The following is a 113,354-nucleotide window of genomic DNA, read 5'->3' as shown; positions in this document are numbered from 1 at the left end:
AGCTGGGGAGAAAAGTGAATGTGATGAGGGGCGATGTCGCATGGAGGCAGAAGCAGCAGCAGCAGCATCGGGAGCAGCATTATCTGCCTTGTGTTGGCTGCCCTCTGTTTTGCTGGCCTTTTTGGTGTTACTTTCGGCTTTTATGCCCCAAACCGGCTGTCCGGCAATTGGGCATTTATTTTTTCTGTACGTTTCTTTATATACACATATACATCTCTTTTTTTTGGCCCAATACAATTGTCCGGTGCCTGCCGCTTGGGCGGCTTTAAATGAAAAGCAAAAGTTGTTGCGATTCGTTGGAGTTTCCTCTGTGCCATTGCCGGTTGCCTTAAGCCGCTTCCGCTGTACTTAACAATCCTGCCCCTCGATGTTTTGTCATTGCTGTGGCTCCTTCTCCTCCTCCGACTACTCCTCCTTCGCCTCTTTGAACTGCTCCTCCTTCAGATCCCCATCCATCCATTAGGGCATCAATCCATCTTCGCGCGCATTAAGCTGAGACAAGGAGCACCAGTGGAAAATATACAAAGATGAAAAAGGGGACATGCTTTAGTGCAGCGACTCCTTGGCCAGTTCCTCACGCTCACCTGCTCCACATTAATTGACCCACATTCGGTGGCGGCCACTCGTCCAGTCCGTTTCAGACTGGTCCCATCCAGTCCAGCCGAAGGTCGTTTGGGCGCAGTGTTTTAGCCCTAATTTGGGCATGTCTTTGAATGTTTGCTTGACGACCAGTGCCGCATCTGCACTGCGAGAAAATAATGATAGAGCATTGCTGTGAAAATAAGCTATAAGAATCTAGGGGAATAATATTGGTACTTTTGTACCATTTAGTAAGAATAATTGAAAGGTATTTTAAACGTTTTGTAACTTTCTTACTACTTTCTTTTCTCTCTCTGCACTTCGGCGATTGGCATTTGAATTTTTATGGCCCATCCGCTGCTCCACATTCACTCATCTGATACATTTAGTGGTTTTAATTAACTAAAACACTGTCAACGAAATCACTTTTATGGAGCGTTTATGCAGTTTCATTCGAATGTTAGTCACCTGGCTTGGGTTTTAGCCGATTCTTCAGCAGATGTAACCCTATCTAACGCCCAAGAGTAGCGGGCAAAAAGCGTTGGCGTTGGGCGTGGAAGGTCGGCCCTTGGGGGATTTTTTTCTTTAGTGATACAAATACAGATAGGTGGATGGATTGTCGGCAAACAAAGTCAACGACTTTCGAAAATCTTGCCGCAACGACCTTCAATCCATAGAGACGAAATGGGTCTGCTAATTGCTTGTAGTTGCAACTTTCACATCGATTCGCTTTGGAAATTCGGCTCGTGGTGGGGTTTTTGCTTTTTTTTTTTTTGGCAAGTTGGCACTTGTAGCTTCAATTTAAATCAGCACACGGCTTTATTGAATAACCCAATTAATTGGATTTTCGTCCATTTTATTTTTTGGCAACCCAACGGACTACATTTGTTCATGCATTTCTGGTGTGGCGAATATTTAAGGCTGGCTGATGGATTTTTAATCAAAAAGTTGATTCAATTTGCATGTTTCAAGTCCGTTTCCCTTCGCTGTTTGAATGGATCGCATCTTTTGACAATTCATTTGAATGCGTTAATATGCCATAACATCGCACTACTAATTGATTTAGTTCGTTAGCTATTAGGGCTCTGGACATATTAGAGCATTAATGTCTGATATTTGCATCTTTGCCTTCATTTCCTTCCCAATTGAATTCAATTATGAGGGACGATGGCACCCACGAAAGACTTGTTTATGTAAACCTATCAAAACTGAGAGAATTTTTATAGACTTGCATGTAAATGTTGCCGTAAAAATAAAAAACAGCAACAACTTATTGGCTTTTTATGCCGGCAGTGCATCATAAATGTATATTTAATGCACTTTCACAGCTTTGCTGAGCATAACGAAAAATATGTGGACTTTTCAGACAACTTGAAAAGTGAAGATTAAATTATAGCACACATTTATATAAAAGAGGAAATTATGAAAATTTAAAAGTTTAGGCTTGAAAAATAAAATTCAGTTAGAAACTGTCAAAAAATACTTTATAATTGCTATCACACTCACTGGTCAAAAAAATAAAACCGAGAAATTAAGAATAATTTATTAAATTAATGTTTTTGGCCAGTAGCAGCGCAGTAGCGGTAAAAAAAAACCATATAACCCATGACCTAATTGTTAACTAAAATTTATGAGCGTAACCAGTTGTCCGAAAACCGAAGCCAGGTGCATTTTGCATGTGAGTTATGGGCAGATTCGCTTTCAAATTCTGATTGATTAGCATCTCCCAAACTAGGGAAAAATTAGCGATAATTTGTGAGAGGGTAGGGCGAATCCATTGGCCATTTCACGCCCAGCGCACCCACCAAACCACCGAAGCCACGCAGCACGAGCCATTCCATCCACTTATCTGGATCCACGGCATGGATAAATCTTTGGGCACAGTGAATCCATTACGGATTTCGTAAAAGTGGTCGTCTTACATACAAACGAATATGGTTCGATAAGTGTGCGCAACTTGGTCGTGGATAATTAATGAATTAACACAAACACTTAATTACTCAAGGGCCGGCAGCGAAGAGCCGCGGTTTCTTGACCCGCGGGAAGTGGAGCTGCAGAAGGGGTCATTCGACCAGGTGGCCTGAACCCGGTTGGATTCGGTTTCGGTTTCAGTTTCACTCAAAACTTTTGTTAATGGAACTCGCTGTGGAAGCCACCTAAAGTCGAGATAATTGCCGGTTGCAACCGTTGCTGGCTCTCGGCTGTGAAATCCAAAATGAGCTGCCACATGTGATGGGTGATGTGATGAGTTCCCCCTGCTCCGCCGCATCCACAATTATCATCACCATCAGGTCTAATGGCTGCACACCACTTTCCTCACTTTCGTTAGCAGATCAATTCGGATTTTCTGGGGTATAAAAGCGCCGGGTCGAGGTTACTGAGGCATCAAACATAGTTTAGCTCTTTGGGTCAAACCAGCAAATAAACCATAAACCAAATCTCAACCTAAGCCAGGCGAAAATGTCGAAGATCGTAAGTCAAAGGAGCAGGAGCCCACCACATGAGCTCCCCTATGGGATATAATAACAATTCATGTGATTGCAGAACGTCGTTGTACTTGTGGCCATGTCCGTGCTGCTCGGAGTCCAGGCTCGTCCCTCCGATTCCCCGGATGCCCATGCCGAGATCCGGAGCTTTGTCAACGAGCTGAAGCAGGAGGATGGCAGCTACAACTACCAGTTCGAGACGTCCAACGGGATTGCGCAGCAGGAGCAGGGTGTGGGTGGCTACTACGCCAGCGGCTCATCGCAGTACTACACACCCGAGGGCCAGCTCATCCAGTTGACCTACACGGCGGATGAGAACGGATTCCAGCCGCAGGGCGAGCACCTGCCCACGCCCCACCCCATTCCCGAGGCCATCCTGAAGTCGCTGGAGTACAATCGCAACCACCCGGAGGAGGATGGGGAGTACGAGCACCACGACCATCACCATGACCACCATGAGCATCACCAGAGCCATGGTCAGGAGCAGGGCAAGCAGTATCTGCAGCCAGCCGGTGCTCTGCTCGCACCTGCGTCATCGCCAGTGGTGTCCGTGGGTCAGGTCCTGCCCTACGACAGGAAGGTATAAGGCTGCATCCGTCCATTGCATCCGTAGCCTCCGCATCCATCTCGTCCAGCTGTCCATGTTTTCGCCTGTCTGTTTGCATAGTCAGACCATCCAACATACGGCATCCAGCATATATAGTGCACATCAAGCAGCAGAAAGAACATCGGAGCAACTACATCTGGACGCGGTGACACACCCACTCACACACCCACACACACTGTATATATATGTAGGGACCATCACACATTTCCATCAACATGCTCCCGGGCTCCTCAAAGGTCCTACGTCCTCTGACCCCGGCTCCTTCTCCATTCCGTGTCCGTTGTCGGCTCGACTGACGTTGACATTTATTGCCAGAGATAATAATAATGTAATAAAAGAAAAATACAATTTAATATGCTTGTTTATACTATGAGTGCCTGTGCCGAGACGAGAGCATATGGCCGTGCCTGAAGCCATTGCACAGAAAAAAAATATGTAGGTGAATAAATCATATCTGTGGCACAGTGATTCAAAAATATTTAAAAGGAAAAAGTGAGCAGTGTGAGCAATCAATTTCGGCAGAAACTTTAAGGGACTTCCCCTTCGCCAGCTAATTGTGACGGATTTGCTTACAAGCGTGAGAAACCAGTTTAACACCTTTAAGCAATACTATTTATAAATAATTTTCATTTAGGCACTAATATTTCTCTCTGTGTCAATGCCATCGCCCACATGCATCATCGCAACGGCTAACCCCTTGAGATTTTCCTACAAGTGTGCAGATCTGGTTCAGCATTATCTATATATAAATTCAGACGGAGGAAGTTCAATCAGAAATTAATAAATGCACGCTGGTATTTGTTGCTGCTCGGGAGTTTTGTATTATGCAAATTGGCATTGGCCCTTCGATTCCAAGTTGATTCGCGTCTCGAGCCGTAGAAATGTTGTAACTTCAATCATCATTGTTGGGTTGATTAAATTAACAAGTTGTATTTGTTGTTGCTAATCTCGATGGCGTTTAGCATTGTTGATGTTTGCCGAAGAGCAACATTCGACTTTGATTTTGATGCATTGAGGTTGTGTCATCAGCGCTCCACCCAAGTTCATGATTTTATAGGGTATAGTTGTTTTTTATAGAATTTATGCTATTCTTTTTCGGAGATTTTGCAGCTTTATAAATTTAACTGTCATCTTATAAGTCATATGTATTATTGCAAATTATTAAAACTTTTTTCTATCCAACAATATATATTTCTGTGAAAAAACATTTTACTGTTTGAAATTACTAATTTAAAAAATCAACCTTCACCTTCATTACAGAGTATCCAAAAGTCGCTACTCTTTCATTGAGGGAACTCCATGTCTTGCATTAATGAATGAAAACGTGTGGCCAAAAGCAGTTTATTGGGCGAAATATGGGTCGCTCTGCATGCCCGACTTGTTTGCATATTCGGAGTCTGTGTCTGCATGTTGGCTTTGTCTTTGACTATCGGATCGGATCACTATAAATAGTCAATCGGGGGCCCAGAGTGACAGCATTAGCCACTCGGTCAACAAACCAGCAGCAGCAACATGTACAAGCTCGTAAGTGGATGGCAGATTCCTTTTGCATGGATCCAGTGATTTAATTGGACAATTCTATACCAATAGCTCGTCGTCGTCGCCCTTTTCGGATGCGCCCTGGCCGCGCCACTGAACGATGATACCATCACCAAGTTCCTGGCCAACCAGGATACGGACGGCACCTACGCCTACGACATCGAGCAGGCCAGCGGTATCCAGATCAAGGAGGAGGGTCTGGCAGGACACGAAGCTCGCGGATCGTACTCCTACATCTCCCCCGAGGGCATTCCCGTCCAGGTGGTGTACACCGCCGATGAGTACGGCTTCCACCCACAGTCCGACCTCCTGCCCACTCCACCACCAATCCCAGAGGACATCCTGCGCTCCATCCGCTACATCCAGGAGCATCCCACTCCCGAGGAGCTGGCCGATCGCGCCGTTCGCGCCCAGCAGATCTAGAGCTGAATGGAAAATAGTAATCTTAAGTTTGCCAAAGTAGTCATCCAACGATGTGTTCATCATCCCAGCCATCCGATTAAACCACATCCAGCTCTTTGCTGGTGTTAATTCCACTTATTCGCCGTCTATCTAATTCGCTTGGGAAAGAACTAATTAGTGGGGCAATATAATAGATTTTATTCTAGCCGAAGCGGAGACAATGCTCCGCACTTCATACTGAATATTTAACGCCAGTCTCGTGACATTTCCTTTGCTGAACAGTGGCTCGAAAGTTGCCAAAAATCCATACAGCTTTGTTTCTTTGACTGCCAACTGATTTTCGAAAGTTCCTTATTGTTTGGGATTACAAAACGAAATCTGGGCAACCGAATAAACTTTCTGTGGCAATCTACAGCTGAAGGCCAAGGTCAACGTGGGCGAAAAGCGAAAACAATACCTTCGAGGGAGACTTTGTTTCAAATAACATGGAAAGTGCAAAGATATTGGGCTAAACTTGTTTGCGGCCATAACAAGTCTGTGGACTTACTTTGTTGACTTTATTTTACCACACGTGCTGAAAGGCGAGAAACGGTGGTAAAAAGCTTTCAAATAAAATGATGTAGATTTTTTAATAAAATATAAAATTGAAGTTACTGGTTGATTTTGTAAATATTCATAGAAATCCAATAATAATTCGAATCACATTGTCCAATGAAAACACTGTGCTTTTGCTGCTCATTAACATTTGACATGAGGCAAGTTAATTTCTGCTTTTGGCTGCGATTTTATGGCCGGGAATTGAATGAGTGTCTGCTGGAAATGGAAATTCATTAAGACACTTACATTTGGATGAGCAGGAGCAGCAGCAGACTCACACAGACGCACAGAGGAGACTTGGCTAACACGCACATAGCACCATTGAAGCGTGATGGTTTTTTGGCGTCGGAAAATGAGGGGAAAATCGGAGGAAAATTGGGGAAACTCTGGCAGCGGGTCTCTCATATCAATTAGGCACGCTCAGCAGCGGATATGAGTAGTTAATTAAAAAGATTGGGACGCAGGAAGAGTTAATATGCGATGTGTGAACTGCTATAAAATTTGGCAACCCAAAAAGGACGAAGGACGATGCTGTAAGAGCTTTTGTTTCGCTCTTCAATTTTCGGTCTTTAACAACGCTTATGCTAATGCCAACCCATTATATCTGTGGATCTGCGGTCACCACTTGAGGCCTAGGTGCTTCACGTGTTCCTGGGCCTGTGAATTCACCTTCTGCGGGGGACAACAGCACAAAGCTGCTGTGTAATCAAAAACTTTTATTTCTGATTTTGCTGAAAATCTAATTATAAATGCGATGTGGAAATGTGGCTCTTTTTTTCCGGTTCACCTCCGTTTTGGGTTCTGTGTCTTCTGGAAACATGCTGAATTGCTTGTGACTGTCGTATCCTGAGTATCCTGCTGTTTATTCCCGGCGATTGTCCTCCATGTGCCAGGTCGTAAACGGGAGCCTGTTGGGCTCCGATCTGGTGTTTGTCCTGAAAAGCAATAAATTTTTAAATAAATGCGAGATATCAGCGGAATCGTAAAGCGCAAAATATGCATAAACGGTTTGTAAAGTTTGAATAATTGAAACGTGCTTACATTTTCATATATCTTAAAGCGTTTAAGTCTACAAAATTTATGTTTTGAAAAATCTGAGTAACTCATGTATTTACACTTGAACCCTTGAATTTTAATCTGAAATCAGTTGGACTCGATTCGTTAAGCCTTTGAGTAATGCGGGTGCAGATAAGCCGGTGCACTTTCCCGGAAATTTTAGCCCGTATATTCAGGCATTAAACAAATGGGCCAATAACCCTAAGCTCAGTAGCCGTGCAATTTAGTTTTATGGTCGGTATAAACTATGCACAAAATTAGCTTCTCTGTGCGTCTTTTATTTGGCCATAACTCAACCAACTGTAGCGCATTTGGCCCAGTGTCTGGCCCACTTCTTCACTTTTTTTTTTCCTTTTTTTTTGTCCTAACAAGGATAGACAAACAGAACTACCCTTTTGTGACCGTTTCAATGTAAATACGTTTGTGGGGAGGAATAGGGATACCTTTTCTATTTGTCGGGATTGCGAGTGGCCACGGGCGGAATTGAGGGGCCATGCCATGTCCATATTTAAGCAGCCAAACAACGGCTGGGCGAAATAAAAAAAAAATTACTTTGTTTGCAGCTCGGTGAGAACATGGTCACGGCATGTGTCACGTAGCTGCCAAAATATGCGAGCGAGTGCTGGGAAATGACAAGGACCTACCAGGACTCTTTTTTTTTTACTCGCCAGCGGAAAGCATAACCCGGAACGGACGAGCATTTCAATTAAGCAAAAACTGAAGCGAGCAAAATGATGACCGGAGTGGGAGCCATTCAGCCCTTTTGTTGTATTCTTATTTATAGGGATTCGCAGGAAATTAATTTCCCTTTAACATTCTTTAGCTTTAGCGGTAGGAATATCCAACTTTAAAGCCTTACTTACTTTCCGCTTTTCACTTTTCATTTGCTGTGCAATTTTTCTCACAATCAAAAAAAAAAATAACAGAGTGGGTATGGGCAACGCAACGAAAAACATTCACTGGCAGTATTAATAACAATAGTTCCGGCCATTCGAGATGGTCAGTTGATGGCGGCGAGGGGCTGAATGCCCTGACTTTTGCTAGCAAAATGAAAAATAATTTCCCACAATAATTGCTAAGGAAAACTTTCGGGTGAGTGAAGTGCTGAATTTTCGCTCATTCTGTAGAAATACCAATACGAATGACAACGGCCATAGCTAAACAGACAAACGAAACCAATTTATTCCCAAGTAAAAATCAATAGTCAAGTGGCAGGAGAAGTGGGGGCCAACTAACGTGGAAATCGTAAAAGAACGTCAAATTCTTTAGAGGCGACAAAATTGTGTGTCCAAGTGAGTGTGTGTGTGTGGCCCCATCAGCGATGTGTACGTGAAGATGCCACCTCGAATCGTCAGTTTTGCCGGACACTCAGCCGTCATTCGATGGCCTCCATTCTGTCCATCTCCCCTTTCGCCACTGCCCATTGCCGTACAGTGTGCACTTATATCCGTATCGGTCGTCCGCCTTCCGGAATCCGTTTTCGTTACCAACTGCGCCCCAAGTAGCGCACAAGGATGGCTGCAACAGCAACAGCAACAATGCCAGCCAGGACGACAAGGACAACAGCGGTGGCGCTTAATAGTAAAATATGCATTTGACATGCGATGAAGCACAGTGAATGCACAGAGAAAAGTGCGCACGAAAGGTGGTAGTTTTGCATATTTAAGTGGGTTGAATGTCAGCCCCGTATATTTGGAAATAAGAAAGCATTATTGTGGCTATAATGGAGTGTTGAAAGTGGTAACTGATGCCGTTTATATGTGCTTGCATTGTATCTAAAATTAAGTATTTATGTTAGTGTCTCAGCATTTCCTTTTGAAAAACTCTTTGACATCAGTCATAATATATCATTCAATTTGATTAATCGTTATTTTCTTAATTAATTAACTATTGTGTTCAGTGCATCGCAACCCCATTCATGGCTTGCTTATTCGCGGTCATTTGTTTAAAGTTCCAATTAATTGGAACGCATTCTGTAAATGAGCGGAGCGAACTGCCGATAAGCCAGAAATATGTTCTTCACTTTAGATGTGACATTTTGATTGCTACCGCATATATATTAATTTCCAGCGCCAGCTGAAAAGTATGCCATGTTTTTTATTCAGCTCCAATGTAATTACACGAGAATTTCAATGCATGGAAATTTAATAATACCTTCTTAGTGACACACATATGGCTGGCAGCACTAAATTTGATTTCAATAATTCAATATTAGACATAAAGTAACAGCCACGCTAAGAGCGACTGTTGTCCTAACAGCCGAGAGGTCCTTTTAGCTGGCCAACATCGAAGTCGAGTCCTCAGTTGTCTGCTGTTCGTGAGTGGAGCAGGACTTTCCAAGCTCCCCGGATTTTTGCCAACCTACGAAAGGCGAATCCCGCCTTCGTACGTAAATATTTGTGTTTGCGAAACTCGCGTTCCGAGTTCCCAGTTCCCAGTTTCGACTTCAAAGTTTGAGAGTGTGAGTGCGTATAAAAAACTACGAGTGCGTTAAAAAGTTCACACACAAATTGCATTATTTCCGCGCTGCGATATATTGGCGCGTTTTTCATGCTTTCGCATATTTTTTTTTCGTCCTCGTAAGTGGAACAAAAGCGTAATGTATATGCGGGAAAGAAAAAGTTTGGGCGATTGTTGTGGATGTGAATTTTGCATAAGGACATGAGGAGCAGCACCCAGGAGATCCAAAAAGCGGAAGGGGTCGCTTTCATTCCGGACATAAGCACTCAGAAAAATGATAACAATGCACTTTAATTGAGAGAATATTTAATCCTTAAATATTGAGTTATACACAAAACATAAACTATTCTTTTTGAACTTATGTATTAAAACATTTTACTTGTTTTTTTTGGTTTTATCATTGAGCAAGCTGTTTTTTTCTAACTGCATATGTTACATACTTTCTTGTGTGGCTGGCAGCTCGTTTGTTTTAAAATTTCCATTTAAGCCCAGTGACTTACTTGCCGCTGCCGTTGTTGTGGGGATCAAGTAACTTGTGATTCCTGGGGCCAAGTGGTTTCTCGCCACCTGAAAATTAGTCGGAAGCCCCCCGATTTACAGCGAATTTAAGTGTATTAAGGCATTAGGCCAGGTCTTAGCCCCGGGCGGCGAACTTCTCCCTTCCATGTGGCCAAAATGTAATTTTCTTAGCACTTTTGTTCACGCCCGACGACACATGTTGTGGTTCACACACCAGCTCACCCGCATTTACCGCACCCACACAGATGACGGAAGAGACACACAAATACACACACACACACAAAGAAACCGCAGACACCGATACGAATGCCCCCCGGCAGCATTTACATACTCGCCCAAACATAAGCATAAGCGCAACTTAGCTTGCCAAAGTTTTTTGTTCAACTTTCCGTTGCCGCAGGCGAGCTTAGAATGGGTGTGCACTAAGCCTGACTAATTAATACCCTAACTGTTTGTGACAGGAATGGTATTTAATGGCTGTGCAAGGAGTGCCTATAAATATCACTCATACGCAGTGTGTACAATCTATTGACTCTTTTGGTTATAAGGATATACAACGAATTCTGAAGGATTACAAATAACTATTTATACACGCAAGTATTAGTGTAATGTCATACGTGGGATTCAAATTCATTGAAATATAAATGTTTTGCAGCCTATTTTTAGTACCTTCTATAAGCTCACACCATCTTTTGACTTATTTAAGACGATAAGGCAGCAAACTAAAGTGCCCATTTCGTACCCTACCATTACTGCTTGGCATATTTAAATGCTCAAAGGCCGGACTTCGAAAGTAGCTGGCAGAAATAATGCTTATAGCTGAATCTCCGTCCTCAAATCGTCTGGTTGACGACACGCTTAGCTTTCGCCCGTGGGCTGTGGCACTTTGGCACTTTGCCACCCTGGGATTGTGGCGACTTTAATCGATGGGCACGCTAATAGTTGGGTAGTGCGACATATGTGGGAATATCTGATGGGACTGTATTTCAACTCCTGCCTGCCAATCATTTCACGCTTGATTGCCGTCCACTGCCGGAGGCACCGGAATCCGGTGGCATCCGATGTTTTCCGTGGGATTTCGGGCTGCCAAGTCAGACATTAAGTCGATGGTGGCTGGGCCATCCAAAATACCCGGCTGAAATGCTGGCAATTCATCTAAATCAGGTCCGGCTGGCCGGCTCTGCGGTTGTGGCTTCCAATTAATTAAAACAAATTGTATTTGCCCATGGCCATGAAACTCGGCCGGCTGCTGATGGCCGGTCATCTGCCGTGTATATATACATACTACCATTCTTTTTTCAATTAATTGTTATTTCATTAGCTTCCATTACCCGCCGAGCAAAGCCACCCACGCGGGCTGTTAATGAAGTGGGCGCCCATTCACCTGGCAAGAAAGCGGAGCGAGTTGATCCTGGATACGGGGTAGATGTGCGTTATAATTTTCACTTTTATTGGCTTTTAATGAATGCGAAATTGCCAGGGATTATGAATACACTTGCCCATTATCTGCTGCAGGGCCATTAATTAGATTACAAAACGTTTTACGGGCTTTGGCTAGGGACTTATGAGATTTTCTCGCTTAAATGGAAGGTGTGTGCTTTGCAGCTTAGCTTTTAGTGGTTTTAAACATATTAATTTTAAACCAACGGTTTTTATTTATATCCAATTAGCTTATGATCGTGATTTATTAAAATTAAATTCTCTTCATTTAGTGATTTTTTATCACACGAGCGTTCTTTTAATATTTTACTGTGAAATGGCAAGCTTTTAGTTGCAAATGAAATTGAAAACACTGCTGATGTCCTCGGGACGTCGGGCACATTGAACAAATGTGATCGCAATGGCATTGTTACCGATTCAGTGGTCTGTGGATAGTGGATATCTGTGACCAGGTGCGAGTGGGTGTGCTCTGCATTCTGGTGCCGCTTGACTTGCATTCAGCAGCCGTCTCATTGACTTGTCAAGTGATGCTATCAAGCCGGGCTTGTGGTCGTTACACTGAATTTGCTTGTTTGTTTGTCCGCTCGGCTGCTGATTCACTTGTCTGCCGCCCGGCAATTGAATGCCACTCTGCGGCAATGCACTCCTGTGGGCTCCTGGCTGTCTGACTGCCATTCTGCGTGAGTCCTTTCAACACTTTGCACTTCCCGGCAAACAATCACATTCATTGACTTGCATTACGGTGTTTTGCAATGGTATTTCATTCACACATTGCGGGGCACAAAGGTGGGTGGTTCGTGTGGTTATTCCCTTTCAACCACTCGGCTGATTATTGCTTACTTATTGATAGCGAAACTGATTCGCCAAGGATGCGGCAAAGGCAGCGATAAGTTTGTTCCCTGCGGAGGCAGTGGAGCGTGCCACTTGGCAGGAGATACTTTTTATCTGCCACATACATTTTCCTGTCTTTCAGTCCCACGAATAACCCACAGAGATACTAAATTAAATCTGCGCCGAGTGGTAAAAGGATATTAAATGAAAATTGGGCGCAAACGTCACCAAAGTGTAGTTAAAACCGCAAATAATTCATATAAATCCATTTATAAAATGGCACTAAGCGTTTAAACTCACATTTTGGCTGTTAAATCAAAAGAGCAAATATTGCTTCCAACGCATTGCTATGCAAATTGTTATTTATTTCCATTTGGCATATTTATTTTCCGTTTTCACAATATTGATTTACGATATAAATTGCGTTGAACGAGTAGTATTTATATTGGTGTTTAGTTATAAATGTGAGTGAGTTTACGGAGAAATATAAAAAATGAAACGGAAAACAATCATAAAATGGCTAACAGAAACAATCTTTTCCAGCAGCAAGTATATTTTTCCAAACAAATTAAAGCCTGAAGTAAGCAAAACGCTCTGCTCATCCAATGTCCTCCTGTGGCAGTTAACTTTTAATTTCCTCACCTGAACACAGGCACTTGCCCACAGCAGGGGATTCCCCCACGCTGTCGCGAGTCCTGCGGAATCGTGAATCAGAGCCGCAAGCCGCAAAGGATACGCGGCAGACCGCATAAAAAAACACAAACAAAAACATCAGTTGAGCCCACTTTAGAGGTAATGAGGCGGTGTTAGTGGGTCGACGGCATTTGCCATTTACCATTAGCGATTCAGGCGCAAAGGAACTGGCTTATTTTCATAATTGCCGCGGCTTAGTCGCGTTCTTAGCGGCAAAAACAGCTAAGAACAGCAAGAGCGCAATTGTCGCTAATCAGGACGTCCCGCCCCTGCTTTTGTGGCCCACTCAATAAGCGACTTGATAAACATGCTGAAATGATTACAAAGTCAACAGCTTATTTGCCATGCCAGAGACATTCAAATCCTTAACTCGCCACTCAACTGAATCAAAGTGCGTGGCGTAAGCACGATTTCTTAATTATGTGTACCCACGAGTGCACAGAAAGAAATTAAGATCTTAAAGATACATACTACATCCCAAGTGGAAGCTGTTAAAAAAAGTTCAATAGAAAGTAACGTTTTTGGGTCAAAGTTTATACCTTTAAAAGATATTTTTTAGATTTTTCCCTTCATACGGTAAGGTTATTTTATGAACGATTTAGGATTTCTCTGTGAAATTGCATTAGCACTATTTAATTTCAAAGTAAATGGCATAGAAAATTATTTCGTGTGTGCTGTGGTGTGTTGACACTCAAGTTGAATGGATAGAATAAAGTATCTATTGGGGGTGGAGATGAACCGTACACCCGCTTGTTGCTGGCAAAAACTTTTCATTATATTTATGATACAGCTTGACTTTTGTTTTGTTTGTTTAACTTCTTGTCAACCTACATAATCTGGATCTCTCTTCGGCTCTCCACGACTCTGTTAGGATTCTTGTGTGCTCTCTTCTGCTGTTAAGCGAGTGCGCAGGTCGCCGGAGTTGGCAATTGAATTTCACAGTAATTTCCTGGCCACGACTGGCATACGCTTCAGATAATCACTCGTCGGCCTGCGAATCGGACGTGTTTTGGCCACGGAACAGACAAGATATATTATATTAAGGCGGGCGTTCGGTACCCGTTTGTTCATTCATAAAGCCGTGTCCTTTTACGCGAATGCCACAACAATCTCGCATCCTGGAGGACAACGACATCTCTCGTGTGTGAGTGCAAGTGCTCTTGTGTGTATTTTTGTGCCGACCGGAAATACTCGACCAAGGTGATAGAGAAACACACACAAAATAATTGCAAAGGACAACCAATTTAGCTGATGTCCATTCAGGTAAGCCAAAATTTGTCGACAGGACATTGTTATCGCGGCGCCATTATATTGTGTGATTTCTTCTAATGCAATTTGGGGACTATTTTATTCGATTTGCTATTTCTATTATATTTGATTTTATTGTTGCTGCCTATTTGATTTGTTGCCGGACACCTGCGGGCAAAGGGCGTATACATGGCGTATACTTAATGGCAAGACGAGCGACTGGCCCATAAAAGGCTTTCGGGGACTTGGGTTACCCGCACAACCACATTACCCACTCGAGGAGGTCCAAAAATTTTATGGTCTGCCACTTAAGTGCATCGGTGTCTTGGCTTTTGTCTTGACTTTTATAGTTGCTACTTGAATTTTAAACGCCTGTCATGTGTCTCTCCTGTAAGGCTAAGTGAAGCTGAATTTTAACGTAAATCTCTGCTGATTAAGTTGCTCCTCCGACAGTTAGAAATTCAACCAGCCCAGCAGAAAATATACACATTTCTGCGCCAGTAGACTCACATGCTTTGCATATTGCTTATCTAAATTGTTTTCTTCGTGCCTTGAGTGAAAAAAACATAGGGCCATTAAACCGAAGAAAACATACATACACACTCTCGGCTAGGCAATTTTTCAATGTCATTCCATGGCCTCAGAATTTTGACTTTGCCCATTAATAAATTAGTGAGCTGGGATCCTCAGTGTGCTAATTGAGTGGTAAATGCGAGGATGCCTTGATGTCAAAGTCCTGTGAAGGACGAGGGCTGATATCGCAGCTTAGGAATCAGCATCACGCAACTCCAAATTAAAAGAAATGTTCAAGATCCAGGAGCCATCAACAGCTGCGCCCACACGCCCACCCCGCCCATAAAGAAAGTAATTTGAGGCGCTTTCCCTAACCTTTCAACCCCCATCCGCCTTTCACTTCCGTCGCAGCCTTTCGCAGCCTTTCACACATCTTTTAGCACTTTGGCCAAACTTTGCAGCCGCTTTGGTTCTGGGTATATAAATAAATATATATACATATCTATATATATATATATGTTGGAACTCTCGATGTGTGGGAGTTTGTGTTTGCCCATCTTGTTTTTGAACAAATCTTTTCAACAATTCAAAATGTTTACTGGAACGAATTTATGGGATCTCACATCTGTCCCCGTTTTTTCGTCATTCTTGGCTTAAACCCTTCGAGGCCGTATACTCATTATATCCTTGTTGATTCTGTATTGAATGGATCTTTAAGAATACATCAGGAAGTACATATCAAATGCAGAGCATGCGAATTCATAGAAGTATTTTTCTGGCCAAAAGGTAAGACGAATCCTATAAAAAATTGAGGCATTTAAGAAAGACATTTCATGGAAAAATACTCTGTAACTTAAGATACTTGAAAATGAGCTTCATTTACGGGTGTAGCAAATTGTTGAGCACTCACAAAACAGCGATAAAAATATACTTAAATCAGCTTCGAAGATGAGTAGATAAATCAACCTGCGCCATAATCCTTAAGACTTAGCCATTGAAAATCGAGCCATCTATCATTCGGGAAATCTATTCAAGCTGAGTACAACAAGGATTCCCATCCCGAAAAAAAACAGAAACACAAAGAACTCCCTTTTGGCTGTCATGTGTTGCTGCCGTAATCATTTGATTTGGATACGCTTGCAAATTCCCTTAGAGTGTGTTATCTGCCGGAGTTTGGGGTATTGTTATGAGAAGAAAAAGGAATGAAATCCTTCAGATACTACCCCTTAGAAAGCCAGATGTTTAAACCGCATGTGGCAGTTAGGTGAGCTGTAAGCTGCAGCAACAAATGCTTTGCGTGTCAGGTTTCCTTTGTGATTTTTCTGTTTTAACTCATTTTCTCCGCTCTAAATATTCTTTTGGCGTTTTAATTCACATTCACAAGTGGCCCCAGGATGGCGTCGTCTAGTTCTGGTGCTAACCATAAACCACCTCCAGTTCCACCTCGTCCAGTGAATTTGCCACGCCCAAGTATGCTGCAGTCTGAGGGTCAGTCTGAAAGTCAGATATCCTCCAGATGCAGATACATAGTTTTGGTGTATCTCCTAGTCGTGGTAATACTACTGCTGGCCTTGGTTCAATGGGAACTTGTGTGCTACTAGTGAGTTGAGTTTAGAATCTTTATTTACTTGCCACATTAAACGGTATTTAACCCCTAGTAAATCATTAACAGATATTTTCTTGGCCAAGTACTGGATTAGTGTATCCTGCATGCTGATCTCAGCTCCACTTTTGGCCATATTCCTGCTAATTCGACAAGTTCGATATTTTCCAATTCTGGGATGGCTGCTTATGTGCTCCATTGTAGGTTTATTTCAGCAGTATTTTGCCCAGAATGTAGCCCATATTTCAGATTACAGATAGAGTTGATGGTAATTGGTGTTTGTACCTTGGCTGCTTACTGCCATGCGCTCACCTTTCTGATTTACTTTACCATAACTGCGATTTTGGTGATCGTCCTTGTGCTGATTGGATCCTTTATTCCCTGCGACTTAACTGCTAATGTGGCTTCGCTGTTCATCGTCAGTGTTCCGATATTGCTGTATAGCATATATTTACTTATGATCTTCATGATGATTGATTCGGACGATGGATTTTTCATATCCTTCGCTGTATTGGTTTTGGTTATAGTGTGTATGGTAAAGAAATATTTGCTGAATTTAGTACTTCCCTTAATTATTAGCTTCCCAGTTTATCATGTACCATGCCCAACTAATTAGCGGTTGGCGATACGCAGAGCTATATATCACCGATGGACTCTTTGCCGTGATCGTCCTTTTCTGTCACTTCTGCATTATCCTGATGCTTTTCTGCTTTTTGGATTGGCCCCAAATTGATGATGTTGATGATACTGATTCTTCTGAATTTGGTAAATCTTCAACCACTTATGATTTAACTAAAAACCTGCGCAATAAATTCGGTATTGGAATTTTTAATACGGCCCAACCTTTTGAAGATGTAATAAATCTTTGACTGAAGTTAATGTAAAATAATATATATATATTGTTTCCTTTAAGAAACATGACCATGCCTCGTAAGTTGTTATAACCCTTTGACTCCATTTAATTTGAATTTAATTAGTGTAGTTAATGAAAAGGAACGTTTATTAAACTAAGACTTGTATCCTGCAGGACGAATGAACAGCGGCACCAACACTTATTATTCACTTATTATTGCCACGATAATCCCTATCTTGTTTTAATCAAATTGAGCCGGGACTTATCTCTCATTGGCATAACCAAGGAGGAAAGGAGCAAGCGAGTAGTGGCCATCTGGCATGTGGCTTAAAGGATTCCCCCGGCTGGGAATATAAATTATCGCATTATGCTTGCAGCTCAGCTTTTTCGCCCGCCGTGCCATGATACCAATTAGTATAATTACCAGGGGAAGAAAAATGAAAACAGCACTTTTTAGTTGGTAAATACTTAATGAAAAGCGCAGTTCTACTCCGCATTTGCACATTGCTGTGCAGTGGGCATTAATTTTTATGAAATTGTTTTAACTTTTAAGCAGCTTACTGGGCTCTGTGGCCATTGGTCTCCTCAGCTGTCATTGAAGATGATTTTTTGGGTCAGACCACTCAGGACTTCGGGCGCCTGCTAAGCCCACTCGTCGACATTATAATAACATCCATCATTCTGGACCATACACAAATGACAACAACTGCCAAAAAGTAGCACAGTAGTAAAAATATAAACAAAACGGCCAAGGCACAGGGAAAACAAATAAAAAAAATAAGTAAAAGCCAAAAACAAGTTTCACTTGGACTGCTCACTGAGTAAACATGACATATTTTTGTTTACCCAAAACGTTTTCCTCGTTCTTCTTGTTAGAAAAGGTGGCTGATGGGCCTTTTAGGCCAGAAATGAATGGGCCCTTTGACCACCATTTAACCTGCCGTTTCGCCGCCTTCATACACTCGTCTTTATGCCTTCATATATATGTATATTAATATACATAGGAATATGTATAGGAATGTGTATGAGTGTTTATGCATCCAATAATAAGCAATTCGTGCACATAATTGGCAGTGGCATGAGCCGAAGCGGACAAAGTAAATAGCCATAATTAATGTATACAACATAAATGTGACCTGACCGAAATACGAAAAGCGGTCGAAGCTCACGAAACGACGGAGCCTCAAAAGAAATGTTTGTCTTCAACGGTGCACAGTGGCTCAAAATCACAGCTGATTTTCAGACTTGCTTTCCATTTTCAATCTCATATAATAGCATTGGGGCTATAAGAATGATTATAATTTTTACCAAAAATCAAATTTAAAATGGATATTGCTGATTACACATATCCCATAACAAAGGTCTCCTTGGAGCTATTCCACTGCCATCTGCTGAACGTTGTATGCTGTATAATGCGTATACGCCACGTTGTACGCAGTGGAAAATGTGCAATAAAGACCGTTTTTTTTTTCATTGATACGCAAAGCAGCGATATGGGCATCTATGTTATACAATGCAAAGTGTATATTGAGTGCGGAATGTTTAAGCCAGACATCTCTGGGAAATTGTGAAGGATGAAAAAAAGGGGGCGAGTGCGGACGGAAAAAAGAGCATCAGCCGCAAAATTGGCAGAAACAACAGGAAAATGTTTTTCGCCGGCGTCGCGATGCTGTTTCGCTGATGTTTCTCCGGCTGATTGCGTTGACGAAATCGCATTGACGGTCGAAAACACAGCGAAAAATAATAATAAACCATTTAAATAAAAAATTCAAAAATGACAATGAACAAAATTGAAAAACCAATCTTTCAACCGCAGGGACTACATATTTTTGAATTGACTATTAAGCAAATACTTTTGTTATATTTAAAGTTCTATGTTATTATTTTTATGTATAAATTATTGAAAACGTTTTTTTTTTCATAGGTTTTATTATTTTTGGTTTGTTGAGCATATGATTGTATTTTTTTCCGTGCTGAATCGGGAGCAACGACACATCCTGCGGATATTTGACGGCCTAGGGTGGCTCCACATTGCAGGAAGTGCTTCTCTGTGTGTGTGAGTGTTCCTGTACTTGGACACCCATCAAGGGTCTGAAGCATTCTCATTATTATAAAAAAGATGAGAGGCCGGCGGGTTGAGGACAAAATCCAAATTAGATTTGCACGTTGTGTCAATGACGGTTTGCTCAAAAACGCCGTCCGGGCGTCATTTAATTTTCATTTAATTTGGGAAAACACATTTTGGAGCGCGGCAAGCTCTAATCAGGCGCAAAGCCTTTTTATTCTGATAATAGTAAAATTAAATAAATGCAAACTGCTGTGAAAATTTGAATTTGAATTTTTGGCTGCTCGGGCACAAAAGATGTCTGCGAAATTTATGCGTTCCCCGCCGACGCGGTCCTTTAATTTTCCAAGGGAAGCCATTGTGATTGTCGAGCTACGGCGTTGACAGCTGCTCCCTTGGAAAACCATCGTTTTCCACAAAACCCAAAAATACCCCCGCCCACTTGATGGCCGCCTTTTGTTGCCTGCATCGCTGTGACATTTTTATTACAAGGGCTCATGAATTTTATTTGGCTCGCGAGCAAAATGCCGTCGATTTTATGGGTATTTCGGCCCAGCGGCATCAAATTTTCGGACTCGGGAGCAAAACTATTCGCCCAAGACGATCGAAAAGAAATTGTGTGCACAATGCGCTGCCCGCAAACAACTCTAATTAAAAAAGTTTTACGTTTAACCACTTGAGTTGGCTCAAACACACCCGTGCCGCACCGGCATATTACACACATGTGCACTTAGAAAAAAGTTTAATATTAATCATAAATTTGCTCGTGATTAAAAAAATCCAAAAATAATTGTATACGAAGAAAATTCAAAATTTATCATAATTTATTTTGACAAATATATTTAGCAAAAACTATAAATTAGTGAGCAATTGATATAGCATTTATTCTCCGTGCTGCATGTTTGTGGCATGTGAGAGTGTGGCTAGACAATCAAAACTTTTCCCACAGCCGAGGGAACTTCAAAGCAAAGACAACAGGCGGCCTAGGCGAAAAGGCAATGGAATTGTAAGTGTAGCTCCTCCAAAATGAGGAGGGGAAAGGAGAGGAGAGGAGAGCGGCGAGGGGCGGCAATAAAATTAATGAAGCGCCTCGGCTTTTAGCCGGCAGCCATGAGAGAGACATTAAAGCGGTTCGCCCGAACAGTTGTAAGTCATGTCATTGCCAATGTCTGCTTAAGTATGCGCTCAAAGAGTGCCGTTTGGCAGGAATTACGAGGACGATGTGGATGGGGATCCAGGAGTTGGCGCCAGGATCCAGAAACCAGGACAATTTCCCCGCGGGACAGCGGCCGTCTTGCTTTTGTTGATGGCGGTGGCTAATCTCTGATGTACACTTAATTATGTGGCACACTTTTGATTGCCGGCGGGGACTTGAGCGGAGTGTCCAGGCGGGAAAATGGCAACCCTTTCAGGTTTAGTCGACCACCCACCCCACCCACACACACTTTTTGGCCATGTCATGTAAATTTCATTTGGCAAATGCTGTTAGCTTGGCAGTCGGAGAGTATGCTACACTTTTTGACATTTTCATTCGACTTGGCAATGCAAACAAGCGAAAGCTGGAAAATCATGAATGATAGAGGTTTGCAAAGGACTAACCAAGCGGGAGAGAGACGGTTGGGGAGGAGCTCTCCTAATCCTTCTGCCAGCTGAAAAAGTTCCCAGCAAAGTTTCCAAGTTGAGCGCCAAAAAATCCTTATCACAACTTGCAGTGCATTCCATCAATTTTGCACCACTTTCAGTTCACCTCCATCTCTGCCATTCTATCTCCTCGCCGTGCTGCAATAAAGCAATCAATTTTGAGAACCCCCCCGCGGCTTTTCCCGCCCCTGCTCAGCTTTCCCTCACACTTTTCCCATCGTGGATGAACGACACCTTTGACACGGACCAGTGAAAAAGAAAAATATCGGCGCGCATCGAGTTATTCAACCGAATTGGTAATTGTTTTTAAATGAAACTCTTTTGTCCTTGGCCATGGCCAGTTGGCAGCAATTCAGCAGTTTAGCCGTTCAGCCGGTCGGTCCCCAATCAATCAAACAATCAAGCCATGTTTATCAACAGCGCTCAATATCGACAATAACTAATGAACACGAATCGCGAGTCTGAGTCGCTTCTTATCGGATTGTCTATGCCGCATATTGTCTGCTCATTTGGACTATTTCTGTTTGCAATATGCGCTATTTGCACATTTGATTGAATAAAGTTATGTACACTTGTCATGCAATCGAGAGATTAGGACTCAGGCGAAGCAGAAATCAACGTCATCGTCCTAGGGATAAACAATGCCGACTTACTTGGGCATTGATGTCGGTAAGGCTAAAATAATTAAATGTGAAGTATAATATACAGAGAGAAATATATGAATCATGAATTACCAAAAAGTTCTTAGATTTGTATTCGAATTATACGCAAAACTATGCCATAAGAACCTTTATCCTGGGATTAAGAATCAGACAAATCCTGTAACTTTAGGTAGGCCACGATGGAAATCATGAATTTATGCATTGCGCATACGCACTGTTTGCCCGCTATCAGTCGCAACAAATTAATGCGACATGGCAGCAATTAGTCCGGCCCTGCTAAATGATTTAAAACTTGCGCCAAAACTTTTGTCTCCCCTCCGCTTGTTTGTCCGCTACATTTTGCGCAAACTTTTAATTATTACACACTTGCGAGTTGTTGTTCAATTTGTTCGCGATGCTGCCAGATTATAAACTTTTGTCGAGTTCAATTATGTACGCCGAATCGTCGTCATTGTTTGTTCTAATTCGCTTCCATCAACTTTGTGCTCTGGACGGCCCATTTCGATGTGCAATTAGTGTGTCCATGCCGGGAATGGCGTAAATTTTTTATACGAAACTCAGAGCTACTTTGCCTCAGACGGCCTGGTGCCCAAAATCAAACTACTTTTTCTTTTGCCATGTTCGAGGCAGATATAACCATCTGGCCGTTTTTCCACTCGGAATCGGTGGATGATAGGCGAAGACATATCATAAGGGTTATCCTGGAGTTATGCGTCTTCATTGTGATAGGATTTTTTCACTGGATCCTGGTGCTAACCCTGCTGCAGTAAGATTTGGATAATAACTTTTTACTTAACGATTTATGTTAACACTACTAGCGATTGGTTTCTGGACTTGGTAAACAAGCACTCATCTGCTTTGCTCCTAGCTTTTGTATTTGGCATTTTCCTACTTTTCCTGTTTTCCCTAAGTATGCCGCTAAGGAAAATGTCCTGTGTCAATTGGCTGATTACGTTTATTATCGTGGGTATTCTAACAATTAAATTACCTAACAATGTAACCCCATAGCATATTAAGGTGGAATGTGTGGTAGTTTCTCTCAGTGTGTTGATCATATCCTCGGGAGTTCTTTATATGCTAGCCGGACTTCTGATTGTCAGCCTTGCATTTGTGTTTTGTACACTTATAGCTGCTCTAATGGCGGTAAGCTAGTACAGATAAAGGATGTTCAATAATCAACGAATATCCTGCCAAAGTATGACCTTACAGGCACCGGACTCTACCTTTATGTTCTAGCAACTGGCACTTACTCACTGAGCATATACTCCCTGGTATTGTATGTGGTTCTCGACGTGAGCTGGGGATTTTATCTCTTCGCAATCTGTATCGGCTGTGTGGTGATGATGGTAAGCATTTTTCGCATTTTCCCAGCCTGCAACTGTCCGCCGCATAACCACAAATCACTTGCAGTTCCTGATGTATCATGTGCAGTGCATCATGGGCGGAAGAAGGGCCTCGACCAAGTTGTTCGATGACAAGTTCGCCGCCCTGCTGCTGTTCCACGAGTTCATAGGCCTCTTTGTTCTAACCCTCTACTGGCGGCCCATAATGCATCGCCTGCAGTTGAAACAATAAACGAGCAGTCGGTTCTAAGTAATCCCCCTGTATTTCAAGCAGTTTTCCAATCTCCTCTCAGCCAGGCTCCCCAGTGGCTCCTGCCTGTGGCAGCCGCCCGGTCCTCTCATGTGCAGTCTCACATGATCCCGACACTCGATCCGTCCGTCTCCATTGCAATCCTCGCCTCCATATCGCTGCACATAGCTACGCACAATGCGCTCGGCGCACTGGACATCCACCACGCATCTTCCGTAGTCTGTGGGTTGAAGAGTGAGAGGTAGGAAATGGGTTAGTCGGTGGACATTACACGCTTGTGGCAGCCTGACAACAACAGGCTACACATGAACAAATTTACAACAAAATCTTGAAACTGAAGATGTTATTGTAAAGCAAACATTGAAGTCATTTAAATTTAATGGAAACATTAATGGTGTAGAGTACTTTAAAATTGCTTTCGTACAGCCATATGGCTTATACTTTCGACTTGTTGTAATTTTGTTGCCAAGCATTTTCGCTGAGTGTATTCATTACCCTGGGCGAGTGAGTCGTCCGGGTCAATTATCCGCAGTGCGTCCTGCCAGTAGACGTGGGAGATGCGATAAATGCCGCACGGCTCCTCCGGTCGTCCTCGGTTCCTGCAGATTGCCGGAATATTATCCGTGGCAGTGGTGGCCATGCAGGCCAGGCACTTGGCACTGGGCTCTGGGGAGGATGTCGGAGGCGGCTGGAATTTTGTTATCGTCGGGGTCTGGGCATCTGCAAAATGCATTCCAAAGAGGGCCCAATTAGCCGTTTAATCGAAACTATTTACCACACAATATGGCTAACAGCATGCAGCATAGTTGGCAGAGTGTTCCCCATAGTTCCCGTGGACGTAAATAGCTTCTAGACCTCACGTTTAAACCGCACTCTCCTCGTTAGTTGCCAAGTTTTTGGAGTATGTTTTATTAGCAGATTTTCTGAAGCAACTTTAAATTGCACTTTTATGAACTTTAAATTGATGTAAAACATAGTTCCGACTATATTTTGGCCTTAAAAGTGCAGAGGGCGTTGCTAAACGAAACTTAAATTGAGTTCACATTTGGTGTTCATAAACTTCCTGTTATTTAAGAAATATAAGTCTTCCGTCGGCAAAATAATTGTTTCAGACTAAAGTTTTGAAGTCCAACTTAAGGCGAATGTGGAAACTATAAATCTATATTTCAAGCTGGCAAACTTTAGCAGATGTGTATTTATTATTAACAGTTTAATCTCAAACTTTTATGTGCTTGACATACTGTCAATGACTGTCACTTATTGAAATGACTGATTAAAAGTTGAATAAAATATGTGTGAGCATAATAAAAACAACTCACGCGTTGCATAGTTGTTGTGTAATGAATACAAGCTTTTATTTATAATCGCTATAATTTCGAAACGCTGAGATCTGCTGGTTCATCTAATGGCAATTCTAATCAGTCAGTCAGCTGAGAAAGAAAAAAACAGAGAAAAAGAGAGAAAATACCACTATCCCAACAATGGAAACCGCTTATAAAATTAACCGACGACTAAGAGCTTCTTAGCGATTGAACAAGAGTTCTTGCGGCGCACTCACCCACTCCGGCAACGGTGACCATGGGAAAGTCCTCCTCCAGGACCTCCACTTGCCCCCGATCCTTGAGATTGATGTGCAGTCGGCCCAGATGATGCTTCTGTCTTAAGTGCATGTAAATGGCGCCGATGATGAGCAGCAGGGCGATGAAAATGGCGCCCGTACTCAGGACTTGGCGAGTGCAGCAGGACCTTCGAGTCCATCGTTTCCGCTTCCGACTTTCCCCAGACATTGACAGCGCTTCGGCGTATTCCTGATGCTCCACCACCTTAGACTCATCCGTTTCCACATTATCCTCGCTGTATTTGGCCAGTTCCGCCACACTGCTGCTGCACGTGGGCTCCATGGCGAGCTGGCTTCTCCCTCGACTATCGCAAACCGACTAACCCAAGCGACTAGCTGGAACACTCTGCGGCATTTCTACATAGTACCAAGTTACAGGTGCTGCTCGAGATAACCTCCCCTCGATTATCGCTCAATGTTGTCGGCGTAATTGATGCCCGCCGACTGCGGTTTCTACATTCCCAGCGTTTTTTCGCCCGACCAGCTAATCTGTTCCAGCGTTTGTTCTCCATTCCTCCGGCATTTCGGTGATTTTTCTCTCGCATTCAAGTGGCGCTCACCATGGTGATTTTTCTCCAATTCCCCAACATCAGTAGTCGTACACCTCAACAAGTTTAAATTGCATGCGGTTTCATTGCCAAAAGTGGCACGAATTTAAACTAGAGGTGTGTTTATTCTAAAAGTACTATATTCGGCAGCAATGGCGACCACGCCACGCTTATTTTGCAAATAATACTCAAGCTAATATGATTCAAATTATTTCAGAAAGTGTTTATATTATTTGGTTGCATAAAAATATTAGCAAGACTGAAAATTATCAAAAATGTCGTATCTGTATTTAATTTAAAGCTTTGTATATTTTCAATTTCTCTCACCTTTCATTGGCATTCGATTAATTATAACAGCTCTAAAAAATAAAAATTTTCATGAAATCAAGGTTTAATATGTTTATATATATTTTTAAAATATATGTTTTCGTGACACCGAACATAATTTAATTGAAAATTTCAGCAGTAAGTCGTTTTTATACCTTTTATTACAATACATTTCATTTTTTCACGTGTTACTTTAGATTGGGTGTCGATGACACTCCGCTTCCATTTGCGACATGACAACTTATGGCAGGCGTCCATTGAAAGGGGGAAATGGGTGGCGATATTTGTCAAATGGGAGGTGGTTGGGTGGCTGGTTTGGCTGATAACCTTGCGCATTTGTATGCGCGAATTGTAAACAAATATGAGAAATTGTTGAGACTCTTGCGGCGAAATTGGAACGAAAGTGGGGGCAGCAAACAACAGCAGCCGTTTGTGGCACCAGTATCCAGTGGAAGGAGCGGCATCCTTCGAGAAGGGGTGTGGCCAGGACGTGCTCGAAGCCTCCTGAAGTGCCACTTCTTCATACGCAAACTTACTTCACGACCATCGAAATCTGTCAACAGCAAAGTGTGGGTGTACCCGTGCAATGCATCCTAAAATACTGCAAATCTCTGTTTACTTCCCATTTATTTGTATTATTTTTCTAAAATATCTTCGATCAAGTTTGTTTGCTATCAAGTGGGACAGCAAAGATTTTTCGAAAAGTTTTCATTGAGATGAGAACAAAGTTATTGACACCTTCCAATCACGCCTGGCATTCTTGGACTTTTGGCACTCAGCCAATTTTTACAAACTGCTTTCAAAAGTTTAAATAGAAAAGAATTCCATGTATTAGGCAAATATCAAACAAATTAATAGCAAACATTTTTAAAGATTTCATTTGAATTTATTTAAGTTATTCATTTCATTATTAAAGAAATAAACTAATCTGTTTATAAAGAAATAGTTTCATTATTTTTCCGGGCATGTTCAAATATTGTTTAAAAATTTGCCAAAACTATCGTCTCCCTTTTTTGGGGACGCCTCTGAATTCATCCTGCACAGGTGCTCGGCAAATAAAAGAAATGCTCCGTCACTTAGTTGATTATTCTTTCAGTTTTTCTGTACAGCAGCCATTTCCACATTGCCTCGCCAATGTCGCCATTGTCTCAAGGCGTTTCCGTTTCCCATTTCGGTATGTTTTTCTCCTCATACGGCCAAGGCAAAAAGTCATTTGTATGTGTAGGGGTGCGTGAGGTTTTCGTGCCCCTTACTAACACATGGCCAGATGAAAGGACGAGCCAGACCGCAAACCAAAATCAATTATGGAAAAATTACCAGTAGTTGGGCTAAATGGCCTTTATACGGTTTGGATTGGGATTGCTTTTGGGATACGAATAGGATGGGGGTGTCGCCATGCATGTGAAATAATATGCGGTGAATTCTTTTCTTGCAAATTTTCCACTCCAGTTCCTTTTGTGAGCTGGCATTTAAGAACTCGTCCTCCGGTTTTTCGCCGCCCGCGGAAAATGCACGAAAACGGGAAAGGAAAATGAAAATGAGCTGAAATCTGAACGCGAGTACGGGCACTCGGCGAGCACTTGGTGCACTCGATTATGGTGGGCGGCAAGCTGCCGTTCGGCGGTAACGGTAACGGCTCTTTCCGGTCTGATTTTGCCACCCACTTCCTCTTTCCGCCCAGTTTGACCGCCTCGTCCTTTTGCCGCTACCGCTGTTGCATGCGATATGCATGAGTTGAGCCAATGTGGCCATTCCGGCTGATGTACACGGGGCACGTAGCATGCTAAAACAAAGTTAATTAGATTTGCGGCAAGATGCCCATTATGGGTTAAATGAGGAAGGGGTGGTCAGGCAATGGCCCTTTTAATGCAAGGAGTGCAGCTGGTTTTTCACAATTTCCTTTTCATTGGCTTTGGTGAACTTGGGAGTTTGCCAATTTCTACATCAATCTGCGGGAAATTCGGAATATAATGCTACTACTACTGGACACTACTCATTCTGGATAGCTTGTAACGAAGACCGCTTTAAATTTTTCTATAGCCATCTATAACATTTGTGTTATTTTAGTAGAGTTGAACGCAATTTAAATTTGTGAATTTGATCATTTCCTAAGCCGATTAGCATCTTCAGTTAGGATTAAAATAGTCGAAACCAAATAATGCAGTACATTTTGGGCAACAATTCAGCAACAATTTGTGGTGCACTTCAAGGATGTGAAAACTAAATTAACTTAAGCTTAGTTTACCTACGATTTTAGTTTTCAAACTTTTTCCGAACATTTCCATTTTGAAGACGGCTCATGTAGTTGGAATTTATCAGGCTTAAGGTAGTCAAAATATCAAAGTTCACTTTATTTCCCCAAACATTTCATTTCAGCAGCAAAGTGGTAGAAATGTAAAGTTATTTTGCTAACAATCGGATTATATCTGCATTTAGGCAACTTTGCCCAACTGCAGATAATCTGATTTCGGGTGACGGGTATGTGGTAGTCGAGGATTCGTTTTCCACTTACATTTTCCTCTTGCATTTTCCTCTGCTCTTTCATTGGTTTTTGTGTGGTTTATTCGTCTGGTTGGGCCACGGGGCAATTACCGTGCTTAATGGCCTCCAAAATGTTTGCCACCACCACGTAGACTCGACTTTTTCTTGCCGGTTCCTTTGAGTAGATGGCGTAACTTTTTTTTACATTTACGAGCTGAATGCGTTTTACATCTCTTTTTGCAGTTTGAAAGGAAGCGAAGGCAGCACATCTAATGCATTTCGTCCGGGATAAAGTTTATACCATTAGGGCGGCATGAGGTACATATGCAAATGTCAGCTTGTTAACGACAAAGTTGAATGATTGAAAATGCAAATTGCAACCGCAACTGCTAGGCTAAAGAACAACAACAACTACAAGAACAACAAGAAGAAGTGCAATCGCGGTGCATCAACACCACAAATTAACCCACCGGTGGTGCCGACGACAACCATTTAAAGTGGCGGAAATGACACAGTCAAAATGTATCGCTGCAAAAATTGGTTTTGTGCGCGCAGCAACAACAACAACTACGTCGATGTGGCACTAAGCGAGGCGCCACCCATCCATCCCAGTGCAGCAGCAACAACCACACCGAATAGCCGCAACTTTAGCGCCAGCAACAATAATAACGTGCGAAGCAACAGCAGCAAAAGTAATCAGCAAACATCGGCACATAGAGGCGCCACCACCCAACCCACCCAAATCCCCCACACCCAACACTCGAGCACCACCCACTCGACCGATGAGGCTTCTCCACCACAGGCCCACGTGGTTACCTTTCTGGACGAATCCACAGCAGGCGGGAGCAACGGTGCCGTGACCAGCAGCCGCCTGGTCACCACCGCCGAACTGCACCAGGCCCATATGCTGGAGCACCACTCGAATCTGGACGCCATCGAGCAGGCGGACGACTTCATCTACGGTCCTGGCGCAGGACTTTCGCTGTGCGACGACAGCCTGCCATCGGCCAAAAACTGCTATCGACTGGTCATGCTCGGGTACGTATACGACCCGTGAACGGGCACTGAAAACAGTAGTTTACTCCAAATAAATGTATTCAATGAAGAATTCAAATTTTTGCATAACTTTTTAAAGTCTAGCTTATATTTAAAAGATTACCCAAACCACCATATTTAATATTACCATTTAATCCTTGAAGTTCTTAATTTAAAATTTCTCTCACTGTATTAATCATCGAATGCATGCCGCCCATTCGAGTTAATTTTGAGCTCTTATTGGCGTTTCTTTGCATTCGATGAGTGGACAGGATGGCGTCAATTTCAAAATCCAATCTCGATTTGCAATTCTCCTTCCCATGCAGCTCATCACGCGCCGGCAAGTCATCGATTGTGGCACGTTTCCTGGGCAATCGGTTCGAGGAGGCCTACACGCCGACCATCGAGGAGTTCCACCGCAAATTGTATCGCATACGGAATGAGGTCTTTCAATTGGATATTTTGGATACTTCTGGCTATCATCCGTTTCCCGCAATGCGACGTTTATCATTTCTAACTGGTGAGTGTGACGTCTTGGCCATCAAATAGTTGCATGTGTGTGCGGCATTCCAAGGATATTCGGCAATCGCCGGGAACGCACGTTCTATCACTTAAGTTGTCGACTGCCCTCATTGGGTGCCATTTAATGTCCTATAAATTATCATAAAAATCAGGCTCAGCTGCTGGTAAACAAAGTTGGGTTCTATACCCTTTCAACCGACATCAATGGCAAGGGCACAGTTTTGGTAACTTTCATTGGCCATAAAGGGGGTCACATTTATTTAAACTATGATAAATGGACCTGCGATTATGTGCAAGGACCTTTAAACTAGCTTTGCATAAATTAAATTTTGTTAGTTGTGCATAATTTATTGTAATAGTTTCATAGGACACTAATAGGTAAAGTTATTACTCGAAATGGTTAATGTCAAACTTATTACCAGTTATATATAGAACAATGTCCTTCCACCCCAAAATATTTCTACGAATATCCTGATCATAATGAAAATACTTCGTTTTTTGTCAAGTCACGCCCACCCAAGAAGTACTTCCTACTCATAAAAATATGTTTGAATGGCACCCAGTAAGTAGGGTATTCATGTCTCAGTAGAATGCGTCTATTGATTTTCCCATTCCCAATTTTCGGGTATCCGAATTACCCTAAACAACCCAGACCCCACACACGGTCTGAAATACATTAACATAGCGGAGATGAGCTTCAGATGTCAGTATCGTTTTATATAGTGTCTGGAAAATTGCGAGTGCGTAGGTCATAGATGCGGAGCCATAAATAAGCAATAAATTTGCATTTGCTAAATCAAACGACGATTAATGGTCCCCTTTTATTGCAGGGGATCTCTTCATCCTCGTCTTCAGCATGGATTCCCGCGAGTCCTTCGAGGAGGTGGTGCGCCTGCGGGAGAACATCCTCGAGACCAAGTGGGCTGCACTTAATCCCGGCTCCGGGTTCAAGAAGAAGAGTCTTCCAAAGATACCCATGATATTGGCGGGAAATAAATGTGATCGAGACTTTAAGTGAGTATATCTGATTTGGACTATGCTGTAGTAAAATGCAGACTCATCCCAGTAAATACTTTTCCCCCAGAACTGTTCAGGTGGACGAGGTGATGGGCTACATTGCTGGCCAGGACAACTGCTGCACCTTTGTGGAGTGCTCGGCTCGTCAGAACTACCGCATCGATGACCTATTCCACTCGCTGTTCACGGTCTCCAATCTGCCGCTGGAGATGACCCCGAATCACCATCGTCGATTGGTCTCCGTCTTCGGGGCGCCCTCGCCACTCCCACCTCATGGATCTGCGGTGGGCGGGACCAAGAAGAACGCCCTGTCCATCAAGAGGAGATTCAGCGATGCCTGCGGTGTGGTGACCCCGAACGCGAGGAGACCCAGCATCCGCACCGATCTCAATCTGATGAGATCCAAGACGATGGCACTGAATGAGGGCGAGGGTGTGAGGAGTCCTTCGCGTTGGAACCGCTGCGCCCTGATGTAGAAAACCTGGGCAGTGTGATAGTAGTGATGAGCGGATCCATCAGGGATATCAGGCGAAATTGCGGTTGATGGAGCAGAAACTAATTATAAACGCAGCGATTGGGTGATTTCGATAATATAGTGTAAATACTCGATTAGTCAGGTAGTGGCAAGTTGAAACTATTTATTAATTATGCATTTAGCACTTTCTCGCCAACTACGGACAAAAGACAAAAGCCGCGCAAATTGTATTTTATTGCATAATTAAAATCTGAAGGGATACTTGCATTGACTGCCCCTCACCTCTGCTTGACCAATTGTCCAAACTGAATAATCCTACGCACTTGATGCTCAGTTTTTCCTCTTTAGTTTTGCATTCATTTTCCCATTTTAATTGCATTTGTAATTCTGATCGTTGTAATTGCACATTTACTTGACGCACACACAAAAAAACCAAAACGCAGAGGACAATAATGTTAAAACGTATTCGGAATTGCGGGATTCGTAATTGTTATTCAATTTTAATTTATAGATTTAGCCAATTGAATTTACATGAATTTATATTGAACTAATTTAATGTTATCGTTGATTGTTGAAGATACCAATTTGAAAATTTGACCGTCAGTAGGTCGTCCTGTTATGACACATACTCAACTCAACTATCAGCCCACGAAAACCTTTCGAAAGATTGCATATCAGCCAAAACTGGAACAGAAATACACCGAATCAAAACTATTGAAGGGAATCTTGACCAAACTTGATACCAACTAACTCTACTGTAACACTTGTACACCGATCTAAGCGAATCTAAGCCCAACTATGGTTAACTATATTGCAAAATGAAAAACTATAAGCAAACACACTTCTAGCGTTAAACCGAATTTATCAGATCTGTTCTCGGCTCGGTTTTTGGTCCCTTAGGGCGGATATCTAATCGAGAACAGCTCCGTAAGTTTAGAAAATTCGAGTTTCAATCTAACCTAAGCAACAGCAACAATTTTCGCGAGTTTAACATTTATAAAGTATTATCAATAATGGAAATAAAACATATGCGTTTCATCGCCAAATGAAACCAAGACCAAATGATTATTCTAGCTATACCAATAACATAAACGCTAATATAAAAAGGTATTACCTAAAAAGTTATTACAAATTCAAGCATAAATATTTTAGGCAATTATCGTTAATGTAAAAACAAAAAAACGAAGTGCAAATATTTACAAAAATTCGCGTTGGGCCAAAGTGCACAAATAGAAATATTAATTGAACTAAGGATAGTACCCGAAATTCGGGCGAATGTTCTCCAAAAATTATAATGATTTACGATTAACCATGGAAGCTAACTTTTTAATGCTTTGGATTTGCATTATTTATTTACATATTATGTATATTGTAAACAATTGAATTACGATTAAATAAAATTTAAAACAGACGAGAATTGGGGTTTGGAAGTTTGGGTAAAAGCTTCAATAACATGGCAAAGAAAACATCCTTTGAGCTCTAAAGCTCTACGTTGAATAAGCTTCTGTAAAGCTCTGAAGGATACAAGTTCAATAGTGCTGCGATAAATAGTTCACGACGAACCAGTAACTCCGTAATTTTTTCTTTATTAGTTTTTGTTATATAAATTTATTTTATATTGCATAGTACAATAGGTATACCCAAAAGAAGTTTGACATGACCATTGACTGAAGTTTTGTATTTCTTCTTGCTAGAATCAACAATCTAATTGCCTTTATATTATTCAAGTCTAGTTAGGACTTGGACTTTACTGTTTACCCTAAATTGCCTACATTGGGTTTATGCATAGGAAAAGCTTTCATTTTCAGGGAGTTTTGAAACCAAGATAAAAACTTCAAAGCTTCAATGTTATTTTCGAAACTGCTCTTTCTTCCACAAAAAATTAAACGTTATGAACGCGTTTGTTAACAAGATAACCGCAACATAATTGGTTTATAATTAAATGGGAAAGGCAAAAGTATATTTCTCTCCACTCCATACACTGTGCACCTTGCGTATACTTAATGTGACGACACATCCGTTCATATAGGACAACAAATCGCAGCGTATCCTGCCTCGTTGACAACAACAATCTGCCACACATTGGCCCAAATTACAAGACACTGGCTGGCAAAAAATTTATGTTTTACAGACGAGCCGGCCTGGTCCTAAATAATGGCCAGTTGCCATCCTGGAAAAGTAACAGGAGCACGTGCACGTGGCGATGACGCCGACACATTTACGCCCAATTGAACAATTTTCCGGGAAAGCGGAGGAGCGGGAAATGGCTAAAGGGAGACGCAGGACGAAGGCGGTCCATGTGGCTGGAGGGCATCCGCTCAAAAGTGCAGTCAATTTTAATTGCTTGTCTGATCGCAGACAGGGGCTATTAATAGGCTTATGGCTTGCATGATATACCCACGCTATATCCCGATGCGGAAACCTACTCCATGTGGCTTTTGGGGGCGTTGCCAGTCGCTGGCTTATGCAAGTGGATTGTTTCAACAGCTGGAACTGCAGATGGCCCCCTTAAGCCCCTCGATAATCACGTGGTTAGCTGGCCACCCCACAATGGGTCATTGTGGAAAGCGGGAAGCGAAACTCCAGCTCCCCTGATACCTAATACAATTTGCATATGAAATTTGCCGTCTGCCAATTACAATTCGGCCAAAATAGATTAGTTCCCAAAAAGCCAAATCATAATTTTAATTATGTATTGGGACGCCACTGCTCCACGCCTCGACTGCTAATTAAAAGTTAAGCATTTTAGCATTTTGATTTCATTGTTTTATTTCGATGATCCTGGCTAGTTTAATTAGTGGAAGATGGCTAAATGCTGTCATGGCCATTGCATTCGCACCTGCACCTGCACCTGCATCTTTTCCAGGTGGTAAATGCCGATTGCCGAGGTGGCAAATATTTACCCAGCAGCAAAATGGAAAAGTTATCGCACGTTTCCCAGCCAGACTTTGCTTAGCGCTATTTAACTATCAGTCGGCCGAGGGAAAATAAGACCAAGAGCGGGAAAACTTTCTATGTAAGCAGGACTCGTGTTGACGATGCCGTCTTTAAGTCAACTAAACCTGTTCACTAACAGGAAATATAAGCACTGAAAAAAATTGAATGAAAATAAACAGGAAATTGTAACTAAAAAAATAAAAAATTATATATCAAAAACATTTAAATTAATTTCAATTAATTTTTTTATTTCATTTTAATTTTAGAACAATCTTCTAAGCTAAAACACAAAAATCTTTGTCTAAGAATTCACATTTAAATGTTAATTAAAATGTGAAGGGTTATTTTGTGCTTTTAATAGTTTTTTATCTCAGTGCATTTGTTGGTGGCGCCACCATCGCTGGCGTATTTGCTTATTGTGTTTGTAAACATTGCTAACAACTTGAGTAATGCCGGCGACAATGCCAGTATTGCCACTTGCCACAGTGCCACGCCCACGCCACCAACGCCTGCAACTGCTAATAGGGCGGCATTGGTAGGGGGGTGCGGTGTGGATGTGAGGTGAGGTGAACCGAGGGGGATTCACCGCCGCTTCCTTGCAAGTTGTAAGTGCCCAAGTTTTTCAATTAAAAGTTGCTACCTTTTGTGTGTTACTGCGGCGGCATAACATAAATACGCATGTGTGTACACACACATTCACAGCGACGAAGGTGGACTTGTATATTTCCTGACTTTTCGCCTAATCACGATGCCGCTGATATATCAATAAACCACAGGGCAGAACGGAGGAGGATCGCCTGCATTGTAAATCAGCAGCAACCAGAAAGCAAACTCCTGGCAAACCAAACAGCCAAACAAACAGAAAGCAAACAAACAACCGAACGAAACGAAACTAAAGAACGAACGGCAAACGACAGGTGTTGAAGTCGAGGGCATTATAAATTCATACGAAAAAATACCGAAACGTCAAACAAATTGCAAGTTTTCAGTTGCATTTCCGCAAAACGTAACTGAAATAATACGTTGCCGGCAACGCAGCAAAGTATGCAACATAAAAGCCGGTGCTGTGCGGTTGGGCTTGCTTTTTGCCACGCCAAGCAAGCCATATCCCAATCCCTCCTCCACGTGGAGTTGCTGGTTATCGGATGGCGACGGGGCACACGGACAAATTGAAGGTAGGCCATGTAGCAGCCCGGGGCAACGTCTTCGACTTGGCAGCAAGGCCCTCTACCCCCTTGATAACCGAACCACCTTCACCTGTGCCCCCACTCCGCTCTTTTCCACGATTTTCCCGCTCGCATGACAAGTTGAAATGTTGACGGCTCACTGACATTGTCTGCCAGTGTATACGTGCCCTGTGCCATGGGTGTACTGCGAAAAAATTAGGTAGGCCTTCTAGCTTCAAAAGGTATATAGCATATAGGGTTTCTTAAAGAAATTATGACTCCTTTATCAAGTATGTATAAAGAATTATTCTAATAATATCGAGTATGTGTATTTCAATTGTGGACTGTATAGATCTGTATAGATCTTACTAAATCACAAGAAAATTCTCTTTTTTTTCAGTGCACATGACTGCGCGCTGCATGCATGTATGAATGATATTGTGGCTCGACATGGCTGCGCTGCAAGAATCTCATACAAAGTTATGCAAATTCCGATTCCGTTGTCGCTGTCGCCGCTATGTTGACGTCGCGAGGACTCTGGGATGTGGGCTGCGGACTGAGGGCTGTGGGCGTGGCATCGGTTTCTGCGGTCTGGCATGCATAATTGTTGGTTTTTAGTTACACGTGAGTCGGCCGTGCGGCCGTGCGGCCACGCCCCCGCAACTCTTGCCAACAGCCCCTTCTAAGGCATATTCATTCATGCAATTTGTTCGACGTAATTGTCTATCTTGGGAAAGATAGAAATCCCATTAGAAAGGATAAATTTCATGTGTTGTGAGATAAAAGCTTTTGGAATATATAAAATTATCCGGAATTATGTATAAATAACTGTCTGCTCTGTACTATGGAATGGGAGAAAGGAGATTAAGAAATATAATCTCCAATTTACCTAAAATTCAGTTCGCCCTTGGCAATTCTATTTCGGTTTTGTTTTAATGGTTAGATCTAGAACTCATTCACTGGACCATCTGCTTTGATTAGAACCCATTCATAACGCTGCGTAATTCGAAATTCCCAATGGCTATGATAGATTGTAAATCACATGCGGGCAGAACAATAATCATTTCTCAGACATTTCCCATGTATTTTCGTGTTGCTTACCTAAAAACCCCCCCAAAAAAATGGAGGAGGAATAACTACAACTGGGGGCTATCATCAAAAAACAATTCTCTGCGTAGCGTCCGCAAAATAATGGACGTTAGGCCGCGCGTCTTGATAAGCTAAATGATAAATTGTTTTTACTCGTGACATATGTACGCCCTTCTGAATGGGTGTGTGTGTGTGTGTGTTAGCCAACTTGTTACGGATGCTGGCCTCGTATGTGCGGCTGGGAAAGTTGTTTTGTGTTTCAATAAAAAAGAAAACAGAACAGAATGTAACAGAAAGGAAAAGAAAAGCAAGGAAGCTGGAAAACAAGCATGGAAAACTTGTAAATGCGCCTGGGCACAAAAGTGGAATCTAATAAGCTCACGGCTAAATGTGTTATGATGAATGACATTGTCAGCAGCACACGGAATTTAAACTTTTTGGCCCTGGGACCACCTCAAGCAAGGCTTATAATTGAAAACTCAGAATACTTGGCCTTCTTTTTCGGAGTTTACCAAGGTTTTGAAGGCTCAGATTTGAATTGGCTTCGCGGCTAATCAACTAATACAAGAGATCCGTATTCATTCATTAAATTAAAATTTCATCCCGCTCATCTGATTTGATTGCTTTGTGCCTAAGTGGCGGCCGTTCCTCCAGAAATTCAGCCCCCACCCCCAGCTGCCCTCCTCACCAAATATTCCCCATTATATGGCGCCTTCAATCACAATTGGAGCTGGCAGTCCCAATCCCAAACCGAATCGCAACTGTTGCCACTCGGCAGCTTCTTGGCCTGTTTGTTTATTTGCCTGATAGCAGCCATACAGCCCCATGCCTAAGTATCTGAATCCGAATCGGAATATGTATCTGTATCTGCCGGGGTATCGCACAGCTCACGACGAAATCTGTATCCGGAAACTATGTTGGCCTGCCATTGAAATTCATAAAGCATCAATGGCCCCGCCGAGCTTCGCAGTGGCTCTTTTTGTTTGAAATCATTTGCTTTAATTCAAGTGAAAAATTATTTAAATTGGTTATCAAACGTGCGGCTCAGACAAGCTTCGATGGGGCTACGGATGCAGATACAGATAGATTCAGATACAAATATAGTCACAAATACAGGTAAACGTGGAAATGGAAATGGCGCAATACTCTTTGTTTTCCCCAGCCCCCCGTCCATATAAAAATACCTTTTGTTGCTTGCTGCTGGGTTGGGAAATGAAAATTGATTCCAACTTAAATGAAAAATATTGAGCAAAGTAATTTCTAGGCATTTGCCCAGGTAGATGAATTTGTAATATTTTTTATTTACTGAAAAATGTATGAGCCATATAAAATATTTCGAATTCAGATAGACAACAATTGTGCCCGGATCCATGGGGGATTTGTCGATATGCCAAGTGTGTTCGACTCACTCTGAAATTTCAATGCGTGTTTATGGATATTAATATTTTAAGGCCAAAACACCCGAAAGCAATTTACCATGATTGCCCCGTGTGCAGCAAACTTTTCTGCTATTTCCCACAGCCTTTAAATAAAACGTAATTAAACGTAGAAGTAGAAAAGTTCCGAATGACAAGACTTTTGCTGCATTTGATAGTTTACTTTTTATTGTTTCATATTATTCAATAATATTATGCTATTATGTATCTCTGTTATGCACTCTCTCTGCTCTTCTCTTCTCATCGTGCTTAGGACTAGAGGGTTCTGCACTTCAGTTTTGATTTCACTAAATTTATATTACTTTAATCGTACTATATAATGTCACCGTGCGACTGGCTACCGCGCCATTCGCTTTGTGTTCTGCATTTGTGGTTTATTGTTTTAAATTAATACCTTAACTGTCATTACAATTACGTTTAATTACATTACAAATGTTGTAGTTGGAAATGCATTGGTTAAATGCAAAAAGAAATTATTACGTAACTAACTATCGGTAACTATAATTAGAATTTAGTTAAGTGTTCGTTATCGAATGACAATAAATTACGAATTTACCATCCACGGCTGTGTATGTACTTATGTGTGTTGATTATGCTATAATTTCATTATCGTTACTCATCTGATGCATATAAAAACTGCGATCCGAATATGCAATTCGGAATTCGATAACGAGTATTGTGGTGAATCGCGAGCTACGCTGTAGAAAATCTCTGGCCTACGATAGGAGTAGAAATCGGTCGTAAAACACATATATCCTATATAAAGTTCAGATATATATCGTATATAGACTGGGCAGAAAGGGCTGCATGCGATAGTTAAAAACGGTTTCGTATAGTAACCACGCGGGGCTTTCTTATAATGTACACACACCTAGAAGTCTTTTGACAAAAATACACATTTATACACGCATATACAGGGTCCTGTGAAGAGTTGCTCGCTTTTCGAATTGCTCGATTCTCGATTCTCGGGTGCATTGCCATACAAATCTAAGTAGGATACTAATTTGGCCAGTATTGCGTAGGCGGAGGCGACTGGGTGTTCCGCTGCTGTTTTTTTTTTTTTCTTTGTTTATTTTCTTATTTTTTTGTTGTGGATGAGCTTAGGTAATTACAAAAATTAAATATTAGTTCGGTTACGGCTATCGGTAAGTTACAAATTACAGTTTACAAACTACAAATACGTTTCCTGCTTGTACAAAAATTGCTGCTTGCTCGTGCCGTGTCCTAAACATAAAGTACAACTCAAATATATATCCACGATATATATCTATTTGTGTTTATCATATACGTTTAGCAATATATTAGACATATTACCTACGAGTAGTGTGTATGCGTACTGGTAATATAAGTATGTATTTATATGCAACATCCATCTGCCGTCTGAGTATTTCTCTTTTTTGGTTTTTGTTTGGAATTCGCTGATTATATGCATGGCCATGATTCACGTTGACATTCAATGTATGCACGCATGTGTGTATGTGTGTGTGTGTGCTGTGATTTGTTTTGTTTTATGCATGAGAATGGTTCGGTGTGACGCCGCTCTTCTTCTTCCTTCCGGTTCCGCTTACATCAGTAAATTTTCTAAATGCGCTGCATACTCATCGGCCGTCTTGAACTCCCTGCTTTCACTTTCGCCGTGACTGTGAAATCAAACAAAATACAAATACAAAATTCAGTAATATGAATTTAAAGTTACTGCGCTTTATAATTTTTTTTCCAAAACTTGTAAATACATAAAAGTCTCAAAACAGAGTGGTATTTTCTCCCTGTGCACAAGTGCTTGTGGCCACAGAGGTAATGAGCAAAGTTGGCAAGTATTAAAACGTTAATGCCAAATCAATAGGACACGTGTAAGTACAAACCTGCTGCCGTCGCCGATTTCCCGCTTCTTGCGCTTGCGATCCTGCGAGAGTGCCTCCACGCACAGGATGATCAGCTTGCTGTCGCAGGACTGGCGCTTCTGTTCGAGCAGCTTGTGGCCATCGAGGTTGCTGGCATAGCCGGCCTTCAAGTGGTCACCCGAGTGCCAGGCATCGCAGTAGGTGTCCATGGAGCGCTCGCCATTGGGCAGCGAGCCGTGCCAGACCAGCTTCATGGGCCTACAAGGGTTATTAAGAGTATGAATTTATTTTAAGAGATTAAGGAGCACTGTGGAATCCTACCATGTAGAATCCGTCATCACATTTTTGCCGCTGAAGCTGTAGATACGCGGCGCCTGCGAGAAGAAGCCACCTTGGCCATTGAAGATGCCCTTCCACGAGTTGAAGAGCACATCGCCACGAGTGTTCACCACGGGCAGATCCCGGTCAGCCGGACGCACAATGGTGTCCAGATTCTGTACCCTGCAGACGAGAGTTAAGCATTCCGTTTATGCACAAGTTATTGCCAGCATACGAGCGGCAATTATACGCGAACAAACAAACTGCCATCAAAAGATGTCTGAAGGGCAGGTGCTGTGTTCGCTCTAGCTCTTTGTTCGTTTATTTATTTATGCTTTTTTTTTCTTTACACCCCCCAAACGCCGAAGCGCGGAAAACTCCTACTGCAAAGCCCCGCCCTGCCGGCAGCACTGGGTAAATAAATTGCACGAAATTGTTTTCGCAAGCTTTTGTTTTCATACTTTTGGGCGCGCGCTTTTTTGCCGCGTTCGCCTCGCTTCAAATATCAAGATTATGCGGCAACTAATGAGTTCCCAAAGTGTCGGCTCAGGCGGGGAAACGTGGCGTATGAGCAATGCCAAGCATTGAAGCGGCTGGATTTGTGAAAAAATCCAAATAGCCTGCGCCGAAAAAACTAAACACGAAAACCGGCCAAGTACGCGTGAAAAATCTAAAGAAAGATAAGACACACCCGCCACCAAAGCCAACCAAGTACTCACCTGGATGAGAGGAATGACTTGAAGGTGCCCAGGAGTCCTGCCCGTCGTCCTTGCCGATAGCAGGCGAAATCCGCCCCGCGAATCCCCTGCAAATCGCCAGTGGAGGGCTCATTCAGTGCGGCCACGCGTAGCTATTCCGGATCCAAGAAAATATGGCATGAAATTAATGCGGAATTTATGTCAAGCATTTTAAGATCTAATTAATACAGAATTTAATAGCCAGAAATTGTTTGTTTAACAAAGGGAGCGCAGGCCCAACCCCCCAGGGGATTCTGCAGAATGAATGGTACGATAGGTACGAGTAATGGATAGTAAAATATTTCAAATAATTGTAGGGGCTCTAAGGAAACAAAAACAAAAAATGGCAAAACCTCCTTCCGGGCAATGAACGGAAAAAAAACACAGAAGAAGAAAAACAGCACTCATAAAAATGTTAAAACGTGGGCAGAGGAGCTCAAAGGTCGGATCTAGCTTAATTGAAGGACAGGGAAGAGAACTCACCATTCGCGGATACCACTGGAAATGTGATTTTAATTTGTTTATTATTTTCGATTCCATTAAATTTGTTTGAAGACGCAGCCATAAAGTGGGGGACAAAAATGTTCATAATTTAATAAATCTAAATGGAAAATTCCGAGCATTCGAACGAACACCGAGACACAAAAAGAAGCTCTCAACATTCTTGATTTTTTGGTTTCGTTGAGAACTAAGCTTTATGGATTACCCAAAAGCAAAGGACAAAATTCAATCAGAAAGCGTCTAGTTAAAAAAGCAAATCACATAGAAACACACAAGGACATGGAATCAAACATATAACTTATTTGGCTAGATAAAAAGTATAGGGTTTCCATTGGCTTAGTGAATATATAAAATCATTGGATAAAGACAAAAGCAGAAAATCAAACTACACCAATTGTTCCGTGTACAACAGAACTTCAAATGCAATTTTCGCTAATTAGAAATATTTCCATTGACCAGCAAACCAAATCAAATTATTTATTCAACGAGTGTGTGCGTGTGCAAAAATTCGTTTGGCTATTTGAAAATATGCCCGTTCGGTTTTTGTTATTTTTTAGTCGACACTACGATATGCGAATATTATGGATTTAATTACCGTTTCGTATTCGGGCGCGGTTGTAAACTGCATTTAATGACAATTAATTATAAATAAGTTTAGTATGTTATATCGATAGCATTTGCTTCAGCTCGTCTCACTGAGTATTCAATGTGAAATTAGGAACAAGTAGTGTGTGGTGCATTTGTGTTGTAATTTTGTAGCTTTCTTGGATGAAAGTTCGAGTTGGCAAATCATTGATAGTTAAATACTTCATACAATACAATTTAGATAAATGGAGCATCATAAAAAATCCGTTTCAATCTGTATATAACTATCAATAGATCGCCAACTCAATTTGAGTAGAATACGTTTGTGTTAGGCACTCTCGGCGGGAAATGACATTCGAATGGCAAAATCAGTGTCAGCGAGCTTCTCGATTCATAAATAATTCACGGTGAGCACATCAAAGTCGAGTACAATTAATGCAAGCAAAGGGAATCTCAACTAGGACTTCTGATTTCCCTTCGAAAAGCTCGAAATTTTTTGCCCGGCATCAATGTCATTATCCCACCGATGGATGTGGATGCGATTCGAATGTGGCAAGCAAGTACGAGTAGATGTGGCAGCAAGATAATGACAATTTTCCATCATTTTCCACTCACCGTTGGCGTATTGAGCAGGGGTGGTGGACTGTTGAGCAGATTCTTCGACTGCAGGTCGAATCGCATCGATGGTGCCACCGTTGTGGGCGGAGCGGGCGTGGCAATCGGCACCAGAGTTCCCAGCTGGAGAAAGTGGAATGGATAAAAAGGGAGAATTAAATGTGGAATCGCAATCGTAATTAAAAGGCGCAGAGACAAACAAGCGTTTGACGAATTTGTAATTAATAAAACAAGAGCTCTGCGCAAATATGCTCGTCAGAACCTTTCAAGTAGTTAATATTTCAGTGCTGGAACAGAAGGCAAACAGCCGGTGTTCGGCTCCATGCCATTATGCGATGAAATCAGCGTTGTATTGAAACTTTTGCTCAAATATTTGCATTACGTGTTGGGTAAATATATATGTAGCAACTGTCCCCCAGATAGATCCCCAGTTCTCAGTCCTTATAGCCCATCCTTTCACCCATCCCTCACCCAACTCCTCGCGGGCCCAGTGTATTAGGGTCAAATTTTCGACTGCCATAATGCGCGACGTCGTCTGACAAAAGTTTTAATTACTATTTTGAACTTTAAGTAGTCGACTCGTGTACTGAAATCTAATTAGGCTGGCGCTTCGGCTACCATCTCGGTATCTCGGCAGACAGCTGTGTGCTTGGCCCAGACGAATGCGAAATGCAAATGGGAGTCCCGACTGCACTGGCAAATATCTAAAATACTTCACCAAATATATTGAAAAAAAAAAAAATAATATATTCAATTAAAAAATGCAAAAAAAATAGACTCAATAAGGAACAAATTGCTCTTATTAAACGGATTAGAAAATAGCCAACTATTTATTTCCGTGTAGCCAAATTTCTGGCTTGCTGATATTCCGGCAACAAAGGGTCCTTTGCTATCGCCCGATTTTGCCATATTACTCGGCGCACCCTGACAGTTCATGGTCCTGTGTCGGGTTTTTGTTGTCAAAAGTATTTAAATGGTGCCGTCAAAGGCAAGAGATTTCGTTTTCATTCCGGACTGCCTTATGCACATGCCAGTTGCCAGGACTCGGGACTCAGTATCCAGGATCCTGGAGCCAAGAGGCACAACCCTGCTGTGCTGACTTTTGTGCCCTGCAACAACGGAAGCGGAAATCGAATCTCGAGCAGTTTTTTTTTTTCATCTTTTTTTCGATGTTTTTGTGCACCAACAGCAACAGCTCCCCAATTCTGAGAATTTTGTACACTTTGGCACAATCGAGGCACTAGTTTCCCTTGGCCCGCCTTTCATTTTCCATTTTCTGATGATTTCAATAACGCAACAAGCAGTCGAAATTGTGGCCACTTTAATGTTTAACAAGCTATTGAGAAATCGACCAATTTTGTGTGTAATTTCTGCTGACCCAAGCAAATTGTGAGGGCGAAAGTAGGGTAATAAAAGGCTTCCATAAGGAGCAAGTTCACCTTGAACGCTGGTCGAGATTAATTGGCAAATTTCGACATTTTAGGAGAATTGTCCAGAGGAGGACAATAAAAACCTTCGATTTCCGTTTAATATTATTTTTAATCTGCCAAAGGAATTCATGGCCACGAGGAGCCGTATGCCATATGAAGCGATGCATGTTTTATGTTCCATCATAAATTGTTTTGAGCCTCCGACGGCCTGACTGACTCGACTGACTCAAATTGCCTGCCACATGCCACATGTCTCAGGATACTCGCACCCCTGTATCCTTGTGTCCCTTAACCGGCTCAAGTGAAAAGCCAAGCGCAAGTCAATATAATTGAATAACGCAGATACACATATGTATGTATAGTATGTACATACATCCACGTTTCGGGTGGCAATCAGTCTGTACGTCTGCAACATTTAATGTGCAAATAAAAAACGAGTCGATACAAGGGCAATGCCAAACAAACCTTACTTTATGGCAGGCAAGAAAAATAAATAAATAAATAAGACGAGCTACTGCCAGCCAGGCCTGTCTCATCTATTTTAGCATGCATTTGTATCTCCCTCTTTGTTTTCGTTTTTCTTTTCCAAAGAGCAGCTTATAGCCATAATGGCACAACAACGAAGGACGGGAACGGGATCTATAAAATAATAACCGCCCGCCGGCGGGCTCAGCGGCTGTCATATTTGGCATTTTAAAAGTCCCTCTGTTTGCTTAGGAGGCAGAAATCAAATCGCAGACCCGAAACCAAAAAGGATTTGGCCCAAACTCACCGCAATGTACTGCCATCCCTTGTTTACGCGAACCAGCAGCGCTTCCTCCTCGGTGATGTAGGCCAATGTGCCCGGCGGATTCAGGGCCGATTTCTGCGGAATACACATACACACATATCAGCGAAAGGGTTTTTTAAAAATACATGGCAGTTGCCAAATTTAACCAATCGACACCCACTTTTGTCATTTCATCGAGGTTCTGGAAGGTGACTGCGCCGGGCACAATCTTCATGTTCATGTTCGATGAGGATGCCGAGAAGTACGGTTCCTCGCCATCGACGAGCCCCAGAGTATCCTCATGCTTGTGGGAATGTCCTGGCTGGTGCGGTGGCTCTAAAAATATATAATTCATGCATTATGACACATAATTTCATATACTGCCTTAACTTATTTGGAATTTAACAAGTGCTAAATCACAACAGTGTTAACATACTTGTTTCGAATATCTATTTGTTTTTAAAAATTTCCTTTGTACACAAATACCTCTACAGTTCTATAGTATTTGATATTTGAATAAATATATCAATATTCGTGCACTTAACAATGTAATTATAATTAAAAAGCCTTGTTTAATAACAATGAAAATCTATATCCTGTTGCTCTACATGTGTGCCTGAATTTCAATATGAGTGAAATTGTGCTTAAATATTACATCTGCACATTCACCTATTTTCTAACCGAATGACCGGATTTAGACTTCTGACCAAAATATTACTGGTAACTAAAATATGTAATATCTGTGTGTGGGGCCATGAGTCGTTGGTTTTTTCATTTTTGGCGGAGGAGGAAAAGTCATGACGGTGTGAAAATTCGCGCATAAAGAAAATGTTTACACGTTGTACTCCATCAATGGCAAATGAGTTAATGATGATGTGCAAATATGTGGAACTCACTACCCATTAATGGAGCTAGCTCATGAAAATGCTAATAGAAAAGGTAATTTAGTAACTGAACGCAATAAGCTGGATCAAAAGGTAAGTCATGCAACATACAAAAGGACTATTGCTACTCTAATGTGGTGAATGGAGTTTCGATTGTAGATTGTAGTTAGTTAGTTCGATTACCGGCTGTGCCATCGGGCCGATCGCGAAGATCTTGCAGTTCTCGCAGTGCTTTGAGTTCGTCCAAGGATGAGCGCGTTCCTTGATGACGAGGACGATGCAAATGACATGGATTGATAGCGGTTGGATAAGTTAGGTTTCTGGCTCTTGGGCAAGGATATTGCTAACTATGTACAGATATTGACCACTAGCTAACTAAGCTCACGAGTGACATATATACAATTTATGTTGGTAGTATAGTTTTCATTGGCTTTCTCACCTGGTCGTCCGTAGTAGGATGCATCGCCGAAGAAGGAGCCTCTCGAATCCATTCCGGGCTCTCCTTTGGGGCCAGAAATGGAAAGACCCGGCAGACCAGGCGGTCCCGGAGGTCCTGGAGGTCCTGGCATTGGGATGTACTGCACGCCGCCGCTGTCACCATCGCCTCCACCAGTGGAGGGCAATCCTGGAGGTCCTGGCAAGCCATCGCGACCATCCTGACCTCGGTCTCCCTTATCACCCTTTATCTGCAAGAGAGTTTCAGTAGGTGAGTATATGGAGCAGCACTGGTGATCCATCAGCATTCTGTCGCCCCACGGGGCGTATACTTGACATCGACTTTTGGCACTTACCCCTTCGCGTCCGCCGGAATCGCCCTTTGGTCCTTTGGGACCCATTTCACCCTTTGGTCCTGTCATGCCAGGACGACCCTGTGAATCAATTAAATTTGGGTCATAAAAATCAGTAAAATCAAACAAAAAATGGCCTCTGTTAGCTTCTGAGGATTGTTTAAAGTGCACTCAATTATTTGAATGTTGGCCTAAATATCTCCAAAATGATATGAGCACGTATAAAAGTTTCCAGATGGCCAGCAAAAATCACACTCGTCTGTTCGGAAGTAGGAAAGTTGGAGAGCAAATTATAAGATCATTGCCAGCAAAAGCCAACAGCCACATGGAATGCCTCGTGAGAAGTATATAATCCACTTGGCCCAAAAGCAGTTCCCGTACACTGGGAATCGGACCAACGAGGCAACTTGAACTATGGCCAAAAAACGGGCAAACTTTGGCCGTTTTCAGAAAGTGCAACAATTCTCGTAGTTGCTACGCTTTTGTCTCCCCAAATTTGGCTGCAGAAATGGCAGCTCATGTAAATACGTTGCTTGATTTTGATTTTTCGGCGCGGTAAACGATGCCAGTTGGCACAGAGAATGCCATGGTGTCCTTTTGCAATGGCATACCGTGCGGCACACGCGCGCCTGCCTCTCAATTCAGTGACTCTGACTCGGATCCAAAATATAAAAAAATAAAAAGGAAACTTTCCTCCTTGCTGCCATTGCTTAGCTGTTGTTATTGCGAAATAATGGCGGAATTTCTGGGTAAACTGCAATTGGAATCGTGCGATGCACCAACTGCCGCGTCCTGAATAACCGTGATGAAAATGCACTTAAAATACTTTTCGTTTGACTTTACTCCACCGCTTTTTGTCCTTTTTTTGCAGCTCCTCTTGCAGCGCGACTCAGCCGCTTTCAGTGCCCTGATTGTCTAGATTGCGAGTGCGGCCGGGAAAATTCTGTTTGTCTGTGAACATTCTTAGCATCGAGGAAAATATAGCCTAAGTCATGGGCGTAGTAAGGTACAATTTTAGGGTATTCGGATATTAGGTTTAGGGGAGGCAAAAGATCTTTTAAAAAACGAATTCGCAATGTGATTTTATTCTTGTTAATATTGGTAATAAAATTAAAAACATATTTTCCCTTACGAAAACTAACTACCTGCACCCACGAAGTAATTTGTGGCTACGCTACTGGCCAGAATGGGTGAAAGCATGTGAAAGTTGGTCAATCTCATGAATATGCATGCGAAAGTTGTGAGTGGCCGGGACTCTCTCAGTCGCTTTCCTCTCCCTTCACTTACCGAGTGTCCAATATCGCCCATGGGTCCGGGTTTTCCGGGCGGTCCAATTGGTCCAGTGGCTCCCGTTCCGCCGCGCCGACCCCGCATGCCCTTCTCGCCTTTCTCGCCCTTCTCGCCCTTGGTCCCATTGGCACTGGCGAGGCCCTCAAGTCCGCCGGGCGTTCCGGCCTGTCCGGGCAATCCCGGCAGTCCGGGTGTTCCCGGTTCGCCGGGCTCACCCTTTGCGCCGCTGGGCCCGTGTGCACCTTTGTGACCCTGTTTTTCGGTGGAAAGATTTCGATGAGAAAGGAGCGCAAGTTGTGTGAAATGATTTACGGTCTTAAATATGTAGGCATACATGTGCCCAGGGGGGAATAAAGGAACACAGGCAAATACATACGCACATATACGAGTGTGTGTGTGTGTGTGGGAGCCTAGAAGCGGCAACAGCAGTTCTCTCGCCTAATTTGGCCGTAAAACTCAATTTCAAACGTTTTGTCGACGGCAGAAAAAAAAATTCAATTCAAACTCATTTTGAAATCAAATCAATTCCGAAATCCCACACACACACACGAGCAGAGAAATTTATGCAATGCCTGGTGACAAGCCCGAAAACACAAAACCATATTCCTTTTTCGGGGCAGGGAGGTCCTTTTGTGGAAATTTGCTTCCTTCCTTCGACTCAATTCATCCCCAGCGTCGTCTTCCACATCATCAGCGCCTTAAATGGTTCGCCATAAATTCGCACGCCTGCAGTTGGTCTGGGGGAAAATTGGTGGAGCTGGCTGATCCGGCTGCTACTTTCCTCGGTTTCACCCAGTTTGTTGCGATGGCGAACCTTGCTCCACATCGCCAACTTAATACCAACTAATGAATAATTAATAAGGCAACGCACACACACACACACGACTGCCCTGCTCGGCGGCTGTCTTTTAAGATCCCTGTTTTTTAGGCTTAATGAAACGTACCTAATTGTGCGTGTATTCATACGTTTAAAATGCTAATTTCCATATTAGTTTTCTCCCCCGAAAATTGTGATGCAATAACGCCGTCTCCCTGACAAATTGGGCGTGAATTTATCATAAAATCCGAATCGATTTTTGTACTTTTTTCGTATTTTCATGAAGTGTGTGTGTGCTGTTTGCATAATTTCTTTTTATTTCACGCACGATTAATTCCGGGTGTGGCCACCGAAGGGAATAACTACTTAAAAGCGACCTTGTTACGCCAGATTCCTTTGCCACAAGCCGCATAAATATTACTTATGTATATATATCAAAGGTCGTGGGCCCAATTTGGATGCTGTTTTTGGAAGAGTAATCTGCGACACCCGGAAGGTAACCGAGCTAAAAGCTAAAGCCGGGAAAAAAAAACCGACAAACAAACAGACTAACAACAAGCACATTATGCGAGTCCTGGTCGGAGATTTAAGTTTTGAGGTTGCAGGACATAAAGGAAATATCCTGCCAAAGGGAGCCGCAGAGTCCGAGGGTGCAAAGCCACCCCAACTAAGCTGCTAAATGGCATACAAGGTAATGGCTGGGAAGTAAGCGTCGCCTAAGCAGGATGAGCTTCCCAAATGGCCAAAACTTATTATGAAAGTAATGCCAAAACGAGAAGTGAAAAGAAACTGAAACGAAACCAAATAGTTCATGATGGGTATGTGCGTCGTCCCCTTAAAGCTTCTGATCATATCATATCCACTGAAAATCAAATGAGCTATAAATGCACACAAATTGGCCCCCATCGTTGGACAGAAAAATCAGAAGACACATACACATCGTCCCGACTGACGCATTTTTTGGCCAACTGCTGATAGAAATTTATGTCCCAAATTGTGTATTTCCTGCACAAATGACTGCGATGCCATAAATATGAAATTCGGGATAAAGGAGGGATAGAATGCTAGGAGCTCGACTGAAAGACTTATTACTATCTATCAAATTGGGTACAATTTAGCTTGAACTCAAGTAGTAATTTGGTAGATGGGGCGTTTATCCTTTCACGGGGTTAATCGCTTACCAATCGATTTGCCAGCTATGTCATTTTAGGGCAGTAAAATATTAAAATGTGCCATAAACGAGCAAAAATTCCGTAAAGTATCTCATATTAACTTACCGAAGTCATTACACCTTAACTATTTTTTAATTTAATAGACAATTGAGAAGTATATGACTTAAGAACGATTTTTATAGAGCTTTATAATAACACCTAAAATACATTCTGGTCTTATGTCGGAAATGCAAAACTGTGACCTTCTGCCCCAAAATGCCCTACCAAATACGATTATTTGCTGGCCCAATAGAAAATTATCGTCGCAGTCCTGTTTTGCTCATTTGGCCCGAAAAGCAACAAAGTCCTTGGCCCGATTGCCCTTTTAAGAAGCCTCAAAATCAATTGAGTAGTCAATAGGGCAGAAGTTATTATTATTATATATTTGAAACAACAATCGTGTGGGCGGTTGCCTCCCCAGAAACACTTTATAATGCAAACACTCACGCACACACATCAACGGGACACGGGAAAATGGGGAAGGTCAGGAGAATTGGGAGAAAACCCGGGCCATTTATTAGACCATGCCCTCTGACTTACCGGATCGCCACGCTCTCCTTTCTGGCCGGCATCACCTTTCTCGCCGGGCACACCTTTGGCTCCTGGCTGCGTCGTGCCCCGGAATGCGCCCATCGAGTTGACCATTAGGGATTCCTGTGTGCGGGTATGTGTGTAGGCATAGTAATTTGTTAAATATTTGCTTGTTGTACAATTTATTTTCGATACATGTATTTTCGGGAGCCCCCCATTTTTCTGATCGTTTTTCTTCACAGCGGGCGTCCCCTTTTTGACGAGGGACACCACCAGGACACCACATGCAGCAAAACACACGGCGGTGTATCAACGGCAGAAATTTGATTAATGATCCTGTTTTTTTTTTTAAGCGTGGAAAGGCCTCCTTTTGGAGGCGTACCGCCTCTCATATCTTGGGGCGGGGCTAATGATGCCAAGTGGTTCTAGTCCATTAAAGGCGGTGGCCATCGCTTAACCCCCGACAAACCTTTTTTTTGCGATTTTTAGTTGTGTTTTATACGAGTAAGTAAGGTGGTGATGGTAGGTGGAACATAAGATGAAATTGTTAAAATGTTTATACCTTGAAGGTCCTGGTTGGATTCCAATTTATCTGTTATTTATGTGTTGATTGTTACAAGAATACATAGTTTTTGGATACGAATATACGTTTAACAATAATATAGAGCAATGGGCGTGAAATTAAAGCGTATTAGTAGATGATTTCACTGGTATAAAATCAGGAAACGTTTCAAAATTGCAACTTTTACGGCGAAACTCATATTTACAAGTGTACATGGGCATGGGTAATTGAATTTCTGAATAAAACATTTGAAGAAGTGAATGTCGTGTCGGCAATCAAAAGCCGTTCTAATAAACATAAAAGCATTTCCCTCCTAAGAAATCTAAATGTGGCAATAGAAAGAATCTGGTTTTAATAGGGCTCAAATAATTTGGTACCCTACATAGCGATAGAAAATGTCAGAAATATATTATTAAATTTCTGCTTTAACTCCTTTAGAAATATACCATTAATATCCTGTGTGAGACCCTTACCCCTTTCTTTTCGATTTCTATTTTATTATTATATGCTTGAATTCAAGCCCATTTGTTCAACTGCCGGTGGCTTCCTAGTCGTATATCCTGGCACCGCCCAATCCGCAGGATACCGCTGAGGGTACGAGACTTTCTCCGGAAAGCTTTTAAAAAGGCTCCGACTCTGGGGTGATGATAATGATGATAAACCCTACGACATTAAACAATGGGCGGGCCGACAGGCGAGTGGCTGTCTGATTTTTACTGCCGCCTCGTCGACCACAAGTAGCTTGACACTTTCATAAACGTAACAGTGCGATAATGATTACGGCCCGCCCACCCACAGCCACCCACAGCCACCCACACCCACGCACAGTTAGATGGAAAAGCGGGCAACATACGGCGTTGAAATGCGGTGATAAAGCCGAGCGGCAAAAAGAAAAGTTTCACTCTTGCATGAAAGGGTTCAAAGTGGCAACGGTGCGGATGCCGGGAGTGATGTGATGTGTTTGCGTTTGTATGTGTGACTTCGGCTCCTACTCCCTATTGCCCCCTAGCCGTATCTGTGTGTTGTATCTGTATCTGTGTGCGTGCCACCGCATTTAACCGCGTGAACTGCGCGCCATGCGCTGATAACGGTAATTGCCACCAGCTGGAACACCGCCATCGACATTGGCATGTGGCATGCGGCACCCCAAATCCTGCCTCCTGAAAACTGAGCCCATGACTGCCGCCTAAGGGCAGTACGTCAGTAAGGGCCACAGTTGCACGGAAAGTAATTCTATTATTATAAAGAATCTATTTCAAAGAAAGCTTGTTCTTAGCTAAAGAAAAAATAAATCTAAAAGTTTTGTGTTCAGTGTTTTGTTTTAGTTTACCTTTCTTTCATTCGCTTGGTGTTTAGAAATACATCTGATACCCACTTGAAATTCCCCAAACCTATCATAAACTATTTTCAGAACAATAAACCTAATTTTTCCCAGTGCAGACTCCACTTGACTTCGGTGTCGACACGACGACTCCACTTCAATTTGGGTTAGGTCCTGGCTTGGCTCGCGTGCTCAAGACGCTTACGTTTCGGCCCTTTCGCCAGGAGATGTTTTCGTGGTACCTCTGCGGTTTTAAGATTATTAGCAGAGATAGGCCATTTGTGGCATTCGCGACAACGACAATGGTGGCCACCGAACGTGCCCGCTTATGGCAGACTCTGACTTCCAGTTGCCGGTTCCCAGTTGGAATCGGAATAAGGATCCGAATCTGGAGCTGGCGTGACGCCACGAGCCAACAGGGTGGCAATTTTTCACAGTTACTGCGCGAGCCAGGAAGGAAATTAGTTTAGGCAAATTGTGCGGCTTGTAAAACACGACGGACGTTTACCTTGGCCAGTCGCAATTCATAAAGATGTGCGTGATTGAAATAACAGACGGACAAGGAGCGGCAGGACGAAACGACGGAAGGATACGCGACCAGACACCGAGCAACTGCATTAGCCAGCCGACGCCTCTGTGTTTGCCCAGTGTAAAAGGTGCAATTTTGATCGAAAGCCAAATTGAAACGAAGCTAGGAAAGTTATGGAAAATATAATCTTCGATTAGCCGAAGACCGAATACCCTCGTCCTCTATATAATAATACAAATAATAAATAAACATAACATAATATTTAATGGCAACTTGATTTACATATATGCACAATACATAGGGGACGAAGGCATAAGATATAGAAATACATTTACTTAGATCTTTGGATTATCCAAAGTAATTTTTGAGTGTTTCAGGAGATTATTTATAATTTATGTATTCCTTGCAGTACAAATCATTTTTTAATAATTAAGTATAAACAAAAAGTTTGTTATGTCATCAATTAGTTTTAAAGTCTTGTTTAAAGTTTAAGACACTCGGACAAAAAGTAAGGACTACGTGAAGCACTCAATGCGATTTAAAATTTTGTACTATTATTTTCGTATGCCCGTTAGGGCATAATTAAACATTTAAACTGGTAAACATATTGGTAATACATTTTCTTTCTTTTTCTTGATATTTCCAAAGAATACTTACATCGTAATTCTCGGGCAAACCAGGCGGGCCCGGTGGTCCCGGCGGACCCATGACTCCGGGCAGGCCGTCGACGCCTGGCTCGCCCTTCAGCCCCTGGGCACCTTCGGACCCCCGGGCGCCTCTGGCTCCAGGCACTCCGGTGGCTCCCTGGATAAATGGAAGCGGAAGCGAGACATCCAGAAGCAGGACGAGAAGAGTATTGGCGGGGATGGAGCGTTGAGAAAGGGAAGAAACGTCGCCGGCAGCGACAGAGAAATAAATCACATTAGTGGGCGTGCATATAACGTGTCCTGCGTCCTTAGAGCTACAAATCTACGTCTACAGGGCAAGTTCTACACCGTCTACGGACTGCGACTTCAAGGAGCTGTTTTCGGAGCTATAGCATTTGGGGCTGCCTAACTGGCTGCGGTCGATTTACATAATCGTTGCGTTTTAGTCCAAGCTCATTAATCTACACGACGAGGCCCGTCCATGTGGCATGTGGTTCGGTTTTTTGGGGCCTTTGGGATTGGATTAAGTTTGGTTTGAGGGGGGGTCCACCGACATTCCAATAGGCTACATGGATGGGTACACACAAAAAATGTGTCTCCCGATGTTCTTAATCTTATGCAAAATGGTCACGCTGTGAGCCATTTGCGTGCCATGTTCTGCTTCTTGTTCTTGTTCCTATGTTGGCCTGTGTAGCTGTTGCTTATCGTCGTCCTTTAAATTAATTGCTATTAGTTAAGGGATTAGCAGTGGGGCAACAAAGTTGTCGCTGGAATTTCCGGTATGCGCGCCAGCTTGCCATATTTCACCGTGCCCGGCCAAAAGCCTTTTTGAGTGGGTTGGGCTTAAGGATTTTGGGGTGGCATTTTGGGTGGGTCAGTGGGTTTTTCGGTGCGAATATAAAGGGGGGTTCGGGGTTCAAGCTGGCATATTTAGCTTCTGGCAATGGACCGCAGAATGCTAAGCATACCGCTTTCCTTTTGATGTATTGCATCGCATTGAAGAGGCTGCGTTCCACAGGTTGCTAAAGTGCCCCAGATAATGCCGGATTGAATGGAGACGGAGATGGGCTTTAGAAGTGAATGTCTTTGGCCTGCTTTCGCTTTTTGAATAATTCCGACCGAAGTAATGGACATGCATTCAAAGTTATTCTATATTTTCGGTTAGCTGCTCAAAGTTTTTTTTGGTCCTGTTGCGTGATAAGCACTTAAGTGAGTTGAGAGGAGAGCTTGTTACATTGTGGACTTTGCCTTTGACCCGCACTCACATACACACGCACACAGGCGCACTCGCATGAAGTAAATGGCAAGTACATAGTCAAGTGTAGTTCAGCACACACATACAGGGAGACATGGAGACATGTCCTTTGTGTATCCACTGTGAACTCTTATGGTTGCCAAAGACGTTCCCAGTTGATGAGATAATATAACGAGTAGCACCCGGAGAGTGGATAAGTGTTTAAGCGTGAGCTGGCGCATAAAGAAATTTTTCGTTACGATTCGGTCCCATATTCTCCTTTTTCTCATCTTCCACGCGACTCTAAGTGTTCGTCTGTGAATGTGTGTGTGCACGTTAACGTTTTTTCCATTTCCGGTTACACGCACATCCATACGCACACTCTCTCTCTCTCTCACACACACACACATGGTGCACAGTGCAAATTATGATGTTTGACATAGGAAAACATGCAGCCCCTTCTGAAATTGCCCTCCCTCCTTTTGCCAATTCCCCAGTCCATCCTGCTTCAATCCACTCACTCTTGGAGATTAGACGATGTGTGTAATGAAATTGAAAATGTGTTAGATTCATGTCAAATATTGCCTTTTTGCCAACCCGTTGTAACTTGAAATTGCCGTACAACCAGATAAGCTTCAACGAACGGAAGAAAAACATGAAAGAAAGTTTAGCTCAAATACCTTCCAGCTCGATTATGTATATATGTTCGCTTGAGTACAGCACCGACTTATCTACAGACCTTCACTAAGCCATCCAATAAAATGTTGATGATAGGAACTAATCTCTAGTCTTGCTATAAACAGGTATCATAAGACAACTATTATTTGATCATCTTAAAATATGCCATTCTTCTTGCATTGTATGTATCTATGTATCTAACTTTATTATATTAGTATATATGACATATTACTCCCTCAGTCTATCAGTACTCAGAAATATAAACTTTGTAGAACTTCCTTTATATACATCTTGCCATACTTAAATATCCTTCGTTAAAGTAAGAAAATGGATAGAGAAAATCCTGCGAAATGACATGGACTGGTACTTACGGTGTGTCCAGGGGTACCTGGCTTTCCATCCTTGCCCGGCGTGCCCGGTGCTCCTCGCAACGATTCCCGCAACGACTCATTGTCCTTGATGGCCTCTAGGATATCAGACGCATTACATGTACACTCGCCAGTGTATTTCTGCGAAGGGAAATGGAATACAAAACTTAGCACCTGGCTGTGGATCGGATCACATTACCGCGGCACATCGTTATGGCAGGCAGGCAATTTCGTGTTGCCCACCACAACGGCACAGAGAAAAAAACTCTACACAACTCTAGTTTCCTTTATAAAAAAAAATAAGTGGATGTGAATGTATGTATTTAAAAAATTTTAAATATTTTTTCAGTTTATTTTGAAATGGTAAGTGGTATGTGTTCTGATATCTTTGAAGTTAAAGTTGTAACTTTTTTCTGTGCAGATGCCAACGGCAAATAAGTCTCTATTTGCAATACTCACAGCCCCCGCACTCGTCGTCTCCACAAAGGGCGGATAGGGGGCCGTTTCGCCCTTGGGCCCGGGCGGACCCGGCGGTCCCGGCGGACCGCGAATGCTGTCGCCCTTGGGCCCCCGCTCTCCCTTCTCGCCCTTGATGCCGCGATACGCTGCCGAAACGGATGTGGAAATGGGATGGAAAGAAAAACAAGTGATGAAAACCATTGCATTAGCATTGGACACATGTACAGTGGGACACATTAGCCGGAGTGGAATGGATTCCGGCGGGGATGCACTTACGTCTCTCGTGCGTGTACTGCGTCTGTCCCGGGGGCTGCATTCCACTGGCGTCGAAGATGTCTGTCGCCTGCGGAGGGGGAGAGGAGAAAATTCATTAGGACTAGAGTGCAAACCGTTGTCAATTTTCATTGATTTTCCCGACATTAACTTATAACTGAAAGTAAATATTTAATTATGCAAAGCGCAGCCACCACACTGCTGACCAATATAACCATTTATACAGCACTTCAAGAGCACTGTCAATAGCAGTAGCGCCATAATGGCAGCGCAAACCCATTTGCCCTTGTTTAATGTACCGCCAATTAATTTACTTAATTTTATACACTTTTACCAACAGCACTGCCGGACTAACCTCATCGCCTGTATCCCAAAAATCATCACTTAAAATATTCGCTTCCGTTGAATACTCGAAAAGAATATTCTTGTGGCCAAAAATATGAAAAGGTGGAAAGGGAAACAGATCAAATAATAAGGGAATCAAAGGGTTAAAGAATAATAATTTGGAAATCAACATACCTCTCCAGATCCTTCATAAAGTATAGAACCCTCATCCTTAAAAAAATAAATAAAATATAAAGCCAAACTTTAGGACACAACAAATGAAATAAGGTATGATTACAAAAGAAAATAAAAATAAAATATAATGAATAAATAACCATAAGTTTGAATTCATGTAGTGAATTAAATGTGGTAAGTAACTAATATGTGTGAAAGGGATTTGCAAATATTTCATAAAACTGGCTTAGACATTTTTGTGCTAAATTGAATTTCAAATTTGCAGCTGGTAACCAACGCGATTAGCCGCATTGAGCTCTTTAATTCACAAATATAACTTTACAGCACGTGGATTAAAAATACATCATCACATATGGTACATAAGTGTATCCGATTACATGTTATTTGCAGCATTAGTTGGTAGTCTCAATAAATGAACGCAAATCCCAATGCAAATATTCCCTCACTTATGCGAACATAATGCAATTTTAATGTAATTTATCAGTAAGATGATTTGCCCGGCTATTCATTAATTAATTTAAATGCCAACCAATGCATTCTGTTGGTCTGGTTTAGTGGTGACCTCCATGATGATGACTTACCGCCGTGGTGGGAGCAATCGTTGCCTTTGGGGGCGGCATGCATGTGACATTTATGGCATCGGGATTACCATAGACATTGATTTTTTCTAAATAGCCCTGGGTTAAATAGTAACGTTTGTGTTAGGAATAATCGCATATTTTATGCACATATATGCACACTGCGAGTGGAATAATTTTCGAAACGCTTTTCATCGAACCAAACGCACAATGAGTGCCCACAAACCAATACATAATAAATCAATCAATTTGTATATATACATATGCCCGTACATCTGCAAAGTATTTCCAGTACCAGAGCCCCATTTGTAATTGCCGCAAATCGAAATTTATTATTGATGTTAATGTGCAACAGTGACTGCCGGCCGGCCGGATAACTAATGTGTGCCGTGGTTTCGGATTTAGAATTACAATTAAGCATGCATATTTCACATTAGCCATTAGAAAGGCGGGCCAGGATAAATAACCACTTGCTAGCAGTCAGTCGAAGTGCTGGCCGCAGTAACTAACTACCAAATGCGGAGTATGGAATACGGAATGGGCCTATGAAGACAATGGACCACAAACAATATGCTGCCGGGTCCTGAGACCAGAGTCCTGAATCCTGAGTCCTTAGTCCTTAGTTCCTGGACCTTGCTGCTGCTGCACACACTCACCTCCCCAGATAGAGACACACAAATGCTCAATGCACATTTGCCCATAAACTCAAGCACTGCAAATAAAAACGGCAGCAAACATTCTGGCCCAGGACACCAGTTTCAGGAGCAGAAACAGGCGCAGCAGGACCCAGGACCAGAAACGGGTATCCCAAGTCTAAGCCACCATAATGGCTGCTACTGCTGCTTCGTCCTGTGAATGATAGTAATGGCCGTGCAGCTTTTATCCTGGCGCTCAGTTAAAAAAGTTTTGTCTGAGACGCTAACTCGTTGAGTTTCGGGTTAAAAGCGTCCTGGCACGGCTCACAATGGCTTAATATGCGCCGAGTCTGCGGCTGACTCACAATCTGGCTTTTGGATGTCGGGTTTATGGGAGAAGAAAACAAGTAGTTCCTTGGGATGGGATTCCTCGTTCTTATATTATAGAATTTGTTTTGAAATATGTATTTATACTTATACAATTATGTAATATTTTGATTTTATAAAACTCGTGAATCTTTATTTTTATTGGAAAAATCGAAACAATCAAGTATCGTGATCTGTTTTTGAGAGTCTCTGCTCGCAATACTCCAAATTCTCAAGTATAAACGACACCAAACTTTGGTCAATGACAACGAGATGTTTTCATGGAGGATATTCCAGGGAACCGAGGAGCAGACAGGGAGGGGGTGTGTGTGTGCGCTGTAACACACACGTGGGCCATCAATAGACATTGAAGTGAGCATTGTTCGCCATGTAGCTTGTTGCTGTTGTGCCATTGAGTGCGGATATTAAAGTTTTCGCTTTGTTTCTGGCTTGGCTTTGTTTTGGTTCAAGAAAACTATGCGCTAAACAAATGGCAAGCCGGCGAAAATCACTGGCTGGAGAGTCGGAGCATGAAAGCAATGTCCGTGCTTGTGTCCGGGATCCGTGTCCGTCCGTATTTTCTGTCCGTCCGCCGTTTTGTCCGTGTGGCCCAGTTTCCACAGGAGCACGTGCTTTTCGGCTGTGTGTGTGCAACAAAATTAGCAGCAAGGAAATTCACTTGAAACGGAAATTAAGCCGCAGGAAGGGGCATTTTTTGGGCATGAGTCGACGTCGCCATTTTGGATGTTTTCTGCTCCCGCTGGCTTGACTCTCATTATTACCTGCATTTTTGGGACTAAGTAAATTGACAGCTCTAGCATTGTGCAGTGGCCAAACAAAGGATACGAGAATGTGCTTTTTGTATCACATTTCTGGGCTTGTAAAGTTTCCTAATTTAAAGACCAACACACATTTGGTTAGAATAATAGTTACTGTGGCCATATTATTACGTGTACATTTGCTTAACCAAGTTTAAGCTTTCACAGTCCGACTTATCCCTCGTTTCGATGCGGATCTGGCAAAGAAAAACTATCTGTGGGCATCGCAAAAAAGGCTTAACCTCGACGGCTCCGAGAACCCTTTTCGACCGCTCCTTGAGTGCGACAGAAAATTCAGGGCGATGAACTGATAAGCGGACATCAAAGCCGGTCGCCTCCGCAATATTGTGCACGGCAACAAGCAGCTGCAAAGGCAACTGGCCAACGAAAAAGCGTAGGTAAATAGGTGTACGGAGAAAAATAAATATGTATATAAGTTATATACCCAAATGGAAATGTGTCAATGCGGCTGGTCAAAAAGAACCGCAATTAAGCAAAGTTGAATGGAATAATAATGAAGAATACAATAAAAGCAAAATTAAAATAAAATTAAATTAGAACAAAAATAGTTATCTTGAGGAATTATATAACAACGAGTTCAATTTAAATTTCACATCAATTTAAGAATTGTGGTACTTCTTAAAACTTGTATACAAAGCTGACCAGCGGCTCAAATTCAGCTAGGATCCCTTGTATAGCAGAGGATATCAGCTTAAGTTCGTTATTTTTTTTCCAGTGTAGGCAGGAATGGCGAAGCCGCACGACAACAGGCGTTCTGACAGAGGGTCAAGCGCAGACAAAGGCCGTTTTAAATAACGAAAAACTGGCCGCAGGCAAAAGAAACATTTTCGGTGTCCTGGACATCCTGGTAGAATGTGATTTTAAGGTGGGCATTTAGTTTAAATAGTGTCAGGCGGAGAGCAACGGTGGTTGAGCGGAACGAGGAGGTGGCAGGACAAATGGCTGACTTTCGCAGGACGTCTCGGCAGGTCGGTCAAGTGGCGCAGAGTGCTCCGAGTGTGCCGTGAGCAATTAACTGGGCTGAAAGTGCATGTGCACATATGCGCTGCTTGTGCATTTGTTGTTTGCTCTGTGCCGCACATAATTAAGGCCAGAAATGAACTGAAATGCGAAAGAAGCGGGGCAAGGACACAACAGGCCAGCAAAAAGTGAGTGGGAGGAGCGGAGGCGGAAAGTGTGGTAATATTTGCGCAGCAGCGAGGCATCCATTGCCTAGCAATGAGTCCTTTTTGCTATTTCTTTTCTCTCTCTCTTTTGCTCCTGACAAGGGTTCGTTCTGCGTATTGAAAATAAAGCAAATAATACGCAAATCGTTGACCCTTTTCCATTTGCCATTACCACGAAAAACCAGAAAGGTAGACCGGCCTCCTCAAAAATGCGAGACACGTTTCAGTTGCGAGCTGCAGGACAAGGAAAAGGACTCCGCAAATCCAACTCTGCGGCTATCTGGCAATTTGTCAAAAATGTGTCAATAATGGACATCGATTGGGGCTCTTAAAAATTAACCGAAAATGGATTCACATTCAACTCGAAATCCATAGCCAGGCAGTAAACCTCCAATTGTATGAATAGGAAACTTGTGAAATGACTTTGTTCGATTGATATTTATTGGAACTATAGTATATAGATATTGACACTTGTGTATTGCTTTACTATATTGCTTTTAACTTATTTTATGACTTATATGGCTTTTGCTTATCCATTATTTGGTATTTAAATACATTTAAATCACTCCTTCACCTTACAAAAGTGTGTCAAACTTTTAAAGAAGGTCGTAAGTCAGCACACCCTGACCTTAATTATGCATTATAAAACTTAAAGCCTAGTTTGAACAATGCTCCCAATGCCATTGAAAATCTTGTACTGCCGTCACTCAGCTCCCAACATTTCGCTTGTTGTGAGAGTTAAATTCTTAATTAAGCACAAATATTTAATAAGTGAAATTTACGGCATGCAGCGGCATCAAAACAAAGGAAAGCTTTAGGCATTAAGATTACCATAAACTTGTTTCCGCTGACGCTGCTCCTGTACTCTATAGTTGTGAAACTTATAGTAAGGTATATGAACTATTCAAAACTAAGTTGATTTCTTACTTAAAAGTAATTAGAATGAAAGGTATTCCATTCAACTCCAAATAAATGATTATCGCAGTTTCTGAATCAGGTGATGTAATCATATATTTGATATTTAAAGCATTTGAATTCCCATACAGTTACATAGGGTATTAAAAAGTCCACCTGTATTCTGAACAATTTGAATTTTTCGCAGTTCGCATTACCTCTTATATAATGACAATGGCAGCCACTGCCACGACAAGAGCGGAAACGGATGTATATATTTTCGTTGGAGGCACCTAATTCACCCGCTTGTCTTGGTATTTGTATCTGTGGCTCTGTGTGTGTGTGCATTTGTTGGCGGTTCTGGATCCTGCGGATTCTGCACTCGCACCCAGCGAAAAAGTTATGCTCAAGTTAATAGATAATTAACCATGCAAATTGCCGCGCAACAGTTTACAGATACGGGTTGTGGGAGTCGAGCCGAATGGCAACCTTCTATGTGCTACCGCACTTATCTGGTGACGAACCATTTTAGGCAAATTAAAATCCTGGCCAAAATGAAAATTGCCCAATAAAAATACCACAAAATTCCAGAGTAGGATTATAGCAAGCTACGGTCACACATGATTTGCAGACTTCCGTTCTCTTTTTGTGAAGGCGTGATCGAGTGCAGTTCAATATTGTGCAAAATCCATATTTAAAAATCCACGAGCATCGTGTGGTTCGGATTATAGTTTTTCAAGGCAAATACTGCCGAGTGATAGTTTACCTTTAACTGCGTCGCTGCCGGTCCCACGTTTGGAGATAGGAGTTTTAGTGGCTGCGTCGCCAAGGCGGTTAGTATTGTTTTTCGCTAAACTTTTGACCACGCGTGAAATTTACTGTGGCTTCATTGATCGCAGATAGATTTACAACTGCTGGCATCAGGAGCACCCACCGTGTGCAGTGGAAGGCTGGGCTTGACCTCTTCTGCTGCCGACAGATCGCAGGTCAACCCACCCCAGAGTTGGCGTTCTTTTTTTTCTTCATCGCCGCACGCAGGAAGCAGATCGCCGTGCATCCATTTAATGCACAAATCAGCTTGGTGTCTTCTTCAACCCTGCGCATTCCAATAATATTTGGGCACAACACGAGCCCCAGGCTGGCCTTGTCGCTGCGTATGCTGCGAACCCGAAGCAGCCGCAACACGAATGATCGTGTTCAGTATTAAGTATATTTAGAATAGTTTTTATATTTGAGTTAATTTTACATAAGAATATTTACTTATAAATTTCTATAATTCTAATTTAGCTTAACTTGTGGGAGATCTGACAAGTTTATATATGTGATTCTCCCGATTTATAGTAATACCTACAGCAAATCATCAAACGTCATCAGGCCTGCTGACATCGATGGAAAGTGCGTGAGTAGAAAACAAAAATAATAAGACCACACAAACATATATATAAAAAAGGTCAGATATTCCTAAATAGTACTCTTAAAATATCCTGCCTTAATTAATCATGATTTAAAGAAGTTTATAGTTTAAATACTCATTAATCATAAATAATTCTAATGTAAAATAAGTCGAAGAAACAAAAGAATAATGTAAGCTTATATACCAGTATTTGAACTTCTACCTTAATTACTTTTTCTTTCATTTTGTCGTTGATAATCAAAATTAATCAATAAGAGATTTTCTTAACATAAATAACGTAATTTTTAGTTTAAGGATTAGGTTTAGGAAAATGGATCTGAATCTTATATTTATCTTTAATTATATGGGGACCAAAATGAATTAATTTGACTTCTTGTTGGGCACCAAAGGGTATGTAGAGCAGTGGTTGTACTAGGGTGGAGTCCGAATGGATTCCACAGGTAGGGTGGGTAATGAATAAGGCCAATAACATCTGGGCCTCGTCTTCAGTAGGTACACCTTTTTGTCCGCTTCCTAACCGTTTGGTTATCGTTTTTTGAATATACCGTATCTCTGTCTACACTATTGTAGCTGTAACACTCTTTGTTCATCGCAACACAAAACCCACGCCCATTTTCCCTGAGCATGCCGGTAAAAATCGTAGACAGAGTGTGTTGGGGTGGACAACGCTCTATGAGTGTGTTCGTTACAGTTATAGGGTCTCATCCTCATCCCAACCACCGTCGTCATCGTAATTTTCATTATCATTTTCATCCTCATCAGCTTCCATCTTCCAGATTCAGTTTCATTCTCACCTTGAATCTCGCTGTGTCACCGGCTACATGCGTAAGCACTTTGACTACCTGACTGTGCCAGGTGTCTCTGCTCGCTCAAGTACAAAAGAATTAACTCTAATTACTTTGTAATGTTGATTAAGCCTGTTAGAGCGCATTAAATATGTAAGCGACGTTTTGACATTTTCAGCATATTTGCCCGTGGCTTTTAAGTGGCAAAAACTATATGAGTTATGCGTATTTGCCACTTGACTCACCGTCGACCTAACGCTATTTCAACTGGAATGTGGCATCAATTATCTAACCGCAGTAATGTGCAAACAATTCGATTTCAATTCGTTTTCAAGGCATTTTCAAGGGGCGCACACAAAATGGTAATGCCAATAGCCGAATAACAAAAATGCTAAATTCAAATTCAACTTTATGGCCAACGACGACAGGCGGCCGACAGCCGACAACAAACAAATGCCAATCCTGAACTCGGAACTCCAAACTGGGAGCTCGGAGAACTCGGTTCTCGACCTGGCCAAGGTACCCGGGTCATAGCATAGTTTCTAAATCACTTTCTGACAGCCGTTTCGGCCCTCGGTAAAAGTCCAAAAAACGCAAAAAAAAAACGTCAAAAAAAATAATCTGAAAAGGAAAACACTGGAGCAACGAGGATAACAATCGCTACGTCAGAAAGTTGCGCACTTTTTGTAATTTTATTTTATTTCCGTTTAAATGCGTGCCCCGCCCCCTTGGTTGCCACTTCTCACTTTTCGGATGAGCTGGGCTGAGGTTTGGTGCGATTTTAAAGCTAAATTATAGCAACATAAATTTTTACGGCCCTTTCAAGAGGCGGGATTCTTCTGGAAATACGAAAATAAGGCTGCCCAGGTGCAGGACTTAATTCTCTTTACTCTGCACTTGACTCCAGAGCTCCTTTTTTTGACACTCGACGGCCGTTTCGCATTTTATTTGATGCCCATTTTCATTTTTGCGCCGGTTCTTGTTTTGCATATAATCAGAATAAATTACTTTGCACATTTTGCGGCACATAAATTATTTAAGGAACGGTCGCATCAAAGCGCAGAGAGCACATAACGCAAAATTTGTACATATGTATATGCAACCTCGAGCACATACGCATGTTTTGATTCTATGGGGCACCTCTGTATTTAATATACTTCAAAAACCTAATTTTAAATATTTTTATATCCAAAACGAAAATTTTAGCATGGCCATACAAATATTGGCACCTATTTCATAATAAGCTGAATATATAAATCCCTAATGAATTATTTTTAGAAATTCCTAACTTTATCCTCCTAAGTCGTCGTTTCTTATAAGAGGTTCTATATTTGTGTAACATTATTTTTAATGTGTATATTTAGCAGTGTCCATGTGCAGCGAGCAGAAGTGATTGTCTAAATAGTGGCAGAGAAGCAGAAAGGGAAACACAAGCCGAATATGAAAAGGAGACCGAGCTGGGGAAGTGGAAATGGTACTGAAACTGGAAAAGTGGGTGGAAATGGGGTAGCTGGGGGATCAAGGGCCCTGTTAGGGGACCGAAAAACAATGAGACGGCAAATGCCAACCGCATAGTGACAGATTTTTTTTAATTTTGCTAAAAACCTACGACTAATTCTCAAACGAGCTGACACAAATCTCGAAAAGTTTTTGCGCCAACGTTTTTGCAGAAGCGTCTGTCTGTTGGTCCTTCAGTCACTTTGTCCTTCCGCCTCTCCGACTGTCACAGTTCCTTTCTGCCCGACTGTTTATCCTGCGGAGTATAAGCTTCATATATATACACACATATATAGAGAACTGAATACATATGTATCAACTGCAGCAGAAGAAGAACTCAGCGGAGAAGCTTTCGAGCTTATAGAAAAGGCAAAATAGGATTTTATAGTAAATTTCTCCAGTTTGGATAATAAATTTAAAAAAAAAGGTATACTTCCTCCGAAAACTCAACTTTATTTATTTACTTATTAATCACAAGATTAACTCATTTGTTTCTGTGCACAAACATAATCCCATTACGTGCACCCAGAAAAATGTAAACCATGCCTATGTAGCATATTTTGTCTAATAAATGTGTTAAGATGTTGTTACACTTTGTTTATTTAGGTTCTTGTGGCACTTTTCTGCTCAATGAATTTATTTCTATATTTGCACCTTTATATGTATGTTCTGACCCCAAGACACAATACAAAAGTAAAAGGGTTAAAATTGCATTTTATTGTGGGAGAACACCTGTCAAATAAAAACAAAACCTAAAATGTGAAAAAACCAACATATTATAAGCAAGTTGAAGATTTTTCTGTGTTTATGTTCCAGTGTGTTGGTTTGTATGTTGATTTGGACAGTTTTATAAACCCAAAAGCAAACAGACTGTGTCAACGTTGCGTATACGCAGCGTAAGCCGTTGTCTTGAGGCAGCTGCAGCGACGGCAAAATATGCAGCATTTTAAATATATATATGTAAGTTAACGCAAGTTGCACTTGCATCAGGGTTCTCGGCACTCGCTGCCGCATACCTCACCTTGATATGACAACCAACATGCTGTGGTTCTCCAAATAATAGTCAAGATAGTTAAGAGGGTTCGAGTTTACGATTAGCTTTATTTTAAGATTCAGTTCGCGATCTGCTAGCGGTTCCGTTATGTGTCCGTTCGAGACTGCCCCTCTTCTCCCGCCCCGCTGCTTTTATATACGCTTCCCCCGTTGACCCCTCTACCCCACCCTGAGTGCGACCAACGGCACTTGTTCCGAATGCACACATACACAAACATGTTACTAGACAGGCCCCGAGTCGCCTGCTGACGGGGCCCGAAAACACGAGAGCCGAGCGCTGGTGAGTCCTGACGAAGAGCGCAAGAAGAGGGTTCGTAACTTACACGAACATGTTACTAGACAGGCCCCGAGTCGCCTGCTGACGGGGCCCGAAAACACGAGAGCCGAGCGCTGGTGAGACCTGACGAAGGGCGCAAGAAGAGGGTTCGTAACTCCTCCCCCCTCAAGATCTGCGTCCCGCAGATTAGTGAGCCTTGTTCAGCTCGGTTTGGCCCAATGCTTCTAAGTTTGCGGCAATCTCGCGGACATCGGGCATGCCTTTGGTGGACATCAGCTTCTTCCATAGGAAATAAAAGCCTAGGAATATGCAGATTGCGAGTGCCGCCTCGGCGAGAAGAGAGGCTAGTAGCTCACTCGCCATGTTGGACATCTTTTCCAAATTCTTCATGCTCACGTCGTGGACGTATTCCAGAGAAAGTTGAAAGTTGCTGGCCGTTATGTGGCTCAACACGGCCGGCATCGCCATTAGATGACTGACCGAGTAACTGGAATAGTTTTGACCGTTGACCATTATCGTCTCATTGTCGAATTGGATGATAAAGGAGCCGATCAGGTCGTAGTTCTTTGCAGCCGTTCTTAGAGTTCCGTTGAAGTTGGTCAGGAGGAGCATTCCATCGTCGACTTGCTTAACCACTCGTTGGTTACTTCTTTGATATGAGCATTTGGCCTGGCCGCCCTTCAGTAGCCGAGGGATACAGCTAGCCTCCTCCAGTTTTTGCAGTTCCTCGAAGCCGTCGCTTGCGCGGCCAAGACGGCGTTCCAATCAGCAGCATCTGGAGATCCAGCTACCCATTTCCAAGCCGACCCCAGCCAGTCCAGTGAGCGGGATTTGCGCCGCATGCAGAAATCGCGCTTACAAAAAGACAATTCGTAAATATCTGGTCGTCTAAGTTGTTCTAAGACTACGTAGTGTGTGGGGGTACGGTACATTTTGTGTACTTATATATTTATTTTTTTATATTTCTTATTTCTTATTTCTTATAATCTGTATTTTTTTATATTATTTTTTTTATAGTTTTTTTTGTATTTCTTTTTGTATTTCTTAACTCATTTTTTTTTTTTTTTTTATTAATGTTTTTTTTTATATAGGGTATGCATGGGTGGAATATTTCATTAGCTGCCACAACTTACTTTTATTACTTTCGTTATTCTTTTTCGCGTTTCTTTTTTAAATGTGAAAACCACGTCTCAATTTCTTAGATCAGATTTGTGGAAAATTTTTCCTGATCTGGTTTTAACTGTTACCTTGTTGTCTTCCTGTACCTTTTCGCATCTGAACCTCGCTTTTTCCTTTGTTTTTATTTGCTTATTTGCAACAAAAACTTCATCTCCCGGCCCATAAGACTTTGGCTCGTCCCTATTTTTATTCCGAGCCATATTACCTCTAATTTGCTTATACTCAATTAAGCCCTTGATGTCCTCTAAAGTCTGCCGCCGGAAATCTGTCAGACCCTGATAGTTTACCCTTGACGAGCGGTCGAAAAAAACGTCTGCTGGTTTTCGATTCGTTACCGAGTGAACGGAAGTGTTGTAGCGGTCCACTGCTATGTGTACCAGCTCAACGGGTTTGAAGGTAGGGAGCTCATCTTTAAGGCAACGATAAATTTCTAGGAACGTAGAGTGGAATCTCTCGACTTGACCATTTACTTCGCTCTTCTGGGTTGGAGCATAATACAGATCGATATCTAGAGACCGAAGATAGTTGAGCACTGTGGGGCATAACAACCCTCGCTCGTTATCCGAAACCAAGACCTTAGGGGCGGTGAAGTAATGTAGGGCCTCCACCAAAGTTTCTCGCAAATGCACAGATGCTTTTGACTGCAGATGGAAAAGTTTGGCAAACTTGCTAAATTTGTCAATACAACTTAGGTATAACCTTTTTTCGAGCGCAAAAATGTCGATGTGAAGTATTTCACATGGGTAGTTAGGAATTGGCGTAGGTTGTAGGTTTGGTTTGTTAGGGTGTCTCTCGTACTTGTAGAGTTTGCAACACTGACATGAGGAAGTTTGCAGACGGATCGTACTGGACATCCGCGGGAAATAATATTTTTCTAAAAGTTGGAGACGAATCTCCGTAGGGCCCCTATGTGCTCTACGGTGTTCTTTTTCAATTATTTCACAAATTTCCTCTGCGCCAGACACGTCCGCCACTAGGCGCTGCGTTATCCGAATTTTGTATAAAAGAAAATTCGCTAAGCAGATGGACTGAAAGCGTTGCAAATGTGCTTCCGGGATTTTGACGCCGTTAATTATTACAGGTCGTAGACACGATTGTAACGAGTTGGTTAAATCGGCAAGTGATCCGTCTTTGAGAGGAATCAGATGGCGAGTATAACCTGGGAACGGGTGCTCGCATAAGTATTCTGACCTGGTTGTGTCAAAAATGAGTTGATTCTTGAAAACGTTGATTGGAGATTCAACGTGGGGAATCAATCGTGAACTGTCATGTGAAGCGCTATGGGCAGTAGCCAAAGACTGCATGTCATCCTCGGGATTAGCATCTAAATCGGTACTCAACTGGTTAAGCTGAGGCGGAATGCGTGAAAGCGCGTCAGCCACCACATTAGATTTCCCAGGCTTGTAGATGAGTTCGCAGTTGTATTCCTCTATACGAGCCTTCCAGCGTTTTAGCTTCGCATTGAAATTTCTGTTGCCTAGGGCAAACGTTAGAGGTTGATGGTCAGTATATACTTTAATAGTACCAGCGCCATATAAGTAAGCCCGAAGATTGTCCAATGACCAAATTATCGCGAGCATTTCCTTTTCGATAGTAGCGTAGTTTTCCTCCGTCTTATTTAATGAACGGGAAATGTACGCTATCGGCCTATCTCTACCCTGGTCGTCCTGTGAGAGGACAGCTCCGATGGCCCAGTTAGAAGCGTCCGTGGTTAGATGGAAAGGTTTAGTGAAACATGGGAACGCCAGTATTTCAGAAGAACAGAGAATTGATTTTAAATCATTAAAAGACTGTAGAGCCGTCTCGTCTAATGTAATTGGCACTTTGCTTGATTGTGAAGACTTTATATTAGCGTACAATCCACGCGTCAAGTTTATAAGGGGCTTTGCTACCTTCGCATAGTCCTGAATGAACTTCCTGTAGTACGAGGTCATGCCTAGAAATCTTTTTAACTCCTTAACAGAGGTCGGAGGAGGCATTTCGCTAATCGCTCTGACCTTTTTCGGATCTGCCTTAATGCCATCGGCCGTGACGATATATCCTAAAAATTCTACCTGCGTGTCTAAAAAATGCGACTTCTCAAGGTTCACTTGGAGGTTAGCTTTTGATAAACTCGCTAATACCAATCGGAGATTTTTCCAGTGTGTGTCATAATCTTCACTGAAGACGATGATATCGTCAATATAAACGTAGCAGACCTTGCCAATATGCTCGCGCAAAACATCATCGATCATTCTTTGGAAGATTGCAGGTGCATTCTTCAAACCGAATGGTAGACGGAGGAACTCGTACTTTCCATTTAGAGTAGAGAAAGCTGTCTTTGGAATGTCGCTTTCCTTCATGTGGATTTGATGGAATCCAGAAGTCAAATCTAGGGTGGTAAAGTATTTGGCATTGCCAAGGCTGGCTAGCGTAGCGTTTATATCTGGGATGGGGTAAGTGTCGGGTATGGTGACGGTATTTAACCGCTTGAAATCGACTACCATGCGATATTGTTTTTCTCCGTTTGGTTTAGGTTTCTTCGGGACTATCCAGATAGGGGAATTGTAAGGGCTATTAGAGGGTCGAATTATACCGTCCTGCAGCAGTTCATCGATTTGACGTTCGACTTCTCCGCGCATGTTGACTGGGTAAGGATAACTTTTAGCATAGATCGGGTCTTGTGTGTTTGTCCGGATTTCAGCCTTGACGGCCGTCTCCACGGACATTCCAGATAAGGGGGGCTCGAAGATGCGGGGAAATTCCCCGAGAAGGGAATTCAAAATTTCTTGTGTACCATCTGGGTGTTCGGCGGCGAGTAGCGGGTTAACGTTTATTGAAGCTCTCGCCAAAAGAGGGATTTTAATTCCTGGGGTTATTATCAAACAATTGTTTTTCCTATCCACTATGGCTTTTAAGTCTTTGAGAGTATCGTCGCCAATGATACCATCAAAGGAATGTAAATTCGGTAGTACGAAAAAGGTAATATCCGAGTCGTTCCCTAGTGGTTTGAAGAATTTACCAACTAGGCGGTGCGTTATCATGATGTTACCCGCAGCGGACAGTACGGAGAAGGGTTTACGGACTGTGGTACACCCGGCTGCAAGTCTTCGGCTAATAAAGTTTTTGTTCGCCCCCGTGTCGATCAAAAACTTCAGCCTTTCTCCCCTCTCCGTAGCATACTCTAAGTACGGTACACTGGAGAGGCGTTGGTCATAAAATTTGCCCCTCCCTCAGTCTCAAGGTTATGTGGAGCTTCTGTAGCTCCTTCCACGTTTTTCTGCGGAGGATAATTGTTGCTTCTCTCGACAGCTTGAGACTCGTCATCATAGTAACCCTCGTGTGAACGTCCTTGGTTATCTCCACTAGCCGCCGGGGCTAGCGGGGGTGGTGCCAATTCCATGTGGTACAATCTTTGTGCCTTTTGGAATGGGTTGTTTCCTTCGGACATTCTCTTAATACCGGAGCCTTCTTCCTGGCGACCACTGTATCCTGATTGGTAAGATTGACCCGACCGATTGGATTCCATTTTTATGGCCTGTCTAGGACCCTGAGTTCTGTAGGAGTTTTGCGAAAATCTGCCTGAACCAGGAGAAAAATGGGTTCGGAACGGTGGCCTGGCCTGATGTTGATATGTGCCTGCGAATCTTGGGGCACCTGACGGTTGATAGTTCTGAGCTGTGAAATTTCTTGACATTACATTCTGCAATCCCATACAAAAAGAGTAAGCCTCTGGTAGATTCTTCGGGCTGCGGACAAGTAAGTGTTTGGAACAATCTCCCCCCACTCCTCTGATAAAAACATCCAAAGCCTTGTCTCTATAGGTTTCTATCAAAGCGTTGACTACTTCACGAGGGTGGTTTCTGGCCTTCAAGTTATTTAAGATCAACGAGAGATGGCCATTAACGTCCATATAGAACCTATCTAGTGGTCTAGAACCTTGGGACATAGCGCCAAGCTCATGCTCAAGCGTACGTAAGTCTCGTTTGTCTGCGTAATGCAGCGCCAAGACTCGTTTTATGTCGTCCCAATCGTCGTCTTGGACGCCATAGGCCGCCAAGGCCATGTCGGCGTGTCCCCTTATTTTCTGTCTAATATGCAAGACAATTGCCCTATACAGGGGTCTGGTTTTAATCAAGTCATATTCGGTCAGTATTGACTGTGCCCTGTTTATCCAAGACAGGTAAGCCTCCTGCCGTCCTTCGAACGCCTGCAGTTCTTTGACGCAGTCAGGGAGGACCGATATCTCTCTCAGCTCATACTCGGTGCGTGCGCGCACCAGGGGTTGCGGTTGGTCGACCGTAGGGTCAGCGTTCCCGCGCTCCTGTTCTAAAATAGCCAACCTATCATTATTTTTCTTAATATCTTCCTTAATGCCTGTCACCACGTTGGTCAGGGCATTGAGGGACTCGCTAAGAGCACGCAGGGTCTCTTCCATTTTGATTTTTAGTTTGCGTTGGAAAGATGCAGGAAGTTTTCAAGGTAACAGAATTCGTTATTACTTTACGGAAATGTGAGACAACGGTTTTAACCCGATAAAAAAGAATATCTGTTCTTCTTCGCTTTTTCTTTATTTCTCTAAATTTAGCAAATATGGCAATAAAGTTTAATGAAATATTTCACTCACCCTTGTATGCTCTTTATTAGTTTTCGTCGTTTAGGTTGTACCCCTACAGCATGAATATTCTATTGGGATAAGTAAAAAAAGGTGAATTAGTGTATTGTAGAGAATTTTTATTCATTTCGTTTCGGGAAATTGGGGAAATTGTACTATACTTGTTTTCCTTTGAATTGTGGTGTTGTGCATGTGTTTATACAATTTTTGTGCGCTATTCCATTTTGCAATATTTTTTCCTTGCGTGCGTGCTGTTACAGTTTTTTATTGATGACCTCTAATTTATTTCGGCACTGGGCACGGTGGTTCCGTAGTATCCCTTTTGGCTGGTTGCCTACTAAGGTACGGCCGCCACACAACTTGTTGGGCGGTTTTTTTTGGGTGCATTCCACACCACTTAACGTATCCAACAAGCTGCCACACACCACCTTATCACTCTGGGCGCTCATATTACTCGTACTGCCGCAGGTAAACTGCTGCAATGGTTAATTATTGGTTTATTATACACAATCTTTTGCACTCGCGAATTGGCAAGGAGAGAAAAAAAAAATTTTCCCACAAGCCGTACCGCCGCAGTGGGTTGATCGTGTTTTAATTATGTTATAGGTATCGTACAACTTTTGCGCTCGGCATGGGCGACGTGGCGTCCTCCGGTAGCGGGTCGTTGTTTTATTAATTTAAATTAGGTCTTGGCGCAACATAGGTTTACATTTTTATTTTAGAAATTTTACACCTTTTATTGAATTATGCAATATTTGTTGCGCCCCGGGATGGGCGTAGTTCCCCCCGGCAGCGGGTAATTGCTATTTTATCATTTTATACACAGCTCACGCAACACTTCTTTTTCTTTTATGGATTTCAGATCTTAATCTGACTTATGCACACCACCACTATTTTTACGCACAAATTTCCACAATTTTTTCGTATCACTTTTATCGGCCGGACATTGCCGGTCCCTGTTCGGGCGCCAGTTAACGCAAGTTGCACTTGCATCAGGGTTCTCGGCACTCGCTGCCGCATACCTCACCTTGATATGACAACCAACATGCTGTGGTTCTCCAAATAATAGTCAAGATAGTTAAGAGGGTTCGAGTTTACGATTAGCTTTATTTTAAGATTCAGTTCGCGATCTGCTAGCGGTTCCGTTATGTGTCCGTTCGAGACTGCCCCTCTTCTCCCGCCCCGCTGCTTTTATATACGCTTCCCCCGTTGACCCCTCTACCCCACCCTGAGTGCGACCAACGGCACTTGTTCCGAATGCACACATACACAAACATGTTACTAGACAGGCCCCGAGTCGCCTGCTGACGGGGCCCGAAAACACGAGAGCCGAGCGCTGGTGAGTCCTGACGAAGAGCGCAAGAAGAGGGTTCGTAACTTACACGAACATGTTACTAGACAGGCCCCGAGTCGCCTGCTGACGGGGCCCGAAAACACGAGAGCCGAGCGCTGGTGAGACCTGACGAAGGGCGCAAGAAGAGGGTTCGTAACTTGTATGTATATAAAAAGGATATGCAAAACTGGTCCTGAAGTGGTGAAAATTCAGGAGGCCAGGCGATTTCTGAAATCTACTTCAAAACAAACATTTTGGTGCTAATACAGCAATATTATTAATCAAACTCGCAGCTTCCACTTCCCAAATTATATTTTTTTCCAGCATGGAGTCTGCTAAAGTCTTAAATAAACTATTGAAGGAAGCTCCCAAAGATTCTAAAGGAAGCAAAGAGATTGAAGAGTTACGAAACCTGATCATTGAGCTGATGAAACCACGGCTGGGACAACTACTTCAGATACTAAAAACTCGCATGATTGCTTCCACTCGAGATGAGTTTCAAGATGAAAATGACGACTGGTGGCCAGATTATGAGCTATTATCAGCAGACTGGCGAGCCTTCACAGATATGAATGTAAGCAACATTTATAAAAGAAATAAAATAATACATTAATAAATAATACTGTAGGGTTTCTTAGTCTGCACTCAGGATGCTCTGAAGGGATTACCGGGTGATCTTAAGGCCATTGGTGAAAAATTTGATTATGCCTATTCCGTTGCAAAGCCTATATCTGTTCCAAATAAGACCAAAAACTATTTCTTAGTAGTGGAACTTATAGAGGACTTGGAGGACTTTGTAACGCACCTCAGCCGCCTGTGCAGCAAGAATCTCGACGAGCGAAGGGACCTATACGATCTGGCTTCGATAACTAAAGATACTGGCGATAGAATCAAGGTGAAAGTCTTCGATGAACGCACCTTTGTGCAATTGCAGTCGCGAATTGCAAGTCTTAGGAACTACATAAGGGACTTCTGTGCCCTTTTCGATGCCCACTTGGAGTGCGAAGAGGAGGATGAGTTCGAACCATTAGATATGTTGGCAAAACCCCAAGGACCGCTTGCCACGGGAACCAATGTTGATAAGGCCCGGCCTTAAGCCAGATCGATCAGGAAGTCATCTCACCGTCTATTCCCAAGGCATGGCTTCCAACGGTTTTCATTGTACAATACCCACACTAGCAGCTACAGAACACAGAAACATGACTCCGGCATATGGGCGGTAATAAAGAGTTCGCCTCCAGTGTATTGGAGTATCTGGGAAAGCTTTTTATGCTTCAAAGTCAATATAGTAGTGTGCCATGTACAGAGCGCACAGTTTTAAAACGGTAAGTATGCCTTTCAGTTACGTGGTCGTGTGTGGTGACACACTTGCCCCTCCGCACCACCCACAGAAACAGCCCTACGACCCTCCAGCCACCCACCCACGGCCCCTTGTCAATGGGCTGTTAGTTGCTCCGAGCACAGACGCCATTCAAGCGGAAATGCAGCACCGAAAGCCGGCTACGAGCTGCACTGAGCGAAATTCGTACAAATATTTGGTTGCTAAATGGTTAATGGTTTATTCGCCGTTTACATAGGAAGGAATTGTCATTGAAAGAGTTAGAAATAGGCATATTTCAGAAATTTATGAGCTCTTGCTCTTTAGAGTTATATGCACATAAAGGAAGTTAGTGTGCGAAGGACTTACTATTAAAGCAACTTAGAGGCCCTTGCTATTTACTGATTTGTATTAAAATCTTGCCAGTTGTAGTTGCCTTTCTCCGTGTAAGTTCTATGAACGGGCACACGGCAACGACCAAAAAAGAGCCAGAACCATAGCCAGAGGCAGAAACCTCCATGTGAAGTGTGTCATCAGTTTAAGGTTTTTGTGGGCAGCACTCGCACACAGACGGCAATCCACTCACACTAACACGCCGAGCACGCACACAGATGCACAGGCACAGATACAGGCTCAGAGGGCCGGAGAAAGCGGTACGGTATACGGAGCTTCTCCACTCACGAGACCGAGCAGCCCGTATTTTCATAATAAACAAATGGGTTGTATGGTTGGTTGGCTTAACTTTCGGGCTGCCAGCAAGTCGCAGATAGCAGATAGCGACAGCCACCGCTCCGCATTTGTTAGCGCAAATCAGTGCTATTTATATTGCGGCAGTGGAAAGGTATATGGCATGGCATGGCATGGTTTATCCTGGCCATATCTCCCGCCATATCTGAGGTACCAGGCCAGATCCCCAACGCCCCCGGGGGCATCACAGTGCGTGGTGCTTGTCAACACGCTTGCCAACTGCAGTTCGCCGGCGAGGGTTGCATCCAATTTGCTGAGCAGCGGCCATAGTGACGCACGCTCAGTTACTCAGATACTGAGATGCAAATGCAGATGCATCCGTTCTTGAGAAAAAAAAAACAACCCTCCAGCTACCTATTTGCAATACATATAGCGTGAAGTGTAACATTTGTCTTCAAACTACATTTTTTTGGAATGGTAGTATAAAACTACCTAATAAAATTACAATCATATTCACTCAGAATTCTTATCTATACAATTTCGATGGGATGTATTTCCAAATTTATAATAAGATATCAAATTGTTAGTTTACCCATAAAACCCAACCCAATTATTTGTGAAAGGTATCTTCAATTTACAGGATGCGGCTTATCAGCATTCGCGATGTGCACGCAGAAGTTGCAATCTGAAGGGAGCAACTTCCGTTGCAGGTTGTCAATGCAACAAGTTCAAGAAGCGAAAACTTTGCGTTGCCTATCGCAGCGCCAGAACCGCAAGAGTCGGTCTAAAAGTTGTGCTATCTATGCCATCAAAAGTGAGATACCACCACCTACGCCATCGTCCTGCAACTTCTGTTCGGTTCGGTTCAGTTCGGTTCGGTTGTGTTCTGGCTTCTGGTGCGGCACAATAATAAATTTATTACGGACTCTTTGGCGGGGCGTGTCGACGTCGTCATCGAGCCCCAGAGCTCCAAGTTCGCCTTGGATTTCTATGCGATTCCTTGGGTGCGTGCAACTCAAACTCCTGCCATTTGGTTGCTAACCCGTAGTTATAGTGGCATGCTGCGCTTTAATAAAATATTATCATAAACGTAACGGAAGCTAGTTTTTCATATGCTTATATTCCCAGCCCGTGGATGAAGCTTTCACAAATATCCGTATTTTTACTCCGGTTGTGTTTCTTTTCTCCGCCCTGCAGGATAGCAACGGGAGTAATATGTTTTCATAAATCAAATGTACGGAGCGTTGCTCAATATTTAATGTTTTGCCTTTCGGAATTTATACACATCAGGAATGTGGGGATTAAATTTGAATTTATCTCAAGTAAAGCCTGAGAGCATGACACTCATGAATATGAAAATCGTTTCTTTTAGTCAACTTCAGACTTTTTTTAGTAGGAGAAAGAGCTAGTTTTCAGACCATTGACTTTGGATTAGCTTCTATTTAGTGCAGAAAATTAAATATTTTATAAATGCCTTTTCAGTGGCTCCGAATAAGGAATTTAATTTTGAAATAAATTCAGCAGCCGAGTTTCGGGTTTATTTGCTAGTAAACAATGATTCGATTCTCAAGAATTCTCCACTGGCATTTCGCTTCTGTTTTAGCCGGAAACTTTCCTTCTGCTTCTGAGGCACTCGGATATTTTTATAATTTATAGCCAGCCACGAATGCACATATATGTACCTGTGTATTTGTCTAGCTAAATCTAGGGGAATGCTTTTCCGGTAGTTTTTTATTGCTCAATCGAGAATCGGATAGTGGGTGTGAGTTAATGGTTGGCTACTTTCTTTCCATTCCGCTGAAATGTCGATGGGTTGTTCCTTTTGGAATATGTCTGAATGCGGGTGTGAATGGCTTTTTTATGCCCACAAGGATACCATGCCACATAATATATGCCTTATTAATTGGAAATGCGCAGCAGGATTATCGACTAATACCTGGTGTAACACAATGCTTGTCAGCCCATAAATGTCCAACGAGTTTCGACGAGTCGGAATCGCTAAATGCATTAACTATAATTGGCTTTCGCCTAATTTCGCTTTTGGGTAATTAGGCACTAATGAAACCTAATAGACCTCGCCGTGCCTCCAAAAGCCACATGTCTAAGCCTCGGGAATTCGGAGAAATCAGTCAATAAGCCAACAACCGCTGGCAGTGGATAACCACCTCGTATTAAACAAGGACAAATTGCCTGTCAATCTACGTGTAATTTTTATAAATTTCCAATTGTGCGCCAGGCGGTTTTTCCTTTCATTCCCCACCGATTTTCCCCTTTTTTTTCCGCCATTTTTATCGTGGGGTCGTAATTAACAGCGCCAAGGAAACTAGGAAAATAGCGACAACAACACGGGAAAGCTTGTGTAATGTAAGTCACTGCTAATGAACCCATCGCCGGTTGCTAGTGGGTGGTGCTGGGAGAAAGTGGGTGGCTTTCGGTGCCATTTAGTGGGTGGTGCCAGGTGAGACAGCCCATGCAGAAATGGCTTTATTAACAGCCTGGCTACAACTCGCGCTCCTTGTTTTAGATTTTTATTGCTAAACTTTGTTTCTTTGGTTGTTGGGCTTGATTTCATTTTAGCGCTCAGCACATATATTTGGTTAGGCACTGGGAAAAATAATCATGAAAAGCGTGGAAAAATATTGATTGTTTTAATGAATTTTAATTCACTTTTCCATTTAATTATTCTTGTTCAGAATAAGTCGAAATGATCAGAAGAGCGATCCAATCCAAATCGACTTTTAATAGAAAGTAGCTTAGTTTCTGCTTTCATTTCATGGTGTTATCTTTTCCCATATAGTAATGGTAATGGAAAAATAGCAAAATAGAGCCATCGACTATTTTCCATATCGAAGCCAGTCGTTAGCGCTTGTCGACTTTCACTTTGCCCGTTCTCATGCGACACTTTGAATGTTTTAAATGGTTTTTTATTGCCTCGCCCCTCGCCATTTCCTCGCTTTCCGCGAATCCTCGCCTGTATCCTTGTATTCGCCCTCGTCCTGCCTCGCTGCTGCATAAAATTAGTTTAATCACTGTTTTCAGACTCGAAAGGGGGTTTGCTGAAGAGGAAGGTGAGGTGAGGGCGAGCCAAACCCATAGGTAAGCGTAAATAATGTCAAAGCAGTGCAACTCTGGGAAGGACATCGCCCAGCCCCGCCCACCCGTCGCTGCCCCTTCGCCATCGTGCTTGGTGTCAATAGAAACATTAACTGGGCGTGCTGACAAAATTAGCACAACAATTATGCAGGTATTAGTCGAAGTTTTCTCGTATTGTGGCTCTGTATTGGCTGGACTGACTCCCTTTGGGAAAGGTCCTTTGGGGCGGAAACAATGGAAAAGAACGTTTGACAGGAACAAAAAGGTTCTATCGACACGGAAATAGGTGCCATTTGCTCTTTTGTTCTTTTTTGAGTATGTCATTTGTGTATCTTATGACAAAACTTTATAAAATGGGTGGGAAATTAGCACTTTGCAAGCAGTCTTCAATTAAACACACTTTTAGTCATTGTATTTTACACAAAACTATAAAGTCCCATTTGCATGTTTAGAAAACAGAAGAAACTTAATTAAGTTTAAGTGCGTTTCCTCACATTCCATTAATGTGAAATGCATTGCTATTTTCTAAATACGATTAAATCATTACATCTCTGCATTACCTTGGGTCATCATAAAGTCTGAAAATATTTTGTGGTAAACCAGTTAGTCAAGTTACATAAATGAAATTTTCATATTTACATTCATAAACATTTTCGAAATGCTGAGGATATTTACATTTTACCAACCACAAAATGGAGAAATGATGGTCTGCCAACTACTTGTACACTTCTTTCGAGAAATCTATATACAAAAAAGTAAGTCCATGGAAGAGCAAAGTAAAAATACTTTGAAGAAATACCATTGGGCATTATAAACTGCAAACCACTCATTCACCAAATGGATTCCTCCAAGTAGTCGCAAAAACTGGCATTGCGTATACGACACGTGGGCAGCAGAAAAACTTAAAACGCAGCTCGTTAAACGGGACAAGAAGTACTATACCGAACAGGTGAGCGTACCCGTGTCAGTTTTATCAATTTATCTTGTGACCGAGCGTCGGCAACAAAATGCTTATAATGTGCTCTAATAATTGCAATGGTCTTTCATTCCTCTGCGTCGCAACAACAAAGGTGGTCTTTCACCTGGGGGAGAAAGTGGCAAGCGGAAGAGGCAGGTGTGCTCGACCAGAGCGAAATGTGCTGTTGTCATGAAACATTTGTCACAATAAACTTTATTTGTTTTCGTGTACTGCATGTATACCTGCACGGAAAATAATTGAATGGGAGTAATTACTGCATTTAAAGGTTCACTTCGATTTTTTAATTACTTGTAATAATACTTATAAATAATTTATCAATTTTACTACTAATACAGGCAATCTCCGATATAAATTTAATCTTCCAACTTGTTTGATTTATTACTATGTACATTTCAAATGAAAATTATTAGGGTATTATTTTAAAATCTCCAATTAAGATTTAAAAAAGTAAGTATTCTAGTAACCACAATAGAAATAATATCAAAAACTCCGCAATTCTTTATAAAACAAATGCCCATCTTCGTTTCCTGTGTACATCCTGGCATGCTTTATTTGCTCTCCGCTCGCTGTGACTGCGACGATGTTTGCGAGTGTGTGTTTAAAAGTTTCCCTAACTTGTTGTGGGTGCTGGTTGTTAGTTCCAACTATATCTATGTGTGTGTGTTGTGGTGTGTGCGTGCTGGACGCGCATAAGCCGCGCTATAGGCGAAACCTTCCCCAGCCCACCTGGTCACTACGCGAGGAATCCCAGTCCAGGAGCACACAGCGGTGACATTTGTTTGCATTTAAAAAGGGGCAGGATGTCAAGCATTTAGCATTTACCATTTAGTATTACACATTACACAGTTCGTAATGTTTAGATGCTTGGCGAGCCTTGTAAAGTGGTTGTGGCAAACAAAAAATGTGAAAAGGGGAAATTGTGCGCCAGACACGTGTTGATAATGATTATAATTAATTGGCTAGTTCATTTTAATTAGACTGAAATGCCATTCGGTTTCAGAAAAACGCAAACCCGGCAAAACTTGTTGCGGTCGAGGCTTGTGGGTTTAAGTTAGTTACCTGAATCCTAGCTGCCACCCTTTCGCCGTTGTAGCGGTTGGGATTGAACCATCCCTTTGTGGAGCCCGTTACGAGGACGATGCCGAGCAGGAAGAACAGAATCAGCGCGGTAATCACGAGCTTGGCACGCGTCGATATAACCATTGCCATTTTGTACGATATTTACACGATTCCGATTCAACACCGATTCGATATACAACACTTAAAGAACTACGAGAAATCAACGCCAAACGAAATGAACAACAACAAACAACCGGCGACGAATAGAATTGCCTGAAAGAAAATGCATAAATTGGAATATTAATTAGCTGAGGGTGGGTATATTGCTTTGCCACCATCGACACACACAAATGGTTTGGTTTTCGCTTCCACTTCGATTTTAGTATAGTTTCGTGGTTCGGCAGTGATGGGAAGCTAATCCTGGGATTATTATATTTTCGAATATAAGCCGTTTGATTTGTTTTTTATTCAATACAGTTCCCACGTTGTGCGTCATATACTGGTTTATGCTGAAGTGAGACCCTAAAAATTAGGTTTGTACCCTGTTGTTTTCCTAAGTACACATAGCCTCTTGCCATCTCTGATTATTGAGATGTCGGCAAGTGTATTTGACCCGCTTGGACTTTGGCTTAGTGATATTGCTGTCGCTGATGCTGATGCCTAATGGCTTTTGTGGCCAAGTCTTAACCTTGTGAGCTTCCCTTGCCGCCGCAAAATGTTTCTGTTGGTGAGGAAGCAGGAAGGTGCTTTCCCTGCCACAAAGCGTTTTTGTACACATGCCACAAGCACTCTCACATGTATGGCAAGAAGCTCACACCCTTACCCTCACCCACACTCATACTCATACTCACCCTCACACGCACACGCCCCTTAACAGGCACTCGACCAAGGACCCCCGACCCTCACGCTTACTTCCTGTAAACGCTACAAATGTAATACGTTTTATTTAATTCTGCTTCCCGTATTTTTTCCTTCCACCCGTCGCTTGTCAGCATTTTCTCACTGATTTGCGGCGCCAGGGGTGGCGGCTGAAAAATATGACTGCTGTGGCGGCGAAAAGACCAATTGATACCCTCTAATAACAGATTTAAACAGCGAAATTTTCCATTTACCTAATTTGACCATTAACGAAAAAATACATATTATTTATATATGGTTACTTTTAAAAACATAAAATAAGTATTTTGCCTTCAAATCACCACCAAAAATTCACCATCGAAGCGGGAAAATCCCAACAAATCAGAGGTAGCACTTGAAGTAAACTTTTTAAAAAGTTAAGCTGCCAACAAGTTTGGTCGAAAAAAAAATATTGAATTATAGCAATGTCAAAGGCAAGGAATGAAGCTCCGAAAATTGGTCACATGTTCGCAAGATGTCTTGCGACGACTTTCGCTACATTTTGTGTAATTTTTTTTTTTCTTGGCAACCGCATAAAGGCATAAGCCAAATGTTTTGCAGCGGGTTCTGGTGGTTACGTCCTTGAGCCAGTGCACCCCGAAAAAATGGAAAGTAAAATGAAAAAATAAAATAAAAAAAGGCGAGCAGCAACTTCTGCCAACCTACATAATTGCGGCAAAAGTTGGGCCAACACACACACACACTCTCAAAAGTACAGGAGATGCACACATACACAGACGCACTCACTCACACAACAACAACTTATTATGGGGCTAAGAGCTGGCTCACAAAAGTATGCTACAGTCAGCGCATAATTACGATAATCGTGTCAGTCTAGAGCCACCAGCAGCGTCCATGGGCTCACCTTAAGTCTTTAACACCCGACCACGCCCCCAGCTCCATCTAACACGCCCACCTTTTGGGCCTTCTTCGACTTCGGTTCCCTTTTTTTGCGGAGCACGGGGAGGAAGTGAAGCCAACCAGTTATTGAGTCAACGAGTCGGCGGCGGCGGCGGCGTAACACAAAGTTTTGTGCGCGCCCAAAATGTGGAAGCCCAAAAGGAAACTTTTTTTATGCCAAGTCAAGCGACTGGCCCACACCTCTGGATCGGATCCACCCAAACTCCGCCCCTCCTAAACTTGGCATTCTTCACGCAGCATTAAAACTCTGCGACTGCAGGCACACAGGCACGGAGTTTAAGCTTAAAGTTTGGCGCGATTCAAGTTTTCTAATGAAATTACCTACACCCTGGCACTCAGCCTTACTTTTAATGAAAAGGGGCAAGCTTGTGCTGCCAAAAAAAAATAAAGGTGGCAGGACGATAAGAAGGAAATTTCATATCTTTTATACCAAATTAAGTACACAAAAATGAGTAACGACTTTTGAAGTTGTCATGGTAGCCAGAAAGTTAAATCCTGGAAGAAGACGAAAAAAAACAAAGTTACAAAGGGCAATAGTTTGAACGAAACCCTTTTTCGGACATTAGCGCCTAATGAAGATAATGGGGCGACATATTTAAAAAGGGTTCTTCCGTCCCCCAAAGCAACGAAATCTAAAAGCTTTGTGTAAAGCCATCTCGTGTGAGTTTTGGGTTTCCTCTGCTGCCTTTCCGTTTGACATGTAATTTTTAATAAGCACCGTTTTCCGCAGAAATTTCCCTTTTTTCTGTGGGCCCGTCTTTGTCTGCAGCTATCTGTGACAAGGTCGGAAAACGGTATAGGAATGAATCCCCGGAGTGGGATATGTGTCACACATGTATCCTTAATATGAAGGCGGAACAAAACAAACCGTCAGTGCAAGAAATGTCTAATGCCTAACCTCAGGCCTTTGTGACTTTTGTAAGCGTTTGATCGATAAGCCCGACAGCTCCTCCCATCTACACATGTACACATACATATATATATATATATCTACATATGTATCCAAGATATCCACATCATATGGGGGTTCCTTGAGACGCGTGTTCCCAATGATTAAAACGCGCTCATGAAGTCTCTGACTAATTAATAACAACCCAAAAAATTATGGGCTGGAATATGGGGCGGTGCTATCAGCTCGTATAATTTAAGTCAAAAATTTGCATAATTTATGTTTATTGGTGACGCCCTATTTGGTTGGGCTGGCTTTACGCCCCTTTGGGGTAGCTATAAAATTACAAAATAATCATAGTTTGTCGTTGCTTCTGCGTAGCCTTGTGTCATTGAAGATGTGTTCGTTTGGTTCACATTATTTTGTAAGGGTTTTATGTGGTTACCAGAACTCAACAGCCCCCATCAGATTCATAAAAAATAGGTACCGAATATGTACGATTTTAACGGCCCGCAGCTCTAGACGTAATAAAAAACCCATTTATGGACATAAACACAAAAGGTATGTACATGTGTTATTGCCTTGGGGTAAGAACTCTCATGGCCGTCCATCAAGCGGAAATATATGCGGTAAATGAGTATCGAAAACCAGAGCCGTCGTAAAATAATGTTCGACGAATCAAAGCAACCGGCTTTCAATTATTTATTACATTTCCAATGTTAATGTATTGTCCACACCAGAGAACTGCAAGGGTGGCATTTTTTACCACTCGACTCACACCCAACAATTTTGTGTGCGGGTGCTACCCGCCACGCACATCGCGGGTACTTACAAACACACAGTATACGTCTGCACATGCAGACAAGACACCCCGTTGTGCCCGCACCCGAATCAATACGGTGACCTGCGTCGCGGGTGCCGATCATACTCGGCACCCATAACGGAGGGTAGAGAAGACAAACAGTCAGAAAAAGACAAATGCCTAAAAAGGGATGAGTGACAAAAACACTTGTGGGTTTACCGTTAAACACATGGGTGTTTCCAAAAATACTCGGGTGTTTCTAAAAATATTCGGGTGATAGTCTCTATCAGTCTATCTACTCTTGTAGATAGTCGAGTCACAGACAAGATGCGTAACTCCATACGTTTTACACTCCATACGTTTACACACTATTCATTCGGCGTGGCTCTAGACTTTGTCGAATACTTTGTAAAAAATGCCCTTCATCTTATTATTCTATATTTTTATAATTATATATATTATATTATATTTTATTATATATATTATAAATATATATATATATGTAATTTAATTATATATATATATATATATATATATATATATATATATTATATTATATATAATATTATAATTTATATATATTATTAACGTTTTTATTATTTAAATGTAAATTATAGTAAAAATAATAGTAATAGTAATAATGTAAGAATATTTGTCATTAGAGTATTCAGCTAGCGACTTGTGAAAAATTAGTAAGGCAATGATTCGAAACGGGTGGCACCCGACATGAGCACGAAATTTTTCTTGGGTATTCCCTTTTACCCTTCATTTCTTATACCCGTCGCGCTTCCACCCATACAAATTTTAGGCGTACAAAAAATGACCTGCGGCCGATCGTTGACTGTGCGTCCACTCACCCATACGGCTCTTGCGCAGCAGGCCTCGGGTGGTTTTTTTACTCGTAACAAAAACACAACGTTGGTAAAACACCCGAATATTTTCTGTTGCCGCAAGTAGGGTGTCAAAAAAGACGGGGTGCCTAGAGACCGAGTGTTTATCGGGTGGACGTAGAGTGCCAGTGGCGGGCTGCAGTTCTCTGGTCCACACATTTCTCAAAATGAGAAAAGAGAGAAAATTTTTCGAACCAAGTTTTCCAACGCACAGAAAGCACACTGACCAACTATGAACTAACTAACCACTAAAAACAATTCGATTTCCGAGGAGTGCAGAATGGACAGGAGCTGAGTGTTTGTTGAAAACTAATTTCCAGCACAATTGATTGGCAGTGGGCGGATGGATGGCTGTACTTGACCAAATATGTAAATAAACATTGCGAATTGAATTTTGAAATTGTGCCAGCATAATGGATCCTAATATTCTATTATGATGATAAATTGTTAAATTTACAAATCAAAATTACATATTGCTGAAAGCGACGCTGACGCAAGTCCATGTTGCAAACAACAGCAAAAACAATCAGCCTGTGATATTTAAATGCATATTAGCAGTGAAAACACACAGACCCACATGCACCCAGTTGGATTTACATGAATATTTATGATCACTTTTGCCCAAGAAGATGTGCAGTGCAAAGTTTGTTTTGTAATTGAAATTTTGCTGTGCCTCTCGTGCAATTAAATGCAGTCAAAATGGCCAAGGACTTTAAAGTTTGAGCCGTAGAGAGATACTTTTCAGTGCGCTTAGCATACTTTTCTGAAGGGTTAACTTTCGCTCTTTATGCCAACGAGCCTTTTGTTTGATCCACCGCCCGATGCCTATTAAAATCCAGCGAGAGAGCGCCTCGTCTGCCAGCCCTATTTTATTTAATAAATAAAACGTATTTTCCCTTGCCTTTCGGCCATATGCGAAGAACGCGAGACGCAGAAGGCAAAGACAAAGGCAGGCAGGACAGCCCACAATATTATAAATGTATACATACATATTACGCATACGCCCCGTGCTGCTTTAATATGCATATGCAGGAGCACTGGCTGGCGGGGAAAATGGGAAAAGTGCGGGAGTTGTGGAGCATGGGTGTTGGGAGCTATGACGCGGGAGTTGGCCAACTCTGTCAGTGGTTAGTGACGCGTCGGGGCAAAAACTGTTTTCGCCGGGCCCTAATGAGTTTGCCATTGATTTAGGCATGCCAGGGCAATCCATGCGGCGCTATATCCTGCCTATTTGAGTCCTGGCCGGACTAAGGGGTTTTATTTTCAGTCCCGACCTGGCTTGACACAATTTATGCGCGAACCATGCACACTTTGATGGGCGACTTTCCAAACCATTTGTGTGTACGAAGTAGCTCTTATATCTGGCCAGCTGGCCATATTTACCTTCAAGCCGAACGCACTGGGACCATTCACAACTATTCACTTTAAATTATGGGATACGGATTCGGGATACGGTATATGGGGTTTAATCACGCGCACGCAAAATATTTAATATGTTGACAAAAATCACAGATAATTTAATGGCAAATACTTTGCTGTATTTATAGGTATGTGTGTTTTGCTTTAAAATTTATTGTAATCGTAAATTATGTATGCCACTTTTTTCATACTCATTTGTAATTACAAATGACAGTCGTGTCATGTGGGGCATTTATTTGTAATTTTTATTCTTTATGGTTAAATTGCTGTTCGTTATGTTTCTTAGCTTTGACGTCGTGCTGTGCAATTAATTCACTTTTTCACACCGCCTGCATTCTGGCATTGTGCAATTGATTGATTTCCATTCGAACAAGCTCGCTGAGTGGAGTTTTTGGTGGGGGTTTTGGACAGTGTTTGGGTTTATTTTCGTGTTTGCCACCACTACTTCTTGAACTTTTACAACCGGCAATCGCAACGCGAAGACAAGAAACGACGACGATAACAAGCAGAACAAGGGTAAAAGTAATTGCAGTTTTGATATCTGGCGTATATCCTTGCCGTTGATAAGTCTCGCAAGTCTGGGACTTAACCCAGTTTTTGTTGCACGATATGTACTCTGTTATCCGCTTGTGATATGATCGATTGCTAGGATTATGCTTGGGGGAACACACTTCAATGGCAGTTTAAACTTCCGGTTCAGTCAGGAGTTCAGCGGTCGAACGGTTTTCAAACGCTTACGCGGCCTCTCCTTCATCTTTGGTCGCATAATTGAATTTTAATTGACTCGATTCCGGGCCGGTCGGTTCACTTAGGCGAGCATATTTCATTTGGCCATATAAATCACTTTCATTTTTTGCGGCTAAGCCAGCACAAGGGCTTCATTTGCAGTTGTTTTTGGGGCTATAATAACTACGGCAGAAGTAGCAGTAGTAGTATTGGTAGTAGTAGTGCCAGCTGCCACCGCACTCACGACGTCCGAAAACCAGGACGAAGACGAGCAGGACGAAGACGACAAAGACGACGAGGATGTGGATATGGACGTGGACGAGGACGAGTACCGACCGCACGGCAGCAACGATAGGCTCATCTTTTAACCGGCCGCGTGGCCATCTGAACTGCTGGAAAACGCGAACGCAACTGAAAAGGTAAACGCACTCGCAGCCCAAGGAGGCCCATCAAATCACAGCAATCTGTTCGGGCCACAGACAACACATTGCTCCTCGTGCCAGCTCGACTCGTTCACTCGGTGGCTGAATCCCAACGAGCGCTGAATTCGCTCCACGGAGAGAATCGAGTGTCGAGAATCGAGTGAGTTATTCTCCGGCCAACGGGGGGTATACGCAATACTCAAGCCCACATGGCGTATACGAACGCCAAGGGAAGTTTGAGCGCTTTTGAGTGCCTTTGAGAGGTTGCCAACTTTTTCCGCCAGATGGCCAAGTGGCGCCACTCTTGGGCTGGCTCAAGTCTTAAGTGGTGAAAAGCTTTCAGCTATTGCTGAATGGGGAGTTGCACAGCAAGAAAAAAACTTATACAATTTGATTTTTTTTTACAAAAGGAACCAATTTTGAAAGTAACATAATATGGCATAGAACGATTCTCTTTTTCACCCTCTTTCTTTATAAAAATATTAGAGAAGAAAATAAGTTCCTTCAATGTTATATAAATCACTTATAAGTTATAATTTTCTATGATTATTGTATTATTACGCATACACTTTAGACAATTAGGTCATGTTTCAGTCCACAAAATAATGATTTCCAATTATAAACCATTGTGCTTCTGACCACTAATTAAAAATCCACTTTAAATGGATTTCTAAACTCAACCCCTACGGTAATAAAATGGCACTTCAATTGAATATTGGGCAAGTTTTAGGTGCTCGATAGCGTTTCGAAAATTATTCCCCTACAATGGATCGCAGATCAAAGGCATAATCAAATTGGCCGCCGCCAGAACTTACCTCGAATTTTCCGCCAATAATCGAGCCCGCTTGGCCAATATACAGAGTGGACGCCGAATCGAAGACCAATTCGATGGGCTCCCTGGTGACCAGGGTGGTGTTGCGCAGCTCGCAATCGTAATAGAAGGACACTTTGTCGCTGAGCACCTGGAGGGCAATCGAGTTCCACTTGTCCGGCACATGAGCCACGCCGAAGCTGGCCAACTTGCGGCCGATGTTCTGGTCCGCCTGCGTGTAGACCAGCGATACGTTGTAGCTGTTCTTCACGACGGGCGAGAGGTGAACGCCCAGCTGGACGACCGTGTCCAGCGGATTCACCACGCTGAACAGGTAGCCGCCCTTCAGCGAGCTCTGCCGGAAAGTGATGAGGATGGCGAACTCGTAGAGCTTCTCCGGTAGGAGCATTCGATACGGCGACTTCACGTCCGCCGTCTGCAGGAAGCGGAAGGCGGGGAAGCCGTCCTCCGCCTCACCGAACTCGATGCCCGCGAATTGGTTGTTGTTCATAATGTCGGTCAGCGTGTATTCGGCCAGGGCATCTGAAATGGTAGCCGCCAAGTAGGTGTTATTGCCTTTATTACGAAATTGTTGGTTTTATCCCCAAGCGTTAGATATAAAAGAAGTAAGTTCAGAAACTATTCAATTGACATGTGCGCAAACTTCTAATGGCTTTAAATTTTCTACACCTTTTTTTTAAATAATGTACTTTCAGGGCAATAGCCAGTATTTTTACAGATATTTCTTAATTGCTTTAATTATTTCTTAGGACGGAAATATTACAGTTTGAGGACCACTGGAGTGCAATGTGTATGCCCGAAAGTATGCTACACATTTTTTAATCATTCCGCAATAGCAATGCAGTATAAAATTTGATCTTTAATTTATTTTTACTTAATATTAATAATAGATTTTCTTAGTTTGAGTTACAAATTACAAATAAGACAATAAAGAGTCGCACTAACCTTTAATGGACTGTCCAACCAGCTCAAAAGATCCGAGCACTGGAACCAGGAGCGTGCAAATCATGCCCAATGCAAACATTACCCCTTGTAGCACACGCATCTTGAACAGAGTGGAGTGTCTGTAAAAAAGCAATAAAAACATAAGCTGCCATCCGTTTGAATCTGTAAAATTATGAGATTAAAGCGGCACTTCCGTTTCGCTGGGTAATCAATGCACAAATGTGGCCAGTTTGGGATTGCATTCGCAATTCCGCATATATGTATACAATTCCCCTCCACTTTTGCGGACACTTGTGCGTGGAAATAAACCAACCGCAGACACTTTATGCGCCGCCCGCAATTATGGGCACCAGTATTGGCAACACGAGTCGCACACTTGACTCAATGCCGAAATTATATGCACACGGGCATCCCTCCTCGGTTTTTGGCCAACTTGGCTGGCTGGCCATATTTTGTAATTACCTCCCCGGCAAAACCGCAAAGCTCTTGTCCCATTCCCATTCCCATGCCCATGCCCATGCCCTTTCCGATTCCGATTTCCATGCCATCGCACACACCCAAAAAGATAGTTCATCTGGAAGCCACACAACTTTGCGGTCGGTCTTCATTCATTCGCCAAACGAAAATCGTAGGCTTCGGCGGAAAAAACTATGATTCATTCATTGGGGATCGAAACAGTCAGATCGCGGGAAAAGATTAACAAAATAATGGTAATTATGAAGGGCAGATCCCTGCACACAAATAAAATGAGATTGTTCGCTAATCTTCAGAATTTTTTGATCATTGAAAAAAAAGTTTGTCATATTCATATCGTTTTATAAGAAAACTATGAACCATATCTATTTAAATGAAATATATTCAAGCAGTTCAAATGGACAGTAAGAAATACTTTATTGCTTAATGCTCTTTTGTGCCCAATAAAAAACAATAATCGTTCAATAGCCCATTAAAAATAATTTCCTGTGTATCAGTTTAACTACAAAGTTTGGGGACACACCTAGAACTCAAATGAGCCAAAGATTAAAATCACTTTGTTTATGAGGGGCACTGTGTCACTTGAAATGTCGGAGATCAATGTGAATCATTATCCCATAAATACAAATTGGGTAAACTATTTCGTGTTGAAGCTGTAATCGCTCAGCCAATAGATCATTTTCTGATCCCAGCTTTTACGAATTGCGTAATTATCTGTGACCAAGGGCAGCCTGATAACCCCATTCTATTGAGGGTTTACAAGAAAAGTTCAGCCGCTCCATACGTCATGTGTGAATAATTTGAACACAATAATATAACACAATTAATGGGCGCCAGTTACCCAGCAAACTCAGATCCAATCTACAGATACAATTTACATTCGGAAACTATGTCGCTGACCCCGAAATGTCTGTGGACAATTAATATTTATCAAGCCCGACTTAGCAGCCCAAGAAAAAGAATAAAAAAAAATATGTTTGAAGTCAACACTTTCACTCTACTTTGCTGTGTATGAAATGCAAATTACTTTCAATTGTGAGCATCGTGAAAATGTGTATTCTTGTCTCAATTTGTAGCTGACAGCTGGCTCAAAATATTTCGGCAACCGATGTTCAACTAATTGGACTATATAATCATCAATTTACATAAAAGCGGTCTTGCATCAAACCGCCGATCTATATCTTTATTATTCAGAATAATATGCATTTTTTATGATCATTTTTTAACAAGAAATGTCATAAAATTGCCGAAGAATAGATATTAATTGCATGCGCAATACTACTTTCTACTAATTTATAGAAAATGGGAAGAATGCACAATTTTACTTTTCTTTACCTTCCTAAAAAATTTCTTTATCCCTTATGATTTTTTAATATATCCATCAAATCAAATACAAAATGATTTGTGACTCACTGCCTTTGCAGTGTTTCATATTACTTGGCAATTTCTTTAAAAATAGAAAACATGAGAACAAGTGAACGATTGCGTCACGTATAAAAAAGAATTACTTCAGCTTTCGATGCGAACGCATTCTGAATGAAATATCGTAATTTTTTTTTTTTAACCAGCAACACACACTTCATGTTCTGTCTACAAATATATGTGCACTTACATCATATTTGGCCAAAAGTCTTTCGACTCCAAACAGCATGTTCGGCAATCTGCTGCGGCCACTTAATGGCATCATTAGGCGCCAAAAACAAACAGCCATACAAATTGAACAATCCCCCCAAAGGGGAATGTGATTTTCAAGCATTATCATACGAATTCCTGGCGATTCTGGTGGCGTGTCTTTCCTGTTTCTTGCTCTCTTCGCAATTGGCTCCCTGACATAATGAGGCAGCGTTTATGCAGTTCACAGACGGCGAGCCGCACATCACGTGCAACATGGACCGCGTGGCCAATGTCAGCGGCGACCCCTTTTGGCCAAGCTTCACCTCCCGATACAAGTTCTCCACTCCGCACTAGGGATCCCCACTCCATACAGGCACAACTGGGGTTGCGTTTATAGCTCTGATATTTTTATTAAATTAAATATAAAATTTATTTCTTTAAACAACCTATTTCTACAAGCAAAACTATTTAGTTAAGGTAAGGGAAATAGAATAATAATTTAAAAATGTATTTCAAATTACAGAATTTATAGGCATATGTTATTTATGATAATCAAGTATCAAATATGGTATTTCTCTGGTGAAGCACAAGTTTCTTTTATATACAAAACATTTGTTTTAGGTGTATTATTATGTAGGCTTAAATAAATTATTTCCCTATTATTTAAGTACCTATAATAGGCATTTAAATATACATTTAATTACCGCTGATCTGCTTTCGAATCCAATTATTTAAATAAAGACAAAATAGCAATTAATCAGTTCGTAAAATCAGATGCACCACTTCTGTAATTTTAAGACTTATATTCCCGAGGCCTATTGATGTGCTCTTATCTGTATATATATATGTGTGTTCATATATGTGTGCACCCGATTGTCTGACTCCCGGGAAGGCGAATAATAATACTGCGGCTGTTTGTTTAGAATGGGACGCACGTACGACCGATTATTGGGGCCTAGTCGGCAAACTTGGGCGTGGACGGAGCGCGGCTCATGTAAATGCCCACGAAAGTGTCGAAAGAACGGTCATAATAAATAAAACTCCCCCCGCCAAAAAAAAAATCACAGCACCCATGTATTTCACTTATGAATTTACGAGTCATTATGATTTTCCGCTTTTGCATCCGCTGCGCAGCATAACCATGGCAGGCCATTTGGCCCGAACCGTATGCAATTCCCAAAACCAATAAGCAATCAAATTTTATTCAAACTAGCAGCAACAGCTGGCACTTTTTGTGTTTTAAATCAAAATAGATCCGAGTGGTTAGTGTCGTAAAAAGTTGCGCACATCAAATTCAAAAGTCGTCAGAGCGCTGCACATTCAAAGGCGGTAGGAACGTCCAAAAAAAAAAAAAAGAAGTAAGAGATTCAATGAAGGGAAACCCCCGTAAAAAGCGCAAAAAGGGAGGGAAAATTCTAATAAAATTTTATTTTCAATAGTAAATCGGCTCAATATGACTGAGGGGCATATGAAAGGGCTCTCTGGTCGCAGACGACGACCAAGCAAAAGAACCAAAACTGTGCCACTATGTCACTTCAACCGGGAGGAGCGACCAAAGACAGAAGACGCCGCAGTGAAATACCCTATGAAAAGGTATAATTGAATTTCTAGAAGGTATGATTTCTGAAGAATACGATTAAAAGGAAGTTAAATCTACTTGCAACAAACTACGTGCATATTTCTATTAATTTCATATTTATAAAAATCGCTTAAAACTTCAATTTGATTTTTAACTATCTATGTACTAGAAACCAGTTCTTGCATTGTTATTTTCTATATGTTTATTCTTTTAGAAAATTATATTTATTTTCGCTATAACTTATCAGAGGGTATTTCGCATTCGGCTTTCACTTGTCAGATTTTCCCAGGGCCTGTTTCGTTCGTCGCGCACTTTTTGTCGTCGGCTCTGCAACCCTAAGTGAACTATTAGCTTTGTTGATTTTATGTTTTCCAATTTGTTTTGTGATGTACTTGCTGTGCTGGGACTGGGATGGAGGATGCAGTGATGGGGATTGGGGATCCGGATGGGGAAAGAGTTGCCTGTCAGCTGGCGTGTCGCCTGCCGACGTTTATTGGCCTTGGCTTATTTGCTACGCCCCGAAACGCCCAATCCGCCTTTTGTTTGATTTAAAGGATTTACATGCCAAATTTGGCTTTATATATTTAAAAGGTTAACACGTACACGCACAAGTGATTGGGCTGACTGTTTAACATTTAAAGTGCCTTCATTTAAGGTGGGAAATATTGTGCAAACAGCTTAGCATAAATAAACGACAATGCATCGAAATACAAGTTGCCAAATCCAGAGCAACAGAAACCACTTCCCCAAAGACATTCAAGCCAACACCAACTGTTGCATGCTGGCCAAAAGTGTGTGTGTGAGTGTGAATCGGATGGATGAGCGATAAAGGCCTAAAGCGTAATTCGATATTGGCCAGCTGACAACCAAAATCGGAGGTAAAGAGTGGGTTTTGGTTGCAGAGACATAATAATTATAAATGGATGATAAAGGCCCACATTCAGGTTAAGAAATTTAAATGTCCCAATGATAAGTTCACAGAATGAGAAATTATGTTTGCTACAAAACATTAAATTTAATTTTAAATCTCGCCAAGGAATGCATATCATAGGGAATATAAAACATTTTTGTACCAAAACCGAACCATATTGATCGTGTCATTCGCAGCTGCAATATATTAAGTTTTTTTTTTTTTATTAAAAAAATTCCTCTTGCAAATTTCTAAATTTTTTTCAAGGATTATTTATGCCAAGTATTTACTTATGGCCAAGTATAACAACAATTTAATTACAGGTGCACTATATACCAATCAAATTCTTTAGTACTCGGAGCATTGAACTTGCCAATTTTTCCTGGTAATTCCTCAAAAAGTTGAGGTCGTTGAAACATTCAGAGAAAAATGTGCAAAAATAATATATTTGACTTTCTGACAGAATCAATGGCAAACAATGCAATATAAATAACAAAATTCTCATTCCTCTTATATTTAAAGGCTTACTGCCGCAGACAAGCGATTAATAATGCGCCAAACAATGGCAAATAAAAAGAATAAATAAAAAGAATTACTGACTAGGAACTTTTTGTGCCGGCTTGATGTAAATTTGGCTGTATATTTTCGTTAGTATAAATATCAGCGGTCTCCCCATTTACTGATCCCATCTGATCCACACACAAAAAAAACATCATCTCTGTGTTTGGCATTTGGGTTAATTCCCTTGATAATGATGCCGGCAAAATGGCAACATATAAAAACTGAATCGCCAGACACAAAAAATGTTCAAAAAACAAAAAGTATAAATATGCAGCGATCTCGGTTTTGCTTCCCATACCCATTTACTTTTACTTTCTGACCTCGATCTCCTCAAGAACGTGGCTAAGTTGCAGTCCTACTAATTGGCCACATGCCTCGGAAGCCGAGGAGCAGTAGCTGAAACTGCCAATGTGCCACTTGCATCCCGCATTTATTTTTCTACAAAGTACTTTCCCTTTTTATATACACTTGGAGAAAATAGTGTATTTAAATGTCTGGACAAAGCAGTCGAAACACTCTTAAAATGGAAGACAATACAAATAAGGTTTAATATGCTTAAGAGTTTGTTCTTTTTATCAAAGTTTTTTTCTGATTATTGTACAATTTGGCATTAAGTGTTATTGTTTTTTCCTGTGCAAATAATTTATGATAGTTTCTAGATTCGTTTTTTTTTTTTTGTGCAACAGCTGCCGGCGAGTGATTTAAATAATCTCTAAGCGACGAGTGCTACTCATATTGCACTTAGCTGGAAGGCGGCCATGTGCAACATGTTGTCGCAATCCCAAAAAAAAAGTCGAAGGCGCAGACAGCGAAAAAGTTCAATGAAATGTGCATCATGAGGCGTCTCGGATACAGATTCAGAATGGGAATTGGAATGGGTTTGGGATATCCAGATCTGCCGCTGTGGCCGTGCGTGTCCCATCGAACTTGATGAATGGGGTGTGCCGAGGCATCAGTGTGTTCGTTATTGCTGTCATTATAATGCTTTGCATTTATTTATAGCTTCTTTGCCGCTTATCTCGCATGCAATATGTGTGTTTGTTTTTTTGTTTTTTAGTCAAAGAGTATAAATAATGATCAGTGATCTTTTGGCAACGCAAAAACCCAAAATAGGTAGTTGAACTCTTTGGCTGCAACACGGGATTCAAGGTTGACTGGGTGGCCCCTTCATTTCACGCAGTCTGGTATCAAAAATCGACTTCCTACTTAGAGAGATGTTGCCTCTGAATATTTTTTAGTATTTCCATTCGTTGGCATTCGGCCAGCCACGCAATGCAAAAAAGTGTAACTCGAAATGGAGCAAAAGTTCATAAAATTCTGGCTAATAGTCGCCGCAGGAAAGCTGACTAATTATTTGTTGTGATTTTCATGGAAAATTTTGTTTTGCTCATGAAGTAGCTGAAACGATGTCCTAAAATGTTTTCTATAACTTTCGAGACACATAGCAGAATTCCCAAGGGTCTAAAGAACGCAGAACCTCAAAAGTTTCACAACTCAAATTTATATCGCTTTAAAAATAGGCATTAATGTTCACACTTCAGCAGACGACAGCTGCCGGGAAGACAATTATTTGTCCGTCAGTCTGTCCACTTTTGATGGAATCATTTGTCTGCGATGACCTTGTGCCAGCAGATGTAGGGCCAACTGCATGCCATCCCATAAAAGACATATAAACATTTCAGTTTATTTCAAAATTGCCATCTATGCTTGTTGTTATTGCTTATTTTCGCATAAAATTAAAATGTTGGCGGGAAAAATGTATTTTATTTGTGTGTGTGTGTGGTTGTGTATGTTGCGAGATGTCTCTTTTTTCCGCACAAAAAAAAACAAAAAACAAGAGTAATGGAATGCCCGGGAGATGGGAGTGGGTTAACATTCATCATGCTAGTTTTGTGGTCTAGGATTCGGTGGCGTATGCGTAATGCGGCCACTGATACGAGCTTGCCACTGGCTGGAAAACGTATTTATGGCCACAAGCCCGTTATCAGCTTGGCAACAGAAGTGCGGCAAGAAATCCGAATTAAAGCCTGGAATTAAAGCTGGCCGAACGAAGCCCATTTGATTGCAGTTGATTGGCAATCAATGAGCTTGCTGCGTGCTCCCCCTGTCACCAGATAAGCACAAAAAATCTATTAACCGGACTCGGTGTCCTGTCCCAAACGAAATCTAATATCCATTTGGAATGGATGAGGCAGCATCACCGTGCCAGGACACGCACACGAAAGGCGGCAATAAAGCGTCCCGGACTTCAGTTAATAATCAATGTGAGTGGATGGGTGGAGGTGGGGTGAATGGAGGTGCTGGCATTACTCCTTGAAAGGTTAAGTAGCGAGTTGTCGAGTGGCACTTGACTGCCAAAAGCAGGAAACGGAAGCCAGGACACGATTGATGTCGATAAGTCACATCCTCGCCGGGCTTAAGGCGCATTACGCATACGTGGCACTGTTAGTCAAAGGTTTCTACTTCCACGCCTAATTGAAACGAGTTCCATTAGTGCCTCCGTGCTCCACAGTGGCGACTAAGTGACCCCCAACCCCCGACTGAGTGTCCCTGCCAGAGATAATGAAATGAAGTAATAAATAAATATATTAAAATGCACACACGTCTCGCGCATTTAGCTCATTGTCGCTGGCGATATACGCAAAAACAAAAAATTAATTAATAAGTAGGTTTTACATATAGATGAATAATTTCATAGTGTAATCTGGTGTTTTCACAGCTAGTCTAGAATTTATTGGACAGCAGGAGCATCAAAGAGACGCCTTCTCATGCGAATTCAACAATGTATACCATATTTTGTAAGCACACACATTATATGTGAATTTATGACGATCACGCGACGAACAGGTTCATTGGATGAGTTTCCATCGCTGGACTGCGTATTTATAATTAACTTGGGGCACATGGCAACAGCAGAGTCAAGAAATGGCTTTTCCGATCGGTTTTAATGTATCAATCTGCATGTAAAGAATATACAAACTTCTTAGCGCAATCTGTTTAATCTTAAAAGCTGAGATTAACATTAATGATCAACCAAGTCCGTTGATAGCAAATTGATTCTACAAAAGGCTTGATAAAAGAAACAGTCTTCAAGTTTACCTAATAGAGATTTAAGCTTATGATTCACTTATGTACAAATCATAGCAAAGCTTTTGCCACACAAAAATTGCCTGATAAAACCTCAACATATTTCGTATTTCTTACTGCTTCTGATATCGGAAACTTTCCTATGACACGTGTGGCATGAAAAAACCATTTATTAGAGTAATTTATGTTTGTTTATATTTCGCCGTATTTTATTCAGAAATTCAAATCATGGCTGAGAACTAACATCGTTAGACGGAGAACTAGTTTCCTCAGATCGAGAATAAATATGTTTAGTAATTGCACTCCGACTTCGAAGCAAATTTAGTCGTAATATGTAAAGTAATTCTCATTACGTCAAATTCACGTCTGGTCAATGAGTATGCATGAATTTCAATTTTTAAAGTGTGCATAAATTGTCGAATGAGAAGTTGAAAAAAAGATCGCCGGCTGGAGGACAACCGCAATCCGATGGAAACCAGACTCCAAATGGAAACGATCTGATAAAAAGTCATGCGAGATTTATGATGAATGGTACAGAAAGATTCTTTTTGGACCTGGTATGTTAGATGTATGATTTGTAAGATTGTTAATATTATTCTAATACATATAACTATAACTAGTACATTCCTTTCCTTTAACATTCGCCTTCTTTTCAGTGCTCCATTGCTGCCATTTGAATGCAAAATCTAACCTAATTCCGTCTAATTTCTCTCAGTGCACTGCGTTTTGCATAACTCCTTTGCCGCGACAATCGAGGCGGATAATCGCTGCCAACTTGGCATCGCATCAAGTCGCCGGCACACACAATGAATGCCAATTAATTAAGACGCCGGCACGGGTACGATCTCTCTGCTGCCCGTCGACTTATTTGGCTAATTGTCTTTCGATCGATCAGATAGTGGCCGAAAATGAATATATACATATAAATCAATATATATATATATTCCAGCCCACATTGAGTGAACAAATTTAGATTAAACGGGTTGCATTGCGCACGCGTTCAAAGGCGGCGACCGGCAATTATTGTTAACACGGGGAATCGATCGAAAAAAAACTGATTCAGAGGCGCCAAGCTCAGGTGACGGCGCTAAGCGTTTTGCATAAATTAAATTGGCATGATTTAGCTACAGATTGTCATCGTACACGTACAATTAGAAGGCGCAATTAAAGAGGAAAATATATAAATGTTTTCCACAGGTGACGAAAGTGCAGTGCAGTCTCACTGCGAATTATGATCAAAGACAATGTCTTTGTTTATGCATTTCCAATTCGAAGGCATAAACAACAGGAGACAATGGCCATTGTCCTGCATTTATAAACAATGACAACAAGTTCCGAAAAAATAAGCGGAACACAAGCAACGATCAAATATTTAATGGCAAGGTCAGCGAAATAATGTTGATTCACTGAGATTGCAGGCGATTTTATTCCGGGAATGCACAAAAAATAAATGCAATATTAAAGTGTAAAAATAAACCTTATCACAAAAATGCGATACTGTGCCCTGGGAATCGTGGGAAAGTAGCCTCAAATGCAAATCGCTGATTAGACTAATCCCAATGCCCGCATGCCACGCCCACCGCAAATAATTCACGCCAATCTTTCACAACAATTATGCGCAACACTTGCGAGCTAATATTTATGTAAACACGGGACACGTATTTTCACTTGGAGCCCAAACACGAATCTGTGGGATGCAAATGCATCTGCATCTCGGCATCTCAGCATCTTAACATCTTGCCAACGGAAAGTCAATCTGAGTGTAAGGCCGCGTTAATGCCCCAAACCTGTTCGTCTTCTGGCTATTTATTTTGCGGCATATATTTTGTTAATTTTGTTACCTTTGGAGCTGCTTGGCTACTTGATTTATTAGTTTACTATGGTTACGCACTGGAAAAAATTAGGAAAAATATGAAACGCGACCCAATGATTTTATAAATACGAATTAATATCTGGAATAAATTTCAGTAAATTTACAATATTCTTTACTTTCTGCTTAATAGATATTGATTTTTTACATATTTTTTTCAAGTGCATCATGACTTGCAGACAGACAGCTGGTTACCGAGGGAGCCTCTTAGTCTTTCATCGCCAACTGCCTGCTTTCATTAAACAATATTATGATGAGATGCGAGTATGCGGCATTTATGTGCCAACAAGTTGCGGATACTGGGCATGTTTCTAATTTAAATATTTTGCAAGTGCGCGAATCGATGGAAAATCGCGAACTACCATTCACAAGTGACCTAATTGAGACGTAAGTTCCTCCAGTTATCACAGCGGCGATTGTTCACTCACTTTTATGCCTGAGTCACAAGCAAAGTGGCAAATGCAATATGACGACATCGAGGGGTGTGGGTGTGTGTGGGGGTCACATGCAAATTTGTAGCCAATTTTAATTAATTTCTACATGTTTGCATTTATTGCTTTTTTAGTGAAAAGTCATACTTGTTTCGCTGCGACTGACTCATGAAGATTTATACTTGTTTTCGCTACGGAATGTCAAAATGGCACACATTGTTCTAGTTTCATCAACGAAGTCTACTACCATATTTTTAGGCCAATTTTTTCCTTTTTGTTTTGCTGAGTTTTTGCAACTAATACTGCTGGCATTCCCCTTTGCAAATGTTTATGTTTATTACATCAAAGTACATTTGCTTTTCGGCCAGTTGTCGCTGCCGGTTGCTGTTGCCGTGAATTAGAGTCGTCACACAGTGGCAACAAAATCGCAACAAAAGGGGAAACTTTCAACAGTCAAGCCCACGAATGTTAACACAAATGTGTGGCAAAAATGTTTGCTGTCACAACTTTTTTCCCTGCCAAATTCGGGGCATTTGTCATTTAATTAGGACAAGTTAGGTCAGTCCGCATGGAAATAAAAAAAATCGTATTTAATGCCGGTGGATAAAAATTCTAAAAAACCAGAAAATCCACAAAGTTCAATGCGTATATCTTGAAATTTAAATACAACATTTTCTATGCATATCATGCAGTGCTAAACCATTAAGCAATAAGTCTTCAAAAAACCAACTAGTTAAGAAGGTTAAATTGTTGGCTTTAACTAATTCAATTTGGATGCACTTCATGCTTCAATATATTTCAAATATTTCACCAGAAATCTCAAACTGTCACAGAAGCCACCCATGGAATAATTATAGATTCGCAGACATGCGACAGCTCTCACTCAAGATTTATATGCAATAATTACAAGTTTATTTCGACATGATTGCAATATGCAATTATCGCGCTTTAAGTACGTATATATATGCATATATAAAGCTGAGCCCCATAAATCGCGAAATTCGCAGGCGAATAAGTTGACTTATTGACTAGCCCCGTCGACAGCTTTAATTTCCGCTGCTCCATCGCAGACTCCATCGACATAATGCCGTTGAAAGATCATTAATGTGGGAACTTCTAATGCCAACAAAATATTGGAGCTAAAAAAAAACTAAGATAGGCGAAGAAAAACTGCTGATGGTTAAGGAAAAAATTTAAAAATAAACTCTGCAGCAATGGAAACATTTAAATATTTTTTTTTAGGCTTACATTGGAATGAGTTGTTGGTTTTCTTTAGCATTATAACCCTTTATATTTCTTTCTATGTAAGCAAATCAATAGTTATTGTTAGAATTGAAGTGCTGACTTATAACGTGAATAGAATGTGCAAACAGTTTGTATGATTTTGAATCAAGATTGCAGACATACTGCCAATATTTGAGCCAACAGATGGCCAAATAAGTCCGTCAAGGGCAACCAAAAGCCGAATATTGCTTCTTCTTTTAAACCTATAGACTCTAAGTTATATTTATTAATGAGCTGCGCAAATATGCATAGTTAATTTTCAGTTCATTGCCGTTGTTTTTGCTTTGTTTGTTTGTCGGCTATTTTGTTTGTCGTCATGAATGGGTTATGATATTATCGGCAGAAAGGGAGAAAAACTAAATGTTATTTAATAAGTAAATAAAAGCAACGCTAATCGTTGGCCGAGATTACCACGAACTAAAATGCATTTCCCGCACTTTCAATTATCATTACGAATGTCCGACTTCAAGTGGATTTGTTGGGCAATATGGAATTTTCGGACGTACACCCATTTACGTGACCATCAAAGGGTAATCGCTTAAAATAGTTGGGCGGACTTACCTCAGTCTCCAGCTGAATGGCACTGAATATTTCCACGTATTTCCTGGCGGAAGTGGGCCTTTTTCACTGCTGCATAGTTTCGGGCGACAGTTTCCAGCAGCAGGACACTTTCACAAAGCCTTTGGACACTTTTCTTTTGAGCCCCGGCTTCCTTTTCTATATATACTCTCGGTTATTCCGTTCTTGTAATTCACTACACTACACAAAACGGGGGACAAAACGGGGTTTTGTAAAGGGGTGTACTTGCGGAAGATCAATGAAAGTGACCAAATGGTCAGACAATGATTGGTCATTTGAGATGGCATTGACATTGGCCAGTCATTGTCCAATCCAATAATGGCACAAAGCAGGAGCCACAAAGGCAACCCGAAGGATTTCTGAACACAAAACACAAAGTAGACCGATCGGCTGCGGGGCGCAACTAAGTTTCGCAATCAAAAGTGCACTGGAAATTCAATTTGTTATTTCAATAAAAATGAGTGTTCAAGATTCATGGTTTGCTTGTCGAAAATGTTATAAGAAATAAATCAAAAATGTATATATATAATTTTCATTCATTCAACGTTTGCCTCTACTTTTCTTTTGCGTACATCAAAAGCTTTATCAAAAATAATTGACATTAATATGAAATATAAATTATGTGACTTTTTGTTGATTAAAATTGTTTACGACTCTTAAAATGGGTTTTTATTAACACAATTTGTTCAGTGAGTTTGTTTTTAGTATCTTGAAGTCTACGAGTTTATTTAAATCATTTTAAAATTTTATTTTGAACACATTTTTATGCACTTTTTTTTGCAATGATATATTTTGAATCAAAGGTATGTTTTTTATTTCCTTTCATTTAACGCACAATCTCGTTTTATTTCACAGTGTACCAATCTCAGCCGGCGAATTCGCGAGTTGTATGTTTTTCGTTTCGCAGGGGAGCACGCTTCGTTGTGGCCGGCACTCAATTCGCGTGTGGGTGCCCTGCGATGCGCTCCGTTCAGCGTTCAGACTGAGACTGAGGCCTGAAAAGCAGTCAGCCGGCAGAGCAGCTGGCAGCGCAGTCGGCAGCGGGAGAATGCCGACGAAATCAAAATGCTACCGTTTGCCGTCTATGGTAAATACATTTTGGCAGATACTTTTGTCGCTGATACCGATACAGATACAGATACTAATGGAACGCGAAATTCGAAATGCAATTAAAAGCATTGTTTTAAGGCATTCGAAATGGTAGACAACTTTTAAATTTAAATAAATTTAAATCGAGTTTTCGATTTAGTAAACAGCTGGCGCAACTTTGTTTTGCTGATTCAATATTTGAGGTGCAAACTGAACGAATTTAATTGACTTTCTACGAGTATCCTAAAAGTTTTGTACGACAAGCAAAATTGCGTATGAAATGAAATGAAATGAAATTCAATTAATAGTATTTAAAAAAAAAACCGGTAGTTATACTTCCGGAAACAATAATTTCAACAAAAATTCGATAAGCATTATTCTTAGTTTCCTTCGAATTTTTTGCTCAGAATTTTCTAGAATTTATGATTCCCATTCGATATGACTAGCAGTATACATGATATCATAAACCGTTTTATGAACAATATTTCCAGTAACGCGAATTTCCTGCAGGTCAAATCAAAGCGGCAATTTTCCGCTGCATGGTGCTGCGACTGCAGGTGCTTATGGCTTCAGCATTTTCCGACTTTTCCCTGCTGTCGTCTTTGCACCAACCACTTGGCTATAAATAGGGCCAACTGGAGACGCGAACCATACGGGCCAACACTTTCGTTTAACTTTGGTAAGGGAAAGCGGGCAGGACAGCAGCGCAAATTAGTTCCCAAGCGGCTTTAAAAGGTATGTGGGCCAAAGCAAAGGGATAAGGCTACAAGTGCGGAGAAGTCGAAAAATTTTGGAGGGGCGGGAAAGCATAGTGAACACATGCCCCTGGTCCCACATGTGCTGGGGCAAGTTGGCCGTCTTAATTATTTATACGTAATAAAACTAAGCATAATTTTCCAGCAACAACTACGCACCGGCGCCTCATTTGAAATTCTATAAATAAATTGGAAAGCAGTTGATATAGTTGGATGGCAAAAGGCTCGAAAGGCTCAAAACCAAAAAGCCGGAAAAACTGAAAACACATTCATACAAGTTGTTGGGCAAAAAAAATTGAGAGCGGAAAAGCGCCACAGAGTGAGAGAGAGCGAGTGTGTGAGCGTGTATGTGTTGGCAGAGGAAGAGAGCGCTGTCGACGTCGACTGCGACGCGGGCTCATGCGGCGTATGCGTAATTTTGTCAGCCTTATCAGAAAGCCATTGCAAGCAAACTTTATTTTAAAGAGCCGGGCCATTTATCGAACTTGCAACGTGTTGTCTACTACCACCCCTCCCCCTTTGAATGGGGGTATTCCCCAAACACCCCTCCCCCCTCAACCCTTTTCTGCCACAAGAGTCGCGTTGTTTGCACGCCGACTGCCCAAAGCCCGCCAATTGTTTATTCAAGCAGCATCACAGCATCGCAGCTCATGTTGGCCATGTGCACTTGAACTGCCTTCGCCGGCATGCCTGTGCATCCATTTGGCCGGCGATGTGTTTGTCTGGCCATTTTTTTCCCAGCTCCGAAGCCGGCCTCCGCCTCAGACACTGAGAAAAAAAGGTAATCTTCTAGTAGTTAGTAGTTAAGCAATTTCACTCAATAGCGCAACTGTTCAACTGACAAGTTATCATATAAATATGAATATATGAATATGAATTATCTTTTAAAATACATACAAAATAAGTAAGTTATCACATTTAAAGATAAAAAATCTTTTGAATGTTGCCCATATGTTTTTCTCTGTGTAATACGCTCTGATTGCAGTTGTTATCGCGGCAGTTTGTTGTTGTCGCCGGGTTTAAGCGCCTCTTAGTGGCAGTGAATCAGTGGCCAAACATGTAATCTGTTTAATGGCCAACTGACCGTGCATCGTACCAACTGGTCCTTTACGCCCCTGTAGCATTTCAGCCTGTCGCGTATACGCACTGTGAGCCAGACAGAGCATTGGAATTTGCATAGATCTTTCGCCAAATACTTGGGCCTTTTTTTGTGCGGCGGCTCTTGTAAATGCCCACCTGTTGAATACGGCAAAGCGAAGCAGAAACAAAAAAAAAACAATAACGAAACAAATGCCATTTGGACATTTTGGGCCAAACAAAAAACGTGAGTAATCGTTAAACAAAATAACCGCCACAAAAAAACCAAGTTAGTCTGAAAGCGAACGTAAACTTGTTCAGCTGCTGATTTGCATAAACCGCTAAAACTGAAGCTGAAACAAATAAACATTAAGCGCATTTCTGAGTAAACAACAATAAATAGAATCATTGCATTTAGTACTACCTTAGCTGATTTTTCAATTAGGCTCGGCATCAAACGCATTCTTAAAACCCTTAATCTAAATCTCCGATCTTTTTGAGTATTTTATTATACTGGCGAAACCTGGTTTACAACATTCTTATCGGGTCTTTTGATTAGCACTTTTTACTCGTTTCAGACACCATTTATAGATGTCCAATGTTCTAGAGTAAATGACCTGAAAATTCCATTTTCGAACCAAAACATGCCAAATTTACATAAATAACGACCTGATTTGCCTTGACTTTAATCATCGAAAGTTGAAGCTTATTTGAATTTAAACAAATAGATAAGAATCCGATTGCATATAAGTTTGATTATATGAAACCCACATTTCCGCTTTAAGTCCAAATCAAGCAAATTTTATAGTGTGGCGCTCAAATTCGATATTTGTTAACAAAAGAAGTCTGCTGTGCACATATACTTGATGTTAACTAAAATCATTCTTAACAGATTATCACCAATAAAATTTCGCCTTATTTTTCTGGGGATTTCTAAACCTGCTGGACTCTTTTAATAACCCAGTTTATTATTTTTTGACCGTTTATAGACCTCATATAAAAGCGCCTAATATGTGCTAAAAATTTTGATGCTGCTGATTAGCATCAGACTGGATTCGCATAGATTGAGATAATCCATTTACCCTATTAAGTCAAGTGATAATTTGCATTTTGAGTTTATCTATCAAAATAATTTTATTGCGTTTAGTTTCGTTGTTTATTTTCAATATGTGTATGTATGCAAATCGGTATATGAATGTCACTGAGACAGAAACAGCTAGGCAATTTAATTTCTGAAAAAAACATGCTAAAGAAAAAGTGTTCTCACTGTTAAAATTCGATTTTCGTCCTTCGAATTCGCTTTTTGTACCTTTGCACTTTCAAATATATACTTGCTAAGAAATAGATGGCGCTTTAAGTTGGGGAAATTAATATGGGTTTTAGTGATGATTCTCACCTTATATATATAACAAGGCATATGAAAGTATGCAACAAAAAAATTGTGTTCGAAAACAATAAAAAAGTAGTATTTGACTTGAGCCCACAACAGATGGCGCCAAAAACTGGTTCGAGAATTAGCTAATGAGCATTTACATTTTGAAAGATAAATTTTGTATGCAGCCTAATTTATTTATTTTTGAAGTGTAATTCCCAGTAGCCCTCAAAATGAAATATATTGTTTTTCTCCCTTAAAATCAAAATGGCAACGCCCAATATCCTTAGAAAATAGGATGGCATCTCCTGAAATGATAAATGATGCCGGGAATTGTCGCCGAAAGTACGTTCTTTTCAAATTGTTACTTAAAATTATTTGTGTGATTAATTAATATTCATGTAGTTATTTATGAAAGAAAGTAACAAAGCTAATTTTTCTTTGTATTATTTAAAATGCTATAGAACTTAGATGTATTTTAGTAACCCAATATAAATTAATGGAAATTTCTCAGCAATGTTTGTCTCTTTATAAATAATGTGTGTTTATTTCTATTTGTATGTATATATTTATATATATTCATGTATATTATAGTTTCCCTTCTATGCGCTATGCAACTATTTTTACTGTGCCACTACTTAGAGCCTAATTAAACGTGATTATTGTATCCTTTGAGGTAATATTGATGCACGCCATCCCAGTTGGGGATGGCTAGTTGGCGTACTTGAGTCCCTCGTAGTATCCACCGCCCCCATTCAGAGCCACCATCATGGGGGGCGGGCTGATGGGTGGCAGGTAGACCGGCTTGCGATCAATGGGCGAATGATCGATCACATGGCTGCCACCGGACTGCGATGGTGGCGGCGTCGTGGAGGAAGTGCCGTGGTTCTGGTGCATGGATCCATGGCCCTGATGGCTGTGGCTGGGATGGCTCGCATGGTGCTGATGGTGATGGTGGTGCGCCTGGGCCTGGGCCTGAGCCTGGGCGTGCTGGATGCTGGACAATCCGGGCAGCTGCTGCAGCGAAATCGAACGGAGGCCTACGGATTCAAATTGAGAGGAAAAGCGATTAAACTGGCTGTTCGCGTTTTATGGACAAGCGCTAAAATTCACACTGCGCCGCGACGTCGGCGGCAACTATTAAAAGAAAGGGAAAAAACGGAGTCGATCGAGTGCGGCATAGATTACCATATGTTGGTCCTACACCCCCCGCCCACCGTCCTTCGTAATTCGAGATGTGAAACGTCAGCAATTAAATTAGCCTGATTGACGCGAACACCCAGGAACATTGCGATCCCCCTTCACAAAGTCGCCCGGCACCCTTCAAGTGGCTGCACTGCGAGAAAAACTAGACCATCTATCTAGGAGTACTAGGTGAAATATTTAAAATTAAATAACTTAACTTCCCTAAGACCAAATTTAGATAGAACTGTATTCATATTCACATCGGATATTCCCTTATGAACTGCATGTTTTTTCTTTCGATTTCTTTCATTCTATACACCCCACCCACAATTTCTCGCTGTGTAGCTCAACCCTCGTCGCTTTCTGGAGCTGCTCACTTACCGTTGTCCAGGCTGCCGGCACTTGTTGCATAGGAATAGCCAGCGGCCACGAGACTCGCGGTTGGCGCATAATCGCTTTGAAGCGTCGCCGCCGCTCCCAGTGGCGAACTTGAGGATGATGCCGATGGGGCCATTCCCAGGGCGGAGTGGGCCAACGGAGGCGTGGTGGCCGAGCCATTCAGATTGCCGCCGGCTGCCAGGCAGGATATGTTCGTATACTGGGGCAGGGCGCCCACGCCCATGCCCACGCCCACCGACGAGGAGCCACTGTGGGCGGCATGGGCGTTCCAGGGATCGGAGAAGCCTTGACCACCAGCCGGCGAGACGCCACTGGCTCCAGCTGCACTGTAATCGTAGCTAGCGAAGGCGGGCGAGGCGTAATAGTTGCCATTGTCCTGGTGGGAAAAGAGAGAAGTACTATAGATATTATACGATCTTAAGTTGTTAAGAAAAACGTTTAAGCTTACCATTCCCGCATCGCCATAGCTGCTGGCGTAGTATCCATTGGCATGGCCGGCATATGGCTTCACCTTGATCTTGGAGCGATAGCCCCGCGGCCTGCGCCTCAGGCTGCCCTCGTCCTCGAAGAGATGCGCCGAGTTCTCGTCGATGGTCCAGTAGTTGCCCTTGCCCGGCTTGCCCACGCCCATGCCCTTCGGCAGCTTCTTGAAGCACTCGTTTAGGCTGAGATTGTGGCGCACGGAGTTCTTCCAGCCCACGTAGGGTCCTCGAAAGAATTCGTAGCTGCAATGATAAATATGAGTTTAACAACGGATAACTGCGTATACTTAATATCATGAATTCAAGATGGTCTTATTATGTTTGCCTTTGGCATTGGATCTTAAAACCCAGCGAAAATTGATAATCAAGCGTTTATTTATTTTACTCAGCCTTTGGGGCTCAATTAAAATTTCTTTTTTTTATTTCGATGGGATCAGAGTGTGGTGTCAAACAAACAAACGATGTCAGCTTAAAAGCCTCTCACGCATTCGGAATCCCCACCACACCCGGCTCTGCCCCTTCGACGCTCAAGTGGATTGGATCTCCGTCTCGTCGCCGAAATCGAAATCCAAACAAGCGTCGCGAAATATGAGATATTCTGAAGGATGCGCATGCGGCAAGACGAGTTGGCCAAATAGAATCGGATGCCCATAAAAAAGGGCCAGCGACACATTTTTGCAGTTGTAGCGACCGACACGGATCGGTATTACTGGTATTAATAACCATATGAGCCGGAGTGTCGATATCGCCAATTGGCTCCGTCTGAGATGCCGCCACCATCACTCTGCAGATCGGGTTAATCGAGGCGAAGGCGATTCAATTTTAAAGAAACTATTACTCTTTAAAAAGTGTGTAAACATTAACAATGGTGCAACTTCATTGCTACTAAACTTTAAAAGGATTTTCCTCCTTCTACCTATCAGATATTTATTGAGCTGCAAGTTACCTTTTCACCATTTCACATATTTTATAGAATTAATTTTGAACTATTACTTTTCCCCATCTCTGCCTTGCAATAGTTACCTCTTCTGCAAGTAGGCGTAAATTTCGGAGAGCGTTAGCTTCCCAGTTGGTGATTCCTTGATCGCATGTCCAATCATATTGATATAGCTGAGTGCTGGTTTCTCTGGCCGCCGTGTACCTGACTTCTTGGTGGTATCCGGAGTGCTCGGCGCATCCTGCTGGCTGGAACCACCTGTACCAACTACCGCTGAGCCCGAAACCTTGTTCTCCAGATGATTCTGACTGGGCGGCGAGGATTCGGATCCGTTGAGCGACTTGGCAGGCGAGGAACTCGAGCTGGAGTAGTTTAGCACGGGCATGCCGTGCGCATTGCTGATCACCTGCGACGGCGATGTGGAGATCCGCGGCAGGTAAGCGCCGCCTGGAGAGTGCTGCAGCTGCTGGGATGGCAACTGCTGCGGCTGCTGTTGCCCCGCCTGCTCCTGGCTGGTCAGCAATTGGTAGTCGTTCGCACTGAGTATGGTGTTGTTGGAGCAGTACTTAATGGTGGACGCGTACTGATGGTTCAGCGGCTGCAGCTGCACCTGCAACGGCTGCACCTTGGCGGATGATGTGCTGGAGCTAACGTACTGCAGATCCTGCGGCAGATCCGTGGGCGTCTTCGAATTCGACTGAGGGGAAGCGGATCCGGCCGAGTGGGCGGTCATCAGTACGCCATAAGGGGGTATGGGACTGGAGGATGCCGGCGGTGTGCCCATGCTGTGCAGGGCACTCAGGCTATAATGCTGTGCGGACGAAACGGGCGTGGCAGTGGGCGTTACCTCCATGTAGTGCTTTAGCTCCATATACCCGATGTTCGGTTTCTCATCGATCAGCTCCGTGGGTGATTCTCCGCCACCCATTGTCTGGTAATTGCCACTGGATAACAGATTCCCTGCTCTATATAGATGTCCAGTGTGGCTATGTTGGTGCGGGTGGGTGTGCGTGTGGGTGTGCGAATGTGGGTGGCTGAAAGGGGGATGGGCGCGGGGATCGTGGTAGTAGCCACCCAGCTGATCCATGGTCATAACCGAACGATCCGAGACCTCTTCACTTTTAATCATTTTCACTGGGCTTTTCGGTTTCAACAACGTGCGTGTTGTTTCAAAAATATTTTAAAAATATTTTCTTTTTTTTGGTATCTTTATTTCTGTTTGAAATAATTTTCACTATTATTTCGAATCGAAAGTACGCGCAATTCTTTCCGGCGGAGTGGGATTTTCTTTAACCACTGCAAGTACCGCACCGCTTGGCTATTCTCACTCGACTGAAACGGATGGCAGATCGCTCCCGCTCCTGGCACCACGATCCCATTCGATGCGATCCACTTGAGTTGCCATCGGCCGGAATTCTTTTTTTAGTACGCCCACGCCTTACGCAAATCGCTCGGTTCTCTCTCTATTTCTCTCTCGGATTCCCCATATGTACATATGTATGTGTTTGGGCCATGCCGCCAATTGGCTCGTTTTCCCGGGGTTTTCCTCTCGGAGCAAACGCAAAATATATAGAATTCAGGTCTGTGACTTGGGGACTGCGGTTATTGGAGTACATTTGCATGGCGGAACTTTGGTATGCCAGGTATTTGGGAAACCTAAACGGGAATCAAGGGAAAGTCGAGATCTATAAATTGGTATCAAGGAAAATAAAATGAAATTCATGCTTTGAGTTTGTTCTAATTGATAATTAATAAATGATGAAGGAAAGTATGAAAGTATAAAATAATTTTATTAATAATACCATATAACTAGAGGCTTGTATTGTAATTGTGATCTTTTTGGTACTAAATCATTTCAGCCCGAATTTAGTTAACTGATCTGCTAATTTCATAAACATGGCATCTGTGTTTAGTCGCAAAATTGGTTTATAGTGTATTTAAATCTATTCTGACCCCAAAGATCGCGAACGGAACCCACACACATTACTGACTCATTATCGTTATTGTTTCCGTTGCGAATTCGGATTGAGTTTGGATGCACCTCCCCGCTGGGAGTGTCTACCTTCAGCCATCTCCCCGCTGGCCAGTCAACAGTTAATAAATAGTCGAAGAACAGAGAAAGATCCTCGAAGATCGAACCCCGCACAATTAGGCACAAATGAATTAACGTATTCGGCGGAAAAAAGGAAGCTGCCGTTGCTGCTGGAGGCGGCATTCGGATTTCGAAACGAGCTGTTAATTGATTTAGTCGTTGCCTGGCACGGATCCGGACCAAGATCGGGCATGGGAATGGGTACGGGTACGGGTATGGCCATGTGGATCCAGGGGAGATGGGTGGATGGCTGGAGCGGAACGCCGCCGGAGAGCGGACCGTTTAGCAGCACCGCTGAGTGCCGCCATTGCTGTCAGCACTACGCCGACTCGTTGGCAGCAAGACGACCGTGACGGTGATGGAAACATGGGCGTAGAAGGGGTTTGCTTAATGATTAAAAACTAAATGTTTAAATCGTTATAATATCCCCTCTTTAATCTCTCTTACTTAATCACTAGTAACTTATCCTAACAAGATCCCCCCTCACTGCGCCACTGAACGGAGACGATGGCGACGCCGCTCTGCTTCGCTCCCTCTCGCTCTAGCCGTGTTGCCGGCTCGCTCTTGCCCTCGCTGTCGCCGTGGCAACGATTCAATTCGGTGCTCGGTGCCCCAAAACAAGATACGAGATACACAGGGGCGCGGACAAAGATACAGATACATTCTGTGGCGGGGACACACGGGGGCGGAGTTTTGTTTACATTTCACGAAATTCTATTTGTCGACGGCATTCGGGCATTGATTGAGAAAATCGAAGGAGGGAAAATTCCGCTCGCTAGGTTACCATTTTCTTTTCTATTTGGCTTTAATTTTCTGGCTGTCTTGCGGACGCGGCCTGAAAGATATTTTAATTCCATCCGCCACTCTTCTTAGCCACTCGCCATTTTCTGCGAATTTCCCAGAACGACCCATTCGGGTTTTCCGAATTCCGCCGTCTTTAGTAATTTCCAATCGGGCATACAGATATTTTTCACTTTTGGCCATTTTTCCCGCGGCTTCTGCGGTTTGGAGGCCATAAATTAATTTTACTTTTGATTATTATTACTTCTCCTTAATCGCTTTTTTTTCTTATTTTTTTTTTTGTTCGTTTTGCACGCTGTTTTTGTTTTGTGCCGACTCAGGAATTTCTCGGCGAGTGAGGAATAAATTAAGCAGGCCCCACCAATAGCTCACAGACCCTGAAATGGCGGCAAATTAATTAATTGCTCTGTTTGGCGATGGATTCCCAGAATCGGAAAAGTTATGTGCGACTATGCATGTCGGTAAATTACAGAAGTCCAGAAATCCTTAATGATTTATTGTCTTCGCTTTGGTTTTATGGCGTTAATGAAATATGCGCAAATAGGTGATAATATGGTTTAATAGTGCTTTTATTTCATTTGTTGCATATTTGGACTTTTTAAAAATATATTTTAAAATTTACAAAAATTTTCCACCACAATTTGATTTTACATTTACTGCCCACAGAATATTTACCGAAAAACTGATCAAAGATTCGTACACCATATTTGACAGTTTCCGTTTCAGAAAAATGTTTGCCAAGAAATTTCGAAAATGATTTTCGCTGCTATGATTTTACTTTTGCATTTCCCGGTACGACATCTTGTCTTTATACCAGATTATTAATAGCCAGTGTCCGAGCCAGAAATGCAATGCATTGGCCACCCACCCAGTGAGCAGATGCGTCAGGAGCATCCTAACTGGGTCAACAGCTTCTCTTGGCCATCTTGACTTGGTCAATGGACTTTCCATACACCTACTACTCGCTGTGAGAGCGAGCTCTTCTTGTGGTCATAAGACGGATTCATAAACACTGGCAAGGGAATTCCCAAACAAAAGTCGTCATCAGTCCATGCCACATTGTTGTGCCAGTTTTCAAGTTCAGATAATCATAATAAAGATAAGTTGGCATAGACGAGAGGCGTGCTTCTTGTTTTGCTTTTAATTTTAATGTTAATGTTATTAAATGGCCGAAAATTGTTTACTATTATGGGTGTTTGTAAACAAAATTATGTATACGACGCGTTGAGCCGCCTGATCAGCGATCTTCTATCCCGGGCGATCCCATTGATGCTGCTCCTGGATGGGCAGCGCATCTCAGGCATTGTTTAAACTGTAGTTTTAATAAACATTTAACAATTAA

General features: G+C 42.0%; 9 protein-coding genes and 1 long non-coding RNA gene across 34 annotated transcripts; 7 read left to right on the top strand and 3 right to left on the bottom strand.

The window, feature by feature from the left end:
• The first annotated feature begins 2,928 nt into the window (after window positions 1-2,928).
• Window positions 2,929-4,012, top strand: LOC6737081 (pupal cuticle protein Edg-78E). Its single transcript, XM_002083892.4, has 2 exons — window positions 2,929-3,051; window positions 3,124-4,012. Exons 1-2 carry the CDS (start codon window positions 3,040-3,042, stop codon window positions 3,649-3,651), a joined length of 540 nt encoding a protein of 179 aa, XP_002083928.1. The 5' UTR covers window positions 2,929-3,039; the 3' UTR covers window positions 3,652-4,012.
• Window positions 4,013-5,094: 1,082 nt separating this feature from the next.
• Window positions 5,095-5,751, top strand: LOC6739621 (pupal cuticle protein Edg-78E). The gene is made up of 2 exons (XM_002076480.3): window positions 5,095-5,196; window positions 5,263-5,751. The coding sequence occupies exons 1-2, from the start codon at window positions 5,185-5,187 to the stop codon at window positions 5,632-5,634; spliced, it is 384 nt and encodes a 127-aa protein (XP_002076516.1). The 5' UTR covers window positions 5,095-5,184; the 3' UTR covers window positions 5,635-5,751.
• A 3,827-nt stretch (window positions 5,752-9,578) lies between these two features.
• On the top strand, window positions 9,579-32,821 carry LOC6737077 (GTP-binding protein Rhes). Of its 3 annotated transcripts, XM_039293221.2 has the most exons (7): window positions 9,579-9,845; window positions 14,081-14,472; window positions 28,605-28,679; window positions 28,755-29,399; window positions 29,723-29,916; window positions 30,749-30,932; window positions 31,003-32,821. In XM_039293221.2, the coding sequence occupies exons 4-7, from the start codon at window positions 28,882-28,884 to the stop codon at window positions 31,409-31,411; spliced, it is 1,305 nt and encodes a 434-aa protein (XP_039149155.1). In that variant the 5' UTR covers window positions 9,579-9,845; window positions 14,081-14,472; window positions 28,605-28,679; window positions 28,755-28,881; the 3' UTR covers window positions 31,412-32,821. The 3 variants fall into 3 exon arrangements, with proteins under 3 accessions (XP_039149155.1, XP_039149157.1, XP_016030703.1); XM_039293223.2 differs by lacking the exon at window positions 14,081-14,472; XM_016170082.3 differs by lacking the exon at window positions 9,579-9,845 and having other exon boundaries at window positions 13,889-14,472; window positions 28,605-29,399.
• LOC6737080 lies at window positions 14,497-18,221 on the top strand. Of its 5 annotated transcripts, none has more exons than XR_001599772.3 (6): window positions 15,742-16,570; window positions 16,629-16,773; window positions 16,830-17,108; window positions 17,161-17,503; window positions 17,601-17,886; window positions 17,983-18,221. XR_001599772.3 is itself a non-coding variant. In XM_016170078.3 (5 exons), the coding sequence occupies exons 1-5, from the start codon at window positions 16,365-16,367 to the stop codon at window positions 18,144-18,146; spliced, it is 972 nt and encodes a 323-aa protein (XP_016030714.1). In that variant the 5' UTR covers window positions 15,729-16,364; the 3' UTR covers window positions 18,147-18,221. The 5 variants fall into 5 exon arrangements, 3 of the variants coding, with proteins under 3 accessions (XP_044778789.1, XP_044778788.1, XP_016030714.1); XR_001599770.3 differs by having other exon boundaries at window positions 17,980-18,221; XM_016170078.3 differs by lacking the exon at window positions 17,601-17,886 and having other exon boundaries at window positions 15,729-16,570; window positions 17,161-17,338.
• Window positions 21,943-23,391, top strand: LOC6737079. Of its 2 annotated transcripts, none has more exons than XM_016170081.3 (5): window positions 21,943-22,560; window positions 22,613-22,757; window positions 22,812-22,937; window positions 22,991-23,140; window positions 23,205-23,391. In XM_016170081.3, the coding sequence occupies exons 1-5, from the start codon at window positions 22,412-22,414 to the stop codon at window positions 23,367-23,369; spliced, it is 735 nt and encodes a 244-aa protein (XP_016030712.1). In that variant the 5' UTR covers window positions 21,943-22,411; the 3' UTR covers window positions 23,370-23,391. The 2 variants fall into 2 exon arrangements, with proteins under 2 accessions (XP_016030712.1, XP_016030711.1); XM_016170080.3 differs by having other exon boundaries at window positions 22,429-22,560; window positions 22,641-22,757.
• On the bottom strand, window positions 23,378-25,378 carry LOC6737078. Of its 2 annotated transcripts, XM_002083889.4 has the most exons (3): window positions 24,946-25,373; window positions 23,883-24,107; window positions 23,378-23,607 (listed from the first exon to the last, which is right to left on the bottom strand). In XM_002083889.4, exons 1-3 carry the CDS (start codon window positions 25,286-25,288, stop codon window positions 23,384-23,386), a joined length of 792 nt encoding a protein of 263 aa, XP_002083925.1. In that variant the 5' UTR covers window positions 25,289-25,373; the 3' UTR covers window positions 23,378-23,383. The 2 variants fall into 2 exon arrangements, with proteins under 2 accessions (XP_002083925.1, XP_016030709.1); XM_016170988.3 differs by lacking the exons at window positions 23,378-23,607; window positions 23,883-24,107 and adding an exon at window positions 24,710-24,817 and having other exon boundaries at window positions 24,946-25,378.
• A 6,723-nt stretch (window positions 32,822-39,544) lies between the features above and the next one.
• Window positions 39,545-102,803, bottom strand: LOC6737075 (collagen alpha-1(XVIII) chain). Of its 16 annotated transcripts, XM_039294324.2 has the most exons (26): window positions 102,659-102,803; window positions 101,806-102,003; window positions 89,435-89,553; window positions 88,473-89,011; window positions 57,527-57,622; window positions 56,946-56,981; window positions 56,782-56,850; window positions 56,430-56,496; window positions 56,154-56,299; window positions 55,698-55,835; window positions 53,425-53,571; window positions 50,918-50,947; window positions 50,365-50,478; window positions 47,794-48,048; window positions 46,510-46,587; window positions 46,158-46,404; window positions 45,902-45,979; window positions 45,016-45,170; window positions 44,838-44,930; window positions 42,636-42,758; window positions 42,031-42,057; window positions 41,418-41,432; window positions 40,917-41,047; window positions 40,201-40,380; window positions 39,901-40,137; window positions 39,545-39,678 (listed from the first exon to the last, which is right to left on the bottom strand). In XM_039294324.2, exons 3-26 carry the CDS (start codon window positions 89,532-89,534, stop codon window positions 39,603-39,605), a joined length of 3,177 nt encoding a protein of 1,058 aa, XP_039150258.1. In that variant the 5' UTR covers window positions 89,535-89,553; window positions 101,806-102,003; window positions 102,659-102,803; the 3' UTR covers window positions 39,545-39,602. The 16 variants fall into 16 exon arrangements, with proteins under 16 accessions (XP_039150258.1, XP_039150260.1, XP_039150262.1 ...); XM_039294326.2 differs by lacking the exon at window positions 42,031-42,057; XM_039294328.2 differs by lacking the exon at window positions 45,902-45,979.
• On the top strand, window positions 61,891-63,197 carry LOC120284841. Of its 2 annotated transcripts, none has more exons than XR_005544094.2 (2): window positions 61,891-62,256; window positions 62,327-63,197. It is a non-coding gene; the product is annotated as an uncharacterized LOC120284841 (long non-coding RNA). The 2 variants fall into 2 exon arrangements; XR_005544093.2 differs by having other exon boundaries at window positions 62,323-63,197.
• LOC6737073 lies at window positions 73,790-74,839 on the top strand. Its single transcript, XM_002083884.4, has 2 exons — window positions 73,790-74,129; window positions 74,184-74,839. Exons 1-2 carry the CDS (start codon window positions 73,881-73,883, stop codon window positions 74,649-74,651), a joined length of 717 nt encoding a protein of 238 aa, XP_002083920.1. The 5' UTR covers window positions 73,790-73,880; the 3' UTR covers window positions 74,652-74,839.
• Window positions 102,804-106,635: 3,832 nt separating the features above from the next.
• On the bottom strand, window positions 106,636-110,554 carry LOC6737070 (forkhead box protein biniou). The gene is made up of 4 exons (XM_002083881.3): window positions 109,206-110,554; window positions 108,149-108,425; window positions 107,683-108,076; window positions 106,636-107,156 (listed from the first exon to the last, which is right to left on the bottom strand). Exons 1-4 carry the CDS (start codon window positions 110,246-110,248, stop codon window positions 106,828-106,830), a joined length of 2,043 nt encoding a protein of 680 aa, XP_002083917.1. The 5' UTR covers window positions 110,249-110,554; the 3' UTR covers window positions 106,636-106,827.
• Window positions 110,555-113,354: the final 2,800 nt, after the last annotated feature.

This window comes from Drosophila simulans, chromosome 3L, assembly GCF_016746395.2.
Source record: "Drosophila simulans strain w501 chromosome 3L, Prin_Dsim_3.1, whole genome shotgun sequence".
NCBI lineage: Eukaryota > Metazoa > Arthropoda > Insecta > Diptera > Drosophilidae > Drosophila > Drosophila simulans.
The sequence above is the reverse complement of the archived record's forward strand: the minus strand, read 5'-3'. Positions and strand labels throughout refer to the sequence as shown.

Excerpts from the sequence above, each read along its gene's own strand:
- LOC6737079 (XM_016170081.3), top strand. The coding sequence starts at position 22,412 with ATGTTCGAGGCAGATATAACCATCTGGCCGTTTTTCCACTCGGAATCG. Across the intron at positions 22,758-22,811 it reads GGCTGATTACGTTTATTATC|GTGGAATGTGTGGTAGTTTC; the intron begins GTGGGTATTCTA and ends TAGCATATTAAG. Across the intron at positions 22,938-22,990 it reads TTATAGCTGCTCTAATGGCG|TATGACCTTACAGGCACCGG; the intron begins GTAAGCTAGTAC and ends ATCCTGCCAAAG.
- LOC6737077 (XM_039293223.2), top strand. The coding sequence starts at position 28,882 with ATGTATCGCTGCAAAAATTGGTTTTGTGCGCGCAGCAACAACAACAAC. Across the intron at positions 29,400-29,722 it reads TATCGACTGGTCATGCTCGG|CTCATCACGCGCCGGCAAGT; the intron begins GTACGTATACGA and ends CTTCCCATGCAG. Across the intron at positions 30,933-31,002 it reads AAATGTGATCGAGACTTTAA|AACTGTTCAGGTGGACGAGG; the intron begins GTGAGTATATCT and ends CTTTTCCCCCAG.
- LOC6737078 (XM_002083889.4), bottom strand. The coding sequence starts at position 25,288 with ATGGAGCCCACGTGCAGCAGCAGTGTGGCGGAACTGGCCAAATACAGC. Across the intron at positions 24,108-24,945 it reads GGTCACCGTTGCCGGAGTGG|ATGCCCAGACCCCGACGATA; the intron begins GTGAGTGCGCCG and ends TGCATTTTGCAG. Across the intron at positions 23,608-23,882 it reads GGACGACTCACTCGCCCAGG|ACTACGGAAGATGCGTGGTG; the intron begins GTAATGAATACA and ends TTCAACCCACAG.
- LOC6737080 (XM_016170078.3), top strand. The coding sequence starts at position 16,365 with ATGGCGTCGTCTAGTTCTGGTGCTAACCATAAACCACCTCCAGTTCCA. Across the intron at positions 17,109-17,160 it reads TTTTGGTTATAGTGTGTATG|TTTATCATGTACCATGCCCA; the intron begins GTAAAGAAATAT and ends TTAGCTTCCCAG. Across the intron at positions 17,339-17,982 it reads TACTGATTCTTCTGAATTTG|CTTACTGGGCTCTGTGGCCA; the intron begins GTAAATCTTCAA and ends ACTTTTAAGCAG.
- LOC6737070 (XM_002083881.3), bottom strand. The coding sequence starts at position 110,248 with ATGATTAAAAGTGAAGAGGTCTCGGATCGTTCGGTTATGACCATGGAT. Across the intron at positions 108,426-109,205 it reads TACGCCTACTTGCAGAAGAG|CTACGAATTCTTTCGAGGAC; the intron begins GTAACTATTGCA and ends TTATCATTGCAG. Across the intron at positions 108,077-108,148 it reads GCTATGGCGATGCGGGAATG|GACAATGGCAACTATTACGC; the intron begins GTAAGCTTAAAC and ends TTTTCCCACCAG.
- LOC6737073 (XM_002083884.4), top strand. The coding sequence starts at position 73,881 with ATGGAGTCTGCTAAAGTCTTAAATAAACTATTGAAGGAAGCTCCCAAA. Across the intron at positions 74,130-74,183 it reads GAGCCTTCACAGATATGAAT|GGTTTCTTAGTCTGCACTCA; the intron begins GTAAGCAACATT and ends ATAATACTGTAG.
- LOC6737075 (XM_039294324.2), bottom strand. The coding sequence starts at position 89,534 with ATGCGTGTGCTACAAGGGGTAATGTTTGCATTGGGCATGATTTGCACG. Across the intron at positions 50,479-50,917 it reads ATCCAACCAGGACCTTCAAG|GAATCCCTAATGGTCAACTC; the intron begins GTATAAACATTT and ends ACCCGCACACAG. Across the intron at positions 45,171-45,901 it reads TCGGCCCGATGGCACAGCCG|AGCCACCGCACCAGCCAGGA; the intron begins GTAATCGAACTA and ends ATATATTTTTAG.